This window comes from Enoplosus armatus, chromosome 20, assembly GCF_043641665.1.
Source record: "Enoplosus armatus isolate fEnoArm2 chromosome 20, fEnoArm2.hap1, whole genome shotgun sequence".
In the NCBI taxonomy this organism is placed as follows: Eukaryota; Metazoa; Chordata; class Actinopteri; order Centrarchiformes; family Enoplosidae; genus Enoplosus; species Enoplosus armatus.
In genome coordinates, this window is record NC_092199.1 from 18219032 (window position 1) to 18360586 (window position 141555).

Sequence of the window (141555 nt, forward strand, 5' to 3'; positions counted from 1 at the left end):
TAGAAGTAATTAAGAAAAAATATGATATAAATAGCACCAAACGATAGCAGTTACAGATTTGAAAATTCCGTGTTCAGCACTTAAACCCAGACTGTGCAACCTTTGGAAGAAGAAATGAGAACAAACCCGCGATGTGATCACACTATCTGCGAGGCCCGTCAACATGTTGACCCATAGACTGTATGTAAAAGGCGGACGACATGGCAGCTCTCCCAAAGTGTAGGCAAAACGTCTCGATCGAAGATGGTTTCTGTCATTTCAGGTAGTTCTCATCACGCTGATGTTCGTTCATTTGAAGTGTTCATTTTTCTGATACGTTTGGTTTTAATTTGTTATTTGATGCTACAAAAAACGAGGTGAAATCTCACGATTGACAGCTGAGATTGACTGTGGTGTGTGCGCAATTCGGTCGGGCGGGTGTATGGGTGGGACCTCGACTGTATGGGTGGGCTCCACCCCCCGGTCACCACTGCGCAGACTCTGGCTCCAAATGATGTCACCAGCGCAAGATGGTAGCGTCCGTATCCGGGAGAGTTTGGCTTCATTTTTGTACAGTGGGAGGAAGAGGAGAGGCGTAGGCCATCTTTATATACAGTCTGTGGTCGGACCACAGCTTAAAATGAATGTGGGCCAGGGGCGTAAAGTGTGTGTGTGGGGGGGGGGGGGGGGGGGCAATGGCCCTTTCCCTGCTTTCCCTTCAGTTCAACACACTCAGGAGTCGTGCTGCTACAGTCTTACTTGGTCTAATATGGCCAGTAGCTTATGGTGGCTGAGTACTTGACATTACCAAGTCAGGAGGCTGACTTCTCCACTTGTGCTAGTGTGGCACAGAAAACACTTTGGTGGTTTTACCACAGAAGTCAAACTCAAAGTAAGCCTAGCACCCGACTTGCTTAGCTGTTTAGAACAGACTCAGCTAAACCTAGGACTTGCTGGGGGTTTCAAACACGGCCGACTGCTGCGTCAAAATGGCGGTGAGTAAGAGAAACTCAGTAAAATACCGCTGGGTGATTTTACAGTTCACCCTCAGTTCAATTGTGTTTCATCAATAGTAAAATAAAATAATATAATAATAAAAGAATGCCTCCCCCTGTGCTTTTAATACAAATGTACATCATATATGTCTCCTTAACATCTCCTGCGATATCAACAATAGTGCCATGCTGTAATCTTTGAGCAAAACAACACCATCTGCAACTCAAAGACTGCTCACCTCTCCTTCATTACCTTCTTTTACTCAAATAACGGCTGTTCTGATCCCCTACCTTGACGCTGCTGAGCTCGGGCTCAGTGACCTTTAGTGGTGTTTAGGTGGTTTCTACAGGACACAGCAGCTGGGTTTAACTAAACCACAGGTGAAGTTTAAACCGCAGCCTCAGAGTTTAAGAAACCATTTAAATTTGATTTCCGACAAGGCAGGTTAAATACTGTCTCTGTCTCAAAGCTAATGAAACATACTATAAATACTACTTGTGGTCACAGTGGCTGATGTTCAGCAAAGGTTACATAGTCTCACTTTAAGTCTTGGTTCTTTTATAAGAATTTTCTGGATTCACAAGATACTTTATTCTATTATTATTATTATTCGTATTTAGTCACATTAACCAATGTTAATTGTGTAAATGGAATAGAAAACTGTTAAAATAATTTTAAGAAAAGCTAGCGTGTTTACTGTGAATCTTTATGCAAAAGTCTCCCAGTGCCAGCTAAAAGCTTAACAAACACATACGAATGCACATAAAAACTAACTGTATGTCTCAGTTTGCTATAAAAATCCCATTGACCCAAACCAGCTCCACAAAACAGCCCTGAGAAAGACTGATGAGAAGAGTGCTCTCTCCACAGAGACACTAAAGCAAGCAGAAGGCTATCATTACCAAACCTGTTCTCTCAATTGCAGGTGTGGGTGATTCTGTTGAGATGAGATGGAAGAAGACCTGAAGGTGTGCAGCAGGTTCAGGTTCAGGACTGCTGACTGCTCCACTGGTTGGCCATAGGCCTGCGGAGCAGCTCCTCCACATGGCGGGCCACGTCCATCGTGTCGTCCAGGTCGAAGTCTCCGTCTGCATCCAACATGGTGTCACTCCTGAGGGGACAACAGCAGAGACAGAGGTCACCTTTTCACACTGTAAATGACTTTTTTATTAGATGTATTAGACAAATTTAAAATAAATCCCTCAAGGCGTGAATAAGTATAAGTATGTGAATATTATTATCAATACAGGAGCTTATCTTCAGTAAATAAATTCAACACATAAAGTAAAAGGAGCGTGCTTACATAGAGGGGTAGACACCAAAGTTGTTGGGGTGGCTCACAGAGGGAGAAGCTGTCTGGTCCATGAACGTGGGATTTCCTGCACTGGGTTCAGGGTTCGGAGTGGTGAATCTACCAAGAGTCAAATGCCACACATTACTTCAGCTATCAATATAATGTCTGTGATCACATGTCTGTAACAGCTCTACTGACTCACCACAAATTTCAATAGTGAGATATTACACGAAGGAAAATACTAATTTCTGATTGGCTGGCAGGTGTCGGCCAAAATCTCAAAATCTATCTTGGGGCACCTTAAATGCGTGGCGGGAGGTAACCATATCAACAGTGCCTTCAACAGTGTGCTCAACACTATCTTACAAGTTAACTCTTAGAGGTGAAACTGAACTAATTATGGGACAGACATTTCAAAATAAAATGACATATACATATATCTGTGATCAGCACAGTTTGATGACATTCCAACTATAGATGGCGCTACATGCTACAGCAACATGACACATTTTAAGGCCATAATTGTGTGTGTGTGTGTGTGTGTGTGTGTGTGTGTGTGTGTGTGTGACTCAGAGAATTAAATAGTACCATTGTCTGTTTAAAAACAAACAGACAATTTAATATTTTTATGCAGATTACTGATACTGGTAAAAATGTTTAAAACATTGCAGTGATTACACACGTTTTCCATTTGCGTTCATGATCGGCAGCAGTTTTAATTGTTACATTTCATTTCTCCTGTGTTCACACCTTCAGGGGGAAATCGTTCGTATCTCAAGAGGAAAAGCAATTTGTCTTGACGGAATACCAAAATTCATGCCAGAGTTCTGTTTTTACTTCAAATTAGACATCCAGTACAAAAGGTCCTTAAAAAAGGACAAAAGTGGCTAGGAACTACTATAGAGAATATTATTAGACATCCATCTCTTAGATGCGTGAAAGGTTTTGGGTGAAGTGATTTCGGATTTCTGTGGCTATTTTAGAAAAGAGAAAAAGGGCAACTTACTCTGGCACAACTTGTTTGATCTGTGGTTTTACGTATCCATCCACTGCTTTTGCTGCAACAGAGACGTACTGCTTGAAAACATATGAATAGTTATTTCAACTTTACAGTGTCATCATCCACGTTCTGAGCTTATTCCACCTGCTGCTACGACACCACCGAGTTATAAAAAAAAAAAGTTATTGTTCAGAAAGTAGTCTTCATTTCATTGAGGAAAAGCAACTTATTTGCAGATGTGTGTATTTAGCTCATTAGCGGTGATGTGTTGGTGTGAATACAAATAAGCGGGTCCGATACATACAGAGTGGAGGGGTGTAGTACTTGGCGAAGACCTCGTCTTTGGGCCGGTCAGGGTAGAGAAACAGAAGGTGGTTCAGGTCGCTGATGCGGTCAGCCAGGGAGCGAATGGAGAAGTCCTTGGTTGTATAAGGCAACAGATTCCAGACCAGCCTCTCACCTAGCCCAAGACAGGCACAACCAAGAATTACAACTGTATGTAAATGAATGCTGCATTTCAGCAGAGCTACATCTTTTGTATGCGTATTGTTTCGTTCAGTTACAAGTTCATTTTAATGACTTAGATGATTAGAAAGAATCACCCTAAGAATCTCACTCCGTGTGAGAGCGGTTTGGTACCTTGTTTGTTGGGGTTCTCAGCCACCCAGGCGATGGTGATGCCTCCGATCTCGGAGTCGCTGAACCTCAGCAGGAAGGTGCCGTTGGGTTTGGACAGCAGCATGTCCTGCGCCTGCTGCTTGTTGACAAAGCCCAGGATGGCCCTGTACACACACACACACACACATATTCACACACAAACACTCAGTGCCAGTGCACCTCCCCTGTCGTAGCAAGTGTAAAAGCTGTGTAATACGTTATATTGCTAACATTTTCTGTTCAATAAATGCATAAAAATAAGGTGATTTCGCTGATACTCTTCTGTTGAAAGGGGCAGTAAAATGTAAGAATAGTTCCAATTATTGCTTTACAGCTACATTTATTTTGTTTCCGCACTTCTAATTTATTTGATTTATTTGGGAACTGCACCAATTTCACACATTTCACACATCCTTGGAAGGACTAGGCATATGTGAAAAAGTAGGATAGAGCCTTTCGTGTCTCCAGAGGGAGCTGTGTGAAGCCTGGTAAACATCCTCAAGTGACTTTCACTTGAGTCAGGCTACATAACTCTACTACTAATACTAGCATAACACAACCAAATCTCTGACAGCGGTGGGGTTACATCGTGGGTGATAGTTGTCGGAGTGCAATGATAAATAGGTGAAGGAGTCTTTTAAGACACAAGACATTTAGTCTTGAAAAGAGTAACTTCCCCCTGAAAATCTTGTTTTTTTGCGGACCTCCAGTGGCTGAACTTCTCACCTTGCTGCAGTGATGTAGATGTGTACTCCAGGACAACTGAGCACACTTCTGACCACAGCCAGCAGTAACGAGTATGATGATGATAATTACAGCCGGCTGTTAAGTTAATCTTTAACGATACAAACAGTCCCGTTCTTTCGGAGGACCCCACCTATCCCTCCTCCTGGGGAGGTCAATTCTCAACCTTTCTCAACCTATGTAAATGTTAAGAGTTACTCTTCGCCCTCTGCCCCCCCCCCCCCCCCCCCATACTATATAATTTAATCTTACCTTGATCATAAATTGCTGTCTTGACCGTCAACATAAAACCAGATTCTTGCAAAAAAAGTCAGCATGAGTCATTACCCATCATTCCAGTGAGGCTTGAGATGTTTCTTCATGAGCTCCACAACTCCGTCAAACCACTGCCAGAAGGTGAAGTTGCGTCCAGGTAAGCTCTCCTGTACAAATGGAACATACTTACATCAGTATGTTTAAATGCACACGAGAAACCAGGTTACTCTGGTTAATAACTCTGGTGTGTGTGTGTGTGTGTGTGTGTAAGAGCATTTGGAATGAGCACAAGTTTGTGCGTGTGTGTGTGAATTTTCAGCTGTTGAACTGTGGAAACTCACCCGGTTGAACTGGGCCCAGGATATGGTCATGCTGCGGTAGTCCTCCGGGTTGTTGCTGCTGCTTGTAAAAGCCTTCTGTGCCAGGAAGACCAGGTTATCCTCCGAAAGGCCACGGCCGCTGTGCATCTCCGCCTTGTACTTCATGTTAAGGGCCTCGCACAGCTGGGGCCACAGCACCTTGTCTGGCACGATGAACGGCACCCTGCCCTGAGGAGATGAGGACGGAGAACAAAACAAGGTAACAGATGAAGATTTTACAAAAACACAGCAAGTAGGCCATTGAGAGTAATGAAATATGTTCAGCTCAATATGGTAAATGAAAACATAATCCAAAAATGTGGCACCACACTGATAACAAACTGTAAGTCTGATGTTATTCTATGTGTTTCTTATTCAAATCAAAGCCCACGAAAAGACCAACAATGTGTTCATGCTCAACACCCGCTGCTAATAGGTAATTCAGTGTTGATTTTGCCCTGCACATGGGATTTATTGATAATAAGAAAATATAGAACATGACAAGACTTATCCTTGTGTGACGTGTAAAAAAAGGCCAATGTGGGAAAACTGCCAACTCACTGGTTCAGCAAAGGCGTTGTCCCACAGGACTGTCGCTGTGGCGTTGTTGTCCTGGCTGCCATGGACGATCACCACCACAGGCAGCGATAAGGTCTGCAGGTTAGACACACACACACACACACACACACACACACACACACACACACACACACACACACACACAACAAGAGAGACAGTAAGAGCAGAGTCTTCTGGATTCATTCAAACTAATCAATTATTATTAATGTTTAATGCTAGTAAACATTAGGTATAGAGAAGTCTTAGACAAAGCCGTAAAAACCCCTGTTGAACTCCTAAGAAGACCAAGACAGTGGAGATGAAATCAGCAGCAGATGGCAAGACACCCAGTTATAAGAAGTCAAATGTCCCATCGGATTACTTTGACATGGAAGACCAGCTCGTTGCCTCCGACGCTGAACTGTGATTCAAACAGAACTGTGAACTTCTCCTCCGTCACTGACTCTGCACCTCGGCGGTCCGAACGCTTGATCCGCTTCAGTGACTGCAGCAGTGACACACACACACACACACACACACACACACACACACACACACAGCAAAAGACATGAAGATATAAGAAGAGATTAGAGACATATTCCGTCATTACAATAGACACAGCCAGTGTAGCATGCATTCTGAAACGACTTTGGTCATTAATTTTGATCTCCCAAAGCTACATGGGTAATGGGTTTCTAACCAAATAATGTAAAAACAATATTTAAAATACTGGTGAAAATACCAGTAATGTATCATTCTTACACCCCTAAAAAGATAACTAATAGAGTGCTGCAGGAATGAGTCCTAAAACCCGGAAATGAGTTCGCATTTTTACACTTTCAGTTCCCTCATCTGGAAGTCAGTGGGTTTTTTGGTTAGATGCCTGAAATAAGGTCTGTGGTTAACACAAGCTTAAGAGATTTTCACGTTTTGTTCTACGACATAAAATGCGTCAGTAGATACCCCCCCCCCCCACTCTGGAATTTTGAAGCTTTTACGTGTCTTAAAAAAGGTGGTTGCTAACAAGAGGCTAAATGAGGCTACAGAGGTTGTCGCGGACATTAAACGTCTTCATGCCGAACACGGAAAGTCATCTACTCACTAGTCCGCCTTTACAGCCTCGATGTGTTTATATATCTATCTGTCTATATATCTACATCTATCTATATTCTCTTCAAAGTGAAGCTCAGCGGTGGTGACGTTGAAGTGATGTGACCGTGCTGTAGATCCTTTATAGCCTAACGTTAGCTTTTTACTTCTGGTGATTCCATTTACGCCTCAAAAATCCGAAAAGTGGTGTTCATTAGTGAAGATTATCTTGCTGAACAAAACATGTAAGAATCATAAACTTTTGTTTTGCCGCAGCGTTTATTTTCTGCAATAATCCAAAATCCCATGGCACAAATCCCACTGGCTTTTTGTGGAGGGAACCAGGGCGACGCTAACTTCCGGGTTTGCCTACAAAAATACATTATCCCTGCAGCGCTCTATAGGGCTTACCATGTTTCTGAAGTGTGCACTGAGGGTGCCGGTGGCCTGGTGATACTCCATCACACAGTTGTTGTTGAGGATTTCTCCACTGCTTTCACTAGCAGGGCAAAAGAAAGCAGTGTTAACACATTCTCAGTGACTGTAGCTGGAGACACCTTCGACAAAGAAGAATTACACATTTAAACTGGTGACTAAAACACCACAAAACTATTTCTATATGTTTAGCAACTGTCAATTAACCAATTCATTGCCTTTTAATATCCAACAAAGTGCCTGCTACAATCACCCACTATTTGAACCTTGAACCAGCCAAGTGTCCATAACGTGTTTTACCAATTCATTTATGATTATCACAAATCTGCATGCTGGCGCATGTGTCCCTCACCTGTGCGTGCTCTCGTTCTTCAGCAGAGCTTTGGCCTGCTGCTCACTAACAATGACAGCCTTGACCTGAGGCGGGTTCATGTGGACGTTGAGCTTCCCGCCCACCAGAAGGCGCACTGTGGCTGCAAACTTGGTCTGGGTCTTCAACACCTGGGGCGGCTGCTTTTCAATGATGAAGGTACTGAAGAGAATTGAAAGAGGGGACAATGAAATGCTGGGTTAAGCCGACATTTTCTCGCATGAGAGGATATTTGAGTTATCCACAGACGGTGATATTGATTAGCTCAGTGTGTGCTTAAGAGATTCCGTCCATGAAAGCCAACAACAGTGAGAAGGCACGCTGCTGTCGAAATCCAGAGGACGTGAACACAGACACAGCTCTCACTCCAGTTATACAAGGACAAAAAAAAATAATAGCTTGCAGTATTGGTCTCTGCACTCTATAACCCCACAGCAGACCCCACAAGATACCAACAATAAACCGTCTCCAAGTCCACAAAGCACACGTAGGCTAGGTAAGTAAAAACTCATGACTTCTACCAGGACAGAATCTGTTTCCTGTTTTCCTTTACAGCACCCGAGCAAAAATGTTCCCATGCAGGTTGAGCAGTGCGATACTACCTGTATGGCAGCCGGTAGAACAAAAAGCAACAATGATACATTTTATTTACTGAGCGCTTTACATGGTACTCAAAGACACTTTACATAAGTTGAAAAGGTGATAAAAGCAACATATTAAAAACATAAACACACAATAACTACACGTTAAATCACACATTGAAAGTAGTTCTGAAAAGGTGAGTTTTGATGAGTGATTTGAACTCGGGCAGTTCGGTGCAGTCTCGGATGTGTTGTGGGGAGAGAGTTCCAGAGGGAGGGGGGCAGCTATGGAGAAGCCTCTGTCGGCCCAGGTTCCGGTGCTTGGTCCTGAGTGGAGGCAGGAGGTTGGTATCAGAGGAGGCGGAGGAATGTACTGGTGGAGCAGATCCGTGCACTTCTTGGTCTATCTTCTGGTGTCTAGGGAGCCGCCTCCGTCCTTGGTTGCTACAGTAATGTGGCTCTTCCCTTATCTGAATGGCTCCTGTCTTTCCCAAACATCACAGACAGCAGCTGTAGTTGCTCTCAAGTGAGGCGGACAGTGGACGGGAGATCTATCACTGACCTGATGCTGACCTCAAAGCTCAGTTCCTATCCTAGTGACCCCTAAATCTGACCCCTAGAGGAGAGGGAGGAAGATAGGAAACTCCATAACAGTGCTTGCTCATGGTGGGAGCTGTTGGGTCTCTGTAATAATAGGATAAAGAGTCGGTCTAGACCTGCTCTATTTGTAAAGTGTCATGAGATGAGTTTTGTTGTGATTTGGCGCTATAAAATAAAATTGAATTGTAACATTTTATATATGTTTTCCACGAGAGAATGGAATGCGAGGTTGTGGTTGCGGTTGACAACTTTCAGATCTTGCGAAAGCTCTGTGAAACTAAAAAGAACGTCTTTTGGATAAAGAAAAACGTAACACTGGCATTTGAACTGAATGGGTCAATGCATATCAGGCGACCTGGGTTGAACACTGGTAGGACACCGCCCAGCTTTAGCAAATGGGGAGCCGATTAAGTGATACTGACGTTTAACCGACTCCCTGGAAAGAGAAACGAAGAAGTGAGCATACAGAGACAAACAGAAACTGAAACTTCACTTTATTCAGTAACTACACTGCAGACTGAGTCTCTGATTAAGGTGACAACCAGAGATTAGAGAGGTTGAATGCTAATCTTGTAGCCCTGCATGATATGTGTGTGTCTCCTGTATGAAAGGTAAAAATGGTCATCCTCTGTGGATGCCAGGAGAAGGAAGGGAAAGTTGGTGAACTGGCACAACCCTGGCAGAGCCCCTACGCCTGCTGAGAACACAGTTATCGCTTCAAGTGTAGACTGGATGGGCAAACTCCCATGACCACGCCGGCATCCTCGCAAGAGTAAAGACCTAGTCACTGTTGCACAATCGGGACAGAATCGGCATTGCTCCTCCTAAATCAATCGTGAGTGAGTCCCAATTTTCAGAACTCTGGCTTTAAACAAAAAAAAAAAAAAAAATGGGAACCAGCTGTCCACGACCTCCACACGACACTGAGGAGTATATAGGTCCAGTCGAGGTCTCACCTGGTAACCAGGGCGGAGATGATATCAGTGATGTCGGCGTTGAGTTTGCTCAGCAGCTCTTCCATGGGGCCCGGCAGAGAAAGCTGCTGGGTTAGATGTTCGCAGCGCCGGATCTGCTGCCGGTTCTGCCAGATCAGGTCAGCCAGCTTCTCACACCTGGTGGACAGGGAGAGGAGGTGGAGATACCACCACAGTGTGGACGTCGAGGGTAAGAGGACATAATGAGGCTGGGCTCCTCTATGCAAGTATATTTATGCATATTTATGTATGCATACAAGTCCCATGTTTATTTGTTTTTTTTATAGATATTCATGAATTGTAACTTAACTGAAAGAAAAACATTCTACAAACATTCGTCTATATCACAAAAAAGGACATACTTGAAATCAGAACCCTATAAAATAAAATGTGCCAGTTCAAATAATGAATAAGCATGTCCAGTATATACCAGGACTGGAGGATATCCAATCCCCCCTCATGAGGACCCCCGTTGCCAGCCAGCTGCTGCCGCCTCTTCCACTGGATGAGCTCCTCATCAAGGATCAGAGTCTGCTGCTTCCTCAGCAGGGCCAGGGTCTTCTGGTGTTGTTCTGACAGGTCCTGCCGACACACCACCAGCCACATGCAGGGAGAAATTAGGTTAGCAAGAAATTGGACATGCATGTTTACGTACGCGGGAAGTGAACCGATTACTGTAAAGCCCACATTTACATGCTGCTGTGTTTACTGCTGAGAACTGACTTCACGTAAAAGTGGATATTGTCTGCCACGAGTTACCATCGGGGCGCAAACATTTTTTGACACATGTTGCACATGTCTGGAAAACAATGGCGCTCAAATGAAAGTGTGTTCTGCTGCTGAATTTGGAATATTTGGTTGAAGGGACATAAGACACTTCAAGGCTGCACTCATCCAGAAAGGAGGCTGCATGTAAAGATATATTAGCCAAATGTCTAATGTCATCAGCTGACCAGAGTTACAGTAGAACATTTTCACTAGGTAAGTAAGAGGTTTATTTGTTGAAGATTGTAAATGTATACCATCTCTTAGACCTCTGTCACATACATATATAATGTCACAATGTCAGATATTCATATTAAATGTTGCCAAATAAGCAACCTGACTAAAATCATTACAAACTGGTATGGGATGTGTACGGACAGGAGGGCTCTGCAGTGGGAGATTAAACCCACCCAGGACGTCATTGGTACCCATCTACTGAGCATCAGTGATATCGGAGAGGTGAGGTAAAGAATACCAAAAGACAATACCCCCACCCTGCAGCCAGCAATACAGAAATATCTGCTGCCATGACATGGAACTTTCCGTCATGCTGGTTTTGCACATTCCCGTACCACTACCTTTGTATAATATATGTATATAAGTAAAGAAGTAGAAGTGACAGAAATAGCAGATTATGCGGTACTCTGGTAGGTACTCTGTGGAGTTCTTGACCACTAGTAGCACTTTGGTAGCAACCTTTTTTTGATTGTTCTGCACATGTGCATGTACAACAAGATTCACATTCCTGCCAATGGTTCCCCAGGGAGCGGTAAGGTGCTGAGCAACGAAGCATTGTGGCGACAGTGGCAGTGAAGAGGAAAGTGAAGTGTGTCGTGTTGGCTCTTGAAATGCCTCACCCGTGATTGGCTCGGCTGTTTCAGAGCTACAAGACCAGTGATGTGATTGGGTGAGAGTGTATTTATGAATCAGCACACCCTCTGATCTATATTCCACTTCACATCACCGCTATTTTGCACTTTGCGCTGTTGCACAAACATGAACCAAAACGTGAAAATAGGCCCATTGGTGCATTTCACTCTTAAGTGAATCAATACAAAAACACTGTTGCATTCAAAATCGCGCCGTGGAACACCACACGTGACCACTCCTGGATCTGGTAAGGTGCCATAAATATCTACACACTGAATACAGTTACACTTAGGAAAGATTTAAACCCACTAACTAGTAAGTTATCACCCAATAGCCTCCAAAAGAGTGAGTGATTTACCGTAAGGAATGCCTTGCCATACTGAACGTGATTCTATCAGTTACGTCGATAAGGGCTGTGGAATATGATTTCCTGAAGTCAGAATGTTGTGTTTACTTAAATGGGCACCCAATTGGTGCTGGTTCCTCCTCTCCTGTGCAGCGGAGCGACTCTGGCCTGCCTAAGTACCTTCGGAACATCTTTAAAATGTGTGCAAGATGTGACCGTGTGTGTGGAGCGTCTTCATACAAGCCTGTATTTCTGTAGTGTGCTGGCCTCTCTGGTGAGCCAGGCCTCCACAGTGGCCCTCTTGCTCTGCAGGGTGGTCTCCCGCTGGGTGCGCTCGGCGGGAGGCAGTGAAGACAGGCTACTCAGCTGGGCTAACAAAGCAGGAAGCAGGAGACAGGCGGGACATTACAAAACATCAGTTACCTCAGAAAAACAGTTTTGGGCAAAGAAGGTAACTTTCAACTAGCGCCTGACTGCAGGTCCTTTTCTACAAAGATATGTGTGCCTCAAACAGGCCGCTGATGTTGGAAATCTGGCTGGCGGGGCAGAGAAACCAAGCAAAAACAGCTGAAGTGACATTTTAGGGTGTCATCACACTTCAGTTGGCTTTCTTTGGTTCAAACAGGAGTAGAAAATTCAATTTTGTTGTATTTTGTATTTGGTGAATTTGCCTAATATATGAGCCAATGAATGGTCTTAGCTGCTTAAGATTAAAGGTTTATCTTTGGTATTACTGTCTGTTCGGTCGAAGCTCATTTTTGTATTGGGAACACTTGTGGTGCACTGATAAAACAAATGCCTTGTGCATGTCTTAATGTTTGTGTGTGTGCCTCTTCCTCACCCTGGATGCGCAGGTTCTCCTGGTACTGGATGATGAAGTACTCCTGGTTGTGCTGCAGCTTTCTCAGCTCATTCTCAGTCTCCTGCGTTGCCAGGCGGAGCTCCTCAAAGGCCTGGTTGATCTGCTGATGGCGCTGTGACAGGCTGTCCATGGCCTGGCCCCCACTCCCACAGCTGGCCTACACACAAAAACATTTTAAAAAGTTCATTTTGCGTCTACTAATATGATGACACTAACACGTGTAATTTATTGCCCCTTCAACACTTACATTTGTAGCTTCTTGAACCAGCCTCTGCTCCGAGTGCAAGATGTGTTTTATGCAGCGCACCAGCTCCAAAGGACAGCGGTCGTAAGTGCTCTGCAGAGATAAAACACACACACACAAATACCACTCATTAATAAGATCAAGCAGTTAAATTAAATGCCCGTGTTAGAGCCACAGCTCTTTCTGTCCAGCTAACTTTCATGGCTCTGCTCTTATTAAAGTGCAGGACCAGTACTGCAGAAACCAATATTTGGCAAAAACAAAAAGTATTTAACAACTCCGTCACACCCTCACACCCGTCGTCAGCACTTTTTTCCCCAGAATTCAGCAGTACATGGCAGCTATGTCAGGACACAAACCACCACAAACATTTACTGTACAATGAACCTAAATAGTGAACTTAACACCTGCAGGAAGTTTGAGTAAAACCAGCAATTTGTGCAAAATTCTGCACAGACTATTTTAATGCCTCAGAATTAAAAATACTTTATTGATCCCCGGGGGGAAATTGTACAAACGATGATCAGACGATGTTTCCTGATATTTGTAGGAACACAATTCTATGTTCGTATTGTGATTTTACTTTAATTTCACTATCATATATAGGTTTTAATAGTCCAAGCAGCCTGGCTTCAAGAGGGCTTCACGACCACAGTTCCCCCTCTGAAACAAGCCGTTTTTAGACAAACTGAACAACCTCCAAAAACCTGAAGAGTAGTCCTGAGCAGAGCGCTCCAATAACTGACTGAGGGGGTGGATGAGCGTCCCTGTACTTGGTGGGTGGTGCTGGATCAGATGACCTGCTGGGGGCGTTCGATCTGAACGTTGAAAAGTGGGCGTGTCATAGCCGACATACCATGCTGTTGCTAGCTAGCTAGCTAGCTAATCAATGTTTGCTCTGTGCCGCTAGAAGTTGAAGATCGATTGATGGCTGGAAGTCACGATATTATTGGTTGAAATCGGTTGGTTCAAGCTTATGTAAGCACACGTCACCTTTTGTTTTACAGGAAGAAAAACATGATTGGATGTTGATATAAGAATACAAAGAAATACATTTTTTTATCATTTTTTTTGGCAAATATTGTTAGATACGTGCATAATATGACCGGGGATGGGGTTAAAAAGGAATTTTTTTATTTAATCTCAACTTTAAATTGTTTGCACCATATATCTCAAAAATAATGATAATACACTGAGTCACTTCAGAGTGTTTGCGATGCCCAGAAAAATGTATCTATTGTCAATGGGAAAGTATTTTTTGTTTCAGTGAGCGTCACGTGAGCTGCAATTCTGAGTGAGGCCAAAATATATGAGTGAAGGTCACAGAGAAAACCCAGAGGATAAAACCACAGGAGAGGTTTGTCTATCACTACAGCTGAGAAATGAGACCTGCATCAAATCGTTTCGGCATAGTGAGTGGTAAAAAAAAACAAAAAACATTTCAGGGCTGGCTAGTTTTCCCCCGTCTCACAGCAGGTTACCTTGAGCTGGTTGGCGTAGTGGCCCAGCTTGATCTTGAGCAGAAAGCCGTCCTCTCCTCCCTGAAGCTGGGCTTTCCTCTGCAGCTCAGCCACCAGGTTGTCCAGCAGACGCTTGGCTTTGGCCTCCTCCGTTGGGTTGTCCAACTCCACCGAATCCCTGTGAAAGGCGTGATTACATTTTTTTTTTTTTTTTACCAATCCAAAGTCAATGTCAAGCTCAATGCTCCTTCACTAATGATCATCAACAGGTTAGATAGCATTTGGGTTTCCCAGAACTAAGTCATTTACAGAAAGCTCTCATCAGCTTTGACTTAACGTTTGATTTGTGATGCACGACAGGATGCTATGATAATAAACTTTAGTTATATAGTGCAAAAAAAGGTTATAAAGTGCTTAACAAAAACACAAGGTGAAATAAGTCAGGTAAAAGAACAACTTATGTTACAAATACAAAAAAAGACGACAACATAAAAGAATCAAACATAAGAGCGTCACTTATTATCATTTAACGTTTACAGAGGAGGATAGAGAACCAAGTCTGAGATTTGGGTTTTCACAATAATTAGGATCTCGGATTCATTTGTATTTAAGTGCAGGAAGTGCAGAGATTCACGAATGTCTTTAAAAGCAATTTAGGAAGGTGTTCACTTCCCTAAGCTGAAAAACACTATCACTCGTATAAAAATGGAAGCTGACATTATGTATAAGATGTCCCAAAGGCAGCATATCAACATAGAATGAAATCTGACAGAGCACTAAACCTCGTGGCACTCCGTAATACAGACTAGACGTGCCAGATCTGGAAACTACAGGACTAAATCATTTACTTAAATCTCTCCTCGACTCGAATGTAATGAGTAAATTAAACTCCTCGTGCATAACAGGATGTCATGGTATAAGAAAATGATGCCATTCCTGTGTTTTCGCAATAATGGAAAGTCATACTATTGTGTTAACACTTAAACTGAGAGGCTGCATTTAAATTGTTATTTATTTAATATACTGTATCTTGAGCAGTGATTTAGAACAGCAATTCAACTGTTCACCCAGAGTCATGTCTGAGGTAGCATTTACATTTTAAAATCGCAGTGTTTTAACAAGGTGTAGTGCCATTGCCTGAAAGAATATCCCGTCTGGTGGTCTGCCTGCTTGTGTTCCTTTCCCTGTCAGACTTCTTTTTAATAACGTTGCCACGTTCCCTAATGCAGCAATTAACTTGCTGAGCACAACATTATTATTGCTGACAGAAATGACGGTCAAAACCGTGAAAAGAAGACTCAAGTTGTGGAAGGATGGACTGACTAGGTCACCTCAAACAACGTAACAAATATACACTCAGTTGTACACCTAGCTAAAACTAATGCAGTAACAACAGCACCTCCGTGGCAGGATTGTTGATTCAACTGTATGTTTGTGGTGCTGCTGAATTGTATTGCGTTATACTGACAGGTGTCTCCATCATTTTATCCACCCAATTTATATCAATGAGGGGTACAGTTCAACAGCACCACAAACGACACCCTCCAAACTATGATCATACAGTTGAATCAACACCTCTCTAATAAAAATTGTAGGAAACGTAGGATATATTATAGGGCTGTTATATTGGACTGCATGGACTTTGGCTAGGTGTGCCTAATTTGATGCCTTTGATTTAAATGTGGTACAGGGTTTTTTTTTTTTACCCTGACAGGATCAATACTCTGGGGCAATCATTCAAGTTAGTTTGATTATTGTCATTGAGAAAAAAAAACCTGAATAAAAATAAAGATCCAAGTTCTATTGCATACCAGAGCTGGCTCTCAATCCACTGGGCCAGGTAGTGTCGCACCTCAATGGGGAAGTGCTGGCCGTACAGCGCCTGCATCTGGTGCAACGCCTCACCCTGCAGCTGCTGGGCCTGGATCCACATGGCCATGGTGCTCCTGTGGAGGCAGGAGGGTGGCAGGAGAGGAAGGATGAGGGAGAGGGAAAGGGAACAGCAACCAAGAGTGGAACTGAGGAAGATGGAGGCATCGGTCGTGTTGAGCTCCAGAGAATTGACATCCGATAATGACACAATGTTTTGGCTGTCAGACACTAAAAGCATTCTAAGATACAGTAAGGCTGATTGAAGAAGTGCTCGAGGATAACTATTTGGCCCAACAAACGGTTCAAAAACATGGCGTGCGTTTTGACAAAGTCAGTAGCAGTCCATTTATTACACAGTTGGTCCTCTGTGTTGACTTTTAACATTACCTTCTCGAGCTACACGAGAAAGCGGAACGCATCAGCCTGCAGCAGGGAAAGCTTGCTCTCCCAACAAGTTAAGAGAGATAGCTTAGCTTTCACACTACTGTACATTTGAGGTTGGCTCGCTGGCAACCAGAGATTATATGCAGCAAACTTGCAAATGGCGACCTCGAAGTGTTGCTGAACAGATGTATGCACATGCTGAGTGGAAAGAGTGCGAATTTACGCTGCGTTTGTTACTTTGGTGGGACTCGGAGCAGCTTCACGTTAGCTTGCTAGCTATTCTACTAGCTAGCACAGTGGGGAAAGCTCGCGCGTACATTGTAACTTGGCCAAAACTTCCCCTTCCACGCCCCACAAGTGGTTAACAGTTAGCTAACTAACGTCTTCAACTCACCTTTTAAGGGACTGCGGCACACCTTATAACAACACCATGGACGAGCGGCGGTCGGCACACACGCACAACTTTTAAACCCCTAACAGGTTGGTTTTGACGCGACCTACACGTCACATCGCCAACTTCTTTATCGCCTTCTGCTTTCTGGCAAAGCAGCTGTTGTTGACCACCACACCAAAGATACTCTACAGCAGAAGATGACGCATTACACGCCGTGTCAACTGGCTTGTTTGAGATGAAACGCTGCTCGCCTCGAGAGTAGACGAGAGCAGCCGATCGCAGTCGGGGGTGGGTGTGGGTGTGTGTGTGTGTGTGTGGGGGGGGGGGGGGGGGGGGGGGGGGGGTGCCTGAAGTCGGCTCAGAGTTGGCTGACTCGACTTGCAGTGGCAGCACTGTGGAATAATGATGAAAAAAAAAATTCAGCTTTCATTTTTCTTCAGGCACAATACAGGAGCGCTGTTAGCAAAAGTAGCATATAGCTATTAAGACGTAAATCAATGGAATCTTGAAATAAATGAATAAATAAATAAATAAATAAAGGACACACTGGATTGGACTTCAGGCGGGTTCGTCAAATGTGTGTTTCTGTAATATTCTCTTTTTGTAGTTAAAGTAAGTAAGCCGTGGGTAACATGAGTGGTATTGAAAGCGTGAGCATTTAAATCAGACCAAAAGTTCGTGGGGAAAAAAGAAAAGAGTTCTCAACATCAACACATCTGGAGGTTATAGATGGATTTTATGTGACATTATGAAATTAACTTCTTGTTAGGAATACAACAGTTATCAGGTAAAAGACGTTGTTTGTTTTTCCAGTTTATTTCTTCCAAATGTGAGTTCCGATACAATTATCCTCTCGGGGGTGATTTTGACGTTTATACTGAGTGGTGATGGGAAACTTTTTGCGCAGCCAATTGGAGAGTTTCATCAGTACCACGGGGTAAAAACACCCAATGGGCGCTCAGCTCGAGCTGTTGGCAAGCCGTATTCCCCATCGAGCATCAAGCAACTGCGTCTTTTTATTTATTTTACTTTGTTTTTATTGTAGGAAATTCAAAGTTTACAAACTGTATGGCAATCATTCATTACAAATATACAATTCCGTGTTTTGGAATGAACAGATGCTACATAAGAGAGATAAAACGTTTACACGGACAACCGAATATGGAAGAAAACCATTCAGGTATTTTACTGGTGAGATCCTTTGAGATCTTTGGCACATTTGGATGTCATTCATTTCCGGGACTTAGTATAACGTTGAATTTCCTCATAGTAGCGCTCTTTATACATTTAGCTTAATGAATAAAACATTTGGCTGAAATGAGTCAAAATACCAAACTATATTCAAAATACCAAATAGCACCATGAATTCCATTCATAAAAGGTGCGGGGAGATGAGATGGGGACTGAGAGTACATTGATATGGTTTTTTTCCTAGGATAAGGAATGTATTGGGTATGGCGTTGATATGAGATTTAAATTATTTGAGGTTTCAATCAAAAGTTATATTCACTAGGTACATCTCCTTTACATCTAATAGGTCCATTACACACCAAATATTCCTAGATTTTCTTTAATAAATGTATATCTGTTGTTCCATACTGGTGTATTATGAGGTGTGAAGTTGTGATTGGTGACATTGTAATCACATTTTAAGATGAATTCCACACCACCCATCTTGGCCTAGTCTCACACGGTCGAGCATCCAGACCAAGTCGGACACATTCACTAACCATCAAGCAATTCACTCAACAGGGAATAATCATACAAACAAGAAGTGTAGAATTAAATCGACAATGGTGGAAATGACGTTACAGCACAGTTTGAACACAAACGGCAAACAAGAACGGACATCACAAACCGAAAAACGTAAAACATAACAGCAAAAGAGGAAAAAGATTTGGGGAAAGAGACGAAGAGCACAAAAGAGCAGGCTAAGAGACGTTCGAAAAGCAAGGACCAAGAAATAGATGTATACGAGTTTTTGGCCTTTCTGTTCATCTTTTCCAAATATTTCAGCGACTTAAAGCAGTTGGCAAAATTATACATGAATGTGTGAAATATTGTGAGTAAATATTACATTTTTCCAAAAATGTAAAGCTTGTTTGTGGAAGTTAGATAGCTTCATGGGAATTTTGGACACTTCAAAATCCCATTTAAGCAAGAAGTCAATGCCTCCAGCCTTATTAAATGATCTGTTAGGGATATGATAGCACATAGATTGAGGTTGAGAAATACATTCTTTTAACCATTTGACTCTAAAGGCTCTTTAACCCCCATTAACATAATCACTGACTAATTGTGATTTACGAAGGTGAGGAGTTTTGTTCCTCCACATGAGATTAAAAAGGACGGAGTTAGATCACTTTTGATGATGTGCTGATGTTTCGCAGGTGCTCGGCAAATAGGGGAACAATCTTGGTTAGGATTCTAATCACTTCTTCTCTGGTGCCCCCCCCCTCTCTCTGGGACTCCATTCAGCCGTAACCACCATCTCCGCTTGTATCTAGCACGCTCCAGACAGGATTCATGGAGTGCAGCATTCTCTTTCTGTAGTGTAACCGCCTGCTTCTTCAACTTGTCCACGCCTTCTATTATTCCTTTCAAAGCTAATGCACCAAGCGACTCTTTGACTTTCAGTATTTTTCCTTCAGTCGCCACTCGAAAGCTTGGATGTGTTCCCCTCGTGTATCGAATTTTACGAGTAAGACTCTGGACAGCGTTGAAGAGGACACTGTTGGAGACGTCTTCCTCCTGAGCCGAAGACCTTTTTCGGGGGGTTTTTCGGGTTAGGACTTTTCTGACGGTTCTGGGACACTTCGTCGTCGTCTTCTTCTCGTTCCATCCGAGCGATACCCTCTTCATCACAGGCTTGTTGAAGAGCGGCTGAAGGGTAGCCATGATCTTTGCTAGCTCCAGCCACACTTCGCTCACGTTACGAAAGATAGCTTAACCTGCTGAAGTAGTAACTCGCTTGATGGAAATATTTCGTGGCCGGCGGCAGCTCTGTATTTTTATCGTTTGACTGTTAGTTTTGGATTTTTACTATCAGGTCTCGGGGGGCCTGCAAAAACTTTGACCACTCACTTCGCCATCTTGGCACGCCCCCCTCTGCGTCGGTGTGGCTCATCTCAAACAAAACCTAGCATTTTGTTAGGCGTGGTCACCTCCCCTCTGCTTCATTTTGACGCTTGTTTTATCCGTCTAATAATATTCTCTTTTTTCCCCCCCTTTAAATAGCACCAGCAACCACCAACATTTACTTTTGTGACTACGGGGCGAAAGAATGGGTCACGATCTGTGCTCACGTCTCCCATTGGAGTGGACAACATTTTACTGCAGTCAGCTTCGTTTACTGTGAAAAACTGACCACTTCGGATGTTTGATGACACAAGAAGCTTTTGCGCCAACTTGTACCGTAAACCTGAAGATCTGCACTGACTTAGCTCTGTGGTCGTCATTGTGTAATCAAAGCTAACGCTAGCCACCATTAGCATAACTACCTTTAAAGCGACAAATGGCCTAACCCACATTGGGGTAATTGGATTGATAGCGGTAGCTATTTTAGCGGCAAACACATGCAAGAACCATGCATTCAGACTTCTTGGGATAATGCACATCACTCAAGACAGTCACCGCTGTCACCAAGCAGATGCGACCGAGGATGCCCTCAGTTACGTCCTTTGGGTGCATAAAACAAAAAAATGACGGAGATTAGAAAAATGAAAAAGAATGATGACGTTTTAGTGTAATTTACATTTCGTATTATCAATATTATTGTTCTAATCTTATATTATATTATATATTATTATTTTTAAATGGATTTGGAGTTTTGTCGGACTCTGTGTGATATAGGATGTTTATGATATGACGTAAATGAACACACACTTGCCTTGGGTTGTAAAGCCGGTGGCCTTTAAGACTGGACACCTGCTGTTTATTGGCATCATTTTGAGGTATGTACAGTATATAATGTGCTCCTTGTGGTAATAATGATCTGTGATTTATCGAAACATGTCACAGTGACAATGAATTAAAAAAAAAAAAAACTGGATTCTCTTTCTAGAATTTTTGAAGACATCCAGCTTGTTAGACTTTAACGTGGGCTCCAAGTAGAATTTGCCATGATTGGCAAATATCTTAGAATAGAAAAGGCTAAAATGAGGTAACGATGACCAAACTTACTTCACATAGCATGTCGCATCAGCTCATGCAGATCTACTGTGAATACACTTTGTAATCAACATTAATCAGCGTTTAATAAAAACACAGAAAATGTGAACCAAATAGCTTTTATTAATGAAATCATTAGTGGTTAAGCAATGAAACATTATACAGGAATCAGTTACCGACAAAACAAAAGCAAGGAAACAGCTAAGTGCGAGCTACATTTTGTGTTCCGTTGACATAAGCCTCAGCACAGCTGCATGCTGAAAAGAACTCTCATCCACAGCTGCGTATAAAAAAAAAAAAAAGCTCCGATATTGTATCCTTGCCTTGCACGTAAGAGCGCCAAATGTCATTCGTTGCATTGCGGAATCTGTGCTGACGTCAAAATGATTCGGCCCGAGAAGCTAAATGCAGAGGGAGCGCAAGGCAGCAGAAGGCAAGAGGCTCTCTGGTGAATAAGATCAAAATGCACTGTGGTCGGCGTTGGCAGTAATTCACATTATATACAAAATAACATAACACAAATAAAACTGTGACGTGTCGGAGCTACGCGCTAAACTTTGACGGTGCACATACGGCAATGTGGTAAACGTTGGCAATAGTTAATATAAAACTCGTGTTTTCTCTTACTTTGGATTGACAGATAGTGTCTTGTGTCTGTCTTCTCCGTTAGCCCTTTGATTGATTCGACTGCTGGCCTGTTCAGGATGTAAGGCCCCCCCCCCCCCCCAGCCCAAAGTATGCTGGCACAGGTGACAACAGCCTCTACCCTGACCAGGATTAGTTAGGAAAATGCTTGGGTGGATGGAAATGTATCTTGAATGTGCTAGAAAAATGCAGTCAGAGCGGAAGGTTCAATGAAGGAAAAAACATTCATTCTTGGCGGATATGTAAAACACATATTATACATCTTGTCACAAACAAGTAAAAGTGTACAACAGAGGGTTAAAAACCTACGTGGAGATATCTGAGTGAAATGGTCTTTTTTTTGTTGTTGTAGAGAACAGTTGGAGATCCGGTGAAATGCACCTTTAATCTAGAGCACATTAGAACATTATAGTGAGATGACTGAACACTAGGGGTCAGCGTCAGACCGCAGCAATAACACACACACACACACACACACACACACACACCCTTGTTTCGAAACTTTAGTCCTGTGAATAGCCAGCTCCTGAGAGTACACAGTGTTGATGAGTCTAAACTAAGTCTAAACCGGTTCTACCAGAGGCTTGTGAGACTTGCTGAAAGTACTGGTCCTTATATCTTACGCTTATTTATGAGACACATGTTTAAATAGCACATAACACATTTGAAGAAGAAAATTCTCATGAGAAAATACTCAAAGTGAATACCGCTGGTGAGTGAAATGTAATGGACTGAGCTGGACTGGATTGAATGGATGAGCTGTCTCTGCCTTATGCTTTGCAGACCTTCATTTTTTTTTTTTTTTATGGGCACCACTTAGCTCTTTGGGCAGTAAAAAGTTACATAAGGGTATTGCATGGAACAAGGTGCGCCGAAAAGACAGCTATTAGGCTACGTTCTGTCAGTAACGAAAAGGAGACGACATCAGCGCGGTGTAAATTGTGATCACATACAACATCGCGCGCAAATACTTGAGCCGTGAGCTCATCAAAACCTAGAAATGACAACAGAATCACTACGCTTCTAAATAATGAGCAAACTAAGCAGAGAAAGATAACACTTAAAAAGGGACTGGAAGGAATAGTTTTGCATCCGCGATATGTAATATTTCTAAAAGACGAGGGATTCTTTCTGGATTAACATGTACTCAGTGTGTAAATGGATCATTTTGGCCGTTGGGAATCTGCTGCCCGACGGTCCGTGGGATCATTTTCAACAAATACTGCTGAAATTCAGTGGACAGGAGATGAGTCGTTTCCATATTCTCATCCCACTAGTTGTGAGTGGTTAGTGTTTTGATTTAACAAAAAAAAAAAAAAAAAAAAATGAAGTAGGAAGGGAAATGTTGACAAATTATACTTTCTTACAATGGGGATGATGGTGTCCCCCTCTTAATGATCTCAATCAAGCCCGGGGGCCATGATCAGCCTCACCCACAACAGTTATTTTCTGTCTCCTCTTTCCATTTTCTTCTTCTTCTTCTTCTTCTTTCAATTTTCATGATCATCTACATCACCCAAACGCAAATGGACAACCCTTGATGTGCTTTTGCAAAAATGGGATTTTCAGTAAGCCCCTTAAATTATGAACACAACCTGAAGTAAAACTTCAGTTGTCGAATGGTAATTGTGTCCCCCCCCCCAATTTGGGTCTTATTTATTTTGTAGTTTCGGCCATCATTCCTTTTAGTAACAATAACATCGTCTTGGCCAAGTGAACTGCTGGGATCTGGCACAGTTTTGTCCACGTCAACAGTTGTCTACAGTTGTTCTAAGCCAGAATACTACCTGGTTCTGTCTTTGCTCTTTGGCCATTTTCATCTCGCCAACCTCCTGGCTCAACTTTGACCTACAATACTTACATAGTAGTGTGTAATGACGGATCATTGCCGACATTTTGGGTGTGCCCCTTCTATTTGACCTCCAAATAAAGTGGTTTAGATGCTTGTTAACCACCCCGTCTGATCGTCTGCCTGACCCGTCGAGTTTGCACCGATTGGTTCCCAGATCTCAGCAATTACTTTGGTGAGTACAAAGTTATCATAACTGGTGGGAAGAATTATGAAAATAAGACCCAAGGTGTATTTAATTTTTTTTTTTTTTTTTAGCAATCTTCTCAATCCCCACAATTTATTCAGTTTTTACAAAAGAACCTCAGGGTTTGGTGCAAAGGATTTTCTTGGGATCTTGGCGAATTCCTTATTCTTTATCTAGTCGCTGTCTCTGTCTTCATTCTCCTGCAGGGCATCTTGGCTGTCCTCCTCTTCATCCTCCTCAGCCTCTTCTTCGTCCCCTCCTCCATTTATCATCTCCATCTCGACCTCCACGGCGCCCTCCTCAACCTCCTCATCCACCCCACTGAAAGGCTCGTTGTCATGAGACACCTCCACCATCTCGGTGCCCTGGACCACCTCAACGGCGCCCTCGCGGATTTTCTTGACGTGGAAGGTGAAGGGGGGCACCTTGTACACGGCAGTATTGGACCGGGCGTAAACGACATGGTCCGGCGTGAGGGCCTTCTTCATCTTGTCACGGGATGTCTGGATCTTCTGCTTGCGCTCAGGGTTGACAGTCATGCGCGTTCCGAGCTTTCCCATCTTCTTCTCAATGTTGTGACGTGTCTTTTGCAGGTTCTCCTTGGTCCTGTCTAAATTCTCCTTGGTTTTCTGCTTGGTCTTTTGCAGGTTGTCTTTCGTCTTCTGCTTCGTCTTCTCCAGGTTCGCCTTGGTTTTTTCCTTGGTCTTTTCCAGATTCAGTTTGGTCTTTGCTCGGGTCTTATCCATCTTCTCCTTTGAGAAGACCGTCTTCAGGTTTTGTACACGTTGCAGGCTGCTGCGCTTGATGCGCTCGGCACGAGTCTCCTCAAGTGTCTCCTCAATCTCCACCCCCTCCTCATCTGACGAGAGGTCTACGTGGGGTTTGTCTGCCTTCTCTCCGTCTTCTCCCTCCTCCCCAGCCTCCTCCACAGCTTCCTTGAGCTCTAGCAGGCTGCCTCCTCTGCTTCCTGACACAGACTCCGAAACCTTCATGGATTTCGAGATGTTGAGCTTTGAGGGAACCTTCACTTCGTCCTGTGGAGAAGAGAACATACAGATGTTAATGCAATTTAGTGTGATAGGCAAAGGTTTCTCAACGTTCAGAAAATGTAGGCAGAGAAACATCTTACTTTGTAAGCCACAAAAGGAAGGAGTCGTATTGGTTGGGCCGAGAATATGTTCACCAGCTAGTCTCTGCTGTTTGGTAGCGTGCGGTGGGTTTATCCGATTTATGTGGGCCATAAAACCAACAATGATCTCTATTTAGAGCCGAGGGGAACTGCGGAGACATGTGCTTCTCTCTGGGTTTGTCGCTACGAGTGAAAACATCCATGTCATTTCATTCATAGTCGACATATAAAACGACTGATAGGTGCAGTTTTGCGGTTAAAAGGTTCATCCAAAGGTAAATGCAGTCCATTTAGGTTAGGCTGAGGTTCAGCAGGAGGGTTAGAATTAGGGTTTGGTGAGTTGAAGGTTAGGAATTGGCATGAGCACTGTTTAGGGACAGGGCTATTGGTGAAAGGAATGGAATGTCTTCACTGTTATGAAATGCATGTGTGTCTATTTGTGCATTTTTCCTTTCTCCTTCTATGCGCACAGGTACACACAGGCCAGCTGAGGTGAGGTACATGACTCACTCAGTCAGGGTTTGCTACACAATAGAGGCGTTAGGGGCCAGCCTAAACAAAGATGTGGGCTGATTACATTTGGCAGAGGCCAAGACCAAATGGAATCTGTAACAAGACTCCGGGGTTCACTCGTTTATGTCACACCAGAGGGAGACACGGCTTGAGGGAAATGTCTGAGAGACAAAGGAATGGAAGCATGTTGAAAATCTTGTAAATCTCAAGTATCGGTTATGTCCTGAGTCAAATCCCAGGTAAGTTCCCAAGTCAAGAGTCGAGTCCAGGCACCAAACGTGATGCAAAAATGTTTTAACGTTAACGTTTCGTTTGCCTTTATTGCTTTTAAATGAAGCCAATCAGGTGCGCCTTGGCGTATTATTTGCAATCATTTGCCATTTCCGAACGGAACGCGCTGCGTGGCGCCGTCTTTTGTTGACGGCAAGAGAGGCTTTGCATTTTGGGCTTTGGGTGGATATAAGACACTCCGAGGCCAATGGCTAAAGTCCAAGTGAAGTCACGAGTCACTGGTGTTAAAGTCAAAGTCGAATTGCAAGTTGGTTTTTTTTCCCGATTTTGTCTAAAGTCTAACGTCATCAAAGGCGTGACTGGAGTCTGACTCTACTTAAAATAACTGCTCTACTGCTCAGAGCCACAGACGCATCACTTGTTACTGATTGGTTAGGGCCAATGAAAAGCAGCCAATAATGAACATGATAATGAGGCTAAAAGAATAGTAGTAATTATTAATAATTGATGAGTGAAATTAAACGCGATATGGGCAGTGCTCAGACTTTGAAATACAATTATGTGAATCCACGATGGTTCCTATAGGAACAGCGTCATCATCTCCAAACTGAATTGGCAGAATGGTGTGAAATTATTATTGAAATAGGTTTTGGCTTCGACACGTCATAAGCTTCTAATTAGCACAACCCACAGGACAGAAAGTCAAATTTCCATGCAATTTGAACCATTTTGCCCCCCCCCCCCAGTTTGGATGTTTTGTCTTCTTCCATAAATGCCTCGCTCAGCACAGTTTTTACACCTCCCGTACAGAACATACTCCACCTGACCCCGCCCTGCCCTGCTCTTCTCCTTCTTCCATCGTCCATTCCTTCATTCCCTTGGCCCTTCCCATTTCCCTTCCACGTTTTTTTTTTTTTTTCTCGCCTTTCCCCGTTTGCATTCCAGACGAGGGAGCCTTTCTTTCCCTTTCTCTCATGTGCCCCCTTCACCTCGTAAACACAATGCTCCGGCTTGTTAATGAAGAGATGGAAGGAGGAGGAGGGGGGGGGGGTCCTTCCTCTTTCCATCACGGCAGATCCTCGTCCAATTGGGCTCCTGAAGGTCTGCGCGAGGGCCAAAACTGGTTGTACATATTGTCTTTTCCTCTCCCTCTACACGCCTTTATGGTCAAAACAGGAACACAGTAGAGCCAGAACAAAGGACCACGGGGAAGGGGGGGGGTAAGGTGTGGAAAGGGGAGATACTTCTCTGCTGTCGTATGAATCGAGTAATAGCACAAGTGGGATGATGCTTCAGAGTCTTGGAAAAACATCTGCGCAGCAGGAAGATGATAGCATCAAAGTGTTGGCTGGAAGGTGGAGGTATGAGAGCTGGGGGTGGGTGAGGGTGAGGGGGGGGGGGGCTCCTGTCTATTGTCTTCTGTTGCAGTGTGATTGCGATTTTATGAAGGTATTGTACTGCAGTATCTTGGGTAAACTTGACCTTGGATGAGGGATCTCTTGGCTTTCCTGAACAGCTGTGTTGACAGGTGGGAGTGCTGGAAAATACCTGCCTCGCTCAAATTCATTACATCTTGTTTCAATCCTGAGGACAATGCAGTGGGGGTTGTAAATCGCTTAAGCAGCACGCGGTCCAAGACCCTGACACGGCCCCCACGGTTTGTCACAGGAGCTCTTATGAAAGGTGGATAATTAGGGTTGAATGCTTGCGAGGATATATCACTTCTTTAGGATGTTAATGAAGTTATCGCAACTAAGGTTCAGGAACAAGAGCACGCCTTTCAGAATCAGTATCAGAATCAGAAATACTTTATTGATTGATTGATATGTATTGCACTGGTTTCACGCTCACTAATCCAATCACCTGTGACGCCTAAATTCAACCCCCTGTGCCTCTCTAATCCACTCAACCCTGCGTAAGTGTGTCTAACCCCTTTTCTCTCCCCCCATTCTTCTTCTCTCTCCCTATTTAGCGGGAAGCGCGGTGGCTCTCGGCGGTCAGCACTGCGGCCTCACAGCAAGAAGGTCCTGGGGTGAACCGCCCCAAGTCCTTTCTGTGTGGAGTTTGCACGTTCTCCCAGTGTTCGCGACCATAAAGACATGCGTCGTGTTAGGGTTAATACTTCCATTCTTCTCTTTTTTCTTTCATTATAGGAACCAAGTGGGGGGGGGGGGGATGAAGCAGCAGCTCATCGAGACCACCCTGAGTCTCGACCCCTGGGTTCCTAGCTCCTGTGCAGCTTCCTATACTTCCAGAATCAATCCAAATAAATGACCTTTTATCTCTAATGGCGTGGTCTTGGGCCTTGGCCAGACTATTCTGGAGTCATTTTAGGCTTCATGGAATATGAACTAGCTACTGTGTAACCCAGAAAAAGGTTGGTATATAGCGTGTGGCTGGTCTGCTCCCTTGTCTTTGAGGAGCCTGGGCATGCAGTGTATACAGTATGTGCCTGGGAAAGCCCAGTCTGTCAGAGTGGAGTGTTGGAGGTCACGGGCTGGGGTACAGGAGGGAATTCTGTGTGTGTGTGTGTGTGTTTGTGTCCAAAGTACATGGAAAGAGTGTACGGGGAAGTTCAGGAATTCACCTTGGTGTGTTGACTTCCCGACCCTCCTAATTTAATGGGACATTGTTCTCCACGCAGGCTGCCGCACCAGAGACAGGAAGGTGCTCTCAGAGCCATGGAAAATAGACCAATGAGGTATGTAATGGTTCTGCGAGTAAGAGAGTGTGTGTTTCTTTGTGTGTGTGTGTGTGTGTGTGTGTGTGACTACATTTTGCCTCTCTGCTCTTGCAAAACATGCACAAGGAGATCATCATTTCCACATTTGGTTTGCACTTAAATTACAAAATGACAGTCGGGAGGGAAGTCAGTTGCAAAACATATTGAACCACAGCGTGTGTGTGTTTGTGTGTGTGTGTGTGTGTGTATGTGTGTGTGTGTGTGTGTGTGTATGTGAGAGAGAGAGAGAGTCAGTGTGTCCTGGAGCAATGGGAGTAGTCGTCTCATGATTAGTTTCATCACAAAATGGGGCTGTGCTCTTTGCTCTTTATCTCTTGTGATGACTTTCTTTCTTTCTCAGTATCTCCCTCTGTCTCTCTGTCTCCTCAGTCTCTCTCTCTCTGTCTCTCTGTCTCTGTCTCCTCAGTCTGTCAGCAGTGGACAGATGTGCTGCATGCAGTGAGTCACGGCTGGTGGAAAAGTCGTTCGTCTGAGAGGTGTTTACAGTGCTTTTACTCTGGCTCTCGCAACCTACCACCCACTGTGCGTGCGCGCACTAATGCATGAATACATGTACTTTTCTTTTTTTTCTTTTTTTTTTAGCTCTCTGGCATAGTACATTATAAATACACTGTTAATAATACTGCTAGTATATAACAGACATTATCCTCTAGGACTTGTCCTTACGTGACACGTCCATGTTCAGAGGAAACTGGGTTTACAATTTCTTAGATCTTCATATCTAGGAACTGACCTTCATTGCAGTAAATAAGCAAAATACCTAAATTGTGAGCCCATCATAGCATCATAGAGTGCGGTTACATCTCAGCTAGTAGCCCCATCTTGAGTCTTATTCCAGTTTTGATCAACTTCAAACCGCTCCTGGACAGCCAGCTGTTTTTATTGGCCTTGCACTGCACCGTGACTTTTTTACGCTGGCACTGTACGGATCAACTGACCGGCCTTGAAGCGTTGATCATACCGAACACGAACGCGGAAACCCCCGGATCGGCGTTGTCCACTTCATTTTTACATCACAGCAAAGTTTCATTCAAGGTCACGCTAGGTTTTAGCCACGACAAAAAAATAAAATACCGCTTCAGTAATGTTAAACAAGCTGACTGCAGATGTTTTGACAGCAGCCATGTGGGAAATCGGACCGCGGAGCTGCTCAAACTGCAAGACAAGTCCGCTAAAACACCTGCCGCAAATCCAACTGATGGTTCAGGTGATTAATCAGGCGTCGAACTGCACAACTTATCTGGCAGAAATATCAGAACGATTCAAAACAGTTGGGGGCAATCAATTCCAGGTTATAATAATAATAATAATAATAATTATTATTATTATTATCAGAATATCAAGTCCTCATGTCACAGTATCAGTTTCTCAAAACCAGAATAAGGATGTAATTGCACTCAGTTTCAATTCAATGGAGATTTCTCAAAAGCAGAGCTTCTCTGGGGGCAGAAATAATATTACCGATTAAGAATTTGATTTGTTAGTTGACAAGAGTTGAAAATTAGCAATAGCTATAAACTCTCTGTGTCTTGGAACTATGTCGAGCTGCATCGTCCCTATACCAAATAAATTCAAATAATACGGATGAACATTGCCACCATAGGGAAAAGCAGTGCAATGTATGTGGGGCATCTAGCTTGAAGCTAATTTGCAGCATCCATATCTGGTTAGGCCTTTAATATTTATTACTATAATACTATCATATAATACTGTAAAGCCTATTAGTTAGCCTGTCATTGTGTGTGTGTGTGTGTTTGTGAGTGTCGGTTGCTGAGATCAGCTGGCTTTACGCTCTGTGCTGTCAGCACAACGCAGCGATCTACTTTCATGATGAGTGTGCATGGTGACCGTCCCACTGTCCGCTCTGCTGCTGGACAGCGCAGCAGCAAGTGTTTAGGCCTGTTTTTCCACTCTGACAGAGCTCTGGCTCTAGCTGTAATTTCATTTCCAAGCATAAGTTGGAACATCAAGTCCGCATTCATTTTTTTTGTTGTTGTCACAGTTACATTATTATTCTTAGGAGGCAATGCTTTGCAGGCTTTTCATATCGACCTGCACATGCGCTGCATAACTGTGCAGCAATATTTTAACGCTGGCAAACAACGAATGCAGACTTACAAGAACACGCGAGGGGCTAAAACATTTAGCCACATTAGCATGGTCCTTTAAAAATGATTATTTGCTTTTTACTTCTGCTGATTCCATTTACGCTTCAAAAATCCTAAAAGTGGTGTTCACTAGTGAAGATTATCTCGCTGAACAAAACGTGTAAGAATCATAAACTTTTGTTTTGCCGCAGAGTTTATTTTCTGCAATAATCCAAAATCCCATGGAACAAATCCCACTGGCTTTTAGTGGAGGGAACCAGGGGCGATGCTAACTTCAGGGTTGGCCTACACAAACACGTCATCCCTGCAGCGCTCTGTTGGTCCATTGTATAAGCAGGAATGCCTCAGAGGTGACCCGATACATTAACAACAGACAGAAGAAAAATGCCAAAAACCTTGTTGTAAATGATCACATTCCATCAAATATCACTCTCAGCCCGTTTTCCTGCCTGTGTGTCTCCCTTCAAAGAAGTTGGGGGGTGTTTTTAATGTGGGCATATTTGGATTTTCTGGGCGTAGCCAGCGTGGAGTCACTGTGACTATCAACCAGCACAGGGAAACCATGGCAGCGACAACAATGCCAGAGCAGTTACCTCAACCAAGTGTGCGCCGAGTGTGTGTACACACTTCCTGCCTCAGACTGAAAACTGTTTATTATGATTTTTAGCTCAATCGGAGCATGTGTACTTCATGTCACTGCTATTACAGCATCGTTTCTGTTGACTGTTTGGTCTAAAGTCTACAAATAAAAATCATGCCAGAACTAACCATTTTCAGCCTCCACTTGCAGTCAAAAAACATTTAGTTGTACTTTTGTCTCCATGGTAACAGTGGTGGGCCTGACTGAAACCTCTCAAATGTTTCCAGATGAAAGGAAAAAAGATGTTTCACTAGAAAACAGTCACAGAACGGACCTACTACCGCTGGAGGTGTGTGTGTGTGTGTGTGTGTGTAGAAGCACACCATGGAAGCTTTCCACTCTCAGCCCACACTGCAACCACTCATCAGAGAGAGAGAGAGTGAGGAATCCTGCTGTAACACACCCCTCTCTGTTTCTGTTTTCCTGTTTAAACTCAAACCACTAAGAACTCCCCTACTGCTGTGGAAAAGCCAGATGCATGTGTGTGTGTGTGTGTGTGTGTGTGTGTGTGTACTGTACCTGTATGCGCAACACGCATACTGTACTGCATGAACTGTGCAATTGCGCATTCCATTACACACAAGCAATGAGGGGATTTTCCAGTAAATCCAGGAAAGCGGGGAAGCCTCATGATATAACGGCTCGTGTAAAGAGGAACTGGGGCAGTCTAAGGAAGCAAATGAGGACATTGTATTTCTTTGGAACTGAAGCTTTGGAATTGCGCTGACCAAATCAATCTCACCACAAGGTCCATTCAGTACGTGTTCTGGAGATTTTGATCATATCACATGATGTTCATCAGGCGATGGAGTTTGCCAAGGAAAACTTTAAAGGTCCCATGTTGTAGAAAGTGAGGTCTACATGTCTTGTTTTGATTCTAAAGCAGCTCTAGGTGCTGTATAAATACTGGGAAAAGGATCAAAACGCTCAGTCCACGGAGAAATGAAACACAGCCCGTATTCAGACACTGTGCCTTTAAAACGAGCCGTCAGGACTTCTGTAAGGTTGTGATGTCACAACTATCTGTCTAAAACGGCTTGTTTCAGACGGGGGGGGGGGGGGGGGGGGGGGGGGGGGGGGCTGCAGAAAGGGCCGGGACAAGATACATAAGGACTCTTTTCAACTGTGAATCATGCAAAGCTGCACTAGTGGAGCCCCAGAATAACAATATAGAGCTGAAATGAGCATGATATGGGACCTTTAAGGACTTCAATCAATGATGACCATGTGATGTTATATAACTGAAAGCTCCAGAACAGCTACTAAATGGATCTCGTGGTGAGATTGTGTTTTCAACTGCTGTTTTCAAGGTCAAGAATGAACTTTGAACCTCAAACTCACTTTCACTAATACACTTCATAGCTCATGCTATGCAGGCTCCACACAAACAGAAAAAAGGCTCTGGGACACTTCCTAATTTTACATGAAAGAGCTTTTCGTGGCCACACAAAAGAAATATTCCACTTTTAAAGAATTAACCACATAGCGCACTGTAAAGCCATTTTAAAAACAACTGGCAACACACGACACAAGCTAAGCCAAGGCCAGGCGGGTGCCATGGGAACAGTCATGGAATATTTTAGACCAGGGACAGCTAGAAGAGGGGCATTCTATGCAACCGAATCCAGCTCAAATGGAGTGTAGACTACTGTAGGAGGCACACAAGACAGCATGAACAACCTTAAATCTCCATCAGCTGATGATCAAACAGACCCCCCCCCGTTTAAAATTCACCGTCCGTCTAACCTCTCTCGGAGACAGAGTCCTGACTGCCAGAAAGAAGTAAACTAGAGAACAAGAGAGTACAACAGCTTGAACCCCCTTCCCTCCCGAATGTAACTCCAAATGGGGAAAGTCACATTTATTTATTCATTTATTATCTTGTATGTATTTCTGCCTTTGTCCTTGTAACTGCCCGTGTGGCTGTTCCAGAAAAAAAGAAAAAAAAATACTGGCTGCAGTATAGGTCATAAACCCCGCCCCCTCCATGTTAGCGGATGGGACATGGGCCAAACTAAAAAAATCAAAGTACACGTCAAATACATTTTTACATGTTTGTCCAAGCGTTCATTTTTCGGATAGGTCTGCTGTGGATTGTCTGTTGTGTGCTCACAATTGGGTCGACCTTGTGTCCCCCCCCCTCCGATCACCACTGCTCAGACTCCAAGTGACATCACCAGCGCAAGATGGCAGCGTCCGTATCCGGGGAGAGTTTGGCTTCATGTTCGTACAGTGGAAGGAAGTGGAGACGCGTCGGCCATCTTTACATACAGCCTGTGATTGAGACCAATCTCGTCCAAATGTGGACTTTGACTTGGGACAGCATGGGTCATGACTGATGTTCTGTCACAAGTCCATGAGACCACAAGTACAGAGCAAAACGCAGATTGATGAAAGCCTAACATCTACCTAAAGACACATTAGCTTACATTAGCCACCAGAAATGACTGGTCGTACCAGGGCAAGTGAGCCTGTAGCAACAAATCGCTCCGTGTACTGAATTTGAAGTTGAATGACGCCCTAACCTCGGTTAAAGCGCTACAAGAGACGGCTTACACTGGCTGCTTGATACTGCACCAGCCAGCTGATATATATCCGTCTAATCCAAACGCCCGCCCTGTCAGACTGGATCGTTTGACTGATGGATGTGTAGGCATGCATTGTTCTACCCAGTCAAGAGACTGTGTGTGTGTGTGTGTGTGTGTGTGTGTGTTGAATACATTTCTCATGTGAGTGCCATGGGAAAGAGTGTGACGGTCACACACAGCATAAAACTCTGGGGAGAGAACTCCCTACTCCCCTCCTGTTTTCCACTCGTCCCCTTTAATCACAGACATGGGACCAGAGAGAGAGAGAGAGAGAGAGAGAGAGAGAGAGAGATTGCTATATAAAGTGATGGCATGCCGCAGGTCCCTGAGGGGAGAGAGAGAGAGAGAGAGAGAGGGATGACTCACTCGGCCTGTTGTTGCACTGGAGCCCAGCAGAAACCTTCTTTTCCTCCTCTCCTTTCTCTTTATTTTTTCTTTCTCTTGTTTTGTCCCCCTTTCACCTCCCTCATGCCTTCGCCCCTTTCTTTTGTTTCCCCCTGCTGCCCGTGGCTTCCTTACAGTCAGCGGTAGGAAGAGAGCAAACTTCTTCTATTCTCAGACCACTGAGGAATGAGACAGATCAGCGTCACAGCTCCATGGCAACCAAACAAATATTCCCGTGCAGGATGGTGTGCCAGATTATCTCACTTGTTGTTTTTTTTTTTTATTCAGTTTCACTTTGGCCAACAGCTCTCCTGGCTCTGTCCAAATACACCTACTAACAGGTCCAAGAGAAGCCTGGTGTCCCTGTCCTCGGAACCTGGGTGTGACGCCTGCATCTGCAGATCATCCAGAATGCAGCAGCTCGGTTCTCCCACACTACACCGCCCCCTCCGTACCCTGCGCTGACTACCTGGTACTTGCCTACCGTGCCGCGAATGGCTCAGGCCCATCCTACATCCAGGAATATGGTCAAACCATACACCCCAGCCCGTCCACTATGCTCTGCTACTGCTGGCTTGCTTACGACTCCCTCACTACGAGGGGGGCCCAGCTACCGCTCAGCAAAACCGCAGTCGCAAATTACTGTCCTGGCTCCACGATGGTGGAACTAGCTCCCCATCAAGATCAGGACAGCAGAGACATGTTTCTTTCTCCGTCTCTTATTGTTTTTTAAATGTAGCACTTGAAGCAGTTGAGCATATTTGATGAAGTCGATGTACCTGCATGATTCTTCCACGCGGTTGAACGCACTTGTCGTAAGTCGCTTTGCATAAAAATGTCATATTTCCTTGTCCGTCCTCTCCTCTCCTGGCTGCTTGTGTCTCCTTGTTGTTGTTGTTGTTGTTGTTGTTGTTGTTGCTATTTTGTGGCCAACATGTGACGGCGATATTTCCTATAGTGCTTCAAATGCAGCACAACAGGCTCCCTTTGTGTAACCTTCCTTTTCTATTTCAACATAGCAGCTTCGTAGGGACACACACATGAATCTAGCATGGATAGGGGTTCCTTGAAGTGTTTCCGAGGCTGCAGACACGTGTGTGCGAAGCAGCTCTGCTCTGTTGTCATTCAAACTCCTTTCAGCTCTCTTCACTGCAAGACACAGCTTGCCGTTGTTGACTATCACTGGAGGTTTGTTTTTACGACATACTTTGGTTTGGGGGGTATTCTGATCGTGTACTTTCATGTAGGAGCACACACACACACAAGCATTAATAATTCCTCCTGTGAGTGATAACATCCACATGGACACTATGAACCACTCCAGTGCCATTTTTTTTTTAAAGACAGCTTTATGCAAATACACAAGAGGAGCCTACCATTCAGAAATTTTACATTTCACACTGAATTCTACTAAAAAAAGGGATCTAATTATAATGGGACGAGCAGCCCCGTCTCCCTCCTCCTGGCCCCCTCTGGGTCTATGTACTGCATGGTTCCCCCCCCACGCTTGACTAACAGGGACCTGGACAGCGAGGGTTGACAGTGGTCGTTCCCATGGCCACCCGTGTTACTCTTTCCAATAACAATGGAGGAGGTTGATGTTTATGGAGGGATTTGTGGAGCTGCAGAAGAAGTGGCTTCTTCCTCCGCTGTTCACTCCGGTCCCTCTCTGCACAACGTGTCCTCGGCTTTAAGCTGAAAGCTGAATGTTACAGTGATACACAGTATCTGGATTTATTTTTATTGCACTTCCATAACGTTCAGGGACATGTGCAAGAAACCGACAATAAAATCCTGACTTTACTGTCTAGTTTGGTACCAGTTCAAAAAAAAAGCGTTGCACTTCCTGTAACGCAACACTTAAGATAACCCCGATGACGCCACTATGACATCATCTGGGACAACTCGTTGTATTTTTTGTGGCGCTCGTATTTATCGTCAAATATCCATTTAGCTAGACTTTTCACTTTGACCGGCCTTGATAACTGTTGTCATATAAAAGGTAAAGGATCTCACTTATGTAGCGCTTTTCAACCTTCACGGTTACCAAAGCGCTTTACGGCTAAGTCTCATTCACCCGTTCACTCACACATTCACACACCAAATGGCGACCGAGCTGCCGTGCGAGGTGCTGGTCTCCATCGGGAGCAACTTAGGGTTCAGGGTCTCGCTCAAGGACACTTCGACATGAAGCCGGGGATCGATTACCCAAACCCGCTCTGCCCTGCTCTTTACCTCCCAGTGCTAACCACTGCGTCACCATGCCGACCAAGGTATCACGCTCACATGATGAAATCTAGTAAATGGACCTCGATGATGTTTTGTCAAGTCAACAACATAACATAATCAATGAACAGAATGGTTTGGTAGCTAGATATTAAAGATATTAAATATTTCTATGAGGTGAAATCTCAAGAACATTGAATGAAATGAGCCCGTTGAAAGCGATATGGCTCAGGTTTTTTTTAAACATGCCATGAACTTTAGAAATGTGATCCTGACATTCAAGCCATCGTAGAAAACTAGATGATTCGGTGACTTATCACAAACTTTCCTCTGTCCGGGGCCAATAATGTAACCAGTCATGAGAGGATTCAAAGCTTGGATCATGTGACGGAGCGGATCATATGAGGATACAAACTAATGTTTTCAATAACCACAGCTTTTGACTATGAGTCATCGATGTCGTCTGACTCATGTGGAAAAGCTTCTACTTAGAAATAAAAAATTAAAAAAAAAAAATGATTTGGGGTAAGACGAGGATTTGAAAGATAATTTCTCTATTGAAGTCAAGTGGGCGACATTAGAGCAGATCTGTCACGCATTTCCCCTGAGTTTTAAACAAGCCATTGAATATGCAAACGTGTGAAAGCAGTGCAGTGGGACTGAAATTTGAGTCAGTGGCTCCCTTCTTGTAAATGAATGATTACTCTGTGGAGGGATCTACAGCCTAACGTGTAAACAAGCTCAAGAGACGGCGGCACTTAGTTGACACAAAAGCTTTAAACAGTTGCGTGCTATCCGAGCGCTCCATCCAAAGGGGGCTGGTTTCAATTTGAAGGCGGACGTGTGTTGCCTGCACCATCCATTCTGTGGTCTACCACTCTGTGGATGTTTCTGTCTCTTACGGAGATTCTCAGCTCTGCCTGCGGCGCTGTGCGTGAAATGTTCATTTTGTCCTTGTGGTCTTTCTGTGATAAATGAATTCCCCATTGTGAGGTTCATGCATTGAAAAAGTAGCCAAATAGTATAAACCACAATACTTTACAAAGGAGTCCAAATATTTGCTCCCCTCCACTGACAGTTTTTCTTTCTTTCTTTCTTTCTTTCTTTTTTTTGCTCAGAGAAGCAAATGTGCTTCTTTGGAGGTGGGAAGGTGCAACATCCTGATTCTTGAAGTCTTTCTCCTATTAAAGTGAAACGGAGGGGGGGGGGCACCCACTACAACAGAAATTATGCAGTCGAGATTCCTGCATTTGGGGAATTCGCAGGGGTCAGCACAACCGGAGTGCAATGGCCGAGCCTCGCCCTGGGTGAACCGCCTTCTTGATCGTGGTGTCTCACCCCCGCCAGGTAAGTATGGCTTGGTGCGGGCCAGAGAAAGGACAAACAATTTGAAAACCTTGGACAAGCCACACAAAAGGGAGATTATGCTTTATCAGAAGTACATGTTTCCGTTTTTTCTAAGGAAAAGACTTCTTCAAGGACGTGGACTAAGTGTTTGGTCTGCTGTTCAGTGGGAAGCATCTTGAACTATCTGCCACTCATAGTGGACCATGCATGTGACTATGATATCTCTGGTTCTGCTGCGTCAAGTGTGATGGCAAGTTCGTGGAGGACTCATTTAAGCATTCAGCCGAGGTGGGTTTGACCTTGTGAGAAAATCCTCCAGAACAAAGGGAAAGGACCTCAAAGCACACGTTGACATCTGATTGCCAGCAGTTCGTCATTGCTTGAAACAGAGAGAAAGACCAGGGAATAAACCCATTTTTAAACCTTGATGACTGGTGGCAAATGTCTGAATGTCACAAGCTGATGCTGTGGCCTGAATGTCCGCACCACTTGTCAAGGCCCGGGTCTCAGAAGATCTTCAAAAACCAAACAGGAAGACAATCTCCTAAAGGCCCTTTCCTCCTCACAATCAAACAAGTATGTGATAGTTAGCTATTTTTAGACGCCTCTCCCCTTCTCTTTCTCCGTCTCCATAAGCCCTCTGTTACCTCCCTCTCTCCCTTCTTTATCCGCTCTCTCACTCTCTCTCTCTTACCCTTCCACCCCATTTTGTCAACAGGCTCCTGACCATGTTGCCTGACATGCACACCACCCCGACCTACTGTACCAAAGCCAAAAAACACTCCACCATAAAAGCACAGCTCCCAGCTGAAACAATGTTACACACACAATCCGGCCTGTAAACCGAGCTGGGAACATTTCTGCCTCACATGTCCATATATGGACCTGGATCGACCTGTGGGAGAAGAATGGGTTCACTCTTGATGAATTTACATGCGAAACATTGCCGGGAGACTGAGCGCTCCGGGGCTCTTTCAAGGGCAAAATGTTCAGAATGCCTCGTTTGTAAGTCATTTGGATGAAGCTGTGATCGCATGTAAAATCATTTTGACATGGTGCCGTCGATTGAAATGTAGGGAGTGTGGAGGCAACAGGTGTTTTGGGTGGCGTTGGTGGAAAGTACAGCGTAGAAAAGTAGAGGAGGATGAGCAAAACCTGTTCCGACAGATTGTTTGTGAGGTGTTCTCTCCGCAATCCAAGATCCGGATTCCTTCGCGAAGGTCGGGAAAAGCAGGAGAAAGAAAGAAGCACATTTACATTTGTATTTTAAGCATTTTGCTGATAGAAAACTGGCTTCCTCCCTCACGAAAAAAGGGTGGTGGTGGCACACGACTACTTGCGGGTCTAGCACACGCTAGCTAACCGCACAAGAGACGTATTTGTATCGGCTGCCGTCTCACGACTGACCGCAAACTGGGCAGTTCATTCCCCCCGCAGAGCAGGTTTATAGAAAACTCGCAACGTAACGTGATGGCTCCCTCTGGGTCTTCCTTCCTTAAAAGGTCAGCACTACCAAGACGGTTTAAGATTTTGGTCAAATTCAGATTTGAATTTACTTTGCGAGTGGATCTGCGACTCATTTGAAATGAGTCGACTTTGCTGCGAAACGTAGCTGTTGTAAATGCTCGGTTTGGCTTTTAAAGAGTGGTTGCACAACAAACTGACTGAAACACGTCCTTGCTGCGGTTTTGCAGATTGGTCCCCTCATACTTCAGACTTTAAATGATGAACTCAAAATATCTACACAGCATTTCAGAATGACTTGTCATGTCAAATGAGAGGAGAGGGAGGAAAACGAAGGAGCAGTGGTGAGGGAGCAGGGATGGTGCGTAGGGCGGGGTAGGGCTGAGGAGGACACGCGATGTGGAGTGAATTATCCTGGTGGGTGGAGGAGCCGGGGGAAGAGGGAGGAACAGCTCTGTGACTGGTTCCACATGAGGAAGGAGGAGGAGGAGGACGAGCTGGGGATGCCTGTGCTATGAATCAGCTGTTTATACATGGCCCCTGCTCTTCATCGCAACACACCCAATCCACTCCTTATACAAAGCGGATCTCCTCTTCTTCCAGTTTATCTTTCGCTCCTTCTGCGCTCTCCCACGTAATATTATTCCGCCCTTATTCCATACAGTGTGTATTTCTCTCAGCCTACTGTTTCTACTGTAGTGCACACAGACGCAGTCGTTGTCCTTAGACCCCCACCATAGCAGGGGCATTGGAAAAAAGTAGTAGCTTGAAAGAGAAGCTTGAACCCTGCCTACTTTCCCTCCTCCGGTCTATCCAGCATCTAACAATTCTAGTAACCTTTCAGAAGCAGAGATTTATGAAATACTGCGAGACCTTTTCCCTGATTCAATTGAGAACTGCTACTAGGGGTGTGCCTCTCTCCCATGGAGTGGGAGTGGGTACAGTGGGTAGGCCTGGGTCTTGCCCGGAGAACAGAGTTGTGGGCCAGAAAACCAAAACGAGGAGCTGAAAGATGCTAAAGTCCTCACCGCCGAGAGGAATCCTCTGTTCTCTGGCAGCACATGGCCTCAGTTGTCAAGGAACTGAACACAGATGTAAGGCTTACTGGACATTCCGACTTAAATGAGCCAAAGACACACACACACACACACACACACACACACACACCCGCGGACACAAACACACACTCCCAGCGTAGAGAACAGCTGTTCATGCTAACAAGGAGACACCTCCAGCTGATGTACTGACAGAGCTGCCACTGATTCGTTTCCAGTCAGTAGCCTGAGCTGGTTCAGCATACCAGTGGCATTATGGGGGGGTATTGTTTGCACTGTTGGCATTAACCAACAGGTGGTTTTGGCTTTGCGTTTGACTGATGTTAGTTTTTGATTGTCTAATAATCTGATTTATGCTCAACTGAAACCAGGGAGAAACATATCCATCCATCCTTGTATGGAATCAGGTCACTAAAGTCTTCCTATAGACCAGTAAGCCTTTGTATTAAAATGCATTGGTTGAACAACAAAGACGTAAATCCCATCAATCCAAGCCTTGTTAGGACCACACTTGTGAACTGGGGGGCCCAGGAGGGAGTGGTGCGAAGACTGGCGGGTCGACAGCCGCTAATAAAGCAGAGATTAAACACCCTATGCTCCGCTACAAAGCCCCCGTGCCGTGTCCTCCCCCGTGTGCAGTGACTCCTGTAACAGAAAACACCACACGGCAACAGTGTGCTATCAGCAGAGCGCCAGGGCGGGGCTTTTCGAGCTCAAATCGGGATCAGGGGCGTCCAAGATCTGAACGCCGCATTACTGAATTCACACAGACTAAAAAGTGAGAAGCATTTTGAAAAAGAAATATGTCCGGAGGAAATGAGAAAACAGTATCTGTTGCTAGGTTGCACAGACCCACAAATAGACTCATATTAGGTACACGAACCCAGGTCCCAGGGTTAGTACACAGTGGAATGTTGACATGAGGAGATCCTGGCTGTGGAGCGTTCTGTTGTTGCACATTGTTCCGATTAGCAGCGTCTGCTAAATTCTCAAAATGTAATATAATGCTTCCAGTGTCTCTCCGAAATGACCTTGGTCCCTCTGAGGAGTAACTAAATTGTTACCCCCTTATTCCCAAATTCCACATCTCATCCCTTTGTACACCTACATGTGTGTATATGTACGCAGTGTGCTGGTACACCTGCATTTTGCAGGCCGCAACCTAAAAGCCTTACCTTGATGTCCTTGTACTGCGCTGTAGTATTTCCATTTTACTGTACATGAACTCTCTATGTGTAGCTTGTACTTCGTCATGTTGGCCATTTGTCTGACGAACCCTGGTAGGTTAGAAACGTTGCCCTTTTTCAGTCGAATAAAACTTTTTTGGGAGCTAAAATCCAGTGTGCCGACTCCCTCCACTTTTTTCTCACTTAATACTGCATTGCATTTGAAAGGGAGGTGTACTTTTTCGATCCTCTACATCTATTTGACACCTATATGAAAGTCCATAATAATCGTTTTTAAACATAAACGCATAATGCACATTTTTTGATAATTCAATTAAATTTGGTCATTAAAGAATTGCAACCAAGATACTGTATGCAGCGAGGGGAAAGTTTGTTTTACCATGATGTTCTTTAGAGTACAAATACAGACTACTACTACTATTAGTAGAGCATTTGCCTTTGTACGTCCACATTGTTAATATTGTTGCTAACCCTGTGCATGGAGGTATTGACAGTACTAATGAATCCAAATAAAGGCCAAGTATTTGTGTGTTGACACACTGTCAAAGTAACCCAATAAACAGTGTTACAGTTCAGTGGCGGGGGGGGGGGGGGGCAACAGGGGAGCACGGAAAATTGAAAACAGAACAACATATTGTGGTTTGCTTGCTTTTTTTTTTTTTTTTTTTTTTTTTAATGAAGATGAATCTGACGCTCTGTCATAGTTGGCAACCATAAACAAAGCCAGTGTTTTGAGTTAGCGAGGGAGGCAGAGATAGGCATTTCAGGGGGGGAGTTTCTCTTGCCACGGGGCCCAAGCAGTTGGCCAACACCAGCAAAATCCCAACCCGTTCTGTTTTTCCCTGTGTGGTAGTTCGAGCCGATTGTACTGGAAACTTGCAACCCGCAGCTTCAAGACTTTATTAGACACTAATTAAAATGTTGATTTATGATCCTTTCAGGTTGAGAAACTGTTCAGTCATCGAATTCCTTCAGATGTGATGACAGAGATTAGCTTTTTCTTGCTGAGAGCTCTGCTCCGCTCATCTGTGGATCATTACATCTTATCTCTTGTGCTGGTATGCCGGGACAAAGGAAGCCAAATATATTTATTAATTCACAGTCAGAGAGTCTGGGTTGCCTAAGATGGAGCGCTCATTTGACTTTTGTCCAGCTGCTGGATAGAGACCGAGAGAGCGAGGCCGGTCCAACCCATGATGTCTGAGTCGAGGGTGGAAACTCTGAATGTTCTCGTGCCACTTCGCAAAAAGCTGCAAGCTATTACACATCACACTGCAGCCCCACAGGCTAAAAAAAGAAACAGCCCCCCCCCCCCCCCCCCCCCTCAAAGAGAAAACTTGCTCTCTGTCTTTTCAAATGAAACGTCCATCCTCCTCCTCTCCTCTGCTACCACTCCTCTGCCTTCGACAGAACCTTGAGCGTGCTTGTGGTATTTTCCATCTTTGTTTTAAAAAAAAAAAAGAAGGGAAAGAGTGAAATGACTTTCCGAATGGATTCCGTATGACTTGGGCAGCCAGTGAGCTTGGCTCACATGTGAAGGCTTGTATTCTTTAGTTCTATACATAGTGTGCTATGGAAGGAAAATATCTGGAAGCCACCTGTAGTGGCTACTGAGTACTGAACCAATGTACAGTAGATTTGGGGTGGGGCTGGGGTGGTGCAAAACAACATCTGGGAGGTTAACACATACGCAGACACACACCCATGAATTCTTCTTCTGAACATAGTGAACGGTAGAATGAAAGTATGAGAACTGCTAAAACAAATGTTTGTGTGTCGATCATAGAGCCTCAAAGGGAATCTGTTACAACAGCGTTGCTTGTAGCTTGTTATTTAAGTTGATGTGCTATTTTATAAAAGGTCATTTATGAATACTCGGAAAACCAAACTGGAAAATGACTGGAAGCTGTGTTTTCCGATAAACAAATGTGAGTAATGTATCCGGTAATTGTTTCCATAGGTGTGGATGTGTATCAACAAGTTATATTGGATTATGTATTTGGCTTTTCAGCGCAAAAAACGTACAAAAAAAAGCTGCATTCGCTCATATTTTACACGCTGCGAGATAGTTTACAGGTCATTCTGCACATTCGTTTGTCTTTATGATATAGTGCCTACATGCACTGTGCTGCTGTGCACATTCAGGACAGATGCCAAACTGCATTTCTTTACGGTGCTACTCACTCTGGGTTGCAACCCTGTCTCAGAGACATTACATTTATATTCTACTACTTTGTTTTGCCGCATGCATTTTGAAGGCAACATCACGTATGATCACGTTTTTTTTTTTTTACAGTCGAGGAAGTTCTTCTACTGTACGGAGGTTGCAGGGTGGGGGTCGGGCTGGATGGTTGGCACATAAATCACAAGAGTTTGACATCGGAAAGCGGGACTGAGTGTGGTCAGGATAATACTACAAAAAACTCTCCAGTTAAGGGTTAGATATTGGGGGATAGGGTTAGGGTATCAAAGCTGCAGCACGTATATTGAATACACTTGTTTACCTCCGGTGATAAAGTACCAGGCAAAGATGTAAGAGGTAAAGAGAGGTAAAAGTACCTCTCTGTTTCTTGAATATGATCTCTCCTGGTAAAAAAAAACCCATTACTTTCTGAGCGGCACGTTTTTGGTACTGCAGGTTCAGTGACGAGAGATAGCACAGCCTGTTACTTGAGCGCTTGCCAGCAATAACCTGAGGTAATCTTTAACCACTCCCTGATGTCCTCTGCACCTCGGCAAACTGAATAACGTCTTTGGCGAACCAACGCTTTCCTGTTCATTTGTATTAAACCACCACTAAATGCATTTTCAGCAGGTTTTTTTTTTTTAGGAAAGTGATATGAACCCAAACCATTTGTTTGGCACACCACTGGGCCACACCCATCCCTAAACCAATAAGGCGTCGTGTTCTTCGCATACACGACCTCACACCTCGAAAAGACTAACTACAACCACACATTGATACATTTATATATGCACACACACACACACACACACACACACACACACTCTCCCACCTGGTAGATCATGACTTTAAAGTTGCGTCTCTTGAGCAGCTCAGCCTCGTTGTTCTCCAGCTTCTTGATCTGGCCTCCTTGCTTCTCCAGGGTGGCGCGCACTGTCTTGACGTTGACGCTCACCTTGCGCACCTTCTCCATCATCTTGTTGACGCTGTTGGACGTGGTGCTGTGGCTCTTGGACAGTTTGGTCAGCTCGCCCTGGATGCTGGTCACCGAACGCTCCATCTCCTGCTGCCTGGCCTCCAGCCCGCTCTGGGTCTGCTGGATCTGATCCACTGCCCCTATGATCTTGTCAAGCAAAGACAGCACCATGACCCCGTTCACCTGCAGGTCTTGCTTCACCGCCTCGTCCTTGGCTTCGGCGTCGTCCCCCTCTGCACCCATGATGGACAGCTCTTTCTTGGCTGCGACAAGGGCATCGTCTTCGTCATCCGAGGGTGGAAGGTTGACCTCGTCGTCTGAGATCTCAGCGAAGGTCTGAGGCTCCAGCTGGCCACTTGAGGATTCCAGTGCTTCCATGGCTGCCATGTCAGTGGATTTGCAGTGTACAGTCAGCTAATCAACCTTTCTTCACCACTGGTTCTTCTGTTCCTTTTTTCGACCGTTTGCTTTCTAACCTGCTTCTCTTCTCCGGACCTCCGTTCTTTTTCCCTCCTATTCCTAAACTCTCTTATCTCTCTCCAGCACACATGCACTCTGCCTCTCTTTCTCACTGTCTGTCTGTCCGTCCTGTCTACTTCAAATCCCTGGAATCAGGCCAGCGTGCAGGGGAAGCCAAGCGATGCTGGATGTTACCACATGAGCGTTTTGATGGGAATGCCACACCAGGCAGAGAAACCTTCCAGTCAAGCTACAGCTGGCAGCTCCCTTTTTTTTTTTCCCATTGGACTCTCCCCCTCTCCTCAAACTCCTCCCTCATCTCCTCCCTAAATACACACACACACACATTAGCAAGACTCCGCTTACTGCTGGTAGGTCCAGCCCCTTGATGATTCAATAACCCGCCCCTTTGGTCTAGCCTTGTCCCATCAGCATGGTTAGAATAGTTAGGGCAGAGCTGCGCTGATCGGCTTGTATACAAGCTCAGGCACAGCAGAGCTGAAGGAGGAATGTCAGGCAGGATCTTTTTCCCTTTTCCACTCCTTTCTCTCCCTTCTATGCAGATTGTGTTCCTGTTCCTGTTTCACAGAAGGCAGGGCTAGATTTATTATGGATGAAAGACACCAGGAAGGAAAAAGGCATAAAACGAAAAGATCTTTTGGTGAATTCTAAGAGTGGTGTTACTGTAAAAGTCCTGGCTTTGCACGTAGCGTGAGGACTGCAGGGTTTTGAATGAGATGGAGCCTTCCTGTCTAATGTGGTTCAGAAGAATGGAGTACTAATTGATACATAAAGATTCATGAAACACAACATGACTGAAACTCTTTTAAGTAGCGCTCTGGATCAAATAACCGAAACAGTAATACGGAAACTAGACAGTGAGCATGTACAGCACTAGGGTCAACAGACAATAGTGGGTGAGATCATGCTGATTCAGAGTCAGAATAGACTGAGACGTCTCAGCACCGTCAGGAGAGCAGAGACTGCAGCCCTGACTAGAGGCATGCTTCATCGGTGTAGCCTGAAAGTAGAAGACAGACTCCTTTTATTGGGTGTGGTGGACTGATCTTTCTCACAACTGCTTGATTAAGTCTTTATACATTTTAAGATTCTCCATAGCTGCCCGAATTAGCCTATAGTTCAGCAACTGAGCCACTGCATCTTTTTTTAATCAAGTACAGCATTTCTACTTATTAGTAGCCAACAGCTGCAAGAGAGAAATAGTTTATGAATAAAACTTTAAAGAGTCAATTTGTTATTTGGAATCCATGGAAAGCAATTTCCTTATTCTTTATTTATTCATTATTATTTATGGCACTCTCTGCTCCACTATCTCCTGCACAGCAAGCAAACACTTGGGAAAAAAAACACTCTAATGCACACAAATTATGAAAACCACATGGCATCCCGGAATGAGGCAGAATGCTATCTTTGAGAAGCTGTTTCTCGGAGAGAAGTGTGCCACAGTAATTTGTGTATATTATGGGAGTTCCATGCTTCCAAAATTGCTCGCTGGCAGCCTGCCAGTGTCCTGGTTTAAACCCTGCACCATGTGGAACTGAGGGGGGGGGGGTGAAACTCTACCGTGGCTGTTTGCAAGAGGAAAATTTCTACAGGATCTCGTTAGTACTGACTCAACACTTGGCCAGTTGTGGACTATTCCACCACATCTGGTAGACCTTATTCTCAGGACATTTAGAAGAGAGGTTTTGGTAGCACATAATCTTACAGGCACAAGTTAGTACTTGATAATCATCTAATCAGAGCTTGATATTGTACAGACTGTAAAAAAATGGTTAGATCTCCACAAAATGACTGATTAATGGCAGAATATGAAGGGTCCTCTTCCAAGAGGTGAGGAAGAACTGCCTTACTGAGCCTTATCGCCTCCTGTTACAGTGAATGTGGTCATACTAAAGTCAAAGTGGTTTGTTTCCCATTTCCCATTTGGCTATGTTTTCATCCTGTGTTTTTACTGCATTTTAAACCCATATAGATAATATATATATATTGATATTGATATGAACCAGGTATTCATTCAAAACAATGTTTTCCTCTGTGTTCTCATAATTTGTTTTTCTTATTCTAATGGCCTCTAACACAGTTTATGTGTGTATAAATGTGTACAATGTGGATGGCATGGTCCATATCACATTGACAGACTTTTTTTAAGATTAGTTTCCGATTGGGATTTCCAAAATAAAATTGCAATGCCGAATCTATCAGCTTGGTTTTGAGCAACGTAAAGCACCATGGCGGGCGATGAATAATAGAACAATAAATTGATAATTTCGTAATTTGAAATGCATTGGTGTTATTATAATTTTTGGAGTGAATTTCAAAAAAAAAAGACAAACGTCCGTTAAGTCAATAAATCATGCTTTTATTTTATGAACGCCTATTTTTGGGTATATTTCCGGCCGACCGGATCTAACTTGATGCACGGACCTGGACCACAGCATCCAGCATCCAAGGGTGGGGGATTGACAGGCCAGAGAGAGCCGAGCAGTCGCAGGTTACACAGGTGAGTGAAAAGATATTTCGAAAGTCTTCCGTGTGAAATGAGGCCATTTCAGTGTTTCACGTTCTGTGTTCGGGGGGTCATTAATGAATCATGATATGATATGAGGACGGTGATAATGTATAATGAAACACCGATAACTGCTTCTGTCGTAGGCGCCTAATGTCCGCCAATGACGCAGGTTTCTACGAATGTAAAATGTATGTTTGTCACATGAACCGAGTCGTCGATGTTACCGATATAACGCTACTACAGCCTGTAAATGAGTTAACCTAAACGATATTCTGGGCCTGTCGTGGACGCATAACAGTTGTTGTGTAACGAAAAAAAAACAATTTTTATTATTGTTATACGTAATGAAAAGTGTTTTGTAAAAGCGGACTCGCTCGGCGTGTGGGAGGAGGTGGCAGGAGGTCGCACAGAGCTGTAGGCCGGACTCCAGCAGCATCATCATGGCGTCCTTGAGCAGTGAAGGGCAGAGGGGATGCTGCGACGTCATCTAGCTTGGCGCTCTTTAGAGGCTCCATTTTACAAAGCAGAGCTGTTTTTCTGCTAATGTTAATGACTTGCTATGTAGCAGCCTTATATTTAGGCTACGTACACTGAGTTATGTGTGAGCTGTTGTTACAAAGGCGCCATTGCCTTCCGTATTTAGCTTTAGCATCTTCTTGTATTCACCTACGGTATGTATGAGTATATGTGAGTGTATGTTAAAGCAGACTGCCGTGTGATGACAGTGGTGTTTACCCTCCATGTCACTTAACCCAGTACATGAATATAACATGGAAGAGATTTTAACATGTCACAGCAGGAAAAGCACAGGTGTAACTACTAAAATGAATGATGGCTGAATTCCATTGGCCCTGGTATTATGCACACTGGCTCGCTGTCGCAGTGTTGCTTACTGGGACACTTGAATAGATCAGATCCATCTTTAATGTTAGTAGTAACACCTGTATTTTCCCTGCTATGACAGAGTCAGAATGTCTGCTGTGAAATAGGTGTATTTGTGCTTAGAATGAGTCTATAACCTTACACTGAAGCATACTTTTGTTCAAAAAAATATCCCAATAATGTGTCTATTGGGAATTATTCAAACTGACAGAGGCCTCACAAAAATAATGAACTGATTTTTTTTATTTTTTCCCTTGATAAATGACTTAAACAATTAATCAGTTATCAGAATTGCTGTCAAATCATTTTCTGAGTACAAAAATGAACTGAATAACAAACATAGTAAGTTAATGTTTCGACTCAGGGTCTCAAGATCAGGAGCTGTCTTAGCCTGCCTGATGAAGGCAAACTTATATTGCGCTTTGACACATTTTACCTTTGTCAAAGTTTGGATATTGCACTTGGCCATATTTTGATTTCGATGATATTTTGATTAATTGTTCAGCTCTATGCCAAACAGTACAGTACATCGCTCTTTTAGGAAAAAAAAAACAGGTTTTGTAAATGTCCTTTGACTTTTCACTGTGTCAAAAAATCAATGTTTATATATTACAGAAATCGAATATTTCTATGTATCTTCCTGTCCTAGGTGCAGTGTTTCTTTATTCTAGCTGAGGTGGAGTGTGGTTCTAATCATGGGGGAACTGTTCAGGAGCGAGGAGATGACCCTGGCCCAGCTCTTTCTCCAGTCAGAGGCAGCCTACTGCTGCGTCAGCGAGCTTGGAGAACTGGGCATGGTCCAGTTTAGAGACGTGAGTATGAATGTTTTTATGCTATGCCATTTCTTGGTGGTAGAACTCCACTGAAGCCAGTGGAAAAGGTGAGAGGCCGAAGAGGACATGTGGTGTTACTCGTTTCCTGTCTTTCATGCGTTTTCTGTTACAATTTCCTGGGTGTTAGTCACTTTGAGTTTTAGCCAAATATCCATAATGATTGTGTATTAATATTTTTTTTCCCCTTTTTTTCCATCCGCAGCTGAATCCAGACGTAAACGTGTTCCAGCGCAAGTTTGTGAATGAAGTAAGGAGATGTGAGGAGATGGACAGGAAACTGAGTAAGTAACGAGACAAACGAACACTCCTTTGACTCAGTCCAGCTTCAATTTCTGATCCTTTATTGCTCTGGTCACATTAAGCACCACATGAATGCACTTTGGATATTTTTGTTTTTACATATGTATGGAGTGGGTTTTTACCACTCCCAAAATCGCAGGGGTGTCAGTGAGAAAACTATCAAGATTTTCTTCATCTCATATCTGGTAAGATACTGAATCATGGCTTCTCTGTGCTGAACAGGGTTTGTGGAGAAGGAGATCAAGAAAGCTAACATCCCAACTGTGGACACTGGAGAAAATCCAGAGGTGCCGTTTCCCAGGGACATGATCGATCTAGAGGTAATCAATCTGTAATCATTATCACTCATCATCAGTCTTTTTTTTTTTGGATACACGTCAGGAAATGAGAAGATTTATCAAAAGGGGGGGGGGGGGTCGTCGCTGATGATAAATACACTATTTTTAAATGTATTATAGGGCTTTGAGTTTACCCATGCATACTGCTGACTTGATAGAAAGGTAGGGAGGAACTGTCATATTCCACAAACACCCCACTCAACATCACCAACAGTATGACAAATTCTCCGCTTCCGTGCTGTGAAGAGTGATCTTTCTCTTCCAAGGCATTGCTAACATGGCTCTTGTCGGGGCCGTAAAAGAGAGAACCAAAGATACTGAGATACTGAAGGTGCCGCCTATAGTGTTTTTGTTTTTTTTAAAGAACTTCAGTGGGTTTGATTTAAGAGGATAATTCCAGAACGACAGTTGTGATGGAAATTTTAGCTAACTGTTTTTAAGTGGGTGAATTTTATGTACTCCACCTCATCAGCCCTTTAAACAGACAGATTGTTGGTTGGTTTGTTTGAAAAGCCCACCATACCTTCCTTTGAGAGATGCTAATACAAAGCATTGGAAATACTGTACCTGCTTTAAGATTAGACATTAGCCAAATGCCAAAACATTGTAAAAGCAGAGGTAAACGCAGACCCCTCAGGAATAACTCAGTGAGTGTATGTGTCGATTGTGACTGGCAGGCCACCTTTGAGAAGCTGGAGAACGAGCTGAAAGAGATCAACACCAACCAGGAAGCCTTGAAGAAGAACTTCCTGGAGCTGACGGAGCTCAAACACATCCTCCGTCGAACACAGCAGTTCTTCGATGAGGTTCGCTTATATTACACTGTCAGACATATGCACCACACACCCATTAGCACAATAGATAATTTGATTGTGCTTCCGTAGATCAAGTAACTCTAATGTCTTACAGATGGAGGATCCCAACCTGCTGGAGGAGTCATCAGCCCTGATGGAGGGCAGTGAGGGAGGCCGCGGGGCCCCGCTCAGACTGGGGTAAAGCATCATATTCTCTAATACACACTGCACACAAATACATATTTTGATGGGAAGTAGGACATCCTCATCTTAAGACATTTGTAGTCAGAAGATTGTTTTGACTAATTAGTTAGTGATTTAATCAAAATATAATAATATTTTAAACAAAATATTTTCTGACGCACACAAAGATATTTATTTAATATTCATTTCCATATATAATCCGCACATTTTAATCCACATACAAAAAAAAAGAAGATTCACAAATGTATTTCTGATGCACACACAAATATATATTTTTTTAAATAAATGTAATAAGATATCAACAAACATATGTATTTAAAAGTATCATCAAAAGCAGACTGCACTTTCTACAAAGGGAATTTCCATCGGTCGTCCCATAGGCAAAAACAGAAGCTGCTCTGTCTGATACATTACAGCAATCCTGATGCTGCGCTCATTGTTGCTGGAGACTTCAGTCGGGATAACCTTAAGAAGGTCATGCTTGACTACCATCAACATATTGACTGCACCACAAGGGGAATTAACACTCTGGATCACTGCTACACGCCATTGAAAAATGGCCACAGAGAGGAATACAACTACCTACAACTCAGGGTTGCAGTCTGGCAACATGGACGATCCTACAATGTAAGAAGAGCAGTAAAGGAGGCAAAAAGGGGAAGAAAGTGGAACTCCAATTCCAGGAGCATGTGGCAAGGTCAAAGGACTATGACAGATTACAAGCCCCCTGTGCCTAACCTGGAAAAGTTCAGTGTTGCCAAAATAGCTGGTAGCTATCCAAGTAAGCTAGTTAACCGGCCTGCTGAACGAGGACAATACATGTCAGGGAACGAACATTAAAGTTTTCATTGCAATTTATATATCAGCATTTTAACATAAAACGATCAGTTCATTTTACCACTCAGACGGCTGACTGTGTTCGTACTGTGGCCTGTTTTCTTTTGGGTTATCTACTCTGAGCACTTGCATGTTCTGTCCGTGCAGGTTTGTGGCTGGAGTGATCGGCAGGGAGAGGATTCCAACGTTTGAGAGGATGCTTTGGAGGGTGTGTCGCGGTAACGTCTTCTTAAGGAAGGCAGAGATCGAGGACCCTCTGGAGGACCCCGCCACGGTCAGTGCACACAACATACGATCATAGACAACAGAAAAGACGCATGCCAAGAAACAGTGCAAAGAAGCTTCTTCTCTTTCCAACAGGGAGACCAAGTCCACAAATCAGTGTTCATCATCTTCTTCCAAGGTGACCAGCTGAAGAACAGGGTGAAGAAGATCTGTGAGGGGTGGGTGTTGCAGAGGAAGACGCCTAAAATATATAATATATATTCTGTCCATAAATTGTGGCATCTGTATTATTGAAATTTTGAAGCCAATCCGGAAGGATACATGATACATTTAGATACGGCTATGTTTACTGGTTAAACAAAAAAGTTTAGGGTGGTTGACATAAGAGGAAGAATGTGTGGGCAGGACATAACTACAGAGGGATCCATAGCAATGCTGTTTATCCACACTAGTGAATCAGGTGTCGTAATAGACCACAGCAGTAGTAGACAAGCCTGGACTACCATTTTTGACCGATGGTAAATGGTTAACAATGATAAACTATTGAGCGTAACTTTTTAGGAAAAAATATTTTGTGTTTTGAGAGAAAGGTTGAGACTTTTTTTTTTTATTAGAAATATAGTGAAGTCAGCATACTATTGGTTGCATTATGGGAAATGTAGAGCTCAGTGTTTTTGGAACTTGAGCCATATTAGGAACTAAAAGTCAGGATATTTCAGCCTCTGCTGCTTCGATTTTGAGCATTTTTTATTTTTTTTTATCTTTCAAGTCCTCAACTTTATTGTGCAACACTAAATCACTGGAGTATCTTTTTAAAATGTGTACTGTTTGAGCCTCTCCCTGCTTTTTTGTCAACCCCATCGCACAAGAACTACATGTGTTTTCCTGTGTGCATCATAAGCATGAGTGAGACAGAAGGAAACCAGGAGAAAGTACGGTATGTGTTGGGTGCTGTGAAGTTGACTCTGTTGGCCGGTGTATTTTTCCCAGGTTCCGTGCCTCGCTGTACCCGTGTCCAGAGACCCCACAGGAGAGGAAGGAGATGCTGGCTGGAGTCAACAGCCGCATTGATGACCTCCAGATGGTACGTTTGTCAGTATAATGGCTCTTTACCCCCCCATTACTAGTATTACGCACACATTAAATAAACCAAGAAAAGGTTAATAAAATGAAAAGAGTAAAGTGAGAGTCAGTTTCCACAGTGGTGGTTGACCTATGAGTACCGCCTGTTTATTGTTTAAGCCACATTACACCTTTTTTTTTATTTAATAATTCTTTCAAAGGGTCTTTGTGCTCTTTGTTACACTGCTGCTCACTGAACAACAAGAAAATTAATCAGACACGGAGCTCAACAGGATGTCTGTGTTCAGGCCCCTGCTCAGTTTTCCTTGAAAAATGTAGTTTCAATCAAATTACAAAAGCCCTCATAGTGCAGGCGGGTGTTTTCTTGTGCATTAGTTCTTATCTGTGAAAGACCTTTGTCCTGTCTCATAGTGTTGTGGTTCCCAAAAGTTTGCCTTATTAAGCCTGGAAAAAAGCCCAGGGTCTGCCTGAGAGGTCTGCTCTAGTCTGAGCCTGCCGGCCACATACAATGGATCGCACTCTACTTCAATGGAGCATTTTTCTCAGCTTTACATAGAAATTCTAACTCTGTGACAAACATGACCTGAGTCTGGAGGCCCAGTACAGTAAGATCAATCCATTTGTTCCATTTAACATGTTGACATTGCAAATACTGCACATTCTGTTTAGCTCACAAAACCATGACAATAAGCAACAAGTGTAGTCTTAAAGGCTTTTGGATACACTTGGCTACCACTGACATCATCATTACACCTCAACTCAGGTCAGGGAGCACTGTCAGGGCCCAACACCATCCAAGCATCCAGTGTCGACTGGACAAGGATCTACAATCCTAAACAAATCGCTCCACACTGCTACTGTAGGTTCTGAACCAAACAGAGGACCACCGTCAGCGAGTGCTGCAGGCCGCCTCCAAGACCATGCGGGTGTGGTTCATCAAGGTGAGGAAGATGAAGGCCATCTACCACACGCTCAACCTCTGCAACATTGATGTAACCCAGAAGTGTCTGATAGCTGAGGTGTGGTGTCCCGTCTCAGACCTGGACTCCATCCAGTTTGCTCTGCGCAGAGGAACGGTGAGTTTGGGGTTTTTCGGTTTGGTTGTATATTTATTTATATACAATGATCACATCTTGTTTTTGTAGTGTGTCTCTCTTCTTGTCCTTTACACATTGCATCCAAAGGTCATAGGCAACAATGTTTTTGCATGCACATAACTCAGTAACTTATGGTAACTTAAAAATGTTTTTTAGATATTATTGACCTGTGTTATGCTTTTATTTTGGCTTATTTTCTTACCAGCAATTTTACTTCTACCTGTGTAAAATTTAGACTCTATTGACTCTTTTCACTCCAAGCTCTCTGCGGCTCTGATTCTACAGCTTGATGTGCATATTTTGTCCATATTTCAAAAGAGGATAAAACTGTTATTTGCACGTACTTGTGGAAACGGCATCTCCTATGAATGTGCAGTTCCTGGCATTGATAATGGGCTGCAAACTGGAGAACGTCACACTCTTAAGCTTATAAATAATGATGCAAGACAATTTAAATTTAGTGAACAGGTAGTCCTGTAACCTCAGCACTCCATATATTAGCTTGTTTATTTGAATCACATGGTTTACTGTACTCAAAACTTCCTGTTAGGGTGTTGGAACTGAAGTGATAGCACTATTTTGAGTTTCCACCCACTAACTATCATCAGTCGGTCAACTGATCTTACCCCGACAACATGGGCTTATCAGTAAGGGCTTTATTTGACAGGAGAGGAGCGGCTCGACGGTGCCATCCATCCTCAACAGGATGCAAACCAAGCAAACTCCACCTACCTTCAACAAGACCAACAAGTTCACATCAGGCTTCCAGAACATCGTCGACGCCTATGGCATCGGGAACTACCGGGAAATCAACCCAGGTTATACAGGAATTCATTTGTCTATATTTGATCATCACTAAAACTTGTTATAGTGCAGCAGCAAAATGGTCGGACAAAATACGACTGTGCTTTTTGAAATCTCTAAGGCTCTCCTGCGTGAAACTGGATGCACTGTCATCAGCAGTTTGGTTCAGTGTTGTTCAGCGCTTTTATACCCCCTAATCATGCAAAACGAATTACTGAGTGTCAGAAGAGCGGGTTCAACTCATTTTTGTGGCTGTTGTATGTGGCTGAGTACCGGGACTTGTCCGAAACTGGTCAGTTTCACCAAAACTGGTAGAGAACAGCAATTGTTTGAAGCAGGATTAGAGATAGGCCTTTATTTCTAATTTACCCCTGTTCTCCCTCCCGCTGCTCTCAGTTTCTGTTCTCGAAGAGTGATACTGTTTTCTTTCACTAATTATTTTGATTGGCTTGCAGTTTTTGAATTGCTGTTAAGCTGCCATCAATAATTCCTCCATTTCCTGGTAGGATTTTAATGTGAAAAGTCTGCCGGATGTATCAAGTTTCATTCATGGTGGCTCGACTGCTATAAAACTGGAATTGATTGGAAATAATTAGTGAATGAAAACTGTATTTGTGTTTAAAAGAGAAAGTGAGAGCAGCAGAGGTGAGTATGCCATGGCTGTTCGTGCTGTAGAAATATACATTACACTATATACAGTATACTGTAGTAGCTTAATTGTTAGCTCCACCTCCCCCTCTGATATTTGTTTTACCAACCAGCTTTTTTTGTTTCATAAAGTATGGCCTTGAGGTGTTTGGTTGATTTGTAGAATTTGTGATGCTTGTCAAGGCAAACCCCCCCCCAAACTGGTCAACCAGCCTCAGCTTGGAAATTTCAATAGTCAGTACTGACTGATATTTGAGTGGTTTTGACTGTTTGAGCCTCATTGTGTGATGGTCCCCTCCTGCGTGTCACCTGGTACAGCTCCGTACACCATCATTACTTTCCCCTTCCTGTTTGCGGTGATGTTTGGTGACATGGGTCACGGCGTGCTGATGACCTGTGCCGCCCTCTACCTGGTCATCAGAGAGAGTCGCCTCCTCTCCCAGAAGAGTGACAACGAGGTACAGTAAGACATTAACAAGTAGTACAGTAATATAAAGCTTTACAACCTCACTCTACACATACTACAAACATATTTCTAAGTTGTCGTGTGCCTTTGTAGATGTTCAACATGGTGTTTGCTGGTCGTTACATCATCCTGCTGATGGGGATCTTCTCCATCTACACCGGCATCATTTACAATGATTGCTTCTCTAAGTCGCTCAACATGTTCGGCTCTGGATGGAGCGTCCGGCCCATGTTTGGCCCCAAAGGAGCCAACTGGACGTAAGTCAGCCACCAACTGTGCATGGACCGGTGTCCCGCATCCCTGATTTTGATTTTTTTCCAAGTGTATTTTCAATCTAGTTTAGAGGACATGAAATAGAGCACCACACCTAATTATATATATACTGTATGTAAATATTTGCCATGAAAATTGCAACATAAAAGGTAAATGATCTCACTTTCTAGCGCTTTTCAACCTTCATGGTTCCCAAAGCGCCTTACAACTAAGTCTCATTCACTCATACATTCACACCCAACTTAGGGTTCAGTGTCTTGAACGGGGGGGGGGCGTACACATATTTGCTTTCTTTCTGAGAGTGAGATGAGAAGATGGATACCAATCTCATGACTGTGTGTACAGGTGTACATGTACAGGAGTAGGCTGGAGTCAGGGCATGGTTTGGTTAGCTTAGCTTCGCATAAAGACTGGAAGCAGGGGAAAGCAACTAGCCTGGTTCTGTCCAAAGTGACAAAATACACCTACCAGCACTTCTAAAGCTCACGTATTAACACGTTGTATCTGTTGTACACAAACAGAAATGTAAAAACGACAATTTGTGGCTTTGGGGAGGTTCCATGCTGGAACTACAGCCAGGTGTAGTGACTTCCTGATGTCTTGTTGTCACCATGAGCTTGCCTGGCTTAGTATCATCGCGTCTGTACAGAAATCTGCACTAAAATCTCACTGACCTGCTCACTGACCTGCCCGCTAGCCAGAGACACTGTACTGAAGAACTGGGTGGATGGATAAACTGTAGTTCATCAAGAAATAATGCACAGTTTTGCTTTGTGTTATGTTTACTTCAATTGTGCTCTGTCAAAAAGACTCTTTAGGCTATGCTATCAACTAATTGGAAATAATTATTTGAAGCTGTATAATAAACACTGTCTCTATTTTCCAGCTTCCAGGAAACTTCCTAGGAAGTAATTAGGACATTACCTACCTGAAAAATGAACTGTTACAGATTGTACCCATCAATTCAGTATATCGGAGAACTGTCCAAAATATTCACATATTGTCAGGAAACTAAATTTTGCATGACTATGCAGGGACCCCCTTAGATCCCCTCAGGTATTGTCTACCCACTCTCAGTTGTGTCATTATATAACGAGTCAATGACATTCATGTGGTTGTAATTATCTTACTACTATATTGTATGTGGATGATTCATGTGCTAAAATGTGTTGCTATCCCCTCTAAAACTTGTAGCATGTAAATAATCTGCTTTATTTCGATGCATTCATTAATTTCCTGCTGGTCTGTCCTAGGTTTGAGACACTTGATGGAAATGCAGTTCTACAGTTAGACCCAGCTGTCCCTGGTGTGTTCAACGGGCCTTATCCACTCGGAATTGACCCGGTAAAAACTGCACACTCACTAAAACAAGAAACATAAATAGCTGGAGTTGTTAGAACCACAGTGCGATTTTTGATGAAAAGTGCGAAAAGACCCAAACTAACAATGAATGTATCCTACTAACAGGTATTGTTGTCCAAAAGCTATTAAAAACACATCAGTGGGCCACACTGTTGCACTGGGTGACATGTTTGTTCATTACCATGAACACACGCACTGTAGTTTATCTTGACTCAGTCCCACATACTGCCCCAAATACTCACTAGAGCACAAAATGTGGATTCATCCGCCGCTGAAAATAGTCCCCAACAAATGCAACAAATATTTCCTCCTGTTTGCTCAAAACCAGAGTGAACAGCTGTAGCTCAGTAAGAAATGACTGAAAATATCTATTTGTGAGCTGTTTTTTTTAAGATTTACAGCATGTCTTCAATAGGAACCAGTGAGCTGAATGACCAAACATTTGTTTTGTTGTTTTATCTCCGCAGATCTGGAACGTTGCCACCAACAAGCTGACCTTCCTCAACTCATTCAAGATGAAGATGTCTGTGATCCTGGGCGTCATCCACATGGTGTTTGGGGTGTCTCTCAGTCTCTTTAACCACCTGTAAGTGCTACTCAACACCAATGCTGAAAATGAACACCTGAATCCTTGGATGTATTTCTTTGTTTTCACTTTATTTACAGGCTTATGCCATGGTTACTACATCTCTTAACCAGGCATGTAATATATTGTAATTTTCTAAATAAGTTAGCCTCAGTATCCTTTAAATGACGTGCAACCGACAACATCTAAAGGCAAAAGTGTTTTCAAGAATGAAAAAAGAGAGCTTAAAGTATGCCGTTTAATTAGAGCATTTCTGCGGCCCCGTGAGCACAGGGCTGTGACAACCCCTCCCTACGCGCTCGCAACTGCTCAACACTCCGCTCTCTCATAAAGTTGACAGTGGCTGATGTCTCCACTCCACTCCCAAAAATGGACATGGCATAACACAAATCAGGCTATCAATCAGAAATCGTTTGTCCAAAACATTACAAAACTCGCAGGATGTGTTTCACAACAAGTTGAACCACGTGCGTAAAATTATTTTGAAATCGCTCAATAGGGGGCACCACCAGTTCCAAACACGTGCATGGGCCTGCGCAAATTCGGCCATAAGTCAATGAGATTTGTCCCAAACATCGCCAAACTTGAATATTATATCTTCTTCTGTCACTCTGCAGGCAGTCTGCAGGAACATAAATCATTAGGCTACTTAATGAATGGATATACAGTAAATCATAATGGAAACAATGTCATTGGATGGATGTTGTGGCAGTGTAACATTTGCTGATAATGTCACAAGCTAATCTTTGGAAATTGCCATAGTCATTTGACTTTCATATTTATGATTGCTGATGAATTGCACACGAAATGGAGAGGTTCATACTGAAAAACGTAACAAATAAATTTTGATCATTTTAACTGTAGATTGTGCTGTTTCTGCCTATTTGCTGTGGTCCTACCTGCTTAGCATTAAAAAGTCTCAAGAAACCAATACTCCAGTATGACGGGAGATCACAGGGTATCATAGTCCTGAGTTTTATTCATTTGCACTGGAGCATTCCTTTCTTATTGACCTTGAAAACTTTATTCTTTTTGCTAAAATGTAAAAAAGGAGGATTTCACTGCTTTTTTCACATCTAGACCATATCAGACCAGGGCCCGATCAAAACGTACTATACTTAGAATGGTCAAATCTGGACTAGATTACCAAAGAGACTCCAGATACTCTTTAAAACACAGGTTCGTGAAACCTTTATTCTATTCGTGAAAAATGAAAAATGGCGATTTCGCTGATTTTTCTCCTTCCAGATCAAAAACCACTATATTTAACACTTATACACTAGCACTGGTCAAATCTGGATTATCCAAGAGAGGCTAAATATTCTTTAACACAGTTTCAGATGAGTTAAACCTTTAATCTATTTGTGAAAATGCACATTGGACCATGTCCATATCAAAAGCTTTCAACTTTTAATGGTCTATGTTGGCTTGAACCCCGGAATGGCCGCTTGCGGCTGTATTTGTTTGAGGTTTTTGCCTGCATGTCCACAGGTTTTCAACATAATACATCAATATTGTCAAAATTATACAATGTTTTTTGATTTTGAAATCAGGCTCCCCATCACTCTTTAGGTGATGGAATCAAAAAGTCATCCTCCAGTTCATTATTGATCTGTGACTGCAGGTGCGCAGGCAGCTATCACATTTGACTGACGATTTGAGTTATGCCTCAGGTTTAATAGGGTTATTATATCCCTCTGAATGGATATGATGACACTGATGGAGAATGATGAAACAATTACCCTGGTCGGAGACTCTCTCCACGTTCTGTTATTGAGACATGTTGATCAGGTTTGTCAGGTTGCAGATGCTCTGGTTGACACTGCCATTGCTATCTAACTCCTTCACATCCACGAGAAACTGCCCGTTGATAATATTCTCTCCACAAGCCAACATCAGCAAAGTGAAAGTACTCAACAAATGCCAGGGGTAATATAAAATCTGCGTCATCTGTGTTGTACTTCAAGGTACTTCAAGAAGCCGCTGAACATCTTCCTGGGCTTCATCCCGGAGATCGTCTTCATGACGAGCCTATTTGGCTACCTCGTTCTGCTGGTCTTCTACAAGTGGACAGCCTATGACGCCTTCACCTCCAAGGACGCGCCCAGCCTGCTCATCCACTTCATCAACATGTGTCTCTTCAACTACAACGACCCCACCAGCAAGCCCCTCTACAGGGGACAGGTGCTCCCTCCCTCATCCACCCCTCTGCCTCTCCTAGCCCCCAGCCCCCCCCCCCCCCCCCCCCATGCACTAGTATTGTTTAACCCTGGTAGAGAGGTGCACAGCAGCTAATAGTGATTAATAGTAATTAAATGTACTTTATTTTCTCGTGGTCGGAGGTCAGTCTCAGCTACAGAACAACAGCACTGGAGCTGGCAGGGATTTTGTGTCTTGCTTGTGTAGGAGTTATTCTTGCTATTCTTGCTACATGAGCCTTGAACTCAGGTCATCCAGTTAAAGGACAGTCTGTCACACTACTGTTGCAAGCTTTACCAGACCCACAGTGGCTTTACTCCAGCCCACATGTAGTGTCAGAGGGAAATGTTATCAGGGAAGTCTTTTGCACAGCTAGTTACGTGTTAGTTACCACTCTACCTGGTTTGGTCTTAAGTTTTCCATCTAGCTTAGTGGTTCCCAACATGGGGGTCCCGGTTGGGAACCACATTGAGAGTAGGGCTGGGCCATAAGGAAATCATCATCATCACAATAATTTTTCTCCCATGCAGTGGAGGAGGTGGTTCCAATTGATGCATTTTTTAATCTATTTCATCTATTGCGTGGGAGACTGTTCCAGATGCTTCACATTGAAGCGTCTGTGCCTTACACAAACGGTGGGAAAGTTAACCATATGCACATCTTCCAAACTGACCACTCATCCTTGAAGCCTTTTCTCTCCTAAAACCGAAATATACTGTTTGACAGCACCTCTGAATTCTCACCTTTATATGGCTTGTCCAAAATGAGTTTTCAAGTGCATCGCCTTTGCCAATGCCTGAATGGGCTTCTTATGGTCTCCTGGGTGGGGGATAAAACACCCGTTGCAACCACAGCTGTTGAGAACTGCCGTAGCGTTTCTCTCCAACTGTACAAAACCGTAATTGTAGAGGTTTACTTTCCACCGGCAACAACACCATTCAATTCCACTCTAAAACGCACATGGACAAGTTGCACAAAGAGAATTGTGCTTTATTGTGAGTGTTTTTAAACAGTGTGTTTTGGTTTTGGAGTGGTTGGTTTAGAAGATGCACCTATGATGCACTTCCCCTCCTCCAGGACTATAAGTCGCCTAGCCCTGTTTTTGGACTGTCGCAACCTCTGTGTGACCAAAAGGGGCTATTAGTAGCCAAAATTATCACTTTACCTCCAATGTCTTATTACCTTGTTTATCCACAACAGCTGTTAACATTTAAGATTCTCGTGACTGTTGAGCTGTCACTCTCTGTGCCGACACCTTATGTGCTCATCTCTTCTGTCCGTCTGGCTTTTGATACCAAAGCAAAAGCATGTGGTGTGCTCTGCCTCTTTTAGGGAACGGGCCATGTTGTTGATATGATTGGTTAGAACTAGCTTTGTTTCTGTAATGTGATTGGCTGTTGGTACATTTCAAGCAATGGACCCTATCAACAGCATATCAGTTTCTCATTATGATATTGAGGGAATATTTTCTCTCACATTTAGTGTTTATATTGTTTCTGTCGGCCAGCCCTTGTCAAGAGCTTGTTTTTTTTTTTTCTCATTTGAAGCAATAACAAGCCAAAAATATTGCTCCTAGTGGGATTAATCAAGTTGTTTTTTTTTGTATTGTATTGTATTATATAACAGAAATTGGAAAGAAGAGCGGAATGAAGGAGAATGTAAAAGTCAGCCAAAGGGAAGTTTATCGCAGAGGACCAGTCAGACTAACAATTTACCAAAAGATTGCCATGGTTAAAGTGAATTTCCTGATCAGATAAGATAAGCATATGACTATTGTTAGATTAAAACAATAAATAACTGTAACGAGTACATGTGTTGCAAGAAAGCAAAGGGAGGGTTTTTCTGTACCAGCAGTGAGAGGAAGGACTGAGACCAGGATCTGTTCAGGGGATTAGCATCTTCTGATCACTGCTTCACATCACCAACACCTCGTTAACCTCTCTCTGTTTGAATCTGTAGATGGGGATCCAGGTTTTGTTGGTGCTGATTGCGCTTGCATGTGTACCCTGTATGCTGATTGTGAAAACTATGGTGCTTCGGCGTCAGCACCTGTGGAAAAAGCACCTGGTATGTGAATCTGACCCCCGCCTATAACCTTACTGCCACCTTTGATGAATAACATTTATAACCTTTGGTTTAACCTTTTTCTTTTCACTCCTATTCTGCCATTCATTTCAATGCACATTGTACTGTGTAATGTGGTTGGTTGTGTTGCCATGAAAAATGCTTAAAGCCTGCCTTGGAAACGCTTGTATTTTGGTGGGACATTTGTCAGAAACACTCCACGGAGTGGAGGGCACCCTAACAGCTTATGATCAGCCTCTTGTATCCATCCTTATTCTACCTGTATATTTGATGAGTTCTCATCCAAAATGCTATATTTCCAACAAATAAGAGTGACCTGAAATACCTGATATAGCAGCATTGTTCTCACTGGTTGTCTTAAACCCCAAACAAATGCAGTCCCATCAGACTGAAGAGCACTACCAATTAAATAAGAATTACGATTAGCATGTTCATGAGAGGAGTCCATTGTTGTGGTATTCATAACTTGGCCCTGATTTTGAATTAGATTTAATCTCAACCTTTTGACAGAAGTATATTAGCTTTTGTCACATTTTAATAAGTTGATTATAGCTTTAGTTAGCCAAAATTGAAGAGATTTTAGTCCGATTTTGGTCGTGCCTTGTGTGTCTAAATATTCTGAGGCGAACATCCACGGCCCTTGTTGACATTAGCTTTTTATAAAAGTTGGTGTGCCGCATGCATTTTTGTCACAGTTTGTTTCAGCTGTTTTGTTGCCGGTTCTCGTCTAATTTTCAGTGGGATTGTAGATGAATATCTTTCCTTCCACGAACCAGTAACGTGTTCTCATGAGTTGAACTACTTGAGTGGCATGCATATCAGGCTGTCACGGCTGGTGAGTGTGAGGCAGCAAGGAATAGGACCCTCCAGCGCTCCAATAACTGAGCGGGTGGATGAGCGTCCCTGTACTTGGTGGGTGGTGCTGTGCCTGGAGCAGATGACCTGCTGGGGTCACAACCTTATGGAAGTCCTGGCGGTTCGTTTAAAGGCACAGTTTCTGAATACGGGCTGTGTGCATTTGTGCTTTATGATCAATCACTGGGCTGGTATATGAACTGAGAGACTGTGAGGAGGGGGGCGGGGAAGGCCAGGCGACTGCAGAGCAGATGAGAGAAGTGGGAGCAGGTGTGTAGATGGGTGGGGGCAGTCAGGTGATAAGGAAAGGAGGGGAAGTCAGATGGCGTCTGGTGGATGGGTGGAAAATGGCAATGAAGGGGTCTGGGGAACAGGGACTGTGGCTGGAGAGGAGGGACAGAGAGACAGACCGTGACACAGGCACCTGACAATGTACCAGTTCCATTTGAAGTATTAGTACTATATTAATGCAGTATTAACATTATGTTATCAAGTTATTTAAAATCAATATATATATATATATGTAATATTTAAATATATTAAAATTCTTAGTTATTAGTTAGCTGACATTCCAGATCCATATTAGCCACCCCCAGCTAACTAGCCTGCTGACAAGCCTGCTGGTAGCTCAATGATCCAACAGGACATGTTGATTTTAGTCCTATTTAGACCAGAGTTTCATCTTTGCCAATTTCAACTTAAAGTTTAAGTTTTACAAAATGGACTCTTCAACTCTGTTTGTTGAGGTTTAACTCAGCCAGTGAGATTGTCTTGCTCTCCAATAAATGGTTACCCCAATCTGATACTGTAATACTGGTTTAGTCTATAAAAACAATATTGTTTTACTAGCCGTGATATCAGTAAATTACTGTATCTTTGAGCATTTTGATTTTTTTCCTACTTTTTATTTATCAAAAGTGCTTCACAAGTGGTGGATGTATTTCATTTTAGAATGAAAGCCTTCACTTTCTGTGCTGGGTGCCCTGTTTTACTCAAAAAAAAATTGGAGTTCATGAAGAAGAAAGCGTTCAACCCAAGGCTTGCTTTAAGCTAGACACAGCTCTTGTGGCTTTTGTATCTAGTCCCAGAAGAGGGAAGAAACCCCTGCAGAGAATCTAGAGCAGTCTTTAGAGCAAACAGGCGTGTCCTCATCATGCACCGGACTCACCCAACAGGGCACTCAGAAGTTCGGAGGGGTGCGGGTGGGCAACGGGCCCACGGAGGACGAGGCTGGCATCATGGACCACGACCAGCTCTCCCAGCACTCGGAGGAAGGAGATGAGGTGAGCCCATGAAATATCACCAAACATCACTGATTCAAATTCCATCCTCTTCCAGACCGTCATTTTGTTTGATTTTAAAATGCGTATCGTTGTGAGTAGGGTTATGACTCTTACTATGCTTTCACTATGGCACATGGTCTTGGACTATTCTCTGTGTTCTCTGTATGTTACTGAGACAGTGCAAGATTTTTACTTTGTGTTCTGAAAGTGAACAACTTCGTTTTCCTAAAGAAACCCAAGACTTCAGAAATAAACATGACTACTTGACTTTGACTGTAGCTTTATTTGATGGGTAATTTTGTCTCTGTATGCCAAAACATATGAAATACATACCTAAAATAAAATATCCTCTTTCTTAGCATTGGCCTTTTACCTGCTGTGCCTTTTAGCTGATGTTGAGGTGCTGACACATCATCCACCCATGAGCTTCCTCATGTCAGCTCCCTTTAACAGAAAGAAAAAGAGAGGACTGCATTAGATATAGACACTAAAGACTAATTTTACATTTTTCACTTTGAATTCTTACGAAATAAAATGTTGGAAAGTAAATATACAGGAAAAAATAAAAGTATATATGTAGAACTGCAACTAAAGATTATTGTCATTATTGATTAATCATCTCAACTGTACAAATATTACATAAGAGTTTTTAATAGCTGACTTAAACCCTTAATCAAGTGCCAAAATTGCTGTGGACTAATCATTTCAGCAGTAGATTTGGGACATACCTTAATACTGATTCTGATTGCACCTGTACCTGCATGTAATTAAAACTGTTATCTTTTTTTTCTGGTGGGGTGGATGTGGTATTCAAACACCTAAATGGTGTTTTTGTTGCACTACAATCACTTGTATTTGGGCTCAGACTGTCAAAAGTTCATAACTAAAAAAAAAGCACTTCTTCCAGCGCCATGCTTCACTCCCTGTTGTACCTTCTTATCAGAGCGCAGTATTTTTTCCTGAGTAGTAACGAGAGATGGGGGGTGATGTGGGCACAACAGCGTGCAGAGAGAAAGGCCCGGGCAGGGATGGTTTGGAACAGATAAGAGATGGATTTTCCATTTCAGAAACATAAACAGTGAGGTGGTTTTCATGAGAACCAGCGAGTGGAATATCTGAGAATACCACCCAGTTTTTTTTCTATCTGTGATTCAGAGGTTTGGTGTCTCCCAGGTCTCCTGCATAATACATCACTGAGTGTTTATGTTGAGATAACATACTGCATAACTTTAATGTCATCATTGTTCCAAGCGTATGATGAACTTATCAACAGGGTTATGGAATTTAATATTGCGTAATGTTCGGAGTATCAAATTACTGTAAGAGTATCTGGCTGGACAACTTACTAAAGAAAATGCAGTACATTGTAGTACAACGGGTATATGGGAAAACAATATGTAACCGATAACTCTTTCAGCATACATATGGGATGAGACCGTATAAAGATATGCATTCAAAAAATCAGAATCTATCTTTTAAGATCCAACCTGACTGAACCTAATTACTGCCAAATTGTAGTCGTGCCTGACTGGAGACCCAAAGATATATATTTAGCTTTATTCCATCGTTAACTTGCCGGGCTAATGCAAGTCATTGCCAACACGCACTCGTGCGTATCTTTTTGCAACACATGACACAAATGGATATAGATGATTGGAATAGTGGAATTTCTTATCAAATTACATTTGAAAAAAGCCCCAACGGAGCCCAACCTGAGCCCAAAGCTTTACCCAACAAAGTGGCCCAAACCCGACCTCAAACACGATACCTTTTTTTGGGGACCTGTTAGGCTTGGGTCAGGTTCCAGATCTCTAGAGTCTAGTGAAATAAACTGCAAAACAATGATCCATGAGAAAGATGGAACCCTTCTGGATCAATGCAGTTCGTGAATTCTGCCACTAACCTTTGACCTTTGCTTACTTTCAAGCACTCAGAGGAAGAACCGGTAAGAACTTGAGTTTGGTATCTTCTTAGCATGTCTGGATGCTGTCTTGCCCGATCTGTTTGTGCCCTGTTGGTGGTCTTTCTTTATTTGAACTGTCTATTGTAAGTCTCTTGTACTCCTATACTGTCCACCTCCTAGTACCAGGCATGCTTATGTGTGTGACCGTAAAGGTGTGTGTTTGTGTCTATGACAGAAACTGTCACAAATCTAAATCTGTAAGTTAAAAATTAAACTATCTCAACTTTTTGTCAGATCTCCTTACTTAATGATGACTTAATGACTTGTTAAGTTATATTTTTGGAGTGTTTCCTTGAACAGAGCTGATGCCAAGACCACTGAAGTAGAATCCGAGACAAACCCGAATACGAGCAGTTTCAAGGTCGAGTGAAGTCCAAATCAGTGTGTCTGAAACAAACTAAACAGTGCCTATTCAATATCCTTAATAATGTTGTCTTACGCTGGGATAATCCTACACAATATTTGTGCCTTTTGAGGTGGTCACTGTGTCAGATAAAGTGACGCTCTTTAAATGACCTCATCTCATCTCTTCTTCTGCAATGAGCCGAGTCAAAACACCCACAAGGCCGAGTCAAGTGCAATTTTAAATGCTCACAACACTTGAGTCCAAGTCCAAGTCAAAACGCTCACAAGGCCGAGACAAATACCCGCAAGGCCCAGACCAGTCTCTGTCAAAACGCCCATGAGACAAGACAAGTAAGCCTCAAAACACCCACAAGACCGAGACAAGTCAGGGTCAAAATGGGACTCCCTAAAAACTTGGTATTTGACCTGGATGGGCGTGGTTTTGCAGGACGTAGCAGTGCATGCTCAGGCGAGCTCCATGACCATCTCAGCCGTAGACCATCTCAGTCTTGGAAGTTGGAATGAGTGGCCAAGAACGGGCTAGTTTTATTTCTCAGCCTGAACGGCTTCACGGTTAAGGTCTCATTCACCCATTACTCACGAATGGTGACCAAGGTGCTGGTCTCCATCAGGAGCAGTGTCAGCAGTGTCTTGTTCATGGACACTTCGACATGACACAGGGATCGACCCCCCCACCCGCTCTACCCTAGCTCCCTATGTACATGGAAATTGATAGTCTGCGAAATCTGCCGCAGTTGCAGCCGTGCTATCAGTACAAGGAGCAAAACTCTGAACCGACGATCACGAAAAAAGAAAAATCATCTCAATTTGAGGTTACAGTTAGGTGTGAGGTCTCCTGTAGGTTCAATCTTGGGGTTAAGAGAAAGATGAGGTCAATAAACAACTTTTTAGGTTATGGTTTTGTTAGCTTATCCAAAAAGTGACGAGACGACCGCATCAGGGACACAACACGGGACGTGAAATACGAAGTTTTTATAGAGTGCCGGGTCAAAACGCCCATGAGACAAAACAATTAAGCATAACACCCGAAGAGACTGAAACAAGTCTGGGTCATAACAATCTGGAGACAAAGACAAGTCAAGAGTACAACTCTTGAAATATACCCTACTTTACAGCCCTGTTTTTGAAATTGTTCTAATAAAACTTTGAATGAGTTTTCTTTTGCCTCTGTATCAAGAAAAATCAGTTTCAAAGTAGTTTGTGGATGCTGAAATCTGTCTTTAGACCGAGCCGTTCATTTATCCACTCCATCACAAATCCAAAGTCTTTGTACTTTGAAAATGTACATTGTGTAATCTCACGACTCTGCTCAGCTGAAATGTTTGGTCACAACATTACTGATCAGAGCCACCGGCCTCAGTGTATTTTGCCATTACGGCATGTTAGCCAGTGTTGTTTTCATTAGCCACTTGCATCGGAGACCCTTTGAATGGGAACAATGAGGCCTGCTTCCATGAACTCTATATCACGGGTCCAAGGACAAAAGAGGAGAATGGAAAGAGGAAACCAGACAAGCTCAACAAGAGCAACACGGAGCAATAGACTCCCATGACTCCCCTCCCTGCCCGCTTTATACAGGAAAGGCTAGTCTTGCTCCAGGAAGGAGAGAACGGAGGAACTCTGTTGGCTTTACAATACACAAACAAGTCCCTGTGCTGTGATCCTACTGTGGAAACAAAAAAAAAAAGAAGAAACAAACTCAAAACAAGCCAGACGTCGTTGCTCTTTGTTTTCAGAGCTAAAGGCCCAGGCAGGTGTCAAAGGGGCCACTCATTAAGATGATAACAGAATTTCCATTCCAGGTCATTTCCACTGTTCATGCCGTACCAACAGTACAGTTGTTGTTATTGGCCTCATTTAGAATTACGGAGCTGGGTGATACTCATCTCTCAGTGTTAAGTTACACACCCCAGTTCAAAAGCTATGACGTGTAAATGACGACATACTGGAAATTCTATTGTTTCAGCCTTTTTTTTCTTCTCTCCAGTGATGTTCACTACGGTAGTCAGTATGTTTAAAACACAAGCTGTTTGATTTAGACTCTCATTTTTATATTTAAACAAGGGTATGGAGTTTGAAAGACGTTTATTTCCCAGGTTGGGGGGTGGGTCTAATGACAAGATGCTTGAGTTGCATTAGGATCCAGTGTTTTTGGAGCTTGGCTCTGCACCAATTTTGCCCGTTATTGTTCCGAGGCTTTACGGAAGTGCGATACTTCATCACTGCAGTACCTGATTAATGTCCCTGTTGTGACCACGGAGAATACACATATACTACTGTGAATGCAAGTGGTAGCCTGAAGGTTAGGGATGGGGGCTCGTGACCTGAGAGCTGCCAGTTCAACACTTATCGCGCTTGCCCCTCACTACCACCACTCAGGTGCCCTGGTGATTCAAGGGCAGATGAAAGCTGATTAAGGTGCATGATTCGCTGCATGTACGCGTGGAGTTACAGCAACCAGGTTACTGTATGCGCTGTGCGCTTGCCTTCTTAACCCGGTTCCTCTGAGTAACCTGGTTTATTGTGTGCATGTGAAAGTGCTGAGTGATACCTTCCTGGTTACGTAAAAGGTTTAAAAATGGCAATTGTCTCAATGGCCATGCTGTGTGCGCCAACCATGTTGTCTCTCCGCCGCAGTTTGACTTTGGTGACGTAGCTGTCCACCAGGCCATCCACACCATAGAGTACTGTCTGGGATGCATCTCCAACACGGCCTCCTACCTGCGCCTCTGGGCCCTCAGCCTGGCTCATGCACGTGAGTAAAAGCATACACTCACACAAGCATGCACAGCTTTAAGATACATATTCTTCAAAATGATGCAAAGACGTGGTATAGTTTTGTATTTGACTACAGTAGGCACGCTAGTTCAGTAATGCTGAAGTGTATGTGTATTTTGGTGCAAACCTTGTTGTCATCACTGTGTGTGTGTGTGTGCAGAGCTGTCAGAGGTGCTCTGGACCATGGTGATGCACCTGGGTCTGTCCTCCCGGAGCGGGGGTGGGTTCTTTGGCCTGTCCATCATCTTCTCGGCCTTTGCCACCCTCACTGTTGCCATCCTGCTCATCATGGAGGGGCTGTCAGCCTTCCTGCACGCCCTGCGTCTGCACTGGTTAGACCCACGCACCCACCCACACACATACAGCCCACATGCACGCTAATAAATGCCTATTATGTGTACGTATTTGCAAGGTGAGCACATCACCTTTTTTTATTTTTTTTTTATTATTGTTTTATTTATCACCCATGTACACACACACACACACATCACATGCACATGCACAAAGTAAACGCTCTCATACGCCTACACGGCGAATCCCACATTGATAGAAAACATGCACCCAGTGAGCTGTCGTTGTTCACCTCTTGAACCGAGCATCTCTGCCAAAGCTGCAGTTTTGCATGCACACGAGGAGTGCTAGCAACACGAAACATTCCTGACCCAAAGTGGTTTCCCAAACCGCGAGCGCGCAGGACTCCAGATAACCTCACACCCTCCGGCTCCATCGCCTCCTCGCACCACCTGCTGATCCAGCCTGCACCAGTGTAAACTGCGCTGAAACACAGGGAAGTCAAACATTATGGAATACAGTCTTTTATCCAAGAGAAGACCGCATTCGTGTGATACAGCCACGCAGTAATTATACTTCATAAAACACACGTATTAACGGGAATCATATCAATGGACGGGATTCTCAGCAACAGTGTTCTGCGATGTGGACGCAGACGTGCTGCTGGGAACTGTGAGGAGGAGGTGTTGTGAAAGTGATGGATGATAAATGTTCCCAAGAGGAAAACATCCCTTTCAGCACAGAGTACGTGATATATATGCATCCAGTGATTTATAAGCACATGGGGACCGATTCATATACACACTGAGCTTCTCTGTCAGATAGTTCCATGTATCAAGTAGCTATATACTGTGAGGGAGAGTGAGAGTGTAAAGATTCGATCCATCCAAATTGGAAAAATATATATATATTTATATTTTCTATTTATAAAATATGTTTTTTGTAATTTGGGGCGAATCAGCCCTTTAATATCCTCAGCAAAGTTCAAAGTTTTTTTTACGTCGTCATAGAGGTCAAGTATTTGAGATTTTGTCAAGATAGTGGTGCAAGTCAAAGGTCAGAAAGTCACCAAAAATAGGATTAAGGAATGATTGTCTGAGGACCATGAATATCCACCATAAAAATACCAAAATTCACGGCGCCTTTTTTAGGTCCCACTGAACAGGAGGCAATTAACACCTGTAATATTTGGTTCACGTTAAAGTGTATTAGTGTAGTTGTTGTTATAGTATTTGAATAACAGCTTGCTTATGACAAGCGGTTTTGTAATCACAATTCTTGTAGAGTAATAAAAAATACAACTACTGTACTTTTACTAGTAAGTAAATAAGTACAGAGCTGGAGTCGGGACATGTTTAGCCTAGCTTAGCATAAAGACTGGAAATAGTAGGAAACAGCTAGCCTGACTCTGTCCAAAGAGAAAAAAAACACACCTCCCAACACTGCTAAAGCTCACTAATTAACACGTTGTATGCTGGGATACGGCAAAATATCTATTTTCGCCTTTTGACATGTTCACTCAATCCCACACACACACACACACACCGTCTTGCTGCCCCAAACACTCTCAAGAGCACCACATGTGTGTCAGTCCACAGCTAAACATTGTTCCCAACAAATTAGTTTGCATTAAGTTTGTTAAAAAAAAAACAGTGAGCAGCTGTTTTAGGAAATTACTGAACCTTTTTAAAGAATGAAACTATGCGTTTGTGAGGTGTTTTTAAAGATTTACATCTTCAGTAGAAGCCAATGGGCTTGTGTCTGAGAGCCAGCGACAGAGTAGGGAAGTCAGAAAGTATCGAGAGACGAACTAACATGTTACATCTACTACAGTTAAACGCTCAAATAATCACAAACTGATGATCTCTCAGTGATCTCCTCTAACACAAGTGAATTTATAAGCCACCAGCGGGCCTACAGAAAGAGGCCGTGGTTATACTGGGCAGCTTTCGGGCTCCAGTGTGCGGAGCTGGTATGAATGTGAGACACTTTGTTAATGCAGCAGCGGCGTGTCGGCTCAACAGGTCTCTGCTAAGGTTAAAAAGAGTAGTGGGAGTATTTTTCACAGGGGTGAGTGAATGGAAATAGTCATGTTCAAAGTAAACAGCAGTCAACCCTGGACCCTCCGCTCTGCTGTCCACTCTTCACACACACATGCTGATGAGTTAGTTGTCCAAACACACACACACACACACACCAGAGTAAATTGAGTGTAGTGTGTGTTAGGTACGAGGATTTTTACCCCCCCCCCACCTCCTTAGCTGTGTGGAGAGGCAGATGAGAGGATCTCTCATTTCTTTCCTCTTTTTTTTAAGTGTTGCCCTCTCACAGCTCCGGCAGGCCAAATATTTGCCACGGCTGGGAGACATTCCTGGGCACTCCCCTCGCTTCACTGAGGCCAGGAACCAGCAGGAACTGAAAAAAAATAATAATAATCCACTCCTCTTTAATGCCGACATCAGAGAGTTGTCAGGATTTTGAGAATTACACAATTCTAACTGTGGATGCGAGTAAATTTAGAGTGCTGAGGAAAAATCCAGAAACTCTGATAACAGAGCAAAAAACTCAGAAGAATCAGGAAATGAAGTGTAGTTCCCTTGTAGAAAAGTCTGTCTTACATCCTGTAAGTGGATTGTATTTATATAAAGCTTTTCTACCCTAATGAGCTGCCATGCCAAGGCACTGGCCCATGGACAGGAGGAACCTTGGGATCAATGGTCGACCCGCTCCACCTCCTGAGCTACAGCCTTCCCCTGCGTATGCTACCATTTCATTTGGGGGAAATGAACAGAACCCGTATGTTTAAAAAGGGCTGTTTCACTTCCATTTCTGTATGACATGAACATAACTTTTCCTTGAATGAGCAGGCAGCGCACCCGAGTCTCGTTTTATTGGTAGAGACATTAGAGGGGGTGTCAGCGACTGTGGCTCTCAGCAGCCATATTTGGTCACGTAGCAATCTGAGCTCGTGCAGACCATCACACTGCACTCCTTTATAAAAGCCCCGTCCACTGACTCTCACAGTTCAGTTCAACATCCTGCTGTCATCTGCGGGTCGTGTAAATGTCTGAGACAAGCAACATAGTGAAGGCTTCAAGGACTTGAAAAGGCTAAGCTTCCTGCTAGCTTACTGCTAAGCATCTGCTGTGTTCACTGTGGAATAAGGAGCTTGTTAAAGCCCAGAAATGTGGGCCGAGGGGCAGAGTGGGTCCCTGCGTGTGAGTTGCAAGAGTTCCACTTGGATTTCCCCAATGCCATGCAGCTCCAAAGTTTATCTAAGGCGTAATTAAAGCATGTTCAGGAAGTAGATGAACCAGTCTGGTGGATTTAAAGACGTTTTGCTGCCACTTTCTATTGAGGAACCTTTATAAAGGGTTTATAACTTAGTAACCTTACCTGCTTTACATTTTAAAACTTCCATTGGCTTGTGTTTATCCTTTCTATTTGGTGATCAACAAATAATAATAATAATTCAGCCGTATAGTATACAGTTAGAAATGTTGATACCACAGTCATCAAGGGTTTTTAACATTAATAAATGGTTGATAAATGGATTTTGGTCTAAATGTCCAAATCAGCCACTGGGATTGGCAACCCTAAAGTCGTTCTTATTAATGCTCAACTGATCAGTTGAGCTTTAGTACGTGAGTCATTATTTATTAACCCATTAATAAAGCCATTAGTCACGATTTATAAACCCTCTATCAAGGGCATCTTGCTATGGAGAGACACTTTATGTATGGTAATAATAACAGTATGAGTCTATCTGAACAAAATGTGCTCCCAGACAACACATGGAAACAATACTCGCGTGTTAGAGTGAACCAGTACTCTGTGGTACATCCTGTATCACTGCGGGTTTTGTATGTACACACACAAAAGCTTCCATCTTGAGGCCATCTACTGGACCAATTCCAAAACTTTAGGTAACTGTTCCTCATTTAGACACCAACATTTGTAAAAAACAAAACAAAAAAACCCCCAAAACGCTTTGGTTTATGACTAAATACCTGCCAAACTAATGACATTCCCATCAGCCTCAGCTGTACTAGGTTTTGTGCTAATTAGCACGTGTTAGCATGCTAAGATGCTAAACTAAGATGGCGAACATGGTAAACATTATACCTGCTGAACATCAGCATGTTTGATCGCTAAGGCTCAAAAACAAAAAACTTTTGACCTCAACTTTTATCCATCTTACAATATAGGTTTTCTTTACAATGGACCTTGTAGCCTCTCAGAACCACTTCCAAAGGCAAAAGTGGGCAAGACACCATAAATATATAGAGCTGAAATGAGCAGAACATGGGACCTTTAATGTGCTGTCCATGCAGCATGGGTTAGCATGGGCAATGTATGGATGAAGTGAGCCAGTGTTATATTGAGTAGAGGACAGAGCTATCCTTTACGTGGTGGTCAAGGGGTCAAATATGCGTACGTTAGATGGACAAGTGTGTGAGAAGAGCCACCGACGGGACTAAATAGAGATCCTGCTCACTGTCCAAAGCTCACTGTCCAAAGCTCATTTTATTACTCATGATGTATTTTATGATGAGAAGGATCTTCCTCAGTTCACCCTACCAAGAATAATATTCAACAGGAAACACTCTCACCTTGTGATATGTGTACATATATATATATATATGTGTGTTAAATATATAATTAACCATACTTATTGTTAAACCCCAGTTTTCACCACCGGTTTCTCCCTGCTTGTCCTCCTCTTTCAGGGTGGAGTTCCAGAACAAGTTCTACTGCGGCCAGGGCTTCAAGTTTGTCCCCTTCTCATTTGAGAGCATCCTGGAGGGACGATTTGACGAGTGATCAGGCCTCAGCGCCCCCCCGTCCCCAGCCTTCCCTTCTCTCCTCTGTATGTGTTTTTGTGCGTGTGTGTGTGTGCATGAGCCCAAGTGCAGCCCTCTGTCACCCTCTAGTGGTCATTTGTGAAACTTTTAAATATCAGCCATAATGCATAAAGGGTTGTTTTTTTTTCCCAGTGCACGTGCCCAGTTGTACCCATACTGGAGCTTCTAGCGCTGTGGCACAGATCCATCACCACACTCAGCACAAAGCATCTCTTCCGCCAGCTTTCCTTTGAAGACTTCCATAACCAAATACATTTGGCGAGGCCTGCGTGATGAATGAATCCGGGTTGCAGGCGGAAGTAGACAAGACGCCATCACTGTAATGTCAGCAAAGGATACCACTTTTTAAGCGCTTTTGCCAAGACAGCTGTCCAGGAGATTTAGCAAAACAATGGAAAGCAAAATCCACAATCATCTGCTCCGTGAAATGCATTTTACTTTCCTCCATTATTATCATTAAAGCCTCATGTTTAGATCACATACACAGTTCACATTAACGTTGCCTCTCCTTCCTTTCTCACTGTGGTTACATGTGTCTGGAACTGAACCAGAACCCAGCGTTGAAATAAACCACCTCACACCCTCCCTTACGTATATGTACAGCATGGAACACTTAGGCACTGGGGAAAAAAAAAAAAAAAACCCTTTGAAGATTCATCCTGCTCATGTAAAACACTGCAAGGCCAGCTGTCGTCTTCCTCCCGTGTAATCAGAAAGTCGACACAAGTTGAGACGCAGCGTTAAAAGGTCCAGTCATGTTTAATGCTGAGATCTCAAGGCTGAAAGCAGTCAGATGTCAGAATGCGTTGAAGATGAAGTTTGCGGACCAACTTCCTGCTTCAGCTTGGACTGTTCTGTTCAGCACACCCAAAATCACACTTCACTCCTTCCCATTTCACTTCACTTCACTGCAAACTCCACCGGTTTAATAGAATCAGTGTCTGGATCAAATGGATGTGTTGATTTGTTAATATCTGATCAGGACCCAGCTGTCCGTGACGAGACGAAGACGTGGCACCCTCTGCGCTGTGATCCGTGAACTTCCCTGTGCTCATTCTGTGTGTGGTGTTGTTGTTGTTGTTGTAAACCAGTTGAAGAACTGAAGTGATGCATTTAGTCTAAAATACCTAAAAAGATAATTGTCTGGAATGCCCCTCCAGTTGCTCGAGAAACATGGGAAACAATATCACTCGTGAAAGAAATGCGGCACGACTTTGTCCATCGTGTTTTTGAAAAATGTATTGAAATCTTGAATCTTTTTTTTTTTTTTTTTCTGAATTCTTTTGTTTGTTTTGCTTCACATGAGATGCTTCGGTTGTGTTTGCATTCTGATGCCGAAAGGCCGCAGAGAAGAAGAGCCTCCAAACAACAACAACATGTAAACGGATGTTGGTCAGCGACTGGTGACATTGGAGCTAATGTGTTTGTGATCAATAATAAACAGAGACGAGGGGGGATTCATCTTGTGTGCTGTGTTTTCTCTCTCTCTGCTCTCTGGGGGGGGGGGGGGGGGGGGGTGAAGCAGGTCAACCCTCAGAGATGGACTCATTCCAAACTTGTTGACTAATGTGCAGCATTAGGGCCATGGCCAGAATTAGAAAACGTTTGGAAAACATCTGTTTAAAACCTTAAAAGCTATTCAAAAGCTGGTGTGTTAAATACATACAGTCATGGAAAAAATTATTAGACCACCCTGGTTTTCTTCAATTTCTTGTTCATTTTAATGCCTGGTACCACTAAAGGTACATTTGTTTGGACAAATATAATGATAACAACAAAAATAGCTCATAAGAGTTTAATTTAAGAGCTGATATCTAGCCATTTTCCATGGTTTTCTTGATAATAACCAAAATCACTTAAGTTCTTACATCAATAGCTATGGCATTGTACTGCCAAAAACAGTGCTTTTAGGCATTCCATGTTTTCTTTTCTGTCTGTTTTAGTCACATGATACACACAGGAGTTAGTACTTGATTGCATAACCATTGTTTTTGATGACTGCAGCCATGCATCTTGGCATGCTCTCCACCAGCTTCTGACATTGTTCTGCTGTCACAGCAGCCCATTCCTGTTGCACAAATTCAAACAAATTTGCTTTGTTTTTGGGCTTGTGGTTCTCCATTTTGAGTTTGATGATTTTCCACAGGTTTTCCATTGGATTTAGATCTGGTGATTGAGCAGGCCAAGGCATGGTTCGAATGTTCTGGTTCTCCATCCAGGCTTTAACTGACCTTGCCGTGTGGCAAGGGGCATTGTCTTGTTGGAAAATCCAGTCATTCGAGGCAGGAAAGAGTTTTCCAGCTGATGGAAGAAGACTGTTTTCAAGAGTAGCCCTGTACATGACCTGGTTCATTCGCCCTTCACACAATTGCATTTGCCCTGTTCCACCCATACTGAAACAACCCCAGATCATCACTGATCCACCCCCATGTTTTACTGTAGGGGCAAGACAGTCTGGTTTGTAGGCTTCTCCAGGCTTCCTCCTAACCAGTAAGTTGGCTGGAGTGGGCATCAACTCAAAATTGGATTCATCACTGAAGAGAACCTTAGCCCAATCATCAACAGTCCAATCCTTGTGATCCCTAGCAAAGAGTAACCAGGCCTTCCTCTGCCTTTCGTTGATGAAGGGCTTCTTCCGTGCCCTGTGTGACTTCAGACCAGCTTCAAGAAGTCGGTTTCGAACTGTCCTTGCCGAACAAGTCACATTTCTCGACAGTGCCCACTCATTTTTAAGGTCCCTGGAGGTCTGACGACGATTCCTGACACAGGAACGGATGAGTGCACGGTCATCTCGTGGGGTAGAAAGACGTTTCCTGCCTCGACCAGCTAGCAATTTGGTCGTACCATGTTCGGCTTGTTTTTTCTTGGTGTAATGAACGGCTGTCTTGGAGATCTTCAGTTTTTTGGCTACCTGTCTCTCACTCATGCCAATTTCCAGCAGTGCCAAGATGGCTGCCTTTGTGGCTTCACATAATTCTTTTGTTTTAGGCATTATGTGAGAGCTGACAACTTCTGCGTTGTGCTACGGCTTGAATGTAAGCAGGAAACCACTCCTGGCCTTTGCATGTGCAGTGCTGCTTATGACATGAAATGGCCTCTTATATACCCTGGGAATACAATTAAGCTTAAGCATGTCAAATAGGACATAAAGTATTATGTAATCAGCTGCATTTTTTGTCGTGTTCATTGTATTCTTCAGGTAATATACCTTTAGTGGTACCAGGCATTAAAATGAACAAGAAATTGAAGAAAACAAGGGTGGTCTAATAATTTTTTCCATGACTGTATTTCTTCAGTTGAAAACTCAAACTGGGAAAAACTCTTTGAAAAAAAAAAAATGAAGTTCAATTTTGTTTCCATGCCCAAAGAGAAATAAAAACACTCAGGACTGAGGCTGTCATAATTCATGCATGAAAGGGTTATTGTTAATTATTAGCCGCCATCATCATCATCATCATGATCATGTGTCTCTGTGGACTGCCGAATACTTTCAGTTTCGTTTATCGGCGCCGATGTGAAACACACCCCGAAGGGTGACGCTGCCGCCGCCGCACTGCTTCCGTCGGCCTGTCGGTTGTAACGGTAGGTAATGAAGTCGTCGAGTGTACCTGCAACGTGCTCGGCGTCGCCAGCTGTTTGTCAGACGGTGCAGCAGTAGCCGGTGTGGTCAGAAGCAGCGGAGGGGAGAGGTGAACGAAGTAGCTAGCCGCGCTCCGGAGCGAGACTACGGCAGCTAGCGTTATCGCGACAGACGCACGTATCGCGTTGTTACAGCATACTGTTGATGTCGTTGTAACGTCGAACTTTTTCAAGTGATAACTTAAATACGATAACGTCACTGGTCGGCGTCACGGGTTTTTTTCTGTGTGTGTGTGTGTGTGTGTGTGTGTGTGTGTGTGTGTGTGTGTGTGTGTGTGTGTGTGTGTGTGGGGGGGGGGCAGTATATTTTTGTGTTATGTGTTTTTACACAGTCTATTCCATCTATACACTATATCCCAGCATGATGTTGCGCTTGTGTGAAGGTGTCCACTCTGCCACGATGGATCAGCGTGAGGGCAGAGAGGAGGGGGTCCACCCCACTAAGAGCCGCGAACACGGATGCAGCACTGAAGCTACGAGGTGAGACGAGTACCTTCAGGTGTCCATGCATTGAAATCACTCTACCGTCGTGGTTTAAAGCCATGCGTGTGTGTGTGTGTGTGTGTGTGTCCATGAAGAGCCAACACTCTATGGGAGTCCCCATTTCCTTCGCAACACATCAGAGCACCTTGAGGAATGTGGAAATGTTTGTGTACTTGGGCACAAGATGGGACCATAAACTGTATATAAAGATGGCCGACGCGTCTCCCCCCCCCCCCCCCAGTCCCCCAGTTCTTTCAGTATTTCACAGTTTACTGGTGGATTCTACTCTGTTTATTGATGTAATTATTTATTTTCTAAAGCCTAATTTATTTTGTACTGAACAACTTGGGGCTCCATAGACTCCATTAGTTTTTTCTTTCAAGCTACGGGGCTCTGAGTAGAAGAATAACCATAAACTACACTTACAACTCATTGAATTGATTTGCTCGCAGGTTTATGTGGTAGTGCCTTATGTTTGCAATTGAAAAATGCAGTATTATGCTGTGTTTCTGCCAGGATGCAGCAGCAGAGAGCAGACTCCCCTGGACCCAGCTGCCTGTCCTTGAAGAGCGACTGGTCTATGGAGTCTCCTTTAAATTTCAGAGAGGAGCGCCGACCTGTTGATATAAGGTGAGGATTTGAAACTCCTGCACACCCACACACATTCAATTTTCAATTCAGTTTTATTCATACAGCGCCAAATCAGAACTATAATTATCATAACTATCTCAGGGCAGATCGTGATGTCTTGGCTTCACTTTTGCAGTGCTTTCGTGTATGTCGTCCATCTTTATATACAGTCTATGGATGGGGCCAACCTTTGCCTCCTTTCTGCAGGTAATCTGACAATGTAGAGATGCTGCGAATCCTATTGAAAAGACAGCTTTCTTTCCGTTCACCTTTTCTTTGATAAGTCATTTTGATGTGTGAACGGTCATGTTGACGGTATCTGAAATCGTTTTTATGATATAAGTCCATCCATGCGTTATGTTGTGACCAGCATCTTTCCCCGTTTCTGACTTTAACAGTCCGTCATTGTGACACTGATTCAATGCTCAATCTGCATGCATGTGGACCCAAACTGTATAATATTAGATAAACAGATAAATCAGACATTATGAAACAAATAAGCATATGAATGAATCAAGTCAAATATTTAAATTAACAATTACATTGAGAAAACATTTAATAAATTAGTCAAATTAATTTTTCATTATTGTGAAATGTCATTATTCTTGTTTGTTACATTGAATTATACACATTTGTTGTTTCAAAATGCCTTAAAAAAAGTTTTAATTTATAATGGAATTTTCCCAGTCACACTTTTATTCACGGTAATAGTGTGTCATTTCATAACAGTGATGTCGTCACCAGTCACCCTCCCCCCCCTTGCCCCCTCCACCTTTTTAGCCAATCACATCCCCCCAGTCCCCCAGTTCTTTCAGTATTTCACAGTTTACTGATGGATTCTACTCTGTTTATTTATGTAATTATTTATTTTCTAAAGCCTAATTTATTTTGTACTGAACAACTTGAGGCTCCATAGACTCCATTAGTTGTTTTTTCAAGCTACGGGGCTCTGAGTAGAAGAATAACCATAAACTACACTTACAACTCATTGAATTGATTTACTCGCAGGTTTATGTGGGAGTGCCTTATGTTTGCAATTGAAAAATGCAGTATTATGCTGTGTTTCTGCCAGGATGCAGCAGCAGAGAGCAGACTCCCCTGGACCCAGCTGCCTGTCCTTGAAGAGCAACTGGTCTATGGAGTCTCCTTTAAATTTCAGAGAGGAGCGCCGACCTGTTGATATAAGGTGAGGATTTGAAACTCCTGCACACCCACACACATTCAATTCAAAAGGAGCAGTGAGTTTGTCATTCACTTTTTCATCCCAATTCCTCTTACCATTTCGGGGTGGGTGGGGTGGGGGGTCTCTCCACAGAGTCCACCAACAAACATCAGAGGCTTCCTGTCAGCATCAAACAGACCTGGACTCCATATTTATGGTGTGTAAGTGCACAAACACACGTTTTACAACTAACATTACTGTAAAAACCTCAAAACAGCGTGAGTGCTACGCTCTTCTGACCTAGGATCTGTGGATTTACGGCCTATGGCAGATGAATCTGATGTTGAAAGTTGATTTTATACAATATTCTGTCCCAGCTGCTTGAAGAGAACATAGTCACTTTTGTGAAGAACGAGTTGAAGAGGTTTCAGAAGATTCTGAGTGCAGACTACCCAGAATGCTCCGAGAAGTGGACAGAAGATGAGGTTGCTGTGGGCAGTGAGGAGGAAGAGCAGAGGAGGAGGAGCAGCAGCAGCAGCAGGGAGGCTTTTGTGAAGATAACGCAGCACTTTCTCAGGAGAATGAAGCAGGAAGAGCTGGCTGACTGTCTGCAGAACAGTAAGAGCATTTTTGAATATGTACAGCCTCAAACGGCCATCGGCCTACACACAAGTGGCTTTAGCGCAGTCCATGTGGTAACGTTATTGAGATGGGAATTGGTACAAAAACAGGATGATTACATTATGAAAGTGGTGTATAAATGTGAATGTTTGTCAAGGAAAGTCTTCACAAAGCGTACATATCAGACGGCACATGAGCACATTTCCCTGTCAGGCCGTACATTCTGACTCTTATACATGATGTAATCCAGATGTTTTAAACTGATAGAATATACCTACAGTTCATTTTTTTTTTTTTCATTTTTGGTTTTTGTTTTGTTTTGAAAACAAACGTACGGTGCCCCTGAGGTGCAAAACACAGTGTCAGAAAGCGAAAAAGGACAATTCACAAGACACGGCAGCCAATTTGTTCATTCATTTTTGTTGATTTTGCGGTTGTGTTTTCTGTTTTGCAGTTGTGTGCACTTCAGGGCCACCGTAGAAATGTCTTACAATTTTTCTGTGTCTATTCTAAATTTTTTAAAAATGTACAGGTACCTGTTACAACTTTTGGATGCCTTTGGAAATGCAATCTATCTGTATGAATATCTGTTTAAACAGATGTGCTCCTTTTTAAATTGGTGAAAGTCAGTTTGAAAGGCGACCTGTTGTTTATCAAATGCGGTGGTTCTCTGATCTCCTCTGAAGCTGAGTTTCTCCCTCTCTACATTCACTGGTTCCTGAAGCGACCCCACGACAAAAAAACCCTGTTGTGTTTTTTTTTTTTTTAACACAGGGCTGTTTTCAGTTGGAATTCCAGGTAAAACGTTGTAACACTTTTAACGTCATGTGGTAACGTGAAGGAAACGAAAACTTTGAGTGAGGCGGTTGAGTGAAATTGTAGCCAAATCACGCTTGTGTACATAAGCACCTGGAAAAGCCTCATATTTCACTTTTTATTCTGCTCTAAAATCCACTCATTGGTGTCATTTGTTGTTTGCTCCGACAGGAACTAGTTCTGCTATGTGCCAGTATAAACTCAAATCTAACCTTAAGAAGACATTCCAATGCTTGTTTGAGGGGATTGCTAAATCAGGAAACCCAACATGTCTGGATCAAATCTACACAGAGCTCTACATCACAGAGGGCGGGAGTGGAGAAGTCAATGATGAACACGAGGTCAGACAGATTGAAACGGCGTCCAGGAGACCGAACAGACTGGTGACGACAATCGCATGTAAAGACGTATTACAGCCGCTACCTGGAAGGGATCAACCAATCAGAACAGTGATGACAAAGGGAGTGGCTGGCATTGGGAAAACGGTCTTAACACAGAAGTTCACTCTGGACTGGGCTGAAGACAAAGCCAACCGGGACGTACAGTTCACATTTCCGTTCACTTTCAGAGAGCTGAACGTGCTGAAAGAGAAAAAGTACAGCTTGGTGGAACTTGTTCATTACTTCTTTACTGAAACCAAAGAAATCTGCAGGTTTGAAGAGTTCCAGGTCGTGTTCATCTTTGACGGTCTGGATGAGTGTCGACTTCCTCTGGACTTCCGCAACAATGCGATCCTGACTGATGTCACTGAGTCTGCCTCGGTGGATGCGCTGCTGACAAACCTCATCAGGGGGGACCTGCTTCCCTCTGCTCGCCTCTGGATAACGACACGGCCTGCAGCGGCCAATCAGATCCCTCCTGAGTGTGTTGACATGGTGACAGAGGTCAGAGGGTTCACTGACCCACAGAAGGAGTACTACTTCAGGAAGAGATTCAGAGATGAGGAGCAGGCCAGCAGGATCATCTCCCACATCAAGACATCTCGAAGCCTCCACATCATGTGCCACATCCCGGTCTTCTGCTGGATCACTGCTACAGTTCTGGAGGACGTGTTGAAGACCAGAGAGGGAGGAGAGCTGCCCAAGACCCTGACTGAGATGTACATCCACTTCCTGGTGGTTCAGTCCAAACTGAAGAACGCCAAGTATGATGGAGGAGCTGAGACCGATCCACACTGGAGTCCAAAGAGCAGGGAGGTGATCGTGTCTCTTGGAAAACTGGCTTTTGAGCAGCTGCAGAAAGGCAACCTGATGTTCTACGAATCCGACCTGACGGAGTGTGGCATCGATATCAGAGCAGCCTCAGTGTACTCAGGAGTGTTCACACAGATCTTCAAAGAGGAGAGAGGACTGTACCAGGACAAGGTGTTCTGCTTCGTCCATCTGAGCGTTCAGGAGTTTCTGGCCGCTCTTCATGTCCATCTGACATTCACCAACTCTGGTGTCAATCTGCTGTCAGAAGAACAGCCGACCGCTCTGACGTCTAGGCCAGTAAATGACAAATATGCAGTAAAACTCTTTTACCAGAGTGCAGTGGACAAGGCCTTACAGAGTCCAAATGGATACCTGGATTTGTTCCTCCGCTTCCTCCTGGGCTTGTCGTTGCAGACCAATCAGACTCTCCTACAAGGCCTGCTGACACAAACACGCTCCCAGGCCAATCGGGAAACAGTCCAGTACATCAGGGGTAACATCGGGGAGGATCTCTCTGCGGAGAGAAGCATTAACCTGTTCCACTGTCTGAATGAGCTACACGACTGTTCCCTTGTGGAGGAGATCCAATTGTACCTGAGTTCTGGAAGTCTTTCCACAGATAGACTTTCTCCTGCTCAGTGGTCAGCTCTGGTCTTCATCTTGCTGTCTTCAGAAAAAGATCTGGACGTGTTTGACCTGAGGAAGTACTCCGCTTCAGAGGAAGGTCTACTGTGGCTGCTTCCAGTGGTCAAAGCTTCCAGTAAATCTCTGTACGTTCATAGCACAACCAAATACATTAAATTAAATATACAGCTGTAAAGCAAGAAAGAAAATAATTGATAACTTGTTGCCTTTTTCCCCTTACTTCTTCAGGCTGAGTGGCTGTAACCTATCAAGTAGAAGCTGTAAAGCTCTGGCCTCAGTTCTCAGCAGCCAGTCCTCTAGTCTGATAGAGTTGGACCTGAGTTACAACGACCCGCAGGATTCAGGGGTGAAGCTGCTGTCTGCTGACCTGGGGAGTCCACACTGTAAACTGGAAGCTCTCAGGTCGGACTTACAGTTCTTGTGAAATGATTTGATGTGATCCACAAAGTCAGAACTTAGACTTTGACTTTATTTATCCCACAGCGGGGAAATTTACAAACAGCCTCAGAATTAGTGAACACTCGCTGTATTATGTGCAAAGGGCAACTCTTTGATGTGACTCATGTGATGCACCAAAAGGTCAAAGCTGGTCGGATGGCAGGTCATATCACCTGCCGCTAATTAACGTTAATTCCACAAGTAATCAGTATTAAGATGCAGAAAGACACAGTAACTGTCCCTCTGGAACTCGGCATGTGAAGTCAGATTCGCCAACCCGTGGCACTGGTCTTTTAACTGATAAAAGTGCAGCGTACTGGCTTTAGCCTGCTTGCAGCGGAGGATAATAACATAAACAATACAATCAATACAATGTGTTAAACACATGGAAACAAGCAGGACCCACTGATTTTCTCCAAAAAGGTGTTCAGTGGACACAAAACATTGCGTTACTTGTCCAGCAAGTTAAAGAGCCCAGTTGAAAATACAAAAATTGTATTTACACCTCCTGTAGCAACGCGAAGTCGCAGTGGAAAGGGGTGCGCTGATTCTCATATCTTTGGTGACGTCATGGCCGTGGGTCTCGTTCAGTGAACTCCGCTGAATTGAATTCAAACCAACTTCACGCTCATGGTGTGATTTTGCAAGGCCTGATGACCCTCGTGGTGAGATTTAGGCTTTCATCTTGTACATATAGGCCTCTCTTTGTTCACCCATGTGGTGAGGTGCCAACATCTGCACACCGCCTGAAGCTCAGCCTCGACAAGACTGAGCCGCTCTTCCTTCCGTCCATGACCTCTCCCTGGCTTGGACTGTAAGGAACCTGGGTGTGACACTTGGATGACCAGCTAGCTGTCCTTCGCTACAAACATTGCTGCGACGGCCCACTCTTGCAGATTCATTCTCTAGACACATCTCCAGCCACGTCTGGTCCTCAGCTAGGAGGCGGTGTAGGTTCTGGTCCAGGCTCACATTTAGACTACTGCAACTCACTCCTGGCTGGTCTTCAACCTATTCATTCTCTCACACTACACCGCTCCTTTGCACCCTGCCCAGTGGCTGCTCAAATCTGATTCAAGACACTGGTACTTGTCTATCAGGCCCATCCTACATCCAGAACATAGGTCAAACCATACACCCCAAGCCATTCTTGCAGTTTTTGGGTTGTATCCACATGGTTGAATACACTTATTGTAAGTCTCTTTGGAGCGTGGCAGCACAGTGAACAGCAGGAATGTTTATGAATTAGCAGACCCTGTGACGTGCACGAGTGGACTCTCCCTTGCAAGCTTGACCCTGGAGACATGGCAGGTGGGTTGGATGCGCATGGCATGAGGAAGTCTGAGTTACCACCTTGGTGATAGAAATGGGCAACACGAAGCAAGGGGCAACTTCCAAAACTGGACCCTAAGTGAAGGTCCCGGGTAGAAAGTCAGACCTTTTGCCCGGGCAAGTAGTGGCTGGCCTGGGTGCGCCGCGGGTCGGCATTCGTCTTGTAGCATGTGGAGAACCATAGAAGTGTGGAGCGGGCCTTCCAGGTGTGGCAGCCGCGAGCCGTGGATGCACTGGAACAGGGAGGCCGGTGTCAGAACTGAGAAGGGTGCGGTGGGCATATTCCACCCACAGGAGCTGTAGCAACCAGGAGGACGGGTTGTGGGAAGAGATGGACCATAGGGCCTTCTCCATCTCCTGGTTCATGCCTCTTGGACTGTGGGTGGAAGCCAGTTGCTATAAGCAGTCAATTCCTTTTTCTAAGTGTCTCTGACTAAAATGAAAACAGGATAAAAAATCAATGAAACTTCAAATTCTCCTTTTGAGATTTAAATACCAATGTAAAGAAGAAATATTTGAATATTTCCGGTCAGCCTTACAAGTTGGAGTACTAGCTGAAATGTTATTCCTTCATCTGAGATTCAACATTAAAAGTGACCACTCAATGTTGCTCCTTCAGGCTAAATGGCTGTAGACTGTCGTGGAGAAGCTGTAAAGCTCTCATCTCAGTTCTCAGCAGCCGGCCCTCGAGTCTGAGAGAGCTGGACCTGAGTGACAACGACCTGCTGGATTCAGGAGTGAAGCAGCTCTCTGCCGGCCTTGGGAGTCCACACTGTACACTGGAAATTCTCAGGTTAGGTCATGTTAGCCTTTGTGATATTTTGCCAAACCGAGGTCCATGCTGCGAAAACAGTCAACCTTTAGGATTTGAATGGCATGTTTTGCTCAGAATGTTGGAATGTATATAGAAATCATATATTTAAAGCATGACTAGTTTGGGCACTGAGTCACATTGACCTTATTGTTCCTCGTGAGCTGCAATCTTTGTCATTTTGTCATAATTTTTCTTCAGGCTGAGTGGCTGTAACTTATCACATGAAAGCTGCGAGGTTCTGGCGTCAGTCCTCAGCAGCCAGTCCTCCAGTCTGAGAGAGCTGGCCCTGAGTAACAACGACCTGCAGGATTCGGGGGTGAAGCTGCTGTCTGCCGGACTTCAGAGTCCACACAGCAAACTGGAAACTCTCAGGTTCGATCCTGTCAAAATGCTTTTATCAACCAGATAATTCTATCTATTTGCGGTCACATATTTCCTACAGTGGTTAAGCTACATAGGCCGAATTTTCCACAATCCACCATCTTTCAAAACCGTGTTATTGTAGCTGACATTTCTGTTACAGACGGCTTCTTAGATTCTTACCGTGAGTGATGGAGTCTTAACACGGACTGACTGATTTTCAGCCCAAGTTTCAGCAAACAGTTTGGATTAGTTGACATTATGTCTTGCACCGGTCGGAGTTTTTCAGGTTTTTGAACACCAATACGCGCCGTTAAATTCATACACCAATAGAAGGATAGTTCAAATGTACTAAACTTTGTGAAGCTACCAAACTTAAAGCTGAGAAAGGGAAGAAACGCTTAAAATCAGCCCACCTAAAATGTCCTCTATATTATACACACACACACACACACACACACACACACACACACACACACTCTCTCTCACTAGGCCTGCATCGATGTAGTCCACCAGAGTGTTATCAACGCTGATAGTGACCTGATTTTCCCAAATATTAAATTCAGGAAATGGGGAGAGACAGAGAGAGAGAATATTGTCACACCCACCTGTCCTCATGAATATCCTTATCTGGCATGTATTGTCTTTGGGATGTTTGCAGTCTGTCGGGTTGTCTGCTCACGGAGGAGGGCTGTGCCTCCCTGGCCTCAGCACTGAGCTCCAAACTCTCCCATCTGAGAGAGCTCGACCTGAGCTACAATCACCCGGGAGACTCGGCAGTGAAGCTGCTCTCTGCTGGACGCGAGGACCCGCTCTCGAGACTGGACACCGTCAGGTAGGGAGAGGAGTGCTGCCTGACACACCAGTGTCTGGTGCAGGTGCTAGACTTTGGGAACTATTTTCTCATAGATACATTTGGACGTGGAGTGTTGTTGTGAAGCAATTCTCAGTACTGCAGTTAGTGCAGGAGAGGTCAAAAGCTTACTGCGTTTAAGAACATGGATACTGGCAATAATTTATAGTATAGTTACTGGAAACAGTGTGTATGAAAACAATTTAGTATCCATGTTTCTTCCATGTTGGAGATTCTGCTGGTTTGACTCTGTTAACCTCCTCCTTCCAGGATGGACAACGGTGGAGAGCAACGGTCAAAACCAGGGCTAAGGAAGTGTAAGTGTGTTTTCGGTTGATTTATTGAAAGCAAACCTGTACATGGATTTCTAATCAATTCCTCTATTCCTACAAGAAAAAGGCGGGAAGGTGCAGGACGGTCCACACGTTAAGCAACACAGGTGACACAGCGAGTTCATCTAAGTCGGTAACTGCTGCTGTGCTGTGCCCTGTTCTCTCTATCAGATGCCTGTGAGCTCACAATGGACCCAGACACAGCGCACAGGAACCTGTTCCTGTTGGAGAACAACATCGTGACCGACGAGGAGGAGGAGCAGGCACACCCCGACCTCTCTGAGAGATTTCAGTGCTGGCACCAGCTGCTGTGCAGAAATGGTCTGACTGGCCGCTGTTACTGGGAGGTCAACTGGATAGGGCAGGTATCTGTAGGGGTGACTTACAGAGGAATCAAACGGAGCGGATACGGTAACGACAGCCGGATCGGAGGGAACGGCAGCTCCTGGAGTCTGGACTGCTCTGCCGCTGGTTACTCTGTCTGGCACAACAACAGAGTCAAAAGCGTCCACAGCCCCGCCTTCCCCCCCACCGTGTGGAACAGAGTGGCAGTGTATGTGGACTGGCCTGCTGGTACTGTGGCCTTCTACAGAGTCGCCTCGGACGCGCTAAGCCACATCCACACCTTCCAGTGCACCTTCACTGAACCCGTCTACCCTGCCTTTAGGATTCGGTCGGAGTTTACGTATGGGCTTTGCAACTCGGTGTCTCTACATCAGATGGATGAAGAATACTAGAGAAACACTGACAGCTGCAATCCCATGCACACCATCATACACACACACACACACACACGTACATAATAAATATGCATAACTATATGTAAAAGATTTTATTAAGTTGAGGTTTTGAGATATCCACGTCTGAAACTTGTGCTGTCAATACAGTGAATGTAAATTGAATTTTTGTCCCAGTCACTGCGGTTAATCCATCAACCTTGATGTCAACATTTTTCTTTAGGACTACTTTCTATTGAAGAGATAGTCCCCATGTGTTTTTTCCATAACCACATAAATGTAAAGGGTCGTGAGATATTTTTATTGTGATTTGGTGCCGTATAAATAAAATTGAATTGGATTGAAGTGAAGAAATGCAAACCTATGTTAAGGCGATTTGGTGCTCTAGTGAGTATTTGGGGCAGCAGGTGTGTGGTGTATGTGGGGTTGAGTCAAAAAAAAAATCATCCGCGTCATGGTCTCCACTTCCACTGCTACGCCGACGACGTCTAACTCTACATCTCCGCTAAATCCATCACCACTGCGACTCGGACCACACTGCCTCACTGCAATCAAATCATGGCCGCGAGCCAATTTTGTCATGCTAAACTGTGATAAATCAGACATGATCATCATTGGTCCCAAGTCCCTCAGCAAAACCATTAACAACCTCTGCCTCACCATCTCACGTCTGCAACATCTGATTCATTTCACTAATCAAATCACTAATCAAAACTCACCTTTTCAGAACTGCTTTCAATGTGTGATTAATGTGTGTTTATGTTTTCAATGTGTTAACTTTCTGTGACCATTTGAACTTATGTAAAGTGCCTTTGAGTGCCATGTAAAGCACCCTATAAATAAAATGCATTATTAGAATTATTAAGTACTGTATATGCAGTGTTTCTGATCATTAATGGAAGGTTGATAATGACATGCGGTATTGTGGGATAGAAGCAGAAAATATTAATAGTGGCAATGTAATAACAATGGATTCCTCCTAGTAAAAGTCCCTACTTGTGTATACACATCTCTGGATATGTGTGCCGTAAAAGTGTCTCATGTTTTCGAATTATGGTCAGAGATTTTTCCCACCATTCGAACACAACTAAGGTGTATGCAGAGAACTGAACTTCGTTATATTATATTATGCTTTTAAACACAAAGCTAGCGAAGCACTGCGTTATTACGACCGGCAGAGGGCGCTGAGCTGCAACTGAAAGAAGTCGGCTTCAGAAACAAACAACAATCGCAGAATAAAGCAGCGACTGAGAGCTGCGTCAAGCTCGCTAGTTACCGCGCAATACCAGAAGTACACTTTTTTTCAAAATGAAAGCGTGACTTTTTTTTAACAACATTGAAACGGTTAGCATTTTAACCGCCACCATGCCAAGTTTTATAGATAGTTGTATAATGTTATTAGTTTTACATAGGTCCAAATGACTGTAAATACCCTATAGAAGAGGGAAATGCTTTTACCATGCAATTACTTTTTTTTAATCAATGTAACTAATAGAGCTTATTGTGAATGAGTACCAGATATTTTACGAAATTTCACGATCTACCCAATACTTCAGAAAAAAAGTTACGAGGTTTTATTTCTTGGCCTTAGTAACACCATCGTTCAATCAGGCCATCTTGCTTCGTCTACCACGCGGATGGTACGTTGCTTCGATTGCTCTTTTATTTTGAAAGATTCAACCGGAATAGCGATTCCGTTATCCTGGCTAGCTTGGCAGGGCAATTGTGGATGAGTTTAGTGGTTTGTGGAATATTTGGTTAACTAGAGGCGGCCGAGCTGGCAGTCAAAGTAACCTTTAGCTTGTATAAGTCTTCTTTATGACTTCCTAAACTTCCAAGTAAGATCGACTATCTAAACCGAGAGGGCAGGAGTGGCAGAGGAACTACGAAAACAATTGTAAATTTAAAGTCACGTCGTAACAATAAGGATGACAACGAGTCGAGCGCACCGGTGGCACATTTAATTCAACTCCGTCGAAACAGAGGATTTGTTTTTCCAGCAAGCTAGCTAGTTGTGCTTCAGTAAACGCCGCACGCTCCCTTGCCGTTTCCAGAGTGACTTAAAAGCGCCATACTGGAAAGAAGAAGTCAAATGTGTCCCCTGAAATTTCATGGTAAGTGCTGCGGCAAAGTCCCAATGCAATTCTTCTCCAAAGCTGTTGCACCGCCTCGGCGGACTCCGCTCGGAAATCTTTCCATTTGTCCATTTTAGACTTGACTATTTGCGTCGCGTTGAACAAGAGGGCGACCTTCTTTTTTTAATATATATATATGAATTCATACAAATTGCTCTCCAAGTCGTCATACGTGTAGCCATTCAATCGGCATATATTTGAAACATATTTTAAAGTTTTCACGTTACTTTTGCAACGAATTTCCTCAGAATTCACACGTTTTATCCACCAATGTTCCGTGTAAATGTAATGGAAACGAGAGTTGCTTGGTGCGTCGTACGTACGCCGAATTGAACAGCGTGTCTCTTTGACTCTTTAAATCACTTGCGCCGCGACGACTCGACAGGTAACGTTGCGTATAAACAAGTCGAACTTAAATTGATTTTTTTTTTTCAACGGAAGTAGCATAGCTGCACGGAAGTTACTAGAGCTAGCTTAAGTGTTGGCATTCAATGATTAAGGGCAATGTGCTGCAAAGAAAGTATCGGGTAACGCGGAGACTGTGTTGGTTTCAAGGCAGATTAGGTGCTGGGGTTCCTTTTTATTTAAACATGGATTGATTTCATAAAGTCTCCCAGTGGAAGCCTTGGAAGGTCGGGCCACTGCAGGCCAGTGACAACGGATCAAATGCCCTTTAAACAGTGGAGGAAATGGAACCTTTTAACTGTAACTGTGAATGTGGCCTAAACATTAGAAATATGCATGGTTACCCGATAAGCAATAATCACTGAATGTCGTCTTTTTTTTAGTGTCAAAGTTATTGATCTTTGCTCTTTTCTCCACATCACCGTCCTCACAGGGCAGCACCCTTGAAACTCCAGTGCCTTGCCCAGTGGCACTTGATGATCACCCATTATAAATGTCATTAACCAGTATTTATGATCATATGCACGCTTGCTTGTAGAGCTGCATCTAATTATTTATTTTCATTATCGATTCATCTGTCGGCGCATCACAATGAACCAGGACCAGAACCAGGACCTAGTGGACCTTAGAACCAGGACCTAAGGTGACAAATGTCTTGGTCCAAAACCAATATATTCTATTTACAATGATAAACAAAGAAAACAGTAAAAAAAAAAAAAAATAGTTGCAAATCCTCACATTCCAAATTGTTCCCCATTGTTTTGGCTTTTCAGTGTGTAGAGAGAGAAAGCTTAAAAAAAAAAAAAAAAAAGACTGGCCACATGTAAGCTGACTTTTCAGGTAGGTGGTGCAGTGTGGACACGGTCTTCAGCAGGCCTAGATGCTGGCCTTCACCCCCTTGAGCAGCCTCTTTGACCTGCTCTCCAACCAGTAGGTCGGCTCCGGTCTGTGTGGAAGACCAGTATTGAACGCCCACCACATCAGCAGCAGGAGTGCAGCCTGTCTGCTGCCTGTGGGGCTCATGTCCTCCATTTTGGTACTAAACAGGTCCCGTTTTGTGGGGGACAGAAACCAGTATTGGAAACAGATGTGTGGGGTTTTATATTCTGGGGGAGGCACAAGCAAAGTGGGCTCCAGTGAGCTGTAAAATGGGGTTGTAGAACGTTTCCTCACAAAACAAAATGAGTCGGTGTGAAAATGTATAAAAGTGAATGTTTTTGAATTTCTTTAATGAGTGGACTCTAAATGGTCGTATTGTAGTGATGTAGTTCTAATTATTATATTATGGGTCTGTCATTTCCTAATACTTTCTTAGAAGTTTAGTAGACAATTCAAATGTACTAATTCTATGGAAATTAAAAGGTTAGTTGAGACAGTTTTTAGTATACCCTAACCCTAACCCTGTTTTTATCTTATATATTTATTTCATTTATTAATATTGTTATTATTATTAATTTTTCCTCCCCTCGCACACAGCTACACAAGAATATATATGTGTGTACACAACACACTTGCTATTGCAGACTATTAAAGAAAGAAAACGCTGTAAAAAGCCACTGTGAGCTGGTGAGCACAGTGGAGCATTCAGCAGCTAAAGAGATGATTAACTTAACAGGTGATGATGTATCAATGTCGTGTCCACAGATCCCAAATCAGTTATTATAGGTTTAAAGCTTTCCACTGGGGAACCATTGAGAGGCTTGTATCATGAAGTAACAAGAGGAATGCATTTCCTGGGTTTTTATTGTGAAGAAGCTATCGCAAAACTGAAAATATAGCATGAAACCCCCTCCACGTCTTTGGTATGAGTGGTTGACCCCCAATACTGTGATTCATGCCCTCAGATCTTCTCTGGCCTGTTGGCCCGGCATGCAGCTTGCGTCTGCACAACATGCCTCTAAATACACTGTTGAATCTTTCCCCTTTTCCTGTGCAGGTTTCCATGTGATGGTGTGAGGATGGGACAGGGTGGTGTTGGAAATGACTGCAGCCCTGGAGGCTGATGAACCAGCTCCATTGGCCAGTCAGGATGCACATAGCTTCAGTTGGCGTCAGCAAGTTCTGCTTCCTGTTCTCCCTCGCATTCTGCGGCCTCTTGCTTCTGCTCATCCCCGCCCTCCAGCCCCCAGCGCGCCAGGCAGACCTGCCTCAGCCCCGACCCCAAGTCAGACCCGCACACGAGAGCCCGTCGCACCATGCCGGGGTTCCAGCAGTGTCCGTCCATGTGGCGGAAATTGACCCCAACACAGGACTGAATAGGAGCTCAACCGGACAGGGGGGATCCATCGAGACTGAAGTTACGAGGAATGATAACCATAGTCCCAAAAGGGGGACAGACTCCATAAGAGGAGCTCTTCCTGGAGGAAAGGGTGGTGGACTTTCGGGGTCTAGGTCTCGGGATCTGTTGGAGTTAAAGGACATTTTTATCGCAGTGAAGACTACCAGGAAGTACCACAAGTCCAGACTGGAGTTGCTGATTCAGACCTGGGTTTCCCGAGCTAAAGAACAGGTGAGGAGAGCTGGATTGGTTATTAATTGGTTTGGATGTAGCCTTAACTTACCTGTGCTACCTGTAGGCTGTGAACAAAATATATATATATGCAGTATGTGGATGTCATACTAACTCGGAATCAATCTCCAGTCTGCATCGGACCAGTCTACCTCGCATACCGTCTCCCACAATGCAAAGCGCTGGTGGTGGATTGCCATTAACGTTACGTAAACTTTCACTTATTTCACCTCAGCAGTCCACCAAAATCTGTTTCTGAACAGATTTGACTCTCCCACTCGTATTAGATGTACAAGGCCTCATCTAAAAGTTTGTTCCCACTTTTGTAAGGCCGACCAGAGACGGTTTATAGTCATAGAGTATCTTTGATAATACCTGCATGATTATTACTTCCGCTTTCCAAACCGGAAACCGGCTAAGCCTGGCCGGGCGTACTGCAAAATCAATCTAATACTAATACTACAATTTAATACTGCATACTGATATGAGAAGTAGTACATACAAATATAACATGCTGCATGTACGCCATACTGCATTTGTCGGTAGTATGTAGTAGGCAGTTTCAAATACTGTAGCGCTGAAAGGATTAGTTGATTGACAGAACATCTTCACTAATTATGATAACTTCAATAATTTATCTCATATTAAGCAAAATGCCAAAATTGGTGGGTTCTGTACTTCTGTTCTGGGACTGTAACTGCGATTCAAAGCTGATTCGATTCAGCTGGGATTTAATATTATTTCAGCTAAATATCAATTTTATTTCATCTCATTTTATTTCAAGTACTGTATCAGAAATGCTGCAGCACATTATGTACATATTGTAAATGCTACGGGGGGGGGGGGGCTGTGCTCTTGGAGAAGCGCTAGCTGCTAACGCTAACGTTATTCACCGTGGGTTCAGTGCTCTGACAGTGTTCTGTTTCCTTCCTCCTTTCCATCCAATATGGCTGTCAGGCACACCCCTGGCAGCCATATTGGACGATCCATGCGCTCAAAGCCCTCCTGTAATAATTCACGAGTTGCGATCATTAAAGCGAGCAGCTGCATGCTGCCAGCAGGTCGTAACTAATGGATTTGGCTCTTTTCCTGCGTACACCATGTGTCGGTTGCTTGGGTGTTGCCTTATCACCACCAGAAATTCCTCGCTGATGCGGTTAGAGTTTGTCCTCGTTGACATTTAGTGGAACCACAAGACTCATCTGCTCAGTGTCAGAATCCCCATCAGACCAAGTTGTTTACTGAGGTCACTGTGGCGTTCTTCTACACTTTCGACCGCTGCATGTCACTCTTCGCTTTGGAGAAGACCTATTACTCAGAAGTGTGTGCGCGTTTGTGTTCCATGATGGCAGTCTGACCCGGGCCTCTGGAACCTGAAACTGGGAGACGCACGCTAAAACACTTTGCCGTGCTCATTCTCCAAATGAAAGAATCTGTACCCCACCAACCACCATACACCATCATATCCACACACACACCCACCCACCCACCACTCACCGCACCACAACTCTGACTCTCCTCCAATATGGCAGAACAGTTGAGCTTTGACAGTTCATTCATCAGCGACTCTGGAAACTGTTGTCACGGTAAACCTTTAAGCCAACAAGGACAAGAAGTCTTCAGCATGCTCAGAAGCATAGAGAGGCTGTTCAGGCTGAAGTTGGGAGGAACTATCCTGGGTGATGTAATTTGTCCTGCCCTAACAGGTACAAGTAAAATGCTGATGCGCACTATGTAGACAGTGCTGAGAGTTTCGTAGGGACGGCCCACGTGTGCTGGTTGATAGTTTTAAACCATTAGTGAGGTGGCTGTTAACATTTCGTGACTCCAGCTTTATTTTGCAACTGTGCTAATGAGCTCTTGTCACTGGAGCGCGCTCTCCATTCCTAAATGCACCCAAGCATCTATGATCTGCAAAGAAAAACAGGTTTTGTATCAGCAATTAACTGTTCCAGCTCTATTTTGAGCCGTGGTCTACGGTTTACATCAGAAAAATCGACAAAGTGGATTGTCCCCCACAATTTCCAATGGGTCATTAATATTCAGCCAACATGACACGGCCTGTTTTCACACTTTAAAGGTTTTTAACACACAAAGCCAAATGTGAATGAAGGGAGGCTTTTGTATGAAGCGCTCCCAAGTACCTCATATAAAGCTTAAAAGTATCTAACACAGAAAGCAATGTGACCAGCTCTGTATGGAGCACTATGAAAAGCAATTAGTAAGTCCCCCTGCTGGACAAAAAGCCTCAGTGTGGAGAGAAGGAGGTTTAACCGCAGAAACACTCTGCCCCACTTCACCCAGAAATGTAGCAGTCGGAGAGAGTGGGAGGAGTTCCAGTTCCGTTTGTGCTCCCAGTATCAACAGCTCGGCTCACACTGGCCCCCGGAGTCCAGGCCTTGCTGTGAAAGGGCTTCGCTGTGACTCTGTTCTGCGTTAGCTGTCAACTTTAACTGGCCATTTATTACTGGGAGGCTGTTGCCGTTTCATTTTACTGCTCTTAGGTCAGTAAAATCTGCCCCTTGTGTTTACAACTGCCTGTAAAATTAAAAGCTACTCGTACCAATTTGTACTTAATGTAAACGCATCAGCGTGGCTCCTCTACTGTAATGGGCTGGGTGGCGTGCAGAGGAGGGTACCTTCACATAAAGAGACGGACAATGGCTTATTTGACAGAATCCCAGGGTCACGTGAAAGGAGCCCTTTTTGATGGTGTCATTTTGATGGTATGTGAAGGTTAAAGCCTGCCTGCAGGGCTCTGGAGAGGGCCTGTCTCTGTGCACTGTACATTACTACTGTCCATACAGGAGTTTAACTTGGATTTTATCTGCACGACAGAACCTAAAGAGAACCAAAAAGGTGAAAAGAGGCATGCAGTCGATGCTCTTGTATATGATCTCTCGACTCATTTGGTACTAATTTCCAAGCTAGTATTAGCTCTTCCTCTCTTTTATTTTAAGCGTGTGTGTGTGTGATTTTTTGCTCTGTCTGTGCTCTTCCTCCTGCAGCTGCACACATGTCCTCATCAACAAGAGAAAACAATGGAGCCACTTCATTGTGTCCCAGTAGGGGAGCATGAATATATGTGTGTGTGTGTGTGTGTGCGTGCTTGCATTAACAGTTTCTCAACAGTGTGTCTTTGTCTGTTTCAGACCTACATATTCACTGACGGTGAGGACAAGGAGCTGCGGATGAGAACCGGTAAGAAGCTGCACCAAGAGAAATATTCCTCATTCATTTTATGTGGCCTTTTGATATGTAGTGACCCAGCTGATCAAAATAAACATCAAACATCCTTTTGTTGTAACAATGAAGAATGGAACAGAGGTAGGACATAAAGATAAGAGAAGATGGGAGAACAGGGTGGGACCGCGAGATCCCGCCCGTACACCCGTCCAACCCATTTTTATAGCGTCAAATAACTAATTACTAACCAAACATACCAGAAAAGGGTTAGGCTTCACTTTGGGGGGAGCTGTCACGATGTCCGTCTTTATACACAGTCTGTGACCCCAAAAACGGAGCCCTCTGCTGTCTTTTCCCAGGAGCTGACATCATCAACACCAACTGCTCAGCAGCTCACACCCGACAGGCTCTGTGCTGCAAGATGTCTGTGGAGTACGACAAGTTCATCGAGTCTCAGAAAAAGTGAGTAAACTGGTGTGTTCACGTCAGGCACAGATCACTTCTGCGGTTAACAGTTCATGAACCAATTCAACAGGTAACAGTCTTCACTTATAAAGCGCTTTTCAACCTTCGTGGCGCCCTAAGCGCTTTACGGATCAGGTCTCGTTCACCCGTTCGCACGCTGATGGTGTCCGAGCTGCCATGCGAGGTGCTGGTCTCCATCGGGAGCCCGTTGCGATCCCGTGTGACAGTGCTAACCACTGCGCCACCGTGCCGCCCTGTTATTGATGATACCACCAATAACGCATATCCACTTACAAATGAAGTTCCACTGCTGACTGTGTATGTGTGTGTGTGTGTGTGTGTGTGTGTGTTGTAGGTGGTTCTGCCATGTGGATGACGATAACTATGTGATCCTCCCCAGCCTGCTACGGCTGCTCTCCTCCTACCACCACAGCCAGGATGTCTACCTGGGCCGGCCCAGTCTGGATCATCCTATAGAGGCTGCAGAGAGGGTCAAGAGTGACGGATCGGTCAGTCAGCTTTTTTTTTTTTTTATTAGGAGTGTTTGGTTCCACTAACTGCGAATTAAAGAAGCTTTTGTCCCATTTTCAGGTGTCCGTCAAGTTCTGGTTCGCCACAGGTGGAGCAGGTTTCTGTATCAGCAGAGGTCTGGCACTGAAAATGAGCCCGTGGACCAGGTAGGTTATAGGTTATGTGGTAGAAAACATTTGATGTACAATCAATGAGCAACCCTGTTTGTAAGCTCTCGAGTAGCTAAAGAATGTTTCGAAGAAAAATGTTTTCGAAGAATGTCTTCAGAAAGCCCTCAGAGAATGTGCCTGCACTTGTTGTGGTCTGAAATGAAACACTTGAAAACTTTGTAAAAGTGTAAAAACTGTTTTGCCATATCTTTTGACATTTGTTTTGGACTTTTTTCCGTGTTTCCACTCAGGTTTTTTATGTGCAAACTGCAAATTTGCGTAAAAACAGTTGGATGAAAACTCAACCGCTGACTTAAGCATCATATATTAAAAAGTACAATAATAAACTTAGACTAAATAATGTAGGCAATTATTTTCCACTTGCTTGGGAGGAAAGTGAGTTTTAGAAGTGGCTGCCCTAAACGGCTGCTGACAGGCTTTTGCAGGCTGAAACGCTGCCCTCTGCTTTCAGTTTGGGGAATTTCATCAGCACGGCGGAGAAGATCCGACTGCCAGACGACTGCACCATCGGCTACATCATCGAAGCGCTGCTGGAGGTGACCCTGACGCACACACACTTCTTCCACTCTCACCTGGAGAACCTACAGAAGCTGCCCACTGACACTGTGCTGGAGCAGGTGTGTGTGTGTGTGTGTGTTTTGTGTACAGCATGTGTTAACATTTGAGAGACTATAAAGGAGATGGCGTCTCCAGGGAATCGGCTGGTTAGAGTAGACTATTTAGCAAATAGGCCCAATTAAAGAACACGGAAACAGATTTTCGCAGTTGTGTTGATTTTATTTTAAGTTGTGGTCTGTAGCAACGACACAAACAAAGGAAAATTACTGCAATCATGACGTCTCGATTATAAATATCAATAAACAAAGCCGGCTCGTAAACACGGCAGCTCCGATGGCAAAGCGTTGTTGAAAGACTGTTGAAAGATTCAACACTATATAAATAGCGCGTGTCTGTTTGTTTTTGCGACAGGTGACTCTTAGCTACGGAGGCTTTGAGAACAGAAGAAATGTGGTCAGCGTTGTTGGAGGCTTTTCGCTGGCTGAGGATCCCACGAGGTAAGCGCATTGATAATAAAACAGCGTAATGTGGCCCTTCTGCTGCTCCACACAACATCCGTGAGACTTCAAACTGAGGTTTAAACTACTGTGCTGAGCCAAATATGGCCTTTTGTTCAAAATGTGTTCTGATTTGTTGAGGTGGTCACCCTCTGTTACAATGCATGTTAGCGGTGTTCTGATGCAATCTTAAGGATCCATATCAGAAGTGAGCAAAGCTTTTTTTTTAATGGTAACCTAACCCCTTTGATATTTGTAAGGGCTATTCATGATACTGATCTGTTTAGTTATTTTAAAGTACAAGAGATAGAGAGCGGGCCAGTACAGTTCTTCCACAACCAACTGGGAAATCTGTGCTGTACTATGCTGGAGCATTAAGATTTTCCCTTCATTGGAACTAAGACACCTAGACCCAACAGGTTCAAGAAGAGTCTGGTTCTGCTCGAGGTTTCTGCCTCTTTAAAAGGAAGTTTTTTCCTTGCCACTGTCGCCAAAGTGCTTGCTCATGGTGGGAACTGTTGGGTCTCTGTAAATAACATTATAAAGAGTCGGTCTAGACCTGCTCTATTTTATAAAGTGTCATGAGATGACTTTTGTTGTGATTTGGCGCTATATAAATAAAAGAGTAGACCAAACTGGGAAAAACAGACCTAGACCAGAAGTACCCAAAGGGACGTGTCCACATATTTTTGGCCGTGTACTGTACTTGAAGCGTGGACGTAAGGCCTATCAGAATTTGTCACAAAAACCTGATTGAGAAATCCTTGAAACAGACAGAGAAGTTAGAAGTTGTGAGAGAAGTTCATTTGTCCCTGACTCTCTTCTCTTCCGTCCTGCAGGTTTAAGACAGTCCACTGCCTTCTGTATCCAGAGACTGACTGGTGTCCAAAGCTCAAACCTCGCCACAAAAACTGAAAGCCACTGTGGTTTTTTTTTAATTTTTTATCCTGCAGCACTGATGCCTGCTAAACCTTTATCCCCCCCCCCCCCCCCATGTTTGGATCCAGCTACGTTCAGCTGGAACTACTTCGCACATGTCATTTGATGGATGCCTTTGTCCAAAGCAGCCTCCCCCCATGCTTCATGAATCCGCAGTGCTGGTGTTAAGTGTTTTCTACGGGCAGAGCTGTTAGAGAAACACAACAGTCTCTTTGACTCGGGCTGCGCTGACCTCGGTGGGTGCAGTCCATCGCTGTCGATCACAGCTTGAAATGAAAGATGCACTTAAAAACAAATTACTCGTGTTTTTTTTTTTGAACTCCCAGAACTAACACAGTGGCCTCATACCAAGACCAGACAAACAAAAGAATTCTTGGCAAAATATCAGGATGTAGATGTAGCCACCAGGTTTGTTATCAAACGCCGCCTTAGCTACGATGCTAATTTAGTACAGCGCCACCAGAAGTTCCGGAGCGGTAAAAACTGCATCGACCAATGCGAAATGCACACCTCAAGTGCTGTAGCGACAGAATTTGGGGCTCACTGCAATTGGATGTTTCGTTTCTCAAAGCTCTCTGGGAGTAACTTCTCTCCAAAGTTAAGTGCTCCTCTTTTCTCTTTTGGGTTACTTTTTCAAAGAAGCAGAATTTGTTTGTGTTAATGATTCAACCAAAAGAATTTCACGCCCATCCAAGCTGACGTTTCAACGGCCAGTCACCTACCGCTGGTGGATAGAGCCCGAGAATCAGTTCTTTTTCTGAAGCACGACGGTAAAGGCGGCAGAAATGGAAGGCAGTACTTTGAAACCTTGCACTCTTGCTAAAGAAGCTACGGAAGTAATAATCTCAAAGCCTGAACTCTAGTGGCTCTTTGGCTCGACCAATGACCACGTCTTTAGGGAAACGCTACAGCATGTGAAGGACCCCGCAGTATTATCGCCTCGAGTTCCACCATGGATGTTTGAGTGTTTTAATGAAAGGCCTTACTTTCCTCTTGTCACCCGCAGTCCAATGACTCTTATTGTTTTAAAGTTCATTTCACCACTTTTATTATTCTCTTTGGTCTCAAAAACCTCTGATCATGTCTTGATATGATGTGTTTGTGTGAGAAAACCTGGTGTGGCTGTGTGGTCACACATTTATTTCAGTCTGTTGTAATTGTTCCGATGCCTTTGTATTTCTAACAAGCCCATCTTTATGGTTTTGCACTACTTTGATGTTGTCACATCCTGCATGTTACTGACTGCAGACCCACACAGTGTTGGTGTAAATATGGTGAACTTTCTCATGTACTCTCTCTTTGCATAGGTTGTAGTTTTAGCTCTGCATTCACTTCTTGCAGGCAGGAGCTACTCTGGGGGCGGAGAGGAATTGCTTTGTTGGCGCTTGACATCAGTGGGTGGGGCCAAAGATATCTCAACCACATTACCCCTGACCTTTTGTTTGGCACTGCCATCCGGTCCAGATTTCCCGTTGACCAACACTTAAGTCCATGATAAGGTATCACCCACATCACAAAATGCCCTATCAAACATAAGTGAGAACATTTTAGATAATGAGCTTTCTTTTGTTTGAAATAAGAACGTGTGGCTGCCAGCACAGCAAGTTTACTTAATACGATTTCTTTAAAATAAGTCAGGGTGCCTAGCTAACCAGACGTCTTAAAAATATATCCTGCTCCCCTCAGGATTAATTGTGTCATAACTTAGCTGACTTTTGATTCATGACTAAATACCTACAAAAGTACTGACATTTCCGTCAGTTGTACTTTTGTTTTTAGCGCTAATTAGCTAAAATGTTAGCATGCTACAGCGTGCAACACGCTAAACCAAAATGCTTACCACGGTAAACGTACCAGCTTGTGAGCATGTTAGCATTTAGCTGCTTTTAAGACGCTTAGTCACGTTTCCAGCGACGCAACATTACATCGAAAGCCAGTCAAAAAGTTGCGTTAAGATTCCGTCTCTAGAACTTTACTGAAGGAATGCCTCGGCCGCTGCTGCACTGTGGCTCCCCAAGTATGCCAGTTGGCCTGCAGACCCTCACAATTCTGAGCGCTCGTGATTAAAAATGGAAAAGGAAGTCCTTGCAGACAGCGTTCTGTCGTTGGACCGGCACATTTGCTCATTTGTACTGCGACGATATGAACCGCTTCTTTGGCTCCACCCACTCAGCTTGCACCAACCAGTGTCGGTATTTCTGCCCGTAAAAAGTATTTATGTAAAACACCCGTCTACTGTTTTATTTTATTTTTTTTCTTCTTTTTTTTTTGCACACAAGACTAGAATCCAAAATCCAGAGCATGTGTCCCACTGCAGGTTCAGTGGGTGGAGACTGAGTGAGAGATGTAAATCCTTATCCCACTGATGTATGTATGATTGTGGTGTTTCAATAAGAATAAAACCTTTCTGCATTCTGTGTTTGACTGTTTTTAATCTGTTGAATTGCCACCAGATTGCAGAGTTGACGTGTGCACCGGTCGAATGCTCGGGCCGCACTGTAGTTATCGCAAAAGTTAATGACGTCGTGTCTGAGACATCCTCCTGGGAACTGTCTCTGTAATCGGTTAAACTCTTGTCGGGCAGGCAGATGAGCTCACTGAGCTTAACGCTGGAATACTCGTGTGGTTTCGTGCAGTTAAATCTGAGGGACTTTCTGCTCCACATTTACCACAAACTGGGTGGACAGGCCACACCGGCGGTTCCCAAACATTTGCTCAAGGGACCCCTGCTTCATCATTGTACATACACTGTCGACCCCCACCCACATGCAATCACAGAAAAAGGGGAAATATATGCATACTTCATTATATTCATTGCATAAGAAAACAATAACAGAACAATAAACTGTATGATTAACCTAAATAGTGAACATAACACCTGCAGGAAGTTTGCGTAAAACCAGCAATTTGTATCCAGTTCTGAATAGACCATTTCCTGTGGATATATAAGTATCAGATGATTAATTATGATTTTACTTTAATTTCACCATCATACATACGTTTTAATAGTCCAAGCAGCCTGGCTTTATGATATATAAATAATGCTATTAATTAAATCAAGAGGCCTCGGCGACCCCTGATGGGGGTCGGGAACCACTGGGCTACACCTAAAGGGGTGTGCGTTTACATATTTGTGTGTGTGTGTGCTCATTTCCACAAGTGGATACTTCATATTTTCGTGACTTCAACATTCACGTGGACGTTGATGACGACAGCCTACTGCGTCTATCTCATGACTGGATTCAACTGGCTTCTGTCAAGAAGCGCGTACGTGACCTCACAGCTTTCATCAACCTCGGTTCTGCCCGCGTGGAGTTGAAATTGAACAACCAATAGAATCAGTAGTTAGTAACTTTTGGAATTCCTCCAGGACTTCAAATGCCATTTTGTCAGTGAAGGCAACAGAGGTCAGATTCCACTGACCTCCATTTTTTATTAACTCTCAGATGTGAACCACCACATTTAGGGAGGGTGTGATTTAGGGGAAACTGCCCCTTTAAAATACACACACACACACACACACACACACACACACACACACACACAGCAGTCACCTGTTCACAGTGACTGCGGAACTGCCCCGGCAGACAAACACGTTTTGACCATTAACTTCAGCCTTTGAGCCCGGCGGAACTCAGAGCTTGCACCCCCCACGCTGCTATCAGAGCCACACACAGCGTGATGACATAATCCGCGTGTGTTAGCGGGGGACTTTCAGGAGATTCCGGGAGAAAGTTCAGGCAGGAAGTGAGCCGAGTTGAGCTCCGCCGAGTCACGTGACCGGTCTGCTGCTCGCTCTCGGCCTGTCGCTGTGTCCCCGTCCCTCTGCAGCTGGTCTCGGCGGACCCGATCCACCGCCGACCATGGAGATTTCATTTGCGGGCAAACGAGCTCTGGTCACCGGAGCAGGAAAAGGTAAAGACACACACACACACACACACAGGGGCGGTGACATGGGTCCATCCAAACCTTTAAAAGTCCCATATTCTGCTCATTTCAGCTCTATGTTTTTATTCTGGGGCTCCACTAGAGCAGCTTTGCATGATTCACAGTTCAAAAAGTCCTTATGTATCTTGTCCCGGCCCTTTCTGCAGCCCCTCAGCCCCCCCCCCCCCCCCCCCCCTCTGTCTGAAACAAGCTGTTTTAGACAAACTGAACCACCTCCAAAAACCTGAAGAGTAGTTCCTGAGCAGGGGCCGACCGTGGCCGAGTGCGGTGACTGTATAGTTGTGACATCACAACCTTACAGGAAGTCCCGACGGTTGTGTTTCATTTCTCCGTGGACTGAGCGTTCGGATCCTTTCCCAGTATTTATACAGCACCTAGAGCTGCTTTAGAATCAAAACAAGACACTTTCTACTATATGGGACCTTTAAGAACCCCTAATGTCTTAGTCATAGTAATGTTTTAACACTGTATTTATGAATTAAACGGTTCAAATATATTTCAGTTTATTTCATGAGGGTGACCTCAGTGTCTTCAGAATTTTTACCCATCGTTCAAACCCCCAGAACTTTGTTTGAATTCTAGTGTTGATCCCAAAGTTTCCGAAGATACCGGATGTGGATATGACGTGGGACTGCAGCGTAGTGAAGGGAAGCAACCTGTATGAGTCCTAAGAGGAGAGGACATCACAACAAAACTAGAAATAAACGTGGTGACCTGAAAGCAAGAGAGATAAATAGAGCGCTGAAGGGAAGATGTATTTTTGTAGGCAAACCCTGAAGGTAGCATCGCCCTGGTTCCCTCCACTAATAGCCAATGGGATTGTTCCATGGGATTTGGGATTATTCCAGAAAATAAACTCAGATAGACAGATAGATGTATAGTATATTATGGGGGGGGGGGGGGGTTTGTAACGGGCTACAATGTCGTTGTTAGCAGCTCTAAGTGTTTTTTTTTATGTATTTGTGGGCAGCCAGAAGAGGAGGCCGCTGTTTAGACAGATAATGCATAATAATAAAACACAGTAATAATGTACAATTATAGAAGTTATACTTGTTGACGAATAAATGCTGTGAATTCATAAACAAAACTGTTATACACCATGTATTAAATGGTTGTATACTGCTCACAAATGCTAAATACCGGGACCCAAAGCGAAGTGAATGATGATTAAATAACGTGTGAACTTCAGAGGACCGATGAAGGCATTCGATGGATTTTCCGCGTGCCCTCAAAGAGTCTCTCGTCAGTTCCGGCATGGTGAGAAAATGGAGAAGACGAAAAAAAAACACAAAAAAACAAAAGCTTTTGTTGGCGGAGTGCAGTGTGGCAAAGCCCTGAGAAATGTGCGGAATGTGTGCGTGTCAGCTCTGCAGCAGCAGCAGCAGCAGCTCCACTCTGTAATAAGTCTTTGTGTTTATGGATGTTTGCTGTCTCAGGGATCGGCAGGGCCACGGCTCTGGCTCTGGCGCGCTGCGGGGCGGTCGTCACGGCGGTCACGCGCACGCAGGCCGACCTGAACAGTCTGGTGCAGGAGGTACACCCCCCCTCTCCCAACACACACACACACACACACCCTGTCATCCATCTGAGGGGCCCCTGTCCCCGACCTCTGACCCCCCCCCTCCCCCCAAACGCCCTCCTGTGTCCCATTGTGCTCTCACTCCATCTCTTTCGCAGTTCTCCTTTTGTATGGTAAACATGATCCAATATTCAGAAAATCAGAAAAACAGAATCTTATAAGTTGACAGGCCTCAGGCCTTTCTGCCAGAAAGCCTTTCTAACACCAGGTTGACGTTGTGAAACGGTCGCAGTTTGGCTCGGTCTAGGCACCAAAACTACTTGGTTAGGTTTGGTGAAAAGATCATGGTTTGGGTTAAAAGAATAAGTCAACGCTGACTTTTGGTTTCACACGAGACACAAGCAGCAGTCTCCTGGGTGAAAGTCCTGCCTTTCTGGCAGAAAGCCTTGAAGCAGAGATGGTTTAGAAAGGAGACATCGCAACTCAGACTCACTTCCTGTGTCAGTGTCACGTGGGTTTCACCATATAGGAGACAAGCAGCAGGTCCTGAGTCCATTCACTCCAATGAAAGAGTTGAACGTGAGCACAGATTATGACGGATTATTTCACCCCTTAGCCACCAAAGTAAACATTAGACCCATTTTTCATATATTTCACATATATTCCGAACATTCTGACACTAAAATGGCATTTTTCAGACGGACAAATCACAAAGAAATGAACTTATATTAGCACAGATTGCTAATATGTAACAGCCGAGGGACATTATTTCCTAATTGGTCTTAACAAGCAAAAATAAAACCCAGTGTGAATCAGTTTATTTTCATTGTGAGTTATAAAATGGCCGGCGGGCCACGGGGAACCCCATCACAGGCCAGATTCGGCCCACGGGCTGCAAGTTGAGTATCACAGTATGTACTTCGTGCAGAGTTTTACTACCCGCCCCGGCATGTCTGCTGGCGTCTTCCCCTCACAGTGTGCGTCCATCAACCCGGTGTGTGTGGACCTGGCAGACTGGGGGGCCACGGAGGTGGCCCTGCAGGACGTCGGCCCCGTCGACCTGCTGGTGAATAACGCCGCCTGTGCCAGCCTGCAGCCATTTCTGGAGGTCACCGCCGACCAGTTTGACCAGTAAGGCAAAACACAAGATACTTCCGTGATTTCCAACTAGGAAGCAGCAGCAGCAATTAGTCGGCTTCGTCATGTCACCTGTTATGTTGTGTTACATTCTAAGGTGTCTTTCATCTCCAGGTCCTTCAATGTGAATGTGAAAGCTGTGCTGCATGTCTCCCAGGTACAATAACGGCTCCACCTCACTGCACGATGCACGTCCCGCATCCTCCGCTCCATCTTTGTTCTCATGTTGTTGGATGACGTCCAGATATTTCCGCCTTTCCAACCTTTTGATGCTGTTTGGCAGCAGCAGATATAAACGTGAACGGTTAACCGAGGTTTTGGGGTCGGGGGGGGGGGGCAGTGTGTCCAACAAAACCAGCTTCTGTTGAATCACAACAGAACTCTGTTGTCTCTGTGGTCAGGTGGTGGCTCGCGGCATGAAGGCCAGAGGATCAGGAGGCTCCATCGTCAACGTGTCCAGCCAGGCCTCGCAGTGTGCCCTCAGGGAGCACGCCGTCTACTGTGAGTAACAAGTCAAGACAAGTTTCAGTTCTTTTGGACCTCTTAAATGCAGGTAGCTGATAGAGGTCAATCTTTAAGCTGAGCTGACTAGATATCAGATATGATGATATACTGTACGATACTTCGAGCCACGTCTCCCTCCACGCCGGATGTAATAAAACACACTACTAGATCTCCAGAGTCTGCTATTTTGTAGATTTATTGAAGAACAAACCGGAGTACAATAAATAAATCGAGCTTGTCCAGGGAGCAACTAACACATCTCTGGGCGTGCATCCATTCCTGTGGCAAAATATGCTCCTCCTAATGGATTGTGATGTGGTCTGATTGGTCAATAGTTCAATCAGTCAAACATGGAACTTGGAATGACCGCATGTGTCCAGAGGGAAATCAAATCAATTCAATTCAAGGAAATGTGGGACACCTTTGTGCTCAGGCTGAAAGCAATGAGTGAAACTGATGGATAAAATGACGGCACCTGTGGAAAAAGTACTATACCTCGTGTTGATATATACTATTAAAACATTGATTTTTTTTTTTTTAATTCATATTTATTTATTTATTTTCTGCCCTTTTTAAACATTATTAATATCTTTAATATCTCTTTATGGCATGACAATGTTCTTTCAATGCCAGTCAACATAATGTTAACGTAACGCCGAACACATCTAATCACACGTCTAGGTTAGATTATATTCTACTCTATCTATTCTACTTCAGTTCTAATTATTAGAATTAGCATCATGCCCGACTCGGCAAGAAACGTAATGTACATTTGTTACAGGCGTTTCCTTTTTGTGCATGCATTTACTGTGTCATAACTAAATGGAAAAACACGTTAAAAGGACAAAATTATTTCGCTTTTTAATAACTGAATGAAGCCTTTTTCGTTGTGACATGAATTCCCCCCATGCCACATTGACATCAAACGACAACACAGAAAGCAAAGTGAAGACGTGTGCTGTCCATTAGAGAGCAGCATAGACCCTCCAACAATAAAGGCAAAGTATTAGCTGGCTTTCATGTAGTCTGACTCACCGGGTGTAGTGCTGTTGGGATAAGTTTCAGTCTGTTGACACGTCTGGTTTTCTTGTCTTTTTCTGTTCCCGTCGTCGTTCAGGTGCCACCAAAGGAGCCCTGGACATGCTGACTAAAGTGATGGCTCTGGAGCTCGGACCCCACCAGGTGCCCTCTGCTTCCCTTGATAAATCTCGTCTCATTAGATATGATGCCAATGTTAGGCGACATCAGCCAACTTAAGCAAACTTCTACACGAGTCAGTTCTCTTAACTTTCTCCTGCACTTGCGCCGCTGTTAAAGTGGCTTAGTGTTTTAAACAGTACTTTAGCATTTAGCATGGCCCCCAAATGGTAACTAGCAGCCATCTCTTAATGGCGCTCTCAGCGATCGAATGTCGGATGGAAATTGTTTTAGCTTGAAGTGCCGAGTTTTGTGTCCCGCTCAGATCCGCGTGAACAGCGTGAACCCCACAGTGGTGATGACCGAGATGGGTCGCCTGGGCTGGAGTGACCCCGAAAAGGCCAAGACCATGACCTCCCGCATCCCACTGGGCCGCTTCGCAGGTCAGACCACATGTACAGTACACCTACACATTAAACAGATCAATGTGCGTTGTTGAACTTTGCCAGTCCTCGTGCTAAGCTAGGCTAACCGCGTCCTCAGCTCCGGCTCTGTACTTAGCACACAGACATGAGACTGATATCGATCTTCTCGTCTCGCTCTCATCATGAGGGCAAATAAGCATTTCCAAAAAAAAACAAAAAAAAAACTACGTCTTGCCTCAAAAAGAAGGACACTCGGCCTCCTCAGAGAGTTCATACCAGGGTGCTGAGAAGGAGGCCGATGGCCGATTCAGGTTCAGGAATGTGGATTCCGTCCTGGTTGTGGTAACAATGGAGCAGCTCTTTACCCTTGCCCTGCCCACCCAGCCTACGTGGGTTTATTATGTCCTTCTCACAGCTGGAGCGAGAGCTGTGTCCACATTCTCTGCAGTGGTTTGCGCGTTCTTGGTTCAAGACCGTGCGACCAAAGACTGCCATCAAATCAGAATCTGATCTTATTGTCAGCGCGGGTATAAGTATACACACACACTTCATAAATGAGTTGACTGTGCTCCCCTGTGTGTGTGTGTGTGTGTGTGTGTGTGTGTGCGCGCAGAGGTGGAGGACGTGGTGAACAGTATTTTGTTCCTGCTGAGCGATAAGAGCAACATGACTAACGGAGTCACTCTGCCGGTGGACGGAGGCTTCCTGGCCTGCTGACCGACACAGCCCCCCCCCCCTCCCCCGCCTCGGGACTCTGACTCCGTCTGCTCTGAGCAACAAGAACAAATACTTCCTGTCTCATTACCTCACTTCATTGTTACAAATAAGTAAGTCAGTAATTAAACTCAACCAACGTCTTACTTTCCTTTGTTGTTTGTGCTTGTTTATATGTAAAATTGCAGCATGTTTCTTTTGCTGTTTATGAGTGATTTTGAGTTATTGGTCATTAAAAAGGGATGAGGTTAGAAACAGGTCGTAAAAGATGATGTCGAGGGTTATTTACAATCATAACGGCTGAGGCACCAGAAGAATTTTATATTATTGTTATTATTATTATTATTATTATTATTATTGCAAACCATGGGACTTAACCATTAATACCAGTAAAACGAAAGTGGTCATTTGGATCATGGAAAAATGTAAGAAATTTCCTGAATTAAAGTTTAGGCATAACGTTTAAACACACTGGCCGTTTTGATAAAGCTGGGAGGGCAGTGTGTAAATCCACAGAAACACAGCAACCTGTTTTACGGGAACACAAGCCCTTTAAGGTCGGGAACCAGTGGTCTTACTGTAAGTTTAGATATAGAATTGTGAAGAAAAGTGCATCCAAAAATCACATGATTGTATTTACGGTGTGGTCATGGAGATATCATGAAGGCAGTGACCCCGAGGTCCTGAAACCAGGCTAGAGATATCAATCCAGAGTACATTCAATCTCAGGTTGAGCTTACAGTCAAAGACGTGGATGTTCAGGACTGGCATGATGAGGTGTAATAATCACGAGGTGTAACAACTGCAGATATTGATATTGTAAATTACAGTTTCCCTTCAAAGTGCTTGTTAACGAACTCTCTGAATCACAGAAGGAAAAGCAGCCACGTTGAAGATGAAACTGGACCAGGTCTGAATCATACGACCAATCAGGGTTAGCCAGCACATAACTGGCCAGTCACATCGACTCTGCACAGACGAGGGCGTTTTACAGGAGGTTCCGCCTTCCGGATTGGAGCGTGAATCAGAACGGTTGGAAGAGAGGAATCAAGACGCAAGAACCCCTGATTAACCCTGATTGGTTGTTTGATTCAGACCTGGTCCAGTTTTTTTAAAAGACCAAATACAAAGGGGGGGCGGGTGCTCACAGACATTTTTTTTTTTTTAAAGGAGCCCTTCAATGAAATATGACATGCAACGGTCAAAATGAGTTATTTCAACTGAAATTATAATTCAATAATATTGCCTAGTGCAGCTTTAATGAAACAACACTATGGGATTACCCCAAGCACTGGGCTGTGAAGAACAAATCACGACAGGCTGCTGAGTACCTTACATATACATTTGTATTTAGTATACAAAAAATTGAAATATTTCACCACACAGACATGTGAAGTAATAAAAAATAAGACAAAAAGTTGGAACAAGTATACAAGTCATTTTACATTACATACGTACATGGCCAATGCATTTCATCATATAACCTCTCCTAAGAATTACAGTGGGTCAGATAACCAGAGAACTTCCATGCAATAATAGATTAGAACTTTTTTTGCTGTGTTTCTCAGCTACATTTCGACACCTTAGCTAGGCAGGACCACAAAACATGATTCAACCACACAGTTTGCTATGCCAACCAAAGACAGCGCGACAAGAGTGGCCCGCAGTGCTGCGTCTCGCCACGCGAGGGAGACAGACACACCGCGGGCCTTGCGACCATACAGAAATGCATTTCATAAAAGGTGCCGTCGGCACCGTTTGCCACAACGACAAACTGCACAAAGATTGGCCCCTTTTTATTGTACACTTTGTTAGCAACACTTCTAACTTCAACATGAGCGACTACAGTTTAATCCCTTTAGTTTGAGTTGTTTTAGTTTTTAAGAGCTAAATATTCAGGTACATGTAGATAGATATTCATAACGCATTCCTTTTTCTAAGGATTATTCTGTGTATCACTAGATGTCATTAATATCCTTTTTTTTTTCTTTCTTTATGCCCCCACAGATTGTTGAAAAGTCTTGTGTATTACTACAATACAATATGAAATAGTACCAAAAACTGGACACTAAAAAACTTGGCTTAAAACAATACTGTCTTTTATGCACTACCCCAAACTGTCAAACAAAAGCTGTCTCGCTGATAGTGACGCGTGCTCATCCACACACACCCCCACAAACACCAGCGTTCATATACACGCCTGTGACACACACACACACACACACTCACTCACTCACTCACACACACACACACACACACACAGAGGAACAGAGACAAGATCTAAACAATGGGATAAATTAAGACAGAATATTTTAAGACCCATGCAAGCTCCTCCACCCCCAGAGGCAGAACTCAGGCAGCAAGGTTGTACAGCCCCCGTGTTTGGCATGCTTATCTGTCACATGTTCACAGTTAGATGAAGTTACCCAAAGAACACTTGACTAAGATCAGATGACAGAACACAACTGTTTTCAAGGAACAGATCGTTTTTTTTTTCTCCCCCCCCCCACCATGAGAGGGAAGAGCGCAGATCGGATAACGTTTGTTTGCTGGTAAGTAACTTCAGGTCGTTTGACGAAAACGATCGCAACTCGAGGGTTCACTTTTTCCAGAGCCTTCGACCACACGGCTTCGTTAGCAAAGAAGACCCGGTGAAATGACCCACAGAAGTCTTCGTCGATGAAGACCATGAGATAGGGTTGAAAGAAAGAGGAAGTTGAGACTATTTTATATATTATTAAGTTGAGCCTGAAGGTGAATTCTTGACCTTGTAAATAGCAGTTTTCAGACGCATCTTCGGGCAACGAGGTGTGGCCAAGAGCTCCGGTAAAAACCAAGGTAAGTGGACCCGATGCCTGATGAGAATTCTTTTTTTTTGTTTGTTAAACTACGATTCACAAGGTCAAGAATGAGCCTTCACACCCAAACCTAAGGTCATTTTTTTAAGGATTGAGGCTAAATGAGAAAAGCCAAGTGCGATGAGGGTCACTGGAGTTCAAAGTTACGCTACGTCGCTTCCATATAATCTTTCAGAGGAGCGCGCTCGTAGTTTTGCCCATCACTCCTGTCGGTATCAATAACACTGTACCCGCTAAAGTAATATTTGATGTCTGAAAGGGCAAGAAACCTGGCCAGCTTTAACCCCTCACTGGACCCCCATTAACCCCCATTCCTTTGAATTTGTCCAATGAATGAATGAACACTACCTGGCCCCAGATTTGTGGTCATTTGATTAAATACACTGATTATGCAATATAAAACGGAAATATCTTAAAGTCTTAACTCTACATTTGGCACAGGGCCCCTCTACAAGACAGGGCCTTCAAGATTTAAGTACAAATGTTGGACTTCTCAGGGAATGACTTGGCGAGTGCAATGTTATTACTGATCGGAATGAGGACTAAAACTACAAAAATTTAAGACGCCGTGCTCTATATTCGTGAAATTTAGTGAACGCGGGCAGTAGTGTGTTGTTTTTACTGTCAGTTCCAACAGATTTCGGTGTGCATGCCAGGAAGCATGCTGATCTTAGATCAGGAGCTGAGGGTAACTTCAGACCTGAAGGCGTATTCACAGTTCACTTTCTACCTAGTCAACACTGCATTAATTCAAGCAAGCATGGCTGAGAAAGAAGAGATGTCGCAGTATGAAGACAAGTAATAGAAATCTTTGTCAGCCCTCATGGCAACTTGATGTTGTTCTATGAGTACAAAGTAGGTGGACAGTCAGATGTCTTTCACAGAGAACCTATGAACCTATTCAGTAATGGTAAAAAAATCGGATTTAATACTGGTCTTGTAACCAATATCGCTTTGAAAAAACATCAATATAAAGAAAGCAATCTCAGCAGTGCACACTCACTCTCGCTAGTTTTTCTCTCTCATCCCCTCATCCAGAGAAGTAGTGGTTGTTGTTCATGGTGATGTGGTGTAGTGTTATAGCAGTGTTTCCTCCTCAGAACATGGTGCACCTCTTCCCCCTCTTCTTCACGGGCGGAGGGCAGAGCACGGCTCGGATGGCCTCGTCGAATACCGTCTTCAGGCCCCGCTGGGTCAGCGCGGAGCACTCCAGGTACTTCACGGCCCCTGAGGAAGGAAGGAAGGAAGGAAGGAAGGAAGGAAGGAAGGAAGGAAGGAAGGACGCCATGATGGCGCTCAGCGACACTGCTTCTCGTGCTCAAGTGTAGCAAGGTTCAAACAGTTAAAAACAGACGTCATTCACCTTAGGGCCTCCTAAGGCCATCCTTTAACAGCGTCTGAACCCCCCCCCCCCGCACCTTTCCAACATCGGAATTGGAGGGCTGTGACCGATAACAACTTTCCAAATCTGACACTCTGACATCTACTTCAGTCTTTCCAACTAACTGAAAAATAGGTGAAAAGTAAGTAAGGTGGAAAATACAGATTTTTTTTTTCACCATTACAGGGTCTTGGATTACCCCCCCCCCCCCCCCCAGAATATTAATTTTTCCACCAGCCAAGACTGACGGCTCAAGGAGGCGGTGAGCTTGTTCTCCGGTCTTGCTCGGCTGTTTCTCTACCTTTTGAGAGTCTTGGGTTTTATTTTAAAGGGATGCATTGAATCTACGGAGCCCTTAACTTAAAGTTCTGGTCATTGTGTTACAATATGACAGAGGTCAAACCCCCCAACCCGCTCTAACCGGCTTTTACCTCCCCGTGCGACAGTGCTACCCACTGCGCCACCGTGCCACCGTCTTCTCCTCTGGCTAAATGAAGAATTAAGGCTTTTTTAAAAAGACAATGCAGGGAGGCAGAGCAGAAATGGACAGTGTGAATTGACCTGTCGTGAACTGAAGTGACGTTATAGGGCTAAAAGAGGCTCGCTAAACCGAGCTCAAGGCTCTTGAACCCGGTCTCGAGCCTCCCTCGGGCTAGCTGAGGCGCCGCCAGATCCACCTAAAAACTGCAGCGCATGCCTCCTCCATCATAGGCCACTGTGGTCTGAAGGTAATCGCCAGTCAGTCGCAGGTTTCTTAAGCAGGCGCATGACGTGTACGTAGAGTATAGGAACCCGTCTGATACCTCGCCTGGCTCTTAACTGGGTATGGTTGCTCGATCAAACGTGGCTGAGATGTGAATGCAGCAAATATCTGACAACCTTACTGCATGAGGGTTTCTGATTCACCCAAATAAATGGCCATTAATAACTAAATCTTCATACACACACACACACACGCACACACACACACACAAGCCTCACCAATCTCTCTCGCCATAGCCAGGCCCTGTGGGTAGGTGATGGGGGAAAGCTTCTTGTCTCGCAGCCTCTCAATGGTGTCCTTGTCATCTCGCAGATCCAGCTTGGTGCCCACCAGGATGATGGGTGTGTTGGGGCAGTGGTGCCTCACCTCAGGGTACCACTGGGGCACCACACACACACACACACACACACACACATGTGTGTACATATGCATATACAAAGGACAAAGTCAGTGAGAGAGGAGAGAGAGAGAGAACAGTTAGCCGGATGCAGAGGCAGAGCGACAAGAACCTTTCCACGCTGACATTCAACAGACTTTGGAGCTAGAAAAAGTTGTTTTCAATCGATCCGTCTCAATGGAGGCATAGTCACGCTGAGAGAATCCTACCAGAGAGCAGAAGCACAGGGACTCTACAGAGGGAGGTCGGGCCTTCAGGAAAGTGTGATTTCATATGAGAGCATCTCATGATGCTCAGCAGACCAAACCACAGCCGGCTGTCACGCTCCCTCCCTCCGCAGAGTGTTGGGACCTCGTTCAGACCTCGCCTCACAACAATGCCTCTGCACTGCAACCCCCGGGTTGGGGGGGGGGGCTGTTCTAAGCCGAGGTCTGAAGGGGTCGATCAGCGGTATGATGAGCCATAGATGTGCCTCCTTGTGGTCAGACTCGGGCAAAGGGGGGTAGGGGGGTGGGGGGGGGTGGCGTTCAGTCAGCGTACTGACCTTAGCTCGGACGTTCTCAAAGGAGGCCGGACTGACCAGGGAGAAGCATATCAAGAACACATCCTGGGAGAGAACCAGAGAGATGGCTAGTTGAAGGCGAGGTTTACGTGTGTGTGTGTGTGTGTGTGTGTGTGTGTGTGTGTGTGTGTACATGGAGCCACAAAATTCATCCATCTCAATTTTCAAAAGTCTTTTTCTATACACTAACACTTCTGTACTGGACTGATGTAGTAGCTGTTTTAATTCAAAATCTACTGTTTATGAAAGATATATATATATATTGCTGCCACTATTCCAAAAAAACCCATTTTGTTTAAACTTTATTCTCCTCCTAAGACCCTTTTCACGTTATAACAAGATATTTTCATGCTTTTGTAACAACGTCATCACTTTATTTTGTAATATCACAGTATCAACGGAATGTCAAAAACCAATCGGCAAGTTCCTTTTGTCTGTCGGCCCAGTTAGTTATCAAGAACTTGGTTTGTTTTGTTTTCATTATTTAGTCGCGTGTGAATCTCCACTTAGTAAAAGTTGTAATGAGTCTGTGCATGCCAGTGTGTGTGTGTGTGTGTGTGTGTGGTTGCGGGGGAAGGGGTTTGAATACCGTCTGTGGGTAAGACAGTGGTCTGAGCCTATCGTAGTCCTCCTGTCCTGCTGTATCCCAAAGGCCCAGATTCACTGGTTTCCCATCCACCATCACATTGGCGGAGTAGTTGTCAAAGCTGCAGGAAGGCGGACACTACACTGAGTACAATGCAGTTAAGAGAGAGAGAGAGGCTGCGTACACCTTGTTGATTTTGTTGCATTTCCGTACGTATTTGTTTAGAGAACTGAACACCCAGTAAAACCAGAACTTCTCGGCCCTGATCCAAAAGTGAGGAAACCCCATTCTAAATCACACAGACACAAATTACTACAGGGCAGCTTTCAAACGTAACCTTGCTGTGCTAATACTCTATATAAAATATATCGTGTTGATGATTGCCACCAGGTGGTGTAGTATATTTACAGCAACACTTTTGGGAAATATATATACGCTTGGCTTGCTGAGACTTCGATGAGAAGATTTAGTTAGCTTAGCGTAGCTTAACCGACAGACTAGAAGCAGCTGGACTGGCTCTATCCAAAGGTCACAAAGGTCACGCTCCATTTCTTGCCCTGCAGCAGCAACTTCTTGGGAGTCACTGTGATGTTGCCAGGGCAACCTGCGGAGATTCCAGGAATTCGCCGCTTCCGGCCAAGAAATAGTCCGGCCCACAACCCACGATTAAAAACCACAAGATGGCGGGGTTTTTTGGTTTTTTTTTTTTTACACTTTGGTTGAAAAACTCACTAACCTGTTAATTAGTGAGCTTTAGAGGTGTTGGTGTCTAGTCAGGCAAGCTGCTTCTTATTTTTACTGGACAAACACGAGAGTGACAGCGACCTTCTCATCCAACTCTTGGCAAGATAGTAAATGAGCGTATTTCCTTACTGTTCATTCAAGGCCGTATCCGAGCGCGGTCAAAAACGTCATCCATGGCAATATCAACATATGCCATCATATATATCGTACTTGTTATGACGTGGTTCATACTTGCATGTGATGGCAACTGAGCCTTTTTTGCAACGCAACTTAGTTGGTGAATTAAAATACGGATCAGCTTTCTGGAAATAGCTAGTAAGTCAACCTTGAGTCCAGAATGTTTTTTTTTTTTTTTTTTAACTTAATAGCTAAAATAGAGCGCTGCAGGGATGACGTATTTTTGTAGGCAAACCCGGAAGTTAGCATCGCCCTGGTGATTTTGGATTATTGCAGAAAATAAACTCTGTGGCAAAACAAAAGTTTATGAAACTTACACGTTTTTGTTCAGCGAGATAATCTTCACTAATGAACACCACTTTTAGGATTTTTGAAGCGTAAATGGAATCGCCAGAAGTAAAAAAGCTAACGTTAGGCTATAAAGGAATTACTTCAACGTCACCACCACTAAGCTTCACTCTGAAGAAAATATAGATAGATATAGATATATAGACAGATAGATATAGAGTATAAACACATCGAGGCTGTAAAGGCGGACTAGTGAGTAGATGACTTTCCGTGTTCGGCATGAAGACGTTAATGTCCGCGACGACCTCTGTAGTCTCATTGAGCCGCTTGTTAGCAACCGCCTTTTTTAAAGACACGTAAAAGCTTCATAATTCACGAGTGGGGGGGGGGGGGGGGTATCTACTGACGTATTTTATGTCGTAGAACAAAACGTGTAAATCTCTTCAGCTTGTGTTAACCACAGACCTTATTTCATTACATCTAACCAAAAAAACCCACTGACTTCCAGACGAGGGAACTGGATTTTAGGACTCATTCCTGCAGCACCCCATGACTAATCCAGTAAGTACCTGACGAACCAAAGCACTGATGCAAAAAATTCTTATAGAGAAATCAATATTACCACAAGTCAGTCTTGTTCACAGTATTGCCTACTATGGTCTAATCCAGAGATATTAAATTGAGAACTGCCGCGCTATAATATATATATATGTATGTACTATCACAGCACTCCACCCTAAATGAAGCTATGGTCCTGTGATGTGAAACCACTGCTTACATCAAATAGCTGTGAGAGAGTGTGGGTGCAGTGTGTGGTTTACTCACACAGTGGGGATGTATTCACCGGGGAAGGCATTGGTGGTGTAGCTAATCAGCAGACAGGTCTTACCCACAGCCCTGGGGGAGAGGGACAGCAGAGGACACACGAGCATACATTTATAGTACAGTTTACAATACAAAAAAAAAAACAAATTCTGTATTGACTGTGTGTACGTGTGTCTGCCTGACTGTGTGTGTGTGTGTGTGAGTGTGAAGGCAGGCTGCTACCCTTTTACTGTGCCACACAGACACTGGCCTACATTCATGTTGCCTGAGGGACACGGTAGCCCCCACACACTCACTCACGCTCTCACTCACATGGACAGGCTGCTGTACACATAACACCCCGTCCCCCGCCCCCCCCCCCCCACCCCCTATACTGTACTGTACCGACACAAGCCGCAGGATGCCACCCAGTTCGGTGGTGGCGTGGATGGGTATTGGCTGCGTACTCACGCACGAAGCAGCGAGAGTTTGTGTGCAAAGTGTGTTCAGAGTGAAGATCATTTTATAGATCACAGTGGGAGGAGCCTCTGGCTAACTGTAAAATGACTATCTGGCCAAAATGTTGTTGGCAAGCGCACAGATGAGGATTTCCAGCTCTGTCATACGATGTTGATCGTGGTTGCGTCTGGTATCTTTGGCTTTTTTTTTTTTCTTTTTTTTTTTAAATCAAAGAACCAGATCTTTTCTGACACAGTTGCCCATCTTTAGTGCTGACGATTGAGTCTACTGTAGAAATGAGCGTGACTTTTACTACCACAAAACACACAAAATGACTTCCCCCCCCACCGTCCACAGTTCCCATTCTGTCGCACATCAACATCAACTGTAAAAACGCAGGTGGATGCAAGTTTGCTCGGGATGACATGAATGTGTGGAGACGAGAGGAAAAGGAGAGAGACTGGAGGAAAATAACAGAAGAGCTGGAGAGTCTGAGCGGTTACACAAACGCACACAGATGGTCCCCACGTGCATGGTCAGTGCGTACTTTGCTAGCTAGCCGCAGCTAACGTCTGTGCAGCTGGCGCATACCGTGGGCCTTTCCAACAGCAGCTATGGTAGGAAGGACACAGGTGTTACTAATAGCTCGGAAAACCACGACAGCGTCACAGTGAACGAGCACGAGCAACACCGGAACCCTGAAAGTGAAGCAGCTAAATGGAATTCAGCCGTCATTCATTTACACCTGTGCTTTTTCCTGCCGCCACATGTCAAAAGGTCTGCTGTGCAAAAGACCTACATTGGCCGTTTGGGTCGAACACAAACATAAACTCCCAGGGTGCGGATAAGATCAGGTGAAAAAAAAAATAAAATATGTATGGCAGTTTACAGCGAGAAACCAAAATGTTTTGATCCTGTTTTAATTGTGCCACGAATCTCACACACGCGCGACGTCCGACGATCTAAAAGATCATTTCGCAAGTCGCGAGAGAGTCGCGGTGTGTCGTAAAGGTGGTAAAGTGCCAGTTCAGTTCGTTTTGCGTGAAACCAACATGGGCGCCACTTGGCAGAAAAAGTTAAGTTCCGTGACTTTTGGGCGCGTAGTCTTTCTAATGAAGTATTCTCGCGGTCTTATACTCCCAACAGTTTTACCACAAACTGCAACTTTCTTGCCTCGCAAAATGATCTTTTAAATTGATTTGTTGAATTTGTGGCACAATTCAAACGATTTGTCTCTCGCCGTTAACTCGCCCGTGCTGTTGTGCTGCAGGTTGCAAGTCGTATAAACGGTGATGTTACCGTTAGTTGTTGTCAAACGGTAACTAATAGGTTATCAAATACGTTGTTGTAGCTTGAAATATGGCCCGATGTCCCTCTGGATTTTCGCTATCTGTTGTCTTTTCAGTTGCCGATCCATCATGATTGGTCAGATTCCCTGCGTTTATATATACGACTTGCAACATGGACCACCAACATGATAAGCAGCATCTGAGCTTCCCACCCTGAGCGCGATGTCCAGAGGAAAATGGCCGCCGTGTGAATATATGGACTATGGTGGTCCACCGGAAGGGGAGGGATTTTGTCTCCATCGGCAAACACAGAGCAGGTACGCTCCACACACACACACACACACACACACACACACACACACACACATAAAATATGAATGTTGCTAGCTAGCTACACATGTGGCTTTTGCGGTGGATAAAAACACACAAGTTTGTGCGAATAAAAGCAAAAACCTGCTATTCGCATTTAGTCTGAGTGCACCTTTAGGTTCCCCCGCCTTTTGTTATGAAGTTGTGGCTCCAAGCCCCATGCTGAGATATAACCCTGATGACATCATCTGGGTTCTTTTTTTCAGACTTCAGAATGCTCCCAGAGCCCCCCCCCCCCCCCCCCACGCCCCTCCATGAGGAGCAAAGGGAGCTTGATGTTTGAAATCGGAGGAATGCCCTTTCAAGCAGTTCATGACATTTCAGAATTCCCAATAATCTCCTTCTGCACATATCATCTGTGATATACAGCTCCACTATATGAGGGGGGCATTAAGACCGCAATCTTTTTCTTTTTTTTTTTAGACTTCTGAGATTCATTAAAGAGTCCAAATTCTGGAAAAGCATCCTAAAGTTTTCTTTAAATTGGGTATAGAAGAGAGACGATGCTGCTAATGATAAATAACTTGAATGCCCAGATGCCCACAATAGAGTCCTCTCTCTCTCTCTCTCTCTCTCCTCTGGAAAAGCATCCTAAAGTTTTCATTTAAAGTCAAAACTGGTTCGTTTCAGAAGTCTGACTTTAATCCTTTAACATCTGACTTCAATTTATGGCTTTTTTTTTTTGCTTTTTTTTTGACATAAAATGTCAGAGCTCATTTTTCCTGGCCTTAATCTTACACCTGGCAACGGCCATTAAGATTAAAAATAAAATAAAAAACAGAAAGGAAGAAAACCCCATTCGTGCAGCAGAATGGGATGCGGATGCAGTAAGAAAAGGCACGGTGTGAGCAGAATTAGGGCAGCGGGGCCTGCTTGCCACTGACAGGGCCACAAATTCCTTAGCGTGCATCAGCACTTCAGCCTGCCTCCAGTGGCCTACGAGGCGTGTAGGTGTTCCCGCATAGCATCCCGCAGGCGCCCCGCTCCAACCCTCGCAATGAACCGGGAGGCCACGACGCGATCAAACCAAATTCAACCACGAAGCAGATAACTGAGGGGACCCACCGAACACCGAGTGGGAGGGGGGGGGGGGAGCACAGACCACAGAAAACAAGGGGCGACCGAAAAAAAAAAAAAAAAAAAATCAGTGAGCCCCAGCCCCTTTTCTCTAACATAGCATCCTCCCCATCATCCATCCACCCGTGGACGCTCCACGGAATACCCACAGGAGAAAATGTGCTGGCGTCGTGTTTGTCTGTGAGCGTGCTCTTTCTTACCCGTCGCCGACCACCACGCACTTGATAGCTTGCATTTGTACAGGAGCTGGAGGCTTCCAGGGGAACCGGCGCTGGTGGTGCTTCGATGGATCCGACGGATGAGAGCAGCGGGCCAGTCCGCTCGGCGATGGAGCCGCAGTAAAAAAAAAAAAAAAAAAAGGGGGTCGTGGCGAACAGCGCCGAACGACTCCGGAAAGTGCCGAGTGTGTTTAAAGGGACAGAGCGCGGAACAGAGGGACGCCCAGCAGCAGAGGAAGACAGGGTTCGCTCCGCGTACTTCCGCCTTCGCTTACATGATTTTACTGAGCACATTACTGCTACATTACGCGTTAGCCTTTTCCACTTGACGTCAGTTGGGCAGTGGATAGAATAATAATGAATAACAGAGCCAGCTGAGTTTCTCAGCTTCTGAGATTAACCCTAGAATACCAAAAAATCCGAAGTCAGAAAAAAAAAAAAATCAGCATTCTGGAAAAAGGCAGCATTCTAAAATTGCACTTAAAGCTAGCAGTAGGCAATGTTATTGAATTATAATTTCGATTGAAATAACTAATATTGACCAGTGAGGAGAAGGTAGAAGCGCTTGTTCGTGCAGAGTCGATGCGATTGGCCAGTTACGCGCTCGCTAACCACCGATTGGCTGTTTGATTCGGACCTGTTCCAGTTTTTTTTTTTTTTTTTAGACTTTTTAGATTAAGACTAAATACAAAGGGGGGCGGGTGCTCACACACACAATTTTATTTAAAGGAGCCCTTCAATTAAATGTTATTGTGGGATGCAATGTTCAAAATGAGTTATTTCAACCAAAATTATAACTCAATAATATTGCCTACTGTAGCTTTAAGTTGGGTATGGAACAGAAGCGGTGCTGCTAATAATAATAAATAACTTGAATGCCTATAGACCAAAGCTGCTAATTTCCCTGTGCCTTTGATTCATTTTCCTTTTATAAATGAGGGGCCATTTATCACTAACTGCACTGAAACTGTATTCCTCTCTTCATGTTGTTTATTTGATTTTACTTGAATTATTTTCCATCTTCAGCGCCCCTGGTACCTCATGTGTTGCACCTGCTTAGTATGCAAAACACCTATTTCCTTTACTTTCCACAAAGTTGTTGTGCGTTGAGGGAGATTTAATAGGCCACGTTGGAAAGGTCGTCAGTATTTAGAAACGTATGCTTACAAATAACATTCAAATGACCTGATGGGTAAGGGAAACATATGGTTATTTTGGGGGCTATTTGTTAATGTTCTCATTTTAGATAGGTGCACTCCTAGATCAGTACACTTGACTAACAATGGGGGGGAAACCCTTTTACTTTTGGGCATAAAGTTAATCAAACTTCAAGTTACTAAATATCAATATTCAAAGTTCAGTTAAAATCAGCTTCAATCTAAAAAAAGAAACCCTAGCCTCATTTAGTCTTAATAAACCTATATCATCACCTAATACAGTGCAAGAACCACGGTGTAGACCAAGGTTCCACATCCTTCAAATGTGTGTGAACTATCTTGACACTTAAGGCTCTTTGGCAGTAATTTCAAGTCCCAGTGACCTCATACATCCCCACCCCAGCAACACAGCACAGTCTGAATACTGTCATGTTACCTGTTAAATACAACGGCACGCCATTCCAGATCGATCCCTAAATCACCCACACGTTAAGAAAGACCACGAGGCGTTTGTTTCAGAAATGACAGCATTTAACCGATATTAAAACGAGAACGGAGCAAAATGGGAAAAGCACACGTGATAAAACAAAATGACAAATATCCATCACATATCTACAAGTCACAGTAACAATGTCAAGATATAAAAAAACGGCAATTTGTATCATAAAAGACTGCATCCAGATTTTAATTTGGACTTGATTCGGAAAAATATAATAAACAGCAGATAACATTTTGGGGAATCAGTTTACTGCTCCCTGCATCTGAGCTGGAGAGGGTGGGCAGAACGTCTGGGCGAGACAGATGCAATATTAAGGCATATTTGAACCAAATCTCGTTTGGTATGTAAACACTCAACAATGCTACGCTGCCTTCAATCCGTTTAGACTAGAGGAGAACATTTATTGTTCATTGTAAGCACAGTTCATCTCAGTTAATTAATGGGAGAGCTGAAGACATAAGGGGGGGGGGGGTGATAGTGAAAGTCAAATATTTTCTTAAAGTAAGACTACAGTGGAGATGCAGTAGCACTTCTTACACTTCGATATTTTGAGGTGCAATATACATCTTGAATACAGAATTGGAACCATCACTCTATTAATGTGTGACTAAAAAACGGACACTGAAACCGGGTAATAATCTCATCCAGCAGGCAAAAAAAACACCCCACAACATGAGAGGGTTGGACTGGATGAACGACTTACTGAGAACCTCACTAACAGTGGGGGTAAAAATGTAGATTTTTCTCCGAAAGGTGGCCATAGATGAAAGGTTATAGAGTCGTTCATCCCTTCGTTAATGTGCTGTGTTCATCTAAAGATATCTTGCATGCAACATTTGTCCTCTGGGGACCATGACACCGACAAATGTCTTGGATGTCGGGCCAGTAGTTTTCAGCCATGCTATAGCAGCGTGGCTCTAGCCATGGCAACGTCCATCTGATGGGGCGGTCCACAACCTTGGTCTAGACCGAAATATCTTGCCATGACATTTTGCGCAGACGTTCATGGTCCCTAGATGATGTATCTTAATGACTTTGGTGATCCTCTGATTTCTCATCTAGCGCCATCATCAGGTCAAAGTCTCACTTTGTCCAACGTTTTGGTTTTGGGACCAAATACCTGCAAAACGAATGAGATTCCCATCATCCTGAGCTGTACTTTGTATTTATTGCCAATAAGCCAAACCAATCCTGGAAACAACAGTCAACAGGCACAGCACCAGAGCTATTTGAATCACTGAACAAAGACCTCTCTATCACCAGATCGGGGTGGTGATAAAATTACAGTCATATTGCCCAGCGCCGTTTATTTCCCCCATATTACTGTTAAACTCCTGGTTTTCCTGTCGTGTCAGTCATGATTTTTTTTTTTAATCCTTCAGACTGTCCTGACCTGTGCAGGAACCCAGCGAGGGGCTCAGAGGCTTGAAGCTGAGGGGTTGAGGTCTCTGGGTCATTTCTTGGGGCTGCTGTGTCCCAGAGGGGAGCCCTGAACGTAGGTGAGGATGGCGCTCTGCAGGTAGCTGGCTCTGTTGGCCTCATCCTCCCTCATCCTTTGGATCTCTGCCTCTTTCAGCCGCAGCTTCTCCAGCATGGACGATATCTCACTCTCTTTGTCGAGGAGCGCCTCTCTGTGGTTACTGCTCAGTACTGCAGGACAGCAAGCCACGGAGGCAGAGAGGGATGAAAGAAAATATCTCAGATTTCAAACATGATGCATTTGGAAAAAAGAAACTTTTGTAAAGTGGTAAGAAAAGAAAGAAACAGTGAGGGTGCACCTTTCATTTCTCTCTCCAGAGCGCTGATCTTCTCTTTGAGTCCTCCCTGTGCCGTCCTCTCCGCCTGTAAATGTCCAATCTGTTCCTGCAGCTCCACCCTCACCCGGCTCACCTCGGCCACCTTCTCCTGGTCCTTACCCGACAGCTCCTGCAACAACACACCACCCGTTCAACGCATTTTGATGACAACAAACACCCCTCATTTGTCACTCCTGGAGGCTCGTCAGACGGACAATACCACTGCACAGCAGCCAGGAGTGTCAGTTGAGGTTCATCCCGACATGCTCTGGGTAAGAGATACGCCACAGGCAATTGGCAGTCTTTCATAGAGTTGCAAAGTAAGGGCCATTCATTTCCTTTTAAACAACTTTTTCATAGTTCTAAGAACAGTTGGAAGACCGCGCCCCTTTTTATTGTGTTCACACTGCAAAGAACTGGGAACTTAGAACGCTGTTTTGAAGGACTTTTTTTTAGCTCCCACTTCAGAGTAGGTGCTCTCCCATCACAAGAGGAACCTTGAGTGACGTAAGTGTACGTTGATTGGTCGAACGCGAGCCAATGCAGCAAAAACTACATCCTCAGACAACCATGTCTCCGTGTAAAACAGAAAAGACTGGTGTGCCGGTAGTCCGAGTCGAACCTCATGAGGGTGGAAAGCTGCTCAGTCTTTGACGTTTGATCATTATCAGATGTTTTAAACTTAAAATGATGTATGTGTAGCAGGCAGCTGGTGGGTCCTGACCTGCTGGAGCTCCTCTATCCTGCGGCGCAGTCCGTCCATCTCGATGCTCTGGTGGCTGTTCTTGGCCTGCAGCTCAGAGATGGTCTGCTTCTGCTGGGAGCAGTGGAGCTGGACCTCCTGCAGGGTGAAACGCACAGAGCGAAGCTTCTCCTCCAGGGACGACACATGCTCCTGCTGCTCAGAGGAAACAAAAGGCGGATGTAAGGATGACGGAGAACGACTAACTTTATTTCACCAGGATTTATCCACTCAGTATGAATGCTGCTTTCCAGGTACGTTTTAACCGATTTCTTGTTTTCTGTTCTTACGGACAAAGCTAATTTACCACTCAATGTTTTTGTTTTCATTGGTGGGTGGGCCTTCAGCGCTCCCTTGCTTCTGATTGGCTAGTGTGCTCTGTCAATTATGTTTGCGCTGTATTCTTCAAAATAAAGGCGCTGTATTCTTCAGAATAAAGGTTCTACCTGCCTTTAGACAGTGCAGTCAGTCAGACAGATAGACAGGGATACGTTACGGTTCACAGACCACATTTGTATTGGTGGCTATGATTCAATTTTATTTATATATATCACCAAATCATAAAAGACGTTATCCCAGGGCACTTTTCATATAGAGCAGGTCTAGACCAGACTCTTCATAATATTATTTACAGAGACCCAAGAGTTCCCAGTTGGGTTGAGAGAGAAAGAGAGAGGGGTGAACATACAGTAGCACAATGCAAGTTCCACATAGAGATATAGAGAAACGGTAGTGGTAATAATATTCATTTATGGTGCCTTTTAGACATTAAAGGTCATAGTCATTTTCAACAGATTTTCCATTTACACGTCTTTATTTAAAACAAAAACCTGTTTGATGCTCAGTGTTCGGTGTTGATGTTCACTTTTGAATTAATTAAAATACTGTTTGAATATGTGTGTCAATTGCATATTTAAGTATATAAGTGTTTAAACATAGGCAAACATACAGATACTCCATTTTATTTTATACACACACCGAGATATCATTTCTTTGCTGAATTTCAAAATGACATCAGGTAAGGTACGCATGGATAGCAGCTACAGATATAATTGTTATAATTGCTAAATGATAATATGATGATGGGCCCCCGTTTTTTTCTTTTTTATCGATTCTGCTTATGGAATACGGTTCTTATTGAATCTCGGTTCCGATTCCAATATTTTTCAGCTGATTCTGACGTGCTACGACACAGAAAAATATCAAGTTGCCGGATATTGCTGTCAATAATCAGACATCAATAATCCATTTTGCACGCCTAAACGGAGGAGACTCAACCGTAGCGAAGAGATGTAGCCCCGTCACCGCAAATCGTCCACTTACTTTCTCCTTACTCATCTTCAGGGCTAAAGTGAAAGGAGTTTCTGAACGAGAAGGGGGGGTCTCTGGGGAAGAACCGGAGGTGGAGGGGTGAACTTGTATCTACGAAAAACATGTATTAGCTATTGATACCCAACCATAGCTGTGGCTATGCTGTAAGGCAAGGTTGGAAATACCTACAAATTCATTTTAATAAGTCATAATTCCAGTCAGAATAATCTTTACCTTTTCCAGATTCTTTCACGATTAACTGTAACATCTTTGTAGGACTTTTTTTTATCTTTTATTCCTGTCATAACAAGGACTGGGTATCAAACCTCATCCTGTTTTGGTGCCACCCCAAAGGTGTCCGTAGTACACAGTATTGAGAGCTGGCGGTGAGTGTCTGCTCCGACTTGTAGTTTTTTTTAATTGTCTATTTGTAGATAGTTCCTGATTTAAATGAAAATATTGCTAATTTAACCTTATTTAGCAAAGTCTTTTGCCCCCTTAGATAATCAACGTAGTGGGGTAAGCGAAGTAGGGGGGTGACGGCAGGAGGTGGTGAAACTTGCGACTTGCTTGTGACTTGTTTGTGTAATTCAAGGTAAACTCGATAACATTCAATAAGGGATACAAAAGGATTCAGATTTGATCAAATGCTATGGAACCCCATCCCTACTTGTGGTGCTCATGTCAGGTGGGACAGGGAATGGTGTTGCGGCACTTATTATCCACTCAGGTTTGGACTGCGGTCACATTTGTATGCAACTTTAGACAAATGTCTGCCAATGAACACGTGTAAATGTACATGCGGTAACATTTTTTTTTTTTTTTTTTAAACCCACCTCCTCCAGACGCGCTTGAGCTCGCACTCTTCCCAGTTCCTCCTCAGCCTGGGCCCTCTCCGTCACACTCGCTGCTTTAGCTTTACTCAGTTCCTGCAACAGATGGACATTACAACATGACATGACATTAAGAGGACAGGCAGACTGGAGTGCTTCTCACGCCGCGCTGAAGGTGTTCCTGAAGATCCAAACCGCAATGAGGAGTAATAATTCATTTCGCTGCAATTTCATTCTGTAGAAATGACAGTTTTATAATTCAAATCCCAAGCGCTAAGGTTCTATATTCACCCCCCAGCCTGACAGGAGAAGTGGGAAATTCCCAGCTTGGAAAGAGAAACCAACTTGTGGATTTGAATAACTGAACTGTAAAAATACAGTTAGGGAAAGTAATAACTTCCGTGGTTCCAGAAATACAGCCTTCACTGCGTCTTTGACATTGAGCCCCAGCTGCTTGCATATTTTTGAAAAGTTTGGACGGGATTTTAAAGTTGAATAATACCCAGAAGGTGTGGAAGATGTGGAACATTTTGATGTTTGAATGGAGTTTCTAACTGAAAAGCATGAATGAGCAGTTAACAGTTGAGAAACTTTGAACGTTTTGAGATTTTGGACATTCCCTCCATTTGTCTTTTTAACGGGGGGGGGGGGAATGTCCTGTAAAACCTTGAATATTTTGGAAAGCATGAAGGTTATGAATCCCGCAGCCGCAGTGATCGTTTGTCTCTGTTAGACGTGTGATCTTTCTTGAAGTGTAGCAGCAGACGTCAGTGTCTTTCTTGAGTTTCCTTAACGTTGTCTTCGCTGTCTGTCCATTCTACCGTCAGAAACAAACATCAGCTACATCAGCTACTGTGACCACGAGTTATTAGCAGTTACTCTGGAACGTGGATACTCTAAACTCTGACCTCTTCCAGTTGTATCCGCTGTCCCTCCAGCTTGAAGATGCGTTCCTGGAGAGCTCTCTCGCTCTCTTCTAGATGTCGATTCACATGCTCCACCTGTACAGACATTTCAACTTTTAGTAAACCATGCTGAAGAGGGAAATAACAACAACAACAATAAACTGCCTATATATGTGTCTATACATGTTGAAGAAAAGTTTCCCTGAGAGCACCTCCTTTTGGCGCAGACTGTCCATATCCTCCAGAGTTTGCTTGTACCTTCGCTTCTCTGTTTCCAGGCGGTCTGTCGGAGGGGAGACAATAAAAGAAATCTCTACTGGCTTTCATGTGAGAAGAATGACATTCTCTTTCTGTATCTGTAATTAAACTGCATATGTGTGTGTGTGTGTGTGTGTTCTGTCAGTGTGTGTTACCTTCTGCCTGCGCAAGTCGCAGCCTGAGCTCCGCCGTGCTGTTGGTCAGCTCCTGCTTCAGCTCGAAGACCTGCTGCTGCTGAGACTTACACCTGCACTCCATCTCCTCCACCTGACGAACACACACGGACATCAGGCTCACGCGCCAACAGCGCCGCTAACAAATTCGCACCGTCCTGAACATTAGTCTTACTTTGTTCCTGAGTTGGACATCGGCGTCGGTCAGGTTTTGGATCTCCCTGAGGAGTTTGCCCTCTCTGAGCGCACCGTCCTACAGGATGGAGACATGCGAGGTGCATTCATTTGTGACACAAATATCTCAGCACACATTTGAATGATTTTGACAACTTGTGTCATAATGTGCTAGTTCTTGGCAGAATTCCGCTGTTCGGGTCACTGCCTCTGAGCTGACTGTAGTTGGGAACAGACAGACCAGTTATTGTAGTTTTTGGAACCTTGACTTTGATGTGATTCTACACGCGTTTGTCGTGTTAGGCTGTATGCTGTTACCAAAGAGATGCTCTTAGCGTCACGTGGTTGATTTCAGCCATACTGGCTAGGTCCATGAGTGAATTGGTGATTTGTGGATGTAAAAACCGAAGTGAAAAGACTTTTGTGTTTTGCGGTGCTGCCTCCTCCCAGCTGTACCTCTCGCTCTTTCTTCCTCTCTCTGCTCTGTCGATCCCTCTGTTCTTCTTTCTCCGCCTTCACTCGTGTGAGCAGCTCTCCCATGTTGTGGTTCTTCTGCTCAGAGAGGGCGAGGGCAGCCTCCGTCATCTGCAGCCTGCACGACATCACAGCACCGTGCGATCAGAGTTTCCGCATGCGCTTCTCACTGCACTTTAAGGAATACGAGTGGGCAGCGCATGACTTGAAGGTGAAAAGACGTCTAATGCACGCGAGAATAAGATAGACTGTTTAAGACATGTTTAAGCGTGCGTCTCCTGTCACTTTTCCCTACCCGAAAGAGCTCATAACATTATATGGGTCAAGTGAATGAATATAAGCTTCTGGCTACAGCCGTCTGTGTACCTGAGAACCTTCAGTGACTAATAATAGCTGCCCCTCGAACTGCCTGATTAAATATTTTGTATGTAATAGTGTTTCAGGAGGGCTGAGTTTAGGCCGCCGTAGATGTCGCGTGAGCTTCGCAGAGGCGTTTATGTCATAAAAGAGGGAGACATAACTAAGAGGGGAGACATAAAAGAGACGGGCGTATATACTGTAGTCATTCATACAACCTTGAAATTAGAGAAATTATTAAGAGTAACTTATATTACACACAATACCCACACATATTCATTTTGTTCATATGGAAAATAATAAGCAAAATGAAATGTTTACTTGGCAGTGAGAGAATTGACAGCTGACTTCCTCTCATTCAGAGCTTCCTGGAGTTGGCCTATCTGAGAGGAGGTGGACCTAACCAAAGACAAAAGAGGTGAGGAGGTCATTGCCATGAGGGTATGGATACAAAATTAGATTTTTGAAGTGATTGTTATACGTATTAACATAGTAAAAAAAATATGTGCTGCCAAAACACAAATAATAATCGACATCTCCCTGGAGTTATTTCCTCTCCAGTGCAAATATAAAGGGTTAAAGGCTGATGGGGACGTTGTGCCTCTCAGTTATAAAGCTATTATAACTCACCTGTTGGAGCGTCCCATCTCCTCCCTCTGCTTGTCTATGGTTCCCATCAGGCTTAGGAACTGAAAGAGAGGGAGAACAACCGCAGTCATCACCACACACGTTATCCTAAATCTGTAAAACCTAAAATCTTGCGTGTACACGTCACAGAAAGTTTACACCCTCGGCCGACGTGGCGCAGGCTTGTGATGTCATCCGCTCCATCACAGCCAAGCTCCAGACGCAACGCCTCAGTGCCTTCATGGCGACTTTAATCACATGGCTCTTGCCAACACCCTAATGAACCTCACACAGTTTGTGTAGTGCCCCCACCAGAGACAATACAAAACACTGGATTTATGCATGCTAATGTCAAACAAGCTCCGCTGCCCTTCCCCCACACTTGGCAGGTCTGATCACAACCTGGTTAATCTCTTGCCACAATATAAGCGCCTTGTCCAGCGACAACCTGCGACCGCCAGGACAGTCGGGACCTGGTCGCCTGAGGCACGTGAGACATTGAGTTGGGGCCGGTAGGCACTTGATGAAAAGCCAGGGGATCACCAAGGCCATTAGGATTCATCCTCTGGGCATCATGGATAACTACACAAAATGTCATGACGATCCATCTAATAGTTGACACTTCACTAAAAGCCCAAAATGTCGACCTCACAGTTTTTTGTGTTCCTGTTCATGCATCAGAATGGTTTCCTTCTTTGGTGTGAGGGTTACCTGCCGGCCCCTCTCCTCCTTCAGTGTACAAATCTCTTTGCTGAGGACTTGGGTCCTGCTGCGGCTCTCTCTCAGGGTGGACTGCCTGTCCGAGTTGTGCCCCGTGCTCTGCTCTGAAAAGGTTAAACAACAGGAGCAAAAGGTAAAGAGTGATGAGAGAGAGAGAGAGAGAGAGAAACATGGGTCCAGGGCGGAGGACGGTACGGTGTGCATGTTAACGGGTGTCACTGAGTGATAATGAATATCACATTCAAGTCCATATTACAGTAGGTCGAATACTTTCCCAGTAATGAGAGGTGTAAAAAAACACACAAATAATGTACAAACAACAACTTACTTTATACAAATAAGTTAAAACAAGAAGTACTGACACACACACACACACACAAACGCTCGCAGCTTACCGAGTGCTTTGAGAGTATCGCTAGGTATGTTGTTCCCTGCCATCTCCAGCTGCACTATGCTCTTGTTCTTCTGCAGAGCCTCTAGCAGAGACCTGCCACCCAGCAGACCAATGTTGTTCCACCTCAGATCTGTGAACAGAGTCAGGAAATATAGACCAGAAATGCAGCAAGAATCTGGTTTTACCACTCAAAAGTTGTGGATTGGATCATAATTCGACGCGTTTGTTAACCTCAAAAACATACTTTCATATCAGTAGACTACGGGCATGGTTTCTCTGTATGCCACTGGTTGCTGAGGATCATGTGATCAGACAAGCCCGCAATACGGTGCCAGGTTGCATTTTCTAATTCACAATGACAATAAATGGATCCACACTGGGAATGTATTTGTTTGTTTATAACAATTAGTAAATGTTGCAATAATGCCCCTTGGCTGTTACTTGGGAAGTTCCATATTAGCCTATGAGCGATTAGAGAAGTTTGTCTTCATGTCACTTAATGTTCAACAGATTCTTATACACCTAGAGAGTGAAGCGGCCATGTTTTATTGTGTGTCACCTAGCACTTCCACCGCGTTGTTGCATTTGAGTGCCTGAGCCAGCTCGGATGCTCCGTGGTGGTTGATCTGGTTGTTGCGCAGGTCCAGCTGCGTCAGCATGCTGTTGGAGGCCAGACCCTCGCAGAAGAGAGCGAAGGCTTCGTCCCACACCCCCAAAGCGTTCCACTCCAACACCAGCCTGCACGCACAGCATTTACAAGTTTTAAGCATCACGCATTAATGGGGGCAGTGTAAATACGTTTCTGACCAGTCCAAGCTGTCAAGTCATTTGTCATGTCATTTTTATATACAGTCTATGGTTACACCACACATAGCCGGACATGTGCAAGCAGGACTGACATTCTTGAGTTCTTGAGCATAATCAATATTGGCCGCATCATGTATCTTATTAATAGACGCATGTTTCTTTGCACGGCAATGGGCTGTATGTGAAGCACACGGCCAACCGCCGACAGATGACTTCTGCACTTCTTTAAGGTAACTCCACCTAAAGTGACTACATTAAGATCATGTCTGAAAATATGATTATAATATGAATGTAATAAAAACAATTCAACCATCTTTCTGTGAGGAGCCAAAAATCAAAAATCTGCAAATAAATTGCAACAATATATATCATTTTGTCCAAATTCATATGATTTATTTGATCATTTATGAAACTCAAATTACATCACACGCTAAAAAGACTCCAGCGGACATAACAACCAGATTTTTACGCTTGAAAAATACGTGTGCTGAAAATATTCTCCCGTGGAGAGCATAATTCTCACCTACGGAGATGCTTGTTACGTGCCAACAGCCTTCCCAACACCTCAGCCACCGTCGATCTCAGGTTATTCCCCTGCGAACAGTGTTTTGCATCAACCAACCAACGATACACGTCTCATGAAATAACATCTGTTTGTGTCTGAGAATGTGGACGGTCTAATTTGGCAGGTGTTACCTTCAGATCCAGGACTTTTACAGTTGTGTTGCCAAACAGTCCAGTCAGAAGTACTTTGGCACCTGAGAGTCACACACAAGCATGACAGCGGACACTGTTATACATGATGTTACGCTCATTGTCATCAAATCCCATGAAAGTATGTGAAAGTATTGGGTGTGTATCCAAAGTCTGATATCTCTTATTCCCTTATTTTGACCCAGTCCCACATACACCATCCTGCTGCCCCCAATCCTCACTAGACCAGTGGTTCCCAATCTTTTTCTTAAGGGACCCCTATTTTACCATTGTATATACACTGACGACCCCCTGTGGAGCTTTGGCGACCCCCAGGTTGGGAACCACTGCACTAGAGCACCAAGGCTACATATAGGCTGTTTGTTGATCTTAAGACTTACACACCTTCCTCGCTGAGCATGCAGTCACTGAGCAAGACCTCCGTGAAGACAGTATCTTTTTGGAAGGCCCTGGCCAGCACAGAGCAGGTATCTGCAGACAGGCTCTGTCCACTCAGGTCCAGTCTGGAGCCCTGAGCAGCCCTGCCCTCCCGGAGCTGAGCCACAACACTCTCCTGAGGCTCCACACCTTCCTCTTTACACAGACCCAGGTACGTCCGCCTGAAATCCTCCATTCTGCGTCACGGGCCTCTCCTTTTCATCTGAGATGTACAACGCTGTCTTCACTCCTTTCTTCTTCCCTGTTGTGACTGTAGAAGAAAAGGCTGAAGTTACAGACTAGGGATGAAATTATTAGATGATTATTCCATCCACAGAAAATGAATGCAACTATTTTTATAATTGATTAATCCTTCAAGTCATTTTTCAAGCAAAAAAGCCAAAAAAAAGAAGAAAAAAAAGCCTAGCTTTTTGGCCTTTAGGAAATCATGATGGGCATTTCTCATTATTTTATGACATTTTATATTTTAATAATACTTTATTAAATGTAATAAATCTCTGATCCATTAATGATGGCTACCAGCATCAATGAAGTATATCTAGTGAATTAGAAAATCTCAACTAGCTGCTGAAAGTAACAAAAACAACTGAAACTTTAACGTTAACAGTTTGGAATGGCTTATGATTTCGACAAAAACACATACTCCGTAACATAAAGAGGAAAATCTAACCAGAATCACCTCTTCAATTCGGCAACATCCAACCTAAGAAGCACAGCATATTAATAAGAAATGTAAACTTAAAGAGCTGATTTGGCCGTTATTTTAACGCTAGCTAGTTGGCGGAAGCAAGCAGCGTGACACAAAAGCATCAAATTCAATGAAATAACTGCTGCTGGGTACAATTACATGTATGCCGAATCAGAATATGGCTTCTATTCATTTAGAAAACATATTGTGTTTTATTTTTTAAAAGATATATAGCTTGGTTATAAGCAAGCTAAAATGGTATTGACACATTTTGAATGACAGTGTCGCGGGAACGTTTTCGTTCGGGCTACAGTTATCTCCGCGCGACTCAAAGCCTATCAAATGGTTGACCCACGTGCAAATGAAGGAAGTTTTCGTGAAAAATAATAATGAATAGTCAAAAAAAAAACACAGACCTATCTTCCTTGTAGTTATTGTTGTTGTAGCACAGCTGACAGGCAAAGGAAGCCAAGCGCCAAAGTAACTAGGAAGTGTATTTTGGCGCAATGCATCTTGGTCAGTGAAGTTTCGAAAACGTAAGCATTTTTCAGCCGTCTGCCCGTCGCCTTGGGATGGGGGGGGATAACTAACAGCGAACTAAAGCTGCTCTTCAACAACCGGAATCAGTCAAAGGTCCCAAGGGGGCCTCGTGTGTTTAACGTCATGCTATATAACGGTGTGTTGTTTTTGCTCGGAGCCCAAATTAGAAATAATTATGAGCCTATGGAGCCACCAGATGGCGGAATACAACAGCAGCTCGCTTAGCTGCAAGTCGGTAACTAAACAAAGTAGAGGAAGAAGAATATTGGCCGAAGAAGAAGAAGAAGAAGAAAAAGAAAACGAGCATGGCAGGAAACATAAGCAGCACTGCGGCACCGATTACTAGTTCTCTATCTAAACTGCAGTCTTTAAATGGACTGTTTGCGATATATAAAAAAGAAGGGCCGACATCTGCCGACGTGTTAAATGCACTCAAAGAAGCTTTGCTCAAGGGTAATGCGGCAGGGGCCGGGATCAGGAAGTGGGTCCGTTGTCATTTGTTGGAGCTGACAGTGAAATGTTTTTGTGTCTCTCAGAAGCTGGAGTACAAAACCCCAACCCGCGAAAGAGGAAGAAGCAGAGCCTGAAGATGGGCCACGGAGGGACGCTGGACAGCGCTGCCAGTGGGGTGTTAGGTAAGCAGGTTGTCCCAGGTCCAGGTCCAGGTCCACGTGCGACTGTTGTCATTTCTTCCTTGACTGGGCTGTAGTGGAGCAGATATTAAAGGCCCCATATTCTGCTCATTTCAGCTCTATATTTTTTATTCTGGGGTTCCACTAGAGCAGCTTTGCATGATTCACAGTTCAAAAAGTCCTTATGTATCTTGTTCTGGCTCTTTCTGCAGCCCCTCAGTTGATTTGACTTGCTCAGACTGCTGAAGCCTCATATTCACTTTGGCTGAACTTCAGAATACATTTTTTTTACACAGAATGAGGACTGTCACTTAATGAAATCGCTTTTGAAAGGGATCTCTGTGCAGCCGGTATGGACAGGAGGAATGATAACAATGACCTTCCAACGTACAGATGGGCATGTAAAGCTTTAAGATAGACTTGAAAAAATGTGAACCTATGCTTTGAAAACAAAGGGTTTATAGCAGGGCAGTAGCCAGAATTCTAGAAAGATTGAAGTCACAAGTCCAAATACCCCCAAGTGCAAACACACAACCCCTTAAGAAATGCATGTCTAGACATCAAACTCTGCAATGTTTACTTACTTGATTTTGTAGTTATATTTTCTTGTCTGTTCTCTTTATTCTATATCTTCTGTCTACTTTGTCTCCCTGCATGAAGGTCTAAAAGCTGTTTATATTTATATATTTAAATTCATTTAACTTAAAGCTACAGTAGGCAATATTATTGAGTTATAATTTCATTTAGACCATTGCATGTTACTAACAATATTTAATTAAAGGACTCCATTTAAAAAAAAAAAAAAAAAAAAAATGACTGTCTATGAGCACCCGCCTCTTTGTATTTAGCCTGCTAGCTAACCCTGATTGGTTGTTTGATTCAGACCTGGTCCAGTTTTTTGACAGACTAATTACAAAGGGGCGGGTGCTCACAGACACCTTCTTTTTTTTTTTTAAAGGAGCCCTTCAAGCAAATATTGTTAGTGATGCAATGGTCAAAATTAGTCATTTCAATTGCCAGGGGCCACCACTGGCTAAGGCTGTAAAATGAGCAAAACCATCAGCATGTTGTTTGTCTGTGCAACGCGGTTTTTGTCGTCGGGTGTGCAGAATATTGCCACCTCTAGGGTATGCTAGCAGGACACTAGACTCTTAACTCGGTCTCTGTTTCTTGTCAGTTGTCGGGGTTGGGAACGGCACAAAGATGCTCAGTACAATGTTGGCCGGTTCTAAGGTGAGTTATGTAAACAAACACATATGATATGTACAATGAAGCTGTAAAGAGCTAAATGAACAAAACTGTGACATTGTTCTGCTTACAAAGAATGCGTTTTTCATCGTGACAATTCTGTTAATTATAAAACGACAACAAGACTTGTGAATTAGTTACGAACACGAGACGTGATGAAAGCTGGTGCAACAGTTGTTCTAGTTTACTACTGCCAGACGCTGCTGTGTCACTGTAGGACCTGTTGAGTAGCTCCTGTTAAAGTTTGGTGTTTAGAACGAGTATTTGTAGATCTCAACAGTTCCATATAAGTGGTCATTAATAAACAGAGACAGCAAAGTGATGTGTACTGTTTGTTTGTCAGAAATATGTTGCTGTGGGGGAACTGGGGAAAGCGACGGACACCCTTGACGCCACCGGCAGTGTGATTCTGGAGAAAGGCTTTGGTAAATGTTGAAGTACAAATTGCACAATTTCATTTGAGCAGTTGATTTGATTCAACGGTCTAACCGTCTAATGTGTGCATGCCTCTCTTTCTGCAGTTTTTCTCTTATGTTACAGGATGTGTTTTTCCATGATTTTTCTTCTTTTTTTTTTCTGGCCCACAGAACACATAACCAGGTTGGACATTGAGGACAAGCTGAAAGCTTTCACTGGTAACATCATGCAAGTTCCTCCGCTGTGAGTAAAGCCTCCGATCTGAGACAACACTGCCACCACAATAACGTGTGTGTGTGTGTGTGTATGCGAAAGTAAACTGTTTAATAACTTGCGGATCATTTCTAAGTCAGCCCATCTGGTCTCCATTCATGCGCGCGCAATACAAATCTAGCTGGCGCAAAGCCATGAAATGTACTGTACATGTTCATGCTCCTCAGAGGACGGAGCCATTATGGACCCTCCCGTGTTTTTGTAATGCGCCACCCTCGGGACAAGTTGTCAGTTGTATAAAGAAAGCTGGAAGAAGCCTTTGGAGTCTGGTGATACCATAACCTGGGCCCCTATTTTCAGATGGTTAAAAGTGACTTATACTTAGCCATTCAGTTATAACTTCAATTGTAACTTCAGGTTTAACATAGATGGACAGAGATGGATGTTAAAAGGCATTTTTACACGGAGCACGTCACGAAGCCAGTTCAACACACCCAGGATATCTTTCCGTTATCTGGCTTCACTAAGCCTAACAACCACGACCCCGCTAAGCGGCCACGCGACGGTTGTTATCAGCTCGGTAAATCAACCCAGGGTTTCTTCCAATCTAGCCACGAGCGCGTTCACATTTTTCACAGAAGAGCAAACTGTAGTATTAGACAAATATACGAAGAAGTTAAACACATCATCCATAGTGTTGCCACATGCAGGAAGGACAGCAGGACAAAAAGAATCCCCACTGTGTGAACGCATAAGGCTTATAATATCACTGCCCCCATCATTAGGGCACGAGGAGAACTGACTATAATTACATTTGTGTATTCCCTGAAATGAATGTGTTGCTTAGATGTCTATTCTTAGGGCGTGTTTGACAGTTTCAGTCTTATTCTTTCAGCTGCAAGCCCCGGCGTGTCAAACGGACTTTGAATAAAAGATGAATATAAAAACAGAATTCAAGTTCACTTTCGTATCTTGTGAGAACAGCAAGTACAAGGCTTTTCAGTGCTTCAGTCTAGCCTCTGCCGGAGGATGACATCAGTATACAGAAGCACAATGAAATGCACACAGGAGTCATTCAGACCAGAGTCCGTATCTCGCATATAAAACACTGTCAGGGAAAGCCAAAGGGCTCCGCCGGTCTCTTAACAATCCGCCCTCCTTATAGACCCTCTCACAATCTGCACCAAGCTCCGCAGGATCTTCTGTGATTGGTGATGCCGTTTTCCAAGATAATTGATCGGGCGATAGGCGGTGCTATTATAGGAGTTGATACCGATCTACCCCGGTAAGAAGAGCACCACCGTCGTAAACCCTGTGTTAGCCCTGAAGTTGCCTCGCTAACCTCAAATCCTGCTTCTTAGTACGGGGCTCTGACGTCAGTGAGCCGGTTCAGATACGCCTTTTTGGAGATGAATTGTTGTTCATTGCTGCTGAAGATGTTCAAGATTTCACACAAATGAAATGTATTGTATTTGCAATCGAAACAGCAAAGGTAATTAGGGTTAGAGTAATCTAATGGTAGTGGTGGATTTTTGACTCCATCTAGTCTCTAACAATAGATAACTCATCAGTATGTTGCTGTTTTTCCCATAATGGTGCAGTGGACCCTGCAGCCTCTAGAGGTCACTAGCAGGGCTTTAGACCGGTGTTGAACATGTGTCACTTCCCCTCCGTCCCCTGCCAGTGGTCACGGCACTCCATCTGCGCAGCAACGGCCTGAAGTTGCAACATTTCACGTCGAGGGAAAAGGGGAACGCTTCTGCATTTATCCATCTTCAGTATGGTGTTATCTATTGATTTTTATTTGTATCTTTATTTTATTTATTTTTTTCCTCCAGCTACTCGGCACTGAAAAAAGACGGCCAGCGTCTGTCTGTCCTGCTGAAGAAAGGTCACAAGGTCGAGGCCAAACCAGCCAGACCAGTCACTGTGTACAACCTGACCCTGCAAGAGTTCAAGCCTCCCCTCTTCACTCTGGGTTAGCTCACACTGCACGATGCAGTATTTCTTTCTTCCTCTATGTGTAATGCTGCCTTCTGACTTTCTGGTATTTAAAATAGCCCTTTGGACGTTACTTCCTGTTGTTTCCATTTTTACTTCCATGTTAACTTACACATTCGAACGGTTTTATTTCTGCAACAGATATTGAGTGCGGTGGTGGATTTTATGTCAGAAGCTTGGTGGATGACCTGGGAAAAGGTGAGATTTTAAATTCACTCTATTTCACAATGTCTTCATGTTGGCATGTTTATGGAAAAGTCAATAAACGTAGCGATCAGACATCAACCCGACTGACGCGTAACTCTGAGGGTAACCGGTGCCTGTGTGCTGCAGCTCTGTCGACGTGCGCTCATGTCAAGGAACTGATCCGGACCAAGCAGGGCCAGTTCACCCTGGAGGAGCATGCCTTACACGAGGAGCAGTGGACCCTGGAGCGCGTCCTGCTCTCTCTGCAGCCCTGCTCAGAGTCGGAGCAGGGTGCGGAGCGCACGAAGCCACCAGAAGCCAAGGACCCAAAGGGAAAGTGAAAAGCGGGGGATTTGCCGTCCGCTTCATGGTTAGTCACGGGGATACCCGCTCGGCTTTCCCAGTGAAGAGAACGTGTCCTGTCTGAACACGCCCGGTTCCCCAGTTTCTCCTGGATGTTTTAAGGTGCGTCGTTGAGCAAATGGAAGTGGGACAAACTGAGACAAATGTCACAACCACTGTTGTTCTGGAACTCAACGGGCCAGTGTGATTTACCCTACACCAGACTCATGATTTCCAGTCCGCATTCCAGGGAGTTTCTGTCTCGTCTCGGTCTCATCTGCTATTTTAAGTTTTAGTTAAATTGGTACGTAATGCTGTATTTGGAAATGACGGCTCGTCTCAACCCCAGCCTGTTGTCTTCACCTGTTCTTATCCCACCTGGTACTGTGGAGCCACTATATGAAAATGAGAAATGTTATACTGTGTTAGGGAAGGTTGCTTGATAATGCACACCGCAATTTTCATTTCTTTGAGACTTCGAAGTCGCGACACGAAACAGACTTGCAGTGTAAACAAACATTTGAGAGAGAATCTTTGTGGGGAATCTTTGAAGAGTATTGTGATAGCATTTTGCCAGCTGTATGGTCTTGATCTGGGCATCATCTTCTGAGGTGGTCCTGTATGAAACACTTAGCAGTTACACCTTCTGTAAGCTGAACTGGCAAATACATTTGCAAAGCAGGTAAAAACAAAATTCCCGGAGACGTATTTGTGGAACTGCCCTGCTGGTTGCTCTAAACAAAGACAGTTGACATGCATAATAAAAGCAATTTCTGTTCTTCCAGTACACAGTGTGTGTGTTTTTTTTTTTATTCTCACACATCTGCATCAGCAGTGGTGTGTGTGTGTATATATACTGCATGTTTAATTTACATCGTTCTGCGCTTTCGGATTAAATTAACATTGAAGGGAAACAAAAGAAAAAACATGTTTCTTTGTTAAATACAACAATATTTCTGACATTGTTCACAAGAGTGGC

General features: G+C 43.9%; 9 protein-coding genes and 1 non-coding gene across 25 annotated transcripts; 5 read left to right on the top strand and 5 right to left on the bottom strand.

Annotated features, from left to right (window-relative positions):
• Window positions 1–1962: 1962 nt before the first annotated feature.
• Window positions 1963–17323, bottom strand: LOC139302900 (signal transducer and activator of transcription 5B-like). The gene is made up of 19 exons (XM_070926546.1): window positions 17089–17323; window positions 16250–16384; window positions 14460–14616; window positions 12982–13071; window positions 12714–12891; window positions 12113–12243; window positions 10322–10473; window positions 9874–10029; window positions 7719–7898; window positions 7343–7430; window positions 6225–6347; window positions 5846–5938; window positions 5267–5473; window positions 4998–5092; window positions 3909–4051; window positions 3574–3729; window positions 3276–3327; window positions 2279–2386; window positions 1963–2086 (listed from the first exon to the last, which is right to left on the bottom strand). Exons 2-19 carry the CDS (start codon window positions 16375–16377, stop codon window positions 1963–1965), a joined length of 2361 nt encoding a protein of 786 aa, XP_070782647.1. The 5' UTR covers window positions 16378–16384; window positions 17089–17323.
• Window positions 17324–21361: 4038 nt separating this feature from the next.
• Window positions 21362–45376, bottom strand: LOC139303154 (caveolae-associated protein 1-like). Its single transcript, XM_070926878.1, has 2 exons — window positions 44572–45376; window positions 21362–24973 (listed from the first exon to the last, which is right to left on the bottom strand). The coding sequence occupies exons 1-2, from the start codon at window positions 45100–45102 to the stop codon at window positions 24113–24115; spliced, it is 1392 nt and encodes a 463-aa protein (XP_070782979.1). The 5' UTR covers window positions 45103–45376; the 3' UTR covers window positions 21362–24112.
• LOC139303890 (U1 spliceosomal RNA) lies at window positions 37698–37856 on the bottom strand. The gene has a single exon (XR_011599012.1). It is a non-coding gene; the product is annotated as a U1 spliceosomal RNA (small nuclear RNA).
• Window positions 45377–49284: 3908 nt separating the features above from the next.
• Window positions 49285–75083, top strand: atp6v0a1b (ATPase H+ transporting V0 subunit a1b). Of its 16 annotated transcripts, none has more exons than XM_070926492.1 (21): window positions 49285–49401; window positions 49625–49703; window positions 49945–50042; window positions 50738–50884; window positions 50970–51052; window positions 52043–52169; window positions 52256–52338; window positions 53111–53204; window positions 54067–54279; window positions 54968–55118; window positions 56071–56210; window positions 56312–56475; window positions 57745–57835; window positions 58321–58439; window positions 60407–60623; window positions 62598–62705; window positions 64754–64861; window positions 66789–66806; window positions 69828–69945; window positions 70129–70300; window positions 74990–75083. In XM_070926492.1, the coding sequence occupies exons 1-21, from the start codon at window positions 49285–49287 to the stop codon at window positions 75081–75083; spliced, it is 2541 nt and encodes an 846-aa protein (XP_070782593.1). The 16 variants fall into 16 exon arrangements, with proteins under 16 accessions (XP_070782593.1, XP_070782591.1, XP_070782596.1 ...); XM_070926490.1 differs by having other exon boundaries at window positions 50738–50866; window positions 64661–64861; XM_070926495.1 differs by having other exon boundaries at window positions 50738–50866.
• A 4062-nt stretch (window positions 75084–79145) lies between these two features.
• Window positions 79146–90019, top strand: LOC139302875 (NLR family CARD domain-containing protein 3-like). The gene is made up of 12 exons (XM_070926489.1): window positions 79146–79243; window positions 79763–79876; window positions 80949–81062; window positions 81192–81255; window positions 81416–81656; window positions 82647–84438; window positions 84542–84715; window positions 86703–86876; window positions 87096–87269; window positions 87919–88092; window positions 88381–88427; window positions 88614–90019. Exons 1-12 carry the CDS (start codon window positions 79164–79166, stop codon window positions 89177–89179), a joined length of 3714 nt encoding a protein of 1237 aa, XP_070782590.1. The 5' UTR covers window positions 79146–79163; the 3' UTR covers window positions 89180–90019.
• A 3729-nt stretch (window positions 90020–93748) lies between these two features.
• Window positions 93749–100594, top strand: rfng (RFNG O-fucosylpeptide 3-beta-N-acetylglucosaminyltransferase). The gene is made up of 10 exons (XM_070926507.1): window positions 93749–93943; window positions 93995–94037; window positions 94083–94228; window positions 97381–97429; window positions 97774–97876; window positions 98235–98388; window positions 98471–98556; window positions 99032–99197; window positions 99550–99635; window positions 100475–100594. The coding sequence occupies exons 1-10, from the start codon at window positions 93749–93751 to the stop codon at window positions 100548–100550; spliced, it is 1104 nt and encodes a 367-aa protein (XP_070782608.1). The 3' UTR covers window positions 100551–100594.
• Window positions 100595–104134: 3540 nt separating this feature from the next.
• dcxr (dicarbonyl/L-xylulose reductase) lies at window positions 104135–110105 on the top strand. Its single transcript, XM_070927211.1, has 8 exons — window positions 104135–104489; window positions 105959–106056; window positions 107018–107172; window positions 107293–107335; window positions 107580–107679; window positions 108800–108864; window positions 109145–109262; window positions 109858–110105. Exons 1-8 carry the CDS (start codon window positions 104438–104440, stop codon window positions 109959–109961), a joined length of 735 nt encoding a protein of 244 aa, XP_070783312.1. The 5' UTR covers window positions 104135–104437; the 3' UTR covers window positions 109962–110105.
• Window positions 110106–113912: 3807 nt separating this feature from the next.
• rac3b (Rac family small GTPase 3b) lies at window positions 113913–121947 on the bottom strand. The gene is made up of 6 exons (XM_070926924.1): window positions 121913–121947; window positions 118540–118611; window positions 116509–116626; window positions 115902–115964; window positions 115179–115338; window positions 113913–114043 (listed from the first exon to the last, which is right to left on the bottom strand). The coding sequence occupies exons 1-6, from the start codon at window positions 121945–121947 to the stop codon at window positions 113913–113915; spliced, it is 579 nt and encodes a 192-aa protein (XP_070783025.1).
• On the bottom strand, window positions 118579–134484 carry lrrc45 (leucine rich repeat containing 45). The gene is made up of 18 exons (XM_070926923.1): window positions 134256–134484; window positions 133854–133915; window positions 133681–133751; window positions 132910–133088; window positions 132352–132480; window positions 131948–132060; window positions 131240–131298; window positions 130931–131008; window positions 130235–130370; window positions 129780–129857; window positions 129587–129698; window positions 129386–129456; window positions 129177–129269; window positions 128272–128364; window positions 126107–126280; window positions 125365–125512; window positions 124980–125236; window positions 118579–118611 (listed from the first exon to the last, which is right to left on the bottom strand). Exons 1-17 carry the CDS (start codon window positions 134482–134484, stop codon window positions 125040–125042), a joined length of 2022 nt encoding a protein of 673 aa, XP_070783024.1. The 3' UTR covers window positions 118579–118611; window positions 124980–125039.
• A 1358-nt stretch (window positions 134485–135842) lies between these two features.
• On the top strand, window positions 135843–141354 carry trub1 (TruB pseudouridine (psi) synthase family member 1). The gene is made up of 8 exons (XM_070927321.1): window positions 135843–135990; window positions 136074–136172; window positions 137347–137402; window positions 137761–137842; window positions 138005–138077; window positions 139886–140025; window positions 140190–140246; window positions 140382–141354. The coding sequence occupies exons 1-8, from the start codon at window positions 135843–135845 to the stop codon at window positions 140573–140575; spliced, it is 849 nt and encodes a 282-aa protein (XP_070783422.1). The 3' UTR covers window positions 140576–141354.
• The last annotated feature ends 201 nt before the right edge of the window (window positions 141355–141555 follow it).

Excerpts from the sequence above, each read along its gene's own strand:
- LOC139302900 (XM_070926546.1), bottom strand. The coding sequence starts at position 16,377 with ATGGCCATGTGGATCCAGGCCCAGCAGCTGCAGGGTGAGGCGTTGCAC. Across the intron at positions 12,244-12,713 it reads GGAGAACCTGCGCATCCAGG|CCCAGCTGAGTAGCCTGTCT; the intron begins GTGAGGAAGAGG and ends CTGCTTTGTTAG. Across the intron at positions 3,730-3,908 it reads TGAGAACCCCAACAAACAAG|GTGAGAGGCTGGTCTGGAAT; the intron begins GTACCAAACCGC and ends GTCTTGGGCTAG.
- trub1 (XM_070927321.1), top strand. The coding sequence starts at position 135,843 with ATGGCAGGAAACATAAGCAGCACTGCGGCACCGATTACTAGTTCTCTA. Across the intron at positions 136,173-137,346 it reads CGCTGCCAGTGGGGTGTTAG|TTGTCGGGGTTGGGAACGGC; the intron begins GTAAGCAGGTTG and ends GTTTCTTGTCAG. Across the intron at positions 138,078-139,885 it reads ATCATGCAAGTTCCTCCGCT|CTACTCGGCACTGAAAAAAG; the intron begins GTGAGTAAAGCC and ends TTTTTCCTCCAG.
- LOC139302875 (XM_070926489.1), top strand. The coding sequence starts at position 79,164 with ATGGATCAGCGTGAGGGCAGAGAGGAGGGGGTCCACCCCACTAAGAGC. Across the intron at positions 79,877-80,948 it reads CGCCGACCTGTTGATATAAG|GATGCAGCAGCAGAGAGCAG; the intron begins GTGAGGATTTGA and ends TGTTTCTGCCAG. Across the intron at positions 88,093-88,380 it reads TCGAGACTGGACACCGTCAG|GATGGACAACGGTGGAGAGC; the intron begins GTAGGGAGAGGA and ends TCCTCCTTCCAG.
- rfng (XM_070926507.1), top strand. The coding sequence starts at position 93,749 with ATGCACATAGCTTCAGTTGGCGTCAGCAAGTTCTGCTTCCTGTTCTCC. Across the intron at positions 98,557-99,031 it reads AAAATGAGCCCGTGGACCAG|TTTGGGGAATTTCATCAGCA; the intron begins GTAGGTTATAGG and ends CTCTGCTTTCAG. Across the intron at positions 99,198-99,549 it reads CTGACACTGTGCTGGAGCAG|GTGACTCTTAGCTACGGAGG; the intron begins GTGTGTGTGTGT and ends TTTTTGCGACAG.
- lrrc45 (XM_070926923.1), bottom strand. The coding sequence starts at position 134,484 with ATGGAGGATTTCAGGCGGACGTACCTGGGTCTGTGTAAAGAGGAAGGT. Across the intron at positions 129,699-129,779 it reads ATGTCCAACTCAGGAACAAA|GTGGAGGAGATGGAGTGCAG; the intron begins GTAAGACTAATG and ends TGTGTTCGTCAG. Across the intron at positions 125,513-126,106 it reads GGATAGAGGAGCTCCAGCAG|GAGCTGTCGGGTAAGGACCA; the intron begins GTCAGGACCCAC and ends GTGTTGTTGCAG.
- atp6v0a1b (XM_070926490.1), top strand. The coding sequence starts at position 49,285 with ATGGGGGAACTGTTCAGGAGCGAGGAGATGACCCTGGCCCAGCTCTTT. Across the intron at positions 50,867-50,969 it reads CACAGCAGTTCTTCGATGAG|ATGGAGGATCCCAACCTGCT; the intron begins GTTCGCTTATAT and ends AATGTCTTACAG. Across the intron at positions 55,119-56,070 it reads CTACCGGGAAATCAACCCAG|CTCCGTACACCATCATTACT; the intron begins GTTATACAGGAA and ends CACCTGGTACAG.
- LOC139303154 (XM_070926878.1), bottom strand. The coding sequence starts at position 45,102 with ATGGCAGCCATGGAAGCACTGGAATCCTCAAGTGGCCAGCTGGAGCCT. Across the intron at positions 24,974-44,571 it reads TTAAAGTCATGATCTACCAG|GACGAAGTGAAGGTTCCCTC; the intron begins GTGGGAGAGTGT and ends TCTTCTCCACAG.
- dcxr (XM_070927211.1), top strand. The coding sequence starts at position 104,438 with ATGGAGATTTCATTTGCGGGCAAACGAGCTCTGGTCACCGGAGCAGGA. Across the intron at positions 107,680-108,799 it reads CAGGGAGCACGCCGTCTACT|GTGCCACCAAAGGAGCCCTG; the intron begins GTGAGTAACAAG and ends GTCGTCGTTCAG. Across the intron at positions 109,263-109,857 it reads CCCACTGGGCCGCTTCGCAG|AGGTGGAGGACGTGGTGAAC; the intron begins GTCAGACCACAT and ends GTGTGCGCGCAG.
- rac3b (XM_070926924.1), bottom strand. The coding sequence starts at position 121,947 with ATGCAAGCTATCAAGTGCGTGGTGGTCGGCGACGG. Across the intron at positions 116,627-118,539 it reads GGTGAATACATCCCCACTGT|CTTTGACAACTACTCCGCCA; the intron begins GTGAGTAAACCA and ends GCCTTCCTGCAG. Across the intron at positions 114,044-115,178 it reads GGCTATGGCGAGAGAGATTG|GGGCCGTGAAGTACCTGGAG; the intron begins GTGAGGCTTGTG and ends TTCCTTCCTCAG.